Source organism: Phodopus roborovskii, unplaced genomic scaffold, assembly GCF_943737965.1.
Source record: "Phodopus roborovskii unplaced genomic scaffold, PHOROB, whole genome shotgun sequence".
Lineage (NCBI taxonomy): Eukaryota > Metazoa > Chordata > Mammalia > Rodentia > Cricetidae > Phodopus > Phodopus roborovskii.
The window spans coordinates 2,443,868-2,577,066 of NW_026125397.1; the positions used below are offsets into that span (position 1 = coordinate 2,443,868).

The 133,199-nt window shown below is 41.3% G+C and overlaps 2 protein-coding genes across 2 annotated transcripts; both read left to right on the forward strand.

Annotated features, from left to right (window-relative positions):
* The first annotated feature begins 77,576 nt into the window (after positions 1-77,576).
* Positions 77,577-105,181, forward strand: Ifngr1 (interferon gamma receptor 1). The gene is made up of 7 exons (XM_051175355.1): positions 77,577-77,726; positions 86,987-87,101; positions 89,524-89,690; positions 91,364-91,539; positions 93,966-94,152; positions 101,794-101,918; positions 104,115-105,181. Exons 1-7 carry the CDS (start codon positions 77,615-77,617, stop codon positions 104,667-104,669), a joined length of 1,437 nt encoding a protein of 478 aa, XP_051031312.1. The 5' UTR covers positions 77,577-77,614; the 3' UTR covers positions 104,670-105,181.
* A 614-nt stretch (positions 105,182-105,795) lies between these two features.
* Positions 105,796-121,142, forward strand: Il22ra2 (interleukin 22 receptor subunit alpha 2). Its single transcript, XM_051175303.1, has 6 exons — positions 105,796-105,983; positions 108,733-108,842; positions 111,084-111,219; positions 113,297-113,475; positions 118,171-118,340; positions 119,345-121,142. Exons 1-6 carry the CDS (start codon positions 105,796-105,798, stop codon positions 119,492-119,494), a joined length of 933 nt encoding a protein of 310 aa, XP_051031260.1. The 3' UTR covers positions 119,495-121,142.
* The last annotated feature ends 12,057 nt before the right edge of the window (positions 121,143-133,199 follow it).

Here is a 133,199-nt window from a genome sequence, read left to right on the forward strand (position 1 = left end):
AAATCTAATGATGGACATATTAAATGGTATTCTCAGAGTTGTATTTGTATAATGTGCATGCATGGTTATAACCATTACCAAGAGGGACTTATGTACCAGGCACCACTCACTAGCAGGTACAGACTCTTATAAAACTTTCTGTGGATATGGAATTGTTAACTTCCATGCGGTGGCAGCCAAAACATCCAAGAGACCGAATTAAAGAAGGATTGTCTTGGCTCATGGTTGCAGAGATTTCAGTCCGAGCTATGGTGAAGTGATGGCCAAGGAGCTGTTCCCCTCAGGGTGGACAGGCAGCGTAGCAGGAATGGGGCTGGGAACTGGGTGCCTCGGACTTTTTCTTTAAATGGAGGTGAATAGTTGAGTTGGAATAATTTGGGATTGGAATTTAACTAGATCTTAAGTTTATGCCTCTATGTTTTTCAACTTTCACATACTAGTGATAAAACTATAGAGCCCCTGTGGAAGTGCCCCTTCCACATCCGTTCTACATTAATGGTAGAAACCTGTCAGTCTTATTACCACTCTGTGCCACCTTATCAGTGGACACCCCCTGTGTGTCAGTCACAGCAGCCCTAATGATGAGCCTGCTGCAGCTTGCTGTGAAACCTTCCCCAGTGTCCCCCCTATCAAAAATTGTGAGAGATCTGAGGTTTCTACCCTGCACAAAAGCAAGCAATCCAATGCACCGGCTTCCTGTCTGCACACAGGCTCTGGCTGCAGACAAGACGTTTTTGTTCCCACAACAACAGACAAGTATGAGCACTCTTTGTCCAGTACACGGGAGCAATGAAGGGGAAGCCTGTGTAAATGTCACTGATAGCATAGAGAGGTGTCTTAGCCGCATTATCTGGAGATTAAGAATACAACTTGTATGTGTCTTAATGGGCTATAAGGAAATTTTCCAGCCGTTGTTTCAGACAGAGTTTATTAGACCGGGCCGTAAACAAACCAGCTTTCTGTTCTGAAGAACCATACTCTCTGGACCATTCAAGGCTACACATATTCCTGAAAAGATAGTTCAGGCCAAGAATGTGACCTATGGGCACCTGTTGCATACCCTGAAGATTCCAGGCGTGAGGGACACTTGGGAAGAAGTGACAGAACAGGAAGAACACACTCATTGTCTATCCTATTTTTAAGCTATTTTTATTAATTTATTTTTTACATTCCAATCCCAGATTCCCCCCCTCCTCTCCTCCCACTCATCCCTCCACTCCCCCTTCTCCCATCTGCTCCACAGAGAAGGCAAGGCTTCCCCTAGGAAGTCTACTAAGTCTGTCCCATCATCTCATTACGGCAGGACCAAGGCACCTCTCCACCCCCACACCCTTGTGTCTAGACTGAGCAAGCTATCTCTCCATATAGAATGGGCTCCATTGAGTCAGTTTGTACATTAGTGTTAGATCTTGGACCCACTGCCAGTGGCTTCATATATCGTCCTAGACACACCATTGTTACCTATTTTAAGGGAATCTAGCTCAGTCTTATGCAGGTTCCCCATTTGTCAGACCTGAGTCAGTGATCTCTCACTAGCTTGGGTCAGCTGATTCTGTGGGTTTCCCCATCATGGTCTTGACTCCTTTGTTCATATTATCACTCCTTCCTCACTTTGATTGTATTCCAGGAGCCTGGCCCATTGGTTACTTGTGGATTTCTGCATCTGCTTCCATCTGTTTCTGGAGGGTTCAAGCTTCTCTGGTGTTTGGGTTGTAGGCTGGGTAACGTTTGCTTTATGTCTGGTATCCACTTATGAGTGAGTACATACTACATTTGTCTTCCTGGTTTTTGTCTATCCTATTTTTATTGCTCTTCTCCATTTTTTTTTCTCAAGTCTCTAAGGAAAGTGACCAAAATAATGGTAGAGTCTGGTGCATGCTACACTCAAGTACGGCACCTTGGTGCTGCAGAAGCAACAGGAAAGCCTTTGAGAACCTCCTCCAACCCCACTAAAAACTGAGAAAAGAATGTTCTGAGATGCCTTGAGACTGTCATATGACCCTCATGGGAGAATGTGTGTTCTGCACTGAGCAATGAAGAAGTCGTCCTTGTGAGGACACAGAGACTCTCTGGACAAACAGGCCTTGCCAAACCTCCAGAATTAGCTCATACCTTCCCTGTCTCCAGTCATACTTCCGCAGACTGTCTCTTTTTCATCAAAGTCATGCATGAAAACCCAGCACTGAGAGGGGGAAGTGGACGCTGAGTTCCACCCTTAACCAAGAAGCTATCTGCAGTTGATGTGACTGCTGGCAAAGGGGAACATCAGCTTTTTCCGGTGGAATGTCACTGGGCACACTAGACACACTGGGGCAGGTTTGATGCCTGGGAGTGACTGACCAGCAGTGTTTTGTGTGTGTCAAGGGGAATTCTTTTTGTTCATTTTGACATTTTTTAATCATATTTGGGTTTCTTTTTATTTGTTTGTGTGCTTTCTTGTTTGCTTGCTTTGATGGAGAGAGAGAGAGAGAGAGAGAGAGAGAGAGAGAGAGAGAGAGAGAGAGAGAAGTTGGGTGGGTAGGGAGATGGAGAATTTGTGGGGAGAGTTGTATCCACATATCCAGCTGAGCGTGTTCATGTGGACATTACAGGACACATGCCAAGCCTGTAAACTTAGTGCTATGGGGGACAGAGACAGGATCACTAGGGCTCACTACTTGCCAACCTACATCCCAGTTCAGTAAGAGATCCTGTATTAGGAAAATAAGGTGGAAAGCAATGGAAAAGGACAGCGGACATTCTCCTTTGACCTCCACAGGTACACAGAACATTCTCATGTGCAAACATCCACAGACACACACACAGGAAGACTCCATCTTCATAAATACTTCAAGATAAAGATTCCTGTCAGCTCTCTTTCCCAGGTATAGAAAGTATGCTTAGGTTTTCCAGCAAGATAGTTCAGCAGGGAAGGGCATTTGCTGACAAGTTTGGTGATCTGAATTTGATCCCAAAGAGTAGAAGGAGAGGACAACTCCCACATGCTGTCTTCTGACAGACAGAGGGAGAGGGGGCAAGGGGACAGGCAGGCAAACAGACAGAAAACAAATGTAATTTTTAAAATGCATACACATTTAGCAACATGACGAATAACATTTCAGAGTTCAATTAACCATGAATTTGATGCTAACATGATCTTCCCGCCTCCCCACTGTCTCCTGACATCAGAGATATGTGATGCTTGGTTACTTCCAAACAAGGTGAGGTAGGCTATATCCTAACATGGCTTTCTAGACTCTTCTTTGAAAACTGACTTTGCCCAGCATTAATGGACAAAGAGAAAGAGGCATCTGACACACAAACCTGATGCCAAAGAGTTGTGCACCACATTCATGCCGAAGATCACAGGTGTGAGCAATCAGGGACACATGGCTATGCTGGGAGTCACAGTTGTACAGCTTGGCTAGTCCACACAAGCAACTGATACTTACTTATACCTCCAAGTCATGCTTGCCTGGTCATGAAACGGAAATGTCATGGAGCCCTTCCGTCAAGAGTACAGTAGTCATATGCTGCACAATAATGCTTCAGCTACTGAATAACCATACACATCACAATGTTCCCATAATGTTACAATGGAACTGAGAATTTTCCGAAATCTAGTAACATCATAAACATCACAGTGCAAGACGGTATGTCTGTGGTGTGATAACATGCTGCACTGCCAGTCATTAAAGCAAAGTATGCTCCATTCAGTTATTGTACAATGATAATGACTAACCATGAACTGACCTTTTATAATGAGTTTAGAATATTCCTTCTATTTATAAAAAGACCACTTTTGCTGTTAAATAGTATGCCATGGAAAGCTGGCAGCAACCTTGCATCTCTCTGGTTTCCGGAGAGTCTTCAATGTATCATTTTATCAATTCTTGATTTAACTTCATATTGCTTTTTTTTAACATGACCCAGGACACATACATATATATGTTTATAGATGTGTATGTATATGTATTCATACACTAAAGAGAAAAACACTAAGAATATATACATATATAATATATGTGAATATACAAATATATACATATATATATATGTATATATTTGTAGCAACTCTCCCGTTTCATTCCCTCTTTACCAAACACTGTATTGAAATCAAAACTTTTATAAAACTTTTGGTATACACAAAGCTTCCTGTGAACATAAGGAAGGAACATGTGGTTTGAAGATACAAACTAGTGTTTATCCATATTTGTCCCTTTCACTTTACAAGTGTCTCCCCACCCTCAATTGCATTTAAAATGAACCAAAGTGGTTTGTAATTACAATGACCTGAACTTGAATTTTTTTATCTTCCCAAGCCTACATAGAAAATGTTTTAGAAACATTTGGGAATATACAATGCTTCTTGGGAACCTGATGGGTACATTATGTCAACTTTAATGTGTACAATGCAATATGGCACCAGCTACAAACCCCTCTAAAGGATGCTCGCCCCTCTGCAAGATTCACCTCTAGGAATATCTATCGATAACATCTCTAACTACTCAAAGAGATACTTATGATGAGTGAATCCCCATGCTAGAAAGAGTAATGGTGAATTAGACACTCTGTGCCTATTCTGCCTTGGTGGCCTAGCCTTTTTTTTAGACCCCTTTGTCACTAAGCAAGGAAGATGGTGTCTGACACAGGGCAATAAAACATTTCCTGTCAGTGTTCTCTCCTCCCACACCAAAATGTGTACTATACACTATCTAAAATATGTACTTAATGGAAAAAAAGAGCATTTCATCTCCCAAGCCACTCTTGCAAATGGAGTGATGCTGTATGCAGTCTCAGACTGTATTAAATCCTTTTAGGCAAGCCCCACCTAGTCCTTTGTCAAAGGGCTCTAACCTATGATGGGAGGAACCCACCAGCCTCTACCCTTGTCTGGGACAAAAGCAATAGGAATATAACTAAATGGGAAGGTAAATTAACTTTGTTTATTTTCTAGGTAAAATTAATCAATTCTACCGCATTTTTATGTTGTTTGGAGTTTGGCCAATGTCAATTCCATCTGTAATACCTCCTTTCCAAGACTCAGCCAATCTGTGTGTTTTGTCTCATCTTCTCTCGGCAATCTGTGGGTTTTAATCTCTATTCAATGAGCTTCCCAGGAATCCAGGATGTGCAGAAGCTGGAACAGTTGGTGCAGTGCACCAGAGGGCAGATGAATGCAATCCACCAAAGGTAAAACAGGCTTTCCTGAATGCAAGGTGCTGTTTTAGATGTGAATGTGTAAAGCGGAGTCAGACACTAGACCCACTCTGTTCAAAATACATCCAGAGACATGGCAGAATATGCCAAGTGTCCCTGTCAACAAGAAAACAGAAAAAGAGAAGATAAATGAACATACTAACTGGAGATGTCGGGAACCTCAAAGGTAAATTACTGCTTCAGATGGAAATCTAGGCAAATGGATTTCAATGGGCAAAGAAGATGTGGTCACTACATTAAAGTCAGCAACAGGTAAATTTAGTTTCAGCTTCAGAAATTAACCTGGCTTTTCATAGTATGATGCTTCAGAAGTAATGAAATTTGAATGCAGGACTTTTGCCTCCCTACAGCGTTACCAGGCATCCTGCTATACAGACTTCCCTTGGCCTGAGATAATTCTTATGATTGGTGAGCACCAGAGACGACTTCAATTTAATCAGTGGGCAGCACAGCCAGAGACAGACGAGACCGAAAGAGATGATGTAGGCTAAATGTCTTCTCCTGTCACACATCAGTATGCTGCTGCCAACAATAGAATCTTAGATTGGAAGCAAAGTCTCACTCCCTGGAAGATATGACTAAACTCCAAAGCTGCAAAGCCTCCTGGGAGACAGAGACCATCTCCTTTCATTTTTGTTTTGTTATTTGTTGGAAATGGGAGGAGAGAGATGATGGCAGACTCATCTTGTTCTCTGGCCTCATGGGTGGTCTCCCGCTTAGCCATGAAGTCCACTCTTGAGCTGAAGGGATGGCTCAGTGTTTAAGAACGCTCGTTGCTCTTGCCGAGGACCTGGGTCCAATTCCATCCCATCACCCACATGCTGGTTCATAACCATCTGTGACATGCACAAACATGGTGCACATCCATGCATGGAGGCAAAATATCCATAGACATTGAGTAAAATAAAAAATCTGTAAATTTTTAAAATAAAATTGAACAAATCTTAAGGAAGGGAGGGGGAGAAAAAGAGAGAGAGAGAAGGAAAGAAAGGAAATGAGAGAAAGAAAGGCACACAGACAGACAGACAGAAAGACAATAAGAAAGAAAGAAACTTTTCAGTCCAAGTAGACAGTTAACTAGGCACCCCAGCTCTCCTGAGACCCTTAGCCCTGCCCCATTATTCAACAAACACTAGCTGCTCCCCTCGCCCACTCCATTCTCTCCTTCTTACTCTCTGGTAATCACTGGGTAGAAGAAAGGAAGCAGCCACCATGAAAGACATGAAAGACCCCCCCCCCAAAGACTGATGTCTTTCTCCTTCGTTCACTGCTGAGCCCTGGGAGTCTCTTGACTTTTTGTGAACAAATGTAAATATCATCTAGACATTTCCACCCATCAGTCTTTGAGAAGCTGCCTTTTTTTTTTTTTTTTTTTTTTTTTTATGTCACCTCATCCGGGTCCTGAGTAGCCAGGCTGTACTAACAAGGTCCTGACCAAACATCTGCAGAGTTCATGGGCAAGAGAAGCATCACACAGACACTTTCAGTTCCTTTCTTGGAGTTCCATTCAGAGATAAGCCCATCTCCTCCTTTATAAATACATGCAGAATATTAAAGTTCCCAGATCCTGGGGTCTCAAAGGCTGAAGAATGCAGTGACCATGGCAGGAGGGATTATTCCCTGGGGCTGTATCCTGTATCGTATCAGGAAGAACAGAATGACAGAGGACTCTAAGATAATGAGCCCACAAGGACTTCTAGGTTTACAGTAAGGATGGAGGCAAGAAGGGGGAGAGGAGCTGGCAGAGCAAAGCCTGGGTTTGGCTGTGAGGTTGATGGTTACCTCCGGTCTGGTTCTTTGATGTCCTACTAGCTCAGGGGGCTGTCATGCAGCAGAGACCGGTGTCTCCTTAGGGAGTCCTACATGCCAGGCTTTTTGTTCCCAAAAATGACTCCCAAGTCATAAGGAAAGCAGCACCTGGGAGAGTCCACACACCAAATGGAATGGGGTCAGTGTCTGGGTTTGCCTTCAAGACTGATTCTTTTTCACAGTTCTCCAGGGGAGAGAAGTAAATTTCAAAGGTGCACAGGGCTAGAAACCAGGGAGGTCACCATGGCGGAGCCAAACTGAGCCTGTTCCACCTAGTTTTCTATCCACGCAGCGTTTTTACCAAGTGTCTGCTAAATAGTTCAGGTGCAGGACTAGGGCCGACAGAGTCCATACACTCCTGACTTTGGGAACATTTTTCATCTCTCTCTCTCTCTCTCTCTCTCTCTCTCTCTCTCTCTCTCTCTCTCTCTCTCTGTGTGTGTGTGTGTGTGTGTGTGTGTGTGTGTGTGTGTGTGAGCAGAGGTTAGACCACAGTTACCAAAGGAGTTGAAGAAAGAAAAGTTTTTTTAAGACCCAAAGACCAGAAACACTTCTAACCAGAGTCCCCCATACCTCATATCTTTCAAAAAGCAGTTCTTGCCAGGCAGTGGTGGCCCACACCTGTAATCCCAGCACTCAGGATGCAGAGACAGGTGGATCTCTGTGAGTTCCAGGCCAGCCTGATTTAAGGAGTGAGTTCCAGGACAGGCCCCAAAGCCACACAGAGAAACCCTGTCTAGGGAAAAAAAAGCAGTTCTTTGGCCACTGATGGTGCTTGCCATCTCAACCCTAACCCTCCCCTCCCCTCCCCTCTCTCTTTTAAGGCATGTAATTTATTGGTTTTAGCATTGATACTGAATGATACTCCAAAATGTGTTCTGAGCTTCAAACTAAGTGATAGTGGAGCTGCAAATGCAGGCAAGGGCTTCCCCTGGAGTTCTTTTCCCCACCCAAATAGCATATCTATGAAGGAAGAAGCTGCCCTCGGACCTTTTACCGCACCTTTAATAATCAAGCAACATGTAATCTGTACCAGCTAGGAAGATAGTGAAAATCAAACAGTGAGCCCAGGGCCCTGAGAAGCCAAGTAGATTCTCCCTTTTGTAAGTTGTCTTTGGTCACAGTATTTCATCACAACAACAACAACAAAAAAAATTAACTAAGATGAATAGATCAACCAACTAATCAAAAGATAGATGATAGGAGATAGATAAATGTATTGCGGTAAATAAGGATCAGGATAAACAAATAGGCCGAATAGATGTTTATTCAGGGAGAAATAACTTACAACCTAGACAGATGAACACCAGGAAATTCAACCCGATCCTCTCCTGTCCGAGTCACGCCAGAAAGAGAGCGCCTTCCTGGCCCCCTCCGACCTCCTTCCTCAGGTCACCTCCGCCCATCGCTCCACCCCCCAATGGGCGTGGTCAATGCTACAGAAGGATTATCTCACTACATAAATGAGAGTGAGCTCTGTAGAGAGAGGCTCACAAATTTCTTACTGTCGTAATTGACAGAGAAACACTGTGGTTGGAAAACTATCTTATAATACTATGGAAACCTGTGGCACCTTGCCTCACATTGGCATTTGTGAGCACACTCAGACCCTTACGTCATTCGTAATAATCAACAGATGTCCGATGGCTTCACACTTTACTAATTCTTAGTAAAACCACTTGCAGTTGATACTGGTGTTAAAAGATGACAAGAAGTCCAAACAGAACACAAACAACCCAAATCAAGGCTGAATTGATGTGCTCTCCCTAGTTTGATGAAGAGATAATCTTTATAGACCATTCTTACTGTAGGATTTCCAAAATTCTGCTGAAAATAGTCCTGTTTTGTTCTTAGAAAAGGATAGAAGAACTCTAGACTTCTTGTGGAGTCAGGGTGCTCTGGCATCTACAAGTTCTGCTTATTTGGAGACAACAGCAATCTAAGAGTATTTTCAGCTTGGCAAAGAAGGAGGAGGAAGAGAAGGAGGAAAAGAAGGAAGAAGAAAGGGCAGAAGGAAGAGAGAGGGAAGGAGGAGGAAGGGAGGGAGGGGAGAAGAGGGAGGGAGGGGAGGGAGGAGAGAGCCAGCTCTTCAAAGCCTCAGCATCCCTTCTCCATTGTCATCCATTGCCTGAATCCCACATGAGACTTGGTTTCTGGGAAGCCCACTCTAGGCTGCCTGTGTAGCTGGGGGGTCTTATGACTGGGAAGCAAGGGGCACGTCTGGCCTTCTGCTAACTCCACAACCTGTGTATTTCCAGTCCTAGTCACCTCTCCAAGGAGGAAACTCATAGGGTTAATCCCCTCTCACTTTCCCACTCCCTCAGCTTAGCAGACCTTCTGAGAAATCTCATCCTTTCCTGGCCTCTGAGTCCCAGCTCCTGGAGAAGGCCTCCCTTTTTCCTGGCCACCTCATCCTTTCTTCATGAACATTCCTCCTCCAAACATACATCCAGTATAAGAAAGGTTGCTCCACCTGAGAATGTGGGAGTCTCTCCTAGCATGTAAAGAACACTGTTTGAGCTGTGACTGGCTCAAAGGAAACCTTAAACCTCTGGTCATGTAGTCCCTTGTCCCTGTCCCTGCCCAATACCCTCCCCCATCTCCCCAACCCCTTCACCTTCCAGATCCTGGAATTACAGGCATGCATGCTTTACCATTCCCGTTTTATACTTGGCTGAGGATCGAACCAGGTCTTTGTGGGTGCCCCATTCCCCAAACCCTCATTTTAGAAACCCTTTCTCATCACACAGTTCTGCCTCAGTGTATTGAAGACCTGTCTCCTCCTCCAAGGACAACAGATGTGTCATTTTGCTGTATTTGTTCTATGGGTCACCCTGAAGCATTTTATCCACTCTACAATGTTTCTGCTTTTCTTTGGAGAAATTCCTCAGAAAAGGAAGTCGGAGACTGACAGGTGGGATGCATCTTGGGGAGGTGGCATCTGTATGAAATCCTGAAGGGGATATGCACACCTGCCATAGGGATGTAGGAAGGAAGGAACTTCAAAGCAGAAGAGCAAGTGAAAAGGGCCTGGTGGGTTGGGATGGGAAAGGGAAGCCAACAGGACAGGCGAGCAAATGCTGAGGGCAGGAGGGATGGAGGGGGCGGGCTCTTGGGGAGCATGTTGTATAAGTCCAACTGCCACTGAGATGGCTTTGTTTTTACAGAAGCCTCTTCTAACACTATCCCTACAAAGAAGCTCTCTGTGTTGGCTGTGGACTGAGCTCTGCCCCCCACTCCCAGCTCCTAATGACAGACAGCTTTATGACAACTTGATTGAGGGAGGGTGATGAAACATAATCTAATTAACTATTGGTGTGTGTTGAGGGGAGTTGTGATGTGTGACTGTGTATGGACAGGCTCATATGCCTGTGCCCACAGAGGGAAGAGGAGGATGTGGGATGTCCTGCCCTGTCACTTTCCACCTTATTCCCTTGTAACAAGTTTCCCACTGAACCAGGACCTAAGCTGGCAGCTAGCAAGCCCTACTGATCCCAGTGTCTAACATTCACATTTCTGGGGCAATAGGCTCATAGGAATCCTAGCCCATCTTTTCAACAGTGGGCTGGGGGATTAGGGTTACTAACTTGGGTCCTTAGCCTGTGTGACAGATGCCCAGACCCAGGACAATACTCTTAAAAGGACTTAGTTATTGTGTTGTATTCAAAAGAGAATATTGGCTTTCCGGTCTTCTCCTTCCTGATCTGATCATTCATATATTGGGCTGCAGTGAAATAAAAAAATAGCAATCCTGGCATTTGGGAGGCAGAGACAGTCTTTGTGAGTTCCAACATACAACATGTATTCTACTTGTAAACATTCAGGCCAGCCCCACACTTCGGTCACCCTCCAGCCCTGACTCCAATGATTCCCATGACACACAGGACACAGGTGGATTGGGGTCTGCTGATGCTGAGAAGATGCTGATCATCTGTAAACTCAAGTCTGGGTGCATATCTGAGTGACAGATTAGGTGGAGGATTTTTCCTCCTTATAAAAGGAATTGCAACCTTTTTGTACAGTCAACTCAAGAAAACTTTTAGACCAGTGGTTCCCAACCTGTGAGTTTTGTCCCTTTAGGGGATGGAGCCTGTATTGAACGATCCTTTCACAAGGGTCACCTAGGACCATCGAAAAACACAAATATTTACATTACAATTCATAGCAGTAGCAAAGTTATAGTTATGAAGTTTTACGGAATTGTATTAAAGGGTTGCAGCATTAGGAAGGCTGAGAAGCACTATTTTACACTCTCCTCAAATTATCAGCTTTTTAGTTTCTGAATATATTTGGCTAACTGTAATTTACTACCTTAGTGATTTAAAGATCTGGGTACACATTGCTTTTCAAGGTTCGCAAAGTTGTATATGAGGTACCAGAGAGGCCCGATCCTGGTCCATACACAGTGCCTACTTGGTTTAGACAAGCCGGTGCTCTTTCCTGCATGCTCAGATTGAAGCAAACTTTCCACCGCTCCAGTGCAGGCTTCCACGATGCTGAAAATCAAAGGGCTGGAAGATGCAGAGAACAGAAGTCCAAACCCAAAGGTTGCACACTCGTGTGGGCAGGCAAGCACACAGATTTTATGAGGTAGTGTTTACCAAAAGGCAGGATTTACAGCTCTGTGCAATTTACGGCTTTTAAATGTAGTGTTATAAAGCAAATAAATTTTTCCCTTCCCAGTGCGATGAGCTCATGAATAAACGTGAAAAGGATACTAGGCTGGCGACAGAGACTGGGAGAGGAGGCAGAGAATGAATCAGCGTGCGCCTGCCTTCAGCAGACACTGTCCCCTGCCTATGGGATCGGCTCACTGCTCTGCATGAAGACTAAAACACAGTTATGTGTGACATGGCGCTGAACAATTCCCATCCGAGGCAACAGACCAGGAATGCTGCTCGGCCCACCGTGCAACAAAAACGTATGAAATCGCATTAGCAGAAAAACAAGGTTTCTGGATCTTATCACAGAAAGGCTTTCCCACCTCCTAGACGAATGTTCACCTCTAATTGAACAACTGTTCCCCTCTTTATTTCTACCTGAAAGTGCCTTTTACAAGTCATAATTAAGGGCAGGTTCTTTATAATCCCATCGTGATGGAAAGTCTTTAGCGCCTGAATGCCAGTTCATTAGCAGGATATTTAGGGCTTTTTCTTTTTTCTCCCCCCACCCCGGGCTTAATTTGACTACAATTCATTTGCATATCCTGAATATGCATTTTAGGTCTGAACAAGAACTGCATTTAGCGGCTTTCTAAAGCACGTTCTACAAGGCAGGAGTCTACAGTCCTAGCAAAACAAACACTGTGTAATACTGCATTTGTGGTTGAAAGGGAAAAATATCTCAGCAGCAGGGAAAATAAATAAAAGCACCCTATCAGGCATTCTCCAAATTAATATAAAAATGTTAAGAGAGGCACAATAAGAATGGTATTTCCCAAAACTTGATGTCTTTCCATGAGTATGCTCCTGGTAGGGAAGTTCTGCAGGACTTCAGGGGACTGATTAGTTTTCAGACGTGGAGGACAGTACCCACCACACAACAGATTTGGGGGCTGTGCACGGCTTAAAGAGGTTACTTTCCAGTACTGATTCTATGAGAAAACATGACACTTTCCACTCACTGGCTGTTAAATTTGGAAAGCTTTTAGGTAGAACAGTTAATTTAACAGACACAACAAGCTCAAACACTAAGTTGTTAAATGATGGGAAGTTATAATGGAGACGGTTCGTGAAATGGAACCAACTTCAGCGATCCATCCCCTCCTACACACACACACACACACACACACACACACACACACACACACACACACACACACACTCCAAGACTGATTCTGTAATAGATCCTTGTTCACAAAGGGCAAGAAGCACACAATGAGTTCTGAGGCTATGTTAGCACAATGCTTGTTATTTCTCTAGCTCTCCAAAGGATTCTCAGGCAACTGGATAGTTCCAGGGACAGTTCCAAAGCTCCGATGTTCCTTAGGCAAAGAGGTTGGTACGATGCCTGTGGCAGGCTTCCTTTCAACTGTAAAATCTTCAACTCTCTTCAGAAAATGAGTATGACCCTTGGGGGAAAGTCATGTTTCTAAGTTGGTGATTTATTTTTAAATCCTAAGTAACAGGATTTTGTTCCAAGAACAAAATGCACCAATAGTATGAAGTCATGAATACACGTGGACAGAGAGGCTCACACAAATCACGAGCCTGGTCCAAAGTCTCTCAGGAACTCCTTCTAAAACACTGAACTTTCTCCTGCACTGTCCTGCAGCTGATGCTGTTCTAAATTTAGTTTATTACATGCTTATATTGCTGTAAATTAGGTGGCAGGGCAGGTCGGCTGGATTTCTGACCCTTTGGAATAAGAACTAAAAACCAAGACAAATACAAATTAAACACACATGCACACGCATGCACGCATGCATGTGCACACACAAGTAAATCTGGTAAGATTCATTTAAAATGAAGTGCACAAAAATGAATTTTGCTTATTGTCACAGGCAGCTATCTTGGAATTCTTGAGCCACAGATGGGAGGAAGAAAATTTGGTTAAAACTAATCTACTTTTGTTTTTCTACTTTACAAAATGTCCCATGAGTGTAACTAGCTGTGAGTACTTTTCTTAGTCATATAAGTTTCTCGAAGATTAATCTTAAACATACATATGCACTTAAATCTTTAAGTGAAAATACTGAATCTGAACGCAATTAACATTTCATGTACAGTTTTCCCTCTTCCTAGATATGACAATTACCTCCATAATTGAACTATATCCTTGTTCTCTATATTTTATATTTTAAAGTGGATTCAACCTTCTATGTCTCACAGAATACCACTATTGGTACATATGCCATAGTATGTATAAAATAGTAAAAACAGGCTAAGTTAACTAGTGCATGCCACTAATAATTGCTACAACTACTTGGTGTGGACTACAGCGTTAACATGGCTTCGATCTATTAGATGTACAGATTTAGAAAGTGTCTCCAAGAAGAACTCTAATTAATTGGCTCAGTGTCTTCCTACACCAAAGCTCAGCGTCTGTTTTATTTAGAAGGGTTAGTGTTTGATCTTTAAATTTTTGTGAATTATCAGTGATTTTAGTAATCAGAAAATGACCAAAAGATCAAAATGTTTCTTAAGTAAGCATCCATACACTTTAGCAACACCATTTTCAAAAATACAATGCATATTAAAACATGTTTTTAGCACAAAAGCCTATGAAGAAACGAGGAAGATTAATGCCAAGCTCTTCCACATTGCTGAAGCAGAAATCTTAACTCTGAAATCACTTTGACAGGTCCAGACTTGTGGTGTGTTCTACGATAAGCAAACCAGGAACAACTTTTCTTCTTTTTTCTTTTACCCTTTGGTTACAGACAGTTTCTCACATAGTTGGTCCAGAAACGATATAAACTGACTTTGTGCACATGCTCCTTGAGATGTGTTTGTTAAGTCTCTCGAAAGCTGTGCCCAGACAGAATTTGCAAGTGCTTAGCCCATTTATTCTTCATAAACTCTAATAATCTGTCCAGAGGAAATATTAATCAAATATAGCACTTGATATTTTATCACCATTGTATAACTCTTCAAATCCTTACCAGTATAAAAATATACATATGTAAAGGAAGGGTTGAGTGCATCCAGTAAGCTATCTAAATTATTATTAAAAGTATGTTTATTATTGAGTTGACTTGAAGTGTGTTTTCTTCTGATTGTAAATATATCAGCATAGGTTTTGCTAAAACAAACACAACTGCACTGTAAGTCAGAGTGACTTGTCTTATTTTCACATAGTATTTTATTTTAGCTCAAAATGTCTACACATGAGGTGAGGTTAAGTTCACATTGACACTCTCAAAACCTTGCACCCAAGTCAAGTACACAGCGTGTGTATATATCTTTCTTCTTTCTTTCTTTTTTCCTTTCTTTCTCCCTTTCTCCCATTTTTCTCTTCCTCCTTCCCCTCCCCTTTCTTCTTCTGTTCTCTTTGTGGTTTTTGGAGTTAGGGTTTTTCTGTGTGGCTCTGACTGTCCTAGAACCAGCTCTAGAACAGTCTGACCTTGAACTCACAGAGATCCACCTGCCTCTGCTTCCCAAGTGCTGGGATTAAAAGTGTGTGCCACCATGTCTGGCTTGAAAATTTGTTTAACTTAAAAAATTACCTCTCTAACAAAGATATGATTAGCTAAAAAACAGAATTAGGTTTTATTCTGCATGGTTGTGGTTCCATATGAATGAAACATACTTTATAATTTCAATGCCATTTTGTTAAGGTGTCACATTTTGCCTATATTGATACCAAAAATATATGTAACTACATTTTACTGAAAAAGTACTGACTTCCTCTATTATTTTAATGACAATCAAATTAAAATATTTATAAAAATAATATCATCTTATTTTCTGAGATTTAACTCAAAAATATACATCCATAGGGAAAAAGGTAGATATTTTTACAAAGAAATTTAAATTATATTTTGACTGTAATATAGAAGCCTACCTTCAGTAGGCCTTAATACTCTACATGAGCAACTTTTATTAGTGTAGAATGTGATTACAGACCCACATCAAACATATTAGGTGACAAATTTTATGATTTAACAAATAAATGGATCAAAAATCTTATGTATAAATCAGGAGTTTTCAGGCTGACATACACTACCTAAAATTAACTATAAACTAAAAATGGTCTCTTCTTACAGATATCTGTACTTCTCCAGAGGAATAATAAAAAATAAGTTGAAAAATTAGAAACATTATACTCCTGGGTAGAAAAAATACAGGACTATTTATAGTCATCCTGAGTTTGCTCATATATTAATGCAAACCAAATAAATAACAGTAGTGGTGTGTTACCTGTGATGGAATGGATGAGGATGGTAGTACTTGAGCCCAAACAAAAAGGATAATAAGGATGGTATGGTTAAGAGTGTTGTAATACTCTGGTATAGTATTGATATCAGAATTGAGAGAGATTGATATAGTAAAAGAAATTGAAATACTCCTAATTTATCAAACATATTAATACATTTTAAGGCTTTAATTTATGTCATACTTGTAGACTTAAAGAATTTAATGAGCAACACTGAAATTCTAAAATAACAATTCTGTAACTGTCATGAAGGCAAGAAGGGATATTTTAGATAAAGGCAGTCAAGAGATTGCTTCTAAAGGAAAAGATAACATAAAAAATTACATTTTCTGCATGTTAGAAGGCTAAGCATGAAACTGCAAACAAGCTCACAAGGACTGATGGAAAGAATATTAGCAAGAAGCAACATTCTTTTATATGATAAACACTCAAAAAATCACATACTAATGAAGAAAGAATATGAAGAATACTTATAGGGAAATGCCACTCACAGCAAAAATCATTTTTACATTCTCACACTCAGTAGTAGATAAATTTAACAACATTACAGTATTGTGCTTTGTAACCCATACAACTGACAAAATAAATTTTCAATGTTAATGCTCAATGCTCACCAAAACAGTAATCATCTATTATTTACAAGAACATACCTTGTATTAATTTTAGGAAATTATATTGACAAATTTGAAGAACATTTCTAGTCACTAAATAATAATTCTGCTTCTAAAGGTTTTATTTTTATGTATGCGTATAAGTCTTGTGTGTGAATTTGCTCACATGACTGCAGTACCCACGGAGGCCAGAAGAGAGTGTCAGATTCTCTGGAGCTGGAGTTACAGACATTTGTACAACATGGGTGCTGGAAACTGAACCCAGGTCCTCTGCAAGAGCAGTATATTTGCTCTCTTAATGACTGAGCCATCTCTCCAGCCTCTGATTCTGCTTCTAAAAATATTATTCAATATCGGCACATGGATGCCTTTGAAAAGAGTTCATTGCACTGCCGTTAATGGTGGTAAAATGTCAGCCATAAGCAGCGTGTTCAATGGGTGGTATATAATTAACTAATTTAAAGCTTTATTCACATAATAGAATATCATAGAATCATCATCAAAATGCTTCTAAATACCTGGAGATTTGTCATGATTCAATGCTAAATGAGAATTCAGGTCTAAAGCTTATGCTTGAACCATAATTAAGATATGTAAATGAATGCACTGGTAGGCTTCACTTACGTAGTGTAATTTTCATCCTCCTATATATTTTCCAGCTATTTCACTACAAAACTGTATTCCTTCATAATTATAAAACTCCTTTAGCTTTTAAAGACGTGACAGTTTTGACCTTTTGAAGTAGGAGTGGAAGAGGCATGGCTAGTTAGGTTAGACACAGTCACAGGTATGTTACTGTTCTCTATACACACACACACATGCATTATCACACTACATAGTTATATTGACTGTGGCTTAAATAGTGTTCACCTTAATACCTTACACACGAATGATTTCCAGTCCACAGACTTCCTCTCTTCTGTTCACTTTTCATCTTGTGATAAATCAGACTGCTTGCAAAAGTAGAACGAATAGAAACTAAAGCTATCATCTCTCATAGAACTGGTACCAATGCCAGGCTTTTCTTGCAGCTCTCGTTTTGTTACCACTCAGCCCTTCAATGGGCATCTCTACCGAGTGAGTCCCAGCATCTAGTCCTTGACCACCACTCTCTCCATTTTTGCCTGGGACACCCCTTTTGTCCTGAAATATCAAAACTACTGAAAAGCCTTCTTCGTTGCAGAAGGAAACAACTCCAGCAAATGCGTCTTTTTAGTCTGTGTCGAGGCTGAAAATTGTCAGTATAACATCTTTTACCTTTCAAAGTGCACCAAAGATAAACACATAATAAAATGACATGGAGACCAAATGCAGTTAAGAAAAAGTGTAAACCTTGGCATCTTCCGATGACTTCTTAGAAACCCTATCCAAGCAAATTGCAAGAAAATGGTGCAAAATTTTCAGGAGGGTTAACAATTTCTTTCCATATCGGAAAAGATGTCTTTCCCTCACACAGTGGCTAGGTTTAAGGGGTGTATGTCTTAAAGACACAAAATCCACAGTATTCTACCACAGAACATGCCATTCAGTTAATTCAATAACTGGTTTTAATGATTTTTCAGAGAAAGGAATGTACAATTCGGTTTTAAGATTTGCTGAAGCAGATGAACACTAGCCTCGCCTTGTGTACACGCTCCTGTCCTGACCTTAACAGGAAATACATAATTTTGAATTGAAGACTTCCTTACCTGCAGTTGGCAGTTCAAATTACAGTATAAACTCAGGTAGCTCTGACAGTCAATCCAAGATCTTTGGTTTGAAATGTGATCAGCAGTTTATCGAGTTCACTTTTCACTCTGTAGGGTCATCATCACTGAGGAGTGGCTGGCATCAGTCCTCCAGTTTTCACTGCTTCTGCTTAGGAAAAGCTGCACATCTAGGGCGTCTTTTCTTGAAATTCGAACACATTAAGCATCGTGTTGCAGATGCAAACAAATGGTGAAGTTAGAAAACACAGCAGAAAGCCTTGCAACACCACATCCATTTCCCTTTAAGCAGTTGAATTTTTGATGAAAAACAACTGTGTTTACAAACATTCTGATTTAAACATACAATTTATCTTTGTTGCCACTCTCAAGGAAGAGAAATAATCTTCATTTTTACTTGTAGAATAATACTTAGCACATCATAATAGAATTTCAAAGATCTGTTTAGAAGCATCTTATTAAATTGATAGCTTGATGGTACATATTAAATATGTACTTTAATTTTAAATGTAATAGTATTTTGGCAACATCATAATCAAATAACTAATTTTGTTCATCTCTCATATATGATCGAGGCTTAAAGTGTTAGTGACCAAATGATTTATTTCCAAAAATTCTTTGTAACTATTCATTCATTTGACATAAAATTAATCTGAAATACAGATGTTGGTTTTAGAACAATTTTTAAATTTAGACAATGGTAAGATGATTTCTATACAAAATATATTCCAGTATATTTATGCTCATGATCTTCTAAATAGGACAGAGTTGTTAAACGCTTTTAAAGAGACTATTTTACATTAATGTTTAACAAAAATGATTTTTTAAAAAAATTCTGCTATTCTTTTGGTTTAAAACAGGATTTCACGTTTAAAACAGGATTTCAGAAGCTTGGAGACCCCAAAGCAGGTTGCTATGTTACATTGCCATCTTGTGGATGCCATTGGCTATTGCAAGGAAGAAGGTCTGTTCCCTACTAGAAAAGTGTCAAAGCTCAAACAGCCTGAAGATGCCTCTAAACCAAGGCAGGATTTTATTTTTTTAAATTACACGTGTTTATTTGGTGTGTGTGTGTGTGTGTGTGTGTGTGTGTGTGTGTAGGGAGGTCAGAAGGCTTAAAAATATATGAAATCGAGGTACTCTGTCATAACTCGCAGTGAACAGAAATCCAATTAAAGGGACAAAACTCATACATAAGAGTGTTACAGGACATACACTTATTGGTCACTTTGTGTTCCTCGCTTTGTTCATATAAACATTAATGTTATAGGGCTGCTGGTATGACTCAGGGGCAGAGTGCGTGCTGGGCATGCAGAAGGGTCACTGAGCATGAGAAAGTAAGTGGTAGCATTATATTATATTGTGTGTCTTATTTTTTAATCACATTTATTTATTTAGTGTGTGTGTATGTGTACACAAGTGTTTTTACATTTTACAAATGAAACTCAAAAGAAGTTAAACAAATATAATTAAAAATGATTCTTCCTTTCCTCTTCTGTGAGGGACCTTATGTGAATCTCTTAGAATCCTCCTTGTATCCTAGTTTCTCTGGTGGTGTGAATTATAGGCTGGTGATCCTTTGCTCTATGTCTAAAATCCATTTTTGAGTGAGTACATACCATGTTCCTCTTTTTGTGACTGAGTTACCTCATTCAGGATGGTTTCTTCAAGTTCCATACATTTGCCTGATAATTTCAAGATTCTATTTTTTTCCACAGAGTAGTATTCCATTGTGTAAATGTGCCACATCTTCTTTATCCATTCTTCAGTTGAGGGGCATCTAGGTTGCTTCCAGGTTCTTGCTATTACAAATAATGCTGCTATGAACATAGTTGAGCAGATGTCTTTGTTGCATGGATGTGGATCATTTGGGTATATGCCTACGAGGGGGATTGTCAGGTCCTGGGGTAGACTGAATCCCATTTTCCTGAGGAACCGCCATACTGATCTCCAAAATGGCTGTATGAGTTTGCACTCCCACCAGCAGTGGAGGAGTGTTCCCCTTTCTCCACATCCTCTCCAGCATGAGTTGTCATTAGTGTTTCTAATTTTAGCCATTCTGGAAGCAGTAAAATAGTATCTCAGAGTTGTTTTGATTTGCATTTCTGATAGTTAAGGATGTTGAGCACTTTAAGTGTCTTTCAGCCTTTTTGATTTCCTCTATTGAGAATTCTTTCTTCAGTCCTGTACCCCATTTTTAATAGGATTATTTCGTGTTTTGTTGACTAGTTTCTTGAGTTCTTTGTGTATTTTTGGAGATCAGCCCTCTGTCAAATATAGGATTGGTGAAGATCTTTCCCAGTCTATGGGCTGCCATTTGGTCTTGTCCACTGTGTCCTTTGCCTTACAGAAGCTTCTAAGTTTGAGGAGGTCCCATTTATTAATTGTCGATCTCAGTGTCTGTGCTATTGGAGTTATGTTCAGGAAGCAGTCTCCTGTACCAATTTGTTCAAGGGTACCTCTCACTTTATCTTCTAAGAGGTTCAATGTGGCTGGATTTATGTTGAGGTCTTTGATCCATTTGGACTTGAATTTTGTGCATGGCAATAGACATGGGTCTATCTGCAGTCGTCTACACACCATCATCCAGTTGTGCCAGCACCATTTGCTGAAGATGCTTTCCTCCTCCCATTGTATACTATTAGCTGCTGGTCAGGGGAGCATGGGAGGGTGGGAGAGAGGAAAAGGAGGAGGGAGGGAGAGGGAATTGGGATCAATATGTAAAATTTTTTAAAAAAAAGTACTTCTGGAAGTATCACTGTACCCAATCTCAGGCTGTACTACAAGGTATAGAAATAAAAACAGCAGAGTATTGAAATAAAAAAAAAATGATTTCCTATGGGATGTGTGAAAGACATGTAGAAAGAATAATGTTTGAAACAAGATTTCTCTGATGAGATTACTATGTAAGACTTGGAGTCAAATTTTATACATTTAAAAATGTTTAAATTCACTTAAATAATCAACTGAAATAAGCCAACCACCAAATAAGTAACATGATCATATTTGAAAAAGAAAATTATACCAGATAACTTCAAGTTATGTTTACTGTAAGTCCCTGAAGGGCATATTCTAAGGAGAAAATGGCGTACAGCCTTACCCTAACTTATGCCGCTGTCTCATGTATGAGTTTGTTTGAACCAGTTTGTGTATATAATGAGATAAAGCAAATTACATGTGATAGATACTGAAGCTTTTCAACTAAAGAGGGAACAAGAAAAATTCAGGTTAGTAAAAACCCTGTAATGTTATTTTTATTTGAAAATGTTACTATGGATGCTGGAGGGATGGCTCAGTGGCTCAGAGCCCCCAGGTTACATTCCCAGCACCCACAAGGCAGCTTGCATTGTCTATAACTACACTCCAGGGAATCCAACCTTCTTTTGATCTCTGTGATTACTACATGCATGTGATATACAGACATACATACAGGCAAAGTACCCATATATATAAATTAAAAGTAAAATAATTTAAATGTCACTATGATCTATGAAAAATACTTATATTTAAGAATATGATTTTCTTATCTTTGACAACTGTAAGATTTGAAACAGTAAGAGCCTAATAGCAGCAATGCTCATATTACCTAAAATATGTCTCTAAAAGTCTTTTTCTGGGCTGGGCAGATGGCTCAGCAGTTAAGAGCACCGGCTGCTCTTCCAAAGGTCCTGAGTTCAATTCCCAACAACCACATGGTAGCTCACAACCATCTATAATAGGATATGATGTCCTCTTCTGGACTGCTGGTGTACATGCAGAGCACTCATACATAAAATGTAAATAAATAAAAAATTTTAAAGAATCAATTCCATAATATAGAACTCAGTGTCCCTACAGAGACAGCTGATTCCAGACCAGAGGCAAACCATAAAGCTGTGGTACCCTTTGCCAGGAAGCAAGTAAAACACTAACAGAGTATAGAAACGCATGATCAAATGCTGTGCCAATGGAGTTCAGGGAAGCAACCACTACAAAAATGAAATGTACTGCCTATATAAACCCATGTGCTGGAGATGGCTCAGCAGGGAATGGCGCTTCTGCTTTCCTAGGGGACCCAAGTCCAGTTCCCAGCACCCATGTCTGGCAGCTCAGAGTCATCTGTAACCCCAGCTCCAGGAGTGGTCTGATGCTCTCTTTAGCCCTCCTTGGGCATATACATGTGGTAGATATGCCCATAAATCTACACAACGTACATAAATAAAAATACACACTAATGTCTTTAAAAGCCTTTATACCACAGATATGCCTTTTTTTTTTAAAAGAGAGGAAAATTGTTTGTATTAGTCCTCAGAGGAAGAGATAGTCACATCTCCTCATCCTGGACACTGGCAGTATAAAAATGCTCCGTTTTTAACCTGCTTTTCTGGAATGAGCATATCAATAGAATCAAGTACCCCTAATAGATAAAGGAGGGATCTTTCCATAATATTACTTACACGTTAAAACAAACTACCAAGCCTAAGGAATGATAGAACTAGAAGTTAGCCATTTTATAGAGAAGTCAGTTTTTTTTTTTTTTTGTTTTTGTTTTTTTTTTTTTTTTTTTGTTTTTTGTTTTTTTGTTTTTTTGCCTGTTAGGTAAGTAACAAGACAATCAACAAACATTAACATCATCCAGTGTGGGTGTAAGGCCGGGGATATTCCTAGGGTGTTAAAGAAAAAGTCAGCTGTGTGAATCTAAGAACTGCTGTTTTCAATGAAGGAATCAGACCCAGCCACCGATTCAAGAACCAGTAAAAATGAGACAGAAAATGCTTCCAATTTATGTGCAAGACAGAGGGAGGCTAGCCTATTAGATGATACCAACACCATGAAAAAGTATCAGACCCAGAATTTCTCTTTGATCAACTGAAAAGAAAAAGAAGTTTGCTGCTGAGAATAGATGGGGGGAAAAAAAAGCAAAAGGGCATGTGGACATGGTATAGATATCTGAGTTGAGAAAAGCCACCTTCTAAAAAGGTGTTTGCTAAACAGTCAAGAAACTTTGAATGTGAGCTAGGTACGGATGGATACTGGTGGATTATGGTTACTATTTTAGATGTGGTGATGATAAATGGTTATAATCCCTTCTCAATGGCACATTGAAACAAAAGGTGTGAAATAGCTAGCAGTGAGCCCAGAATTTGCTCTTAAATATTACAGAGAAAAAAATAGAAGGCACATGGGTGGGGAATAGGCAATGTAGAGACTAGGCAAAGTGCCAATTATTATTATTATTAACACCGCAGAGAAGGCATTTGGTGAATCTCCATCTGTGTCTGCCTAAACCCCCCCCCAAGAAAAGGCTTTTACAAGAAATATAAATTTGGTGTGAAGTTTTTTTTTTAAAAAATGACAAAATGGCAGGACAGTTGGGATGCCTCTGCAAGTAGAGGCGCTTGCTACCAAGCCTGACAACCCGAGTTCAATACCTGGAATCCATATGGCAGAAGGAAAGAATAAACTCTTGTGAATTACACAGACACACAAACACACACACACACACACACACACACACAGAGAGAGAGAGAGAGAGAGAGAGAGAGAGAGAGAGAGAGAGAGGTTAATTTAGGAGAAAAAGACCACAAAACACTGCCATAAACGTGTGTCCTTAACACTGACTTAAGAGATGAGAAAAGGCTAAGGCGAGGGCTCACTGTTTGTTCCCTGACCTTAGTGTCCTCTGAGAAAGACTTCTAAAGGAGGAAATTACACCAAGTCCAAGGCATTTCCTTCTCACAATTAGATTCTTAGCCTGGGAAATGGTTTCTTCCTCAAAGACACATAAGCACGGAGTGACAGAAAAGATTTTTGTGCATCTTTCTCTCTCGTGGTCTACCCAAGACAGCTGAACCCTGGTCCATCGCCTCTCTACTCCTTGCTTCCTTCCCAACTCTCTACACAGCATTTGATATAAATTCTTAAATGTGTCTCTGTACCCCGAGGACCTCAATTCCCAGAGGGCAGAGATTCTGCCTTTTAATATTCTTTCCACTCCCAACAACTTCTGTCAAATAGATTTGCCATTAAGACCTGACGGCCGTGGTTAATTGTCATTGTCAAGGGGACTGGGTTTGGAATCACCAGGCAACACACCTATTAACCAGGTCTGTGAGACTGTTTCTAGAATGTTCAGTGTGAAGGAGGCATGTGTAACTATGAATGACACCATCCCATAAGCTAGGATGAAAATGGAAAGAAGAAGTCAGAAGATGGCCCCAAAGTTTTTTGTCTCTGCTTGCTGACTGCAGATGAAAGTGTGACCAAGAATGGGACATTCTTGTCATTTACTTTTCATACTGATGGACTGCGTTGCTAATAATCCCTTTCTTCTCTAAGTGGCATTTGTCAGTCATTTTGTCACAACTATGAGAAGAGTAACTAGCACACTATCAAAACCACACACCTGGTAGTACTGTGATCTGCAAGTCTTGCTGATCCTCCCAAGAGGCTTCACTGTCCCAGAACCCCATCCTTGATGTCTTTACTAAGATTTGGAAGCTTTTCTGAAATGATGCATCCATTTGCTGATTTTACAGATCAAATGATATTATGGTATGGTGGTTTGATTAGGAATGACCCCCTAGGCTCATATATTTAAATGCTTGGTCTCTAGGGAGTGACACTACTAGACAAGGATTAGGAGGTGTGGCCTTGTTGGAAGAAGTCTGTCATTGGGGGTGGGCTTTGGGTTTCAGAACTTCAAGCCAGGCTCAGCGTCTCTCTCTTTCCAGCTGTCTGATGATCTGGATGTAAAACTCTCAGCTCGCCAGAACCTTGTCTGCCTGTGTGCAGCCATGCTTCCCACCATGCTGATAAAGGACCAAACCTCTGAAACTGTAAGCCAACCTCAGTTAAATGTTTTCCTTTATAAGAGTTGCCTCAGTCATGGTGTCTCTTCACAGAAATAAACCACTGGCTAAGGCATGTCGCAATCCTTTTAACAGATGTGACTTTCCATGGTTTCAACTTACCTGAAGCCAGAAAGCTATTAAACTGGAAATTTCAGAGGTAAATAATGGATGTGCTTAAAGCACGAACTGTTCGGAGTAGCAGGGATGAGGTCCCATACAATCCTGTCCACCCATTGTGCCTATGTGTGTGTGTGCATTGTGTCCATCTGTACTGTACATGTATGGGAAAGACAGAGTGGATGCAAGTTGCAGACATCCATGGCAGGTGGCATTGGGACTTACTCTTTGGGAATAAATGAGGATAACTGTACTTGTCAGTGAGTATTTTCAAGCCTCTTTGTTCATGTATAAGGGGATCTTTCACCAGAGAAGACCAATCAGCCTCAAGTGTAAGCCAATAGAAGTCATTTTCAGTCATCCAATGACTACAGTGGGTGTTTGAGATCCCAGTATAAAACTGAGCCTTTCACATAGTGAACTTTTAAGCATAAAACCATGTCCCGGGGTGACATACTTCAGTTAACAAGGACAGTTAACAAGAAGCTGAACTACAGAAATGAAAAATCAAGATTAATACATTTAGAGACTTCCCAGAACTTGGATTTTTATGAATTTAGCTCTTTGTTTTCCTTTGGGCTGGTGGCACTATCTACATGCTGAGTTTTATGACCTGATTGGTAATTCTATTATGGAGTCAGTTGTGCTAAGGTGTGAGGGCCTGTTATTCATGTAATGATCCTTGCCTGAAGCTAGTCCAGGAAATGTTCAGTAAAGAGGTTTGTCAGAATTTGAACTAGGTATCTAGAGAATCAAGAACTTCTACATACATAATTCTCTAAAGAGAAGTAATTGCATTTGTATGAATTGGATTTGTTCTTGATTTAAATGAACACGCATTGAGGCAAGCCACATTCCATAAATTAATCATTTAAATCATGCAGTCCAGTGTTTGAAAATGTAGTCACACATTTGCAGAATCAGCTCACCCTCCACTCATGGGATGAGCCTGCCTTCCCATACCCTGCTCCGAGCCTCCTGAAGACTGGAGCCTACGCATGGGGGAAGCTGTCCCTGCAGACCAACACATTCAGAGTCTGCCAGCACCCTAGTCCCACTTCCACTCATGGAAGGAGGTAATCATGGGAGTTGTTCCAGCCCGCCTTCCAGGGGAGCCTTGCTCTGAGCCTCCTGAGGCCTAGGGACTGCACATGGGGGAAGCTATCTCAGCAGACCAGCCTATCCAGAGTCTGCCAATGGCCTAGTCTTGCCTCCACCCACTAGAAGAAGAGAGCCATCAGAATATTGGACCTGCTTGAACCCATCAGAAGAGAACCTTGGTCCCATACCTAGTGAGAGAGGGAGAGACACTACCAGTACACATGGGAAGCAGGGATGGGTAGACAACAGTGTAAAAACAAGGTCAACAACAGAAAGGTAAATATGATGCTATCAGAGACTAGAAACCCCACGCCAACAAGACCTGAACATCCCAACACAAACGAAGCAGAAGAGAATGACCCTAAAAACAACTTTATGATGACAATAGAGACCCTCAAAGAGCTAATGAGAAAATCCCTTATGGAAGAAAAAAAATTAAAAATTCAAGAAATAGTGGAAAAGATAAACCAAACATTGCAAGAAACAATTCAAACAGTACAAGGCTCGAAAGCTGAAATAAAGGCAAAAAAAAAAAAAAAAAAAAAAAAAAAAAAAAAAAAGATGAATAAATAAACATGCAGTCTAAGGGAATTCTGGAAATAGAAAAGCTGGGTAAATGATCACAAACTACAGACGCAAGATAACCAACAAAATACAAGAGATGAAAGAGAGAATCTCAGGCCTTAAAGATACCTAAAAGAAATAGATTCATCGATCAAAGAAAATCTTAGCTCCAACAAATCCCTAACACAAAATATCCACGAAATATGTGACACCTTGAAAAGGCCAAACTTAAGAATAATAGGGATAAAAGAAGGCGAAGAAACCCAACTCAAAGGTACAAAAAACACATTCAACAAAATCATACAAGAAAACTTTCCCAACCTAAAGAAAGACATGCAAATGAAAGTACAAGAAGGTTACAGAACACCAAATAGAGTGAACCACAAAATAGTTCCCTCACCACAAAATAATCAAAACACCAAACATACAGAATCAAGAAAGAACATTAAGAGCAGCAAAGGAAAAAAGCCAAGTAACATATAAAGACAAACCTATCAGAATTACACTTGACCACTCCATGGAAACTCTGAAGGCCAGTAGGTCCTGGATAGATAGTCTACCAACACTAAGAGATCACAGATGCCAGCCCAGACTACTATACCCAGCAAAGCTTTCAATCACTATAGATGGAGAAACCAAGATATTCTATGACAAAACCAGATTTAAAAAATACACATTAACTAATCCAGTCCTACAGAAAGTTCTGGAAGGAAAACTCCAACCTAAGGAAGTTAACTACACCCCCCCAAAAAAATATGCAATAGATAATCCCACTTTATTAACAGCCAAAAGCAAGCAAAAAGGGGGGAAATCCACACACAATACCACCTCCACCAACAAACCCAAAACAAACAAGAATTACCAATCAACGGTCATTAATATCCCTCAATATTAATGGTCTTAACTCTCTTATAAAAAGACACAGGCTAACAGAATGGATACGAAGACAGAATCCATACTTCTGCTGCATACAAGAAACATACCTCAACCTCAAAGACAGACATTACCTCAGAGTTAAGCATTGGGAAAAGATTTTCCAATAAAATGGACAGAAGAAAAAAGTTGATGTAGCAATTCTAATTTCTAACTAATTACACTTTAAACATGTCAAAAGAAATGAAGTTGGACATTTCATATTCATCACATGAGAAATCCATCAAGATAAAGTCTCAATTCAGAGCATCTATGCCCCAAATACAAAGGCATCCATATTCATAAAAGAAATATTACTAAAATTCAAATCACACATAAAACCTCACACACTTATAGTGGGAGACTTCAACACCCCACTCTCAACACTAGACAGGACTACCAGACAGAAATTTTAAAAAGGAACTAACAGGTGTTATGACCCAGTTGGGTTTAACAGACATTTATAGAACATTCCATCTAAACACAAAAGAATATACCTTTTTCTCAGAGCCACATGAAACCCTCTCTAAAATTGACCACATTCTCGGCAATATAGAAAAGCTCAGTAGGTACAAACAATTGGAGTAACCCCCTGTATCTTATAAGACCACCATGTTTTAAAGTTAGAATTCAACAATACAAATTGCAGAAACCCTATAAATTCATGAAAACTGAACAATGTGTAATTGTCCCATCCCTGGGTCAAGGAAGAAAGAAAGAAAGAAATTAAAGACTTCTTAGAATTCAATGAGAATGAAGACACAACATACCCAAACTTATGGGACACTTTGAAAACAGTAGTAAGAGGAAAGTTCATAGCACTAAGTGCCCACATGAAGAAACTGGAGAATAGTCACACTAGAGAATTAACAACACAACAGAAAGCTCTAGAACAAAAAGAAGCAAACTCACCCCAGAGGAATAGATGCCAGGAAATAATTAAATTGAGGACTGAAATCAATAAAGTAGAAACTAGGAAAAGAATCAATGTAACAAATAATAGGTTTGTGGAGAAAATCAACAAGATAAACAAACCTTTATCAAAACTAACCAAAAGACAGAGAAAGAATATGCAAAATAACAAAATCAGAAATGAAAAGAGGGACATAACAATATACAATGAGGAAATCCAGACAATATTCAGGTCATATTTTGAAAATGTAAAGGAAATTTAAAGGAAATGGACAATATTCTGAATAAATATCACTTACTGAAATTAAATCAAGAACAGATAGGCAATTTAAATAGACCTGCAATCCCTAATGAAAAGTCATAAAAAGTCCCTAAACCAAAAAATGCCTAGGGCCAGATGGTTTCAGTGCAGAATTCTACCAGAAATTTAAAGAATAGCTAATACCAGTACTCCTCAGATTGTTCCACACAATAGAAGCAGAATATTCATTGCCAAACTCTTTTATACCAGGCTACAATTACCTTGGTACCCAAGCCACACAAAGCCACAACTAAGAAAGAACTACAGACCAATATCGCTCAGGAACACTGATGCAGAACTACTCAATAAAACACTGGCAAATTGAATCCAAGAACACATCAGAGAAGTCATCCACCATGAATAAGAAGGCTTCATCCCAGGATTGCAGGGATGGTTCAACCTAGGAAAATTCATCAATGTGATCCACCATATAAGTAAATGAAAAAGAAAACCACATGATCATCTCACTAGATTCTGAAAAAGCTTTTGACAAGATACAACATCCCTTCATGATTAAAGGTCTTGGAGAGATCAAGGATAACAGGAACATACCTAAACATAATGAAAGCAATATCTATCAAACCAACAGCCAAAAACAAACTAAATGGAGAAAAACCTCAATGTGATTCCTCTAAAATCAGGAACATGACAAGGCTTTCTACTCTCTCCATATATCTTCAATATTGTACTTGAAGTTCTAGCTAGATCAATAAGAAAATAAAAGGAGATCAAGGAGATACAAATTGGAAAGGAAGAAGTCAACCATTCACTATTTGCAGGTGATATGATAGTTTACATAAGTGACCCCAAAAACTCTACCAGGGAACTCCTACAGCTGATAAACACCTTCAGCAAACTAGCAAGATACAAGATAAACTCAACAACTCAATAGCCCTACTATATACAGACAATAAATGGGTTGAGAAAGAAATCAGAGAAACATCACCCTTTACAATAGCCACAAACAACATAAAATATCTTTGGGTAACACTAACCAAACAAGTGAAAGACCTGTATAGAAGAACTTTGAGTCTTTAAAGAAGATACAAGAAAATGGAAAGATCTCCCATGCTCTTGGATAGGTAGGATAAACATAGTAAAAATGTCAATCTTGCCAAAAGCAGTCTACAGATTCAATGCAATCCCCATCAAAATACAAAAACAATTCTTCACAGACCTTGAAAGAACAATACTCAACTTTATATAGTAAAACAAAAGACCCAGGATAGCCAAAACAACTCTGTACAATAAAGGAACTTCTGGAGGCATCACCATCCGTGACTTTAAGCTCTGTTATAGAGCTAAAGTCCTGAAAACAGCTTGGTATTAGCACAAACATAGACAGGTAGACTAATGGAATCAAATTGAAAACCCGGATATTAACCCACATACCTACAAACACATGATTGTTGACAAAACAATTATACAATTATACAATGGAAGAAAGAAAGCATCTTCAACAAGTTGTGCTGGCATAACTGGATGCTGGTGTGTAGAAGACGGCAGATAGATCCTTATCTATTGCCATGCACAAAACTTAAAGTTCAAATGGATCAAAGACCTCAACATAAACCCAGTTACACTGACCCTCTTAGAAGAGAAAGTGGGAGGTACCCTTGAATAAATTAGTACAGGAGACTGTGTCCTGAACATAACACGAGTAGCACAGACACGGAGATTGACAATTAATAAATGGGACGTTCTGAAACTTTACAGCTTCTGTAAGGCAAAGGACACAGTCAACAAGGCAAAATGGTAGCCCACATAATGAGAAAAGATCTTCACCAACCCCACATGTGACAGAGGGCTGATATCCAAAATATACAAAGAACTCAAGAAGCTAATTACCGAAACACCAAATAATCACATTAAAAAGTGGGGTGCAGAATTAAATAGAGAATTCTCAATAGAGGTACATAAAATGGCTGAAAGACATTAAGAAAGTGCTCAATATCCTTAGCCATCAGGGAAACGCAAGTCAAAACAACTCTAAGATGCCGTCTTGCTCCTGTCAGAATGGCTAAAATCAAAGTCAAAAATACCAAGGACAGTTTATGCTGCAGAGGGATGTGGAGAAAGGGGAGTATTCCTCCACTGCTGGTGGGAGTGCAAACTCAAATAGCCACTTTGGAAATCATTATGGCGGTTCCTCAGGAAATGGGAATCAATCTACCACAAGATCCAGCAATTCCTCTCTTAGGCATATACCCAAAAGATTCACATTCATACAACAAGGACATCGGTTCAACTATGTTCATAGCAGCATTATTTATAATAGTCAGACCATGGAAGCAACCTAAATGCCCCTCAAATGAAGAATGGATGGAGAAAATGTGGTTCATTTACACAATGGAGCACTACTCAGCGGAAAAAACAATGGAATCTTGAAATTCACAAGCAAATGGATGGAACTAGTAGATATCATCGTGAGTGAGGTAACCCAGTCACAAAAAGACAAAAATGGTATGTACTCACTCCTATATGGATTTTAGACATAGAGCAGAGGATTACCAGCCTACAGTCCCCACTGCCAGAGAAGCTAGGAAACAAGAACCCTAAGAGAGGCGTACATGTTTCCTACAGAAGAGGACAAGATCTCCTGAGCACATTGGGAGCATGGGGGAGGGGAGAGGGAGTTAGGGAAAAGAGAAGTGGAGAGGAGAGGAGGACATGAAGGAGCAGGAAGATTGAGTTGGGGGAAGAACAGAGGAGAGCAAGAAAAGAGATACCATAATAGAAGGAGCCATTATAGTTTTAAAGAGAAATCTGGTGCTAGGGAAATGTTCAAAGATCTACAAGGATGACCCCAACTAAGAATCTAAGCAATAGTGGAGAGGCTACCTTGAATGCCCTTCCCTGATAAAGAGATTGATGACTACCTTATACGCCATCCTAGAGCCTTCATCTAGTAGTTGATGGAAGCAGAAGCAGACACCCACAGTCAAACACTGAGCTGAACTCCTGGAATCCCAGTTGTAGAGAGGGAGGAGTGATGAGCAAAGGGGTCAAGACCACACTGGAGAAACCCACATCCATATATATTCCTGATTATAATCATCTCAGTCTGTACAATGTTACTCATATGTGTGGTCTCAAGGCTGACCATTTGGTATTGGATAACCAGTCAGTGTGCTCTTAGACTTGTTGTCCCTCAGCTCATGTTTAGGCAGCCATGTTGGTGAGTCTTTAAGGGTGTAGTTGCTGACATTGCCAGGAGACACAATCTCACATCAAACTCACTTGTCCTCTGGCCCTTGCAATCTCTCCATCCTCCTTTTGGAAATGTTCCCTGAGTCTTAGGTGTAGATGTCCTTTGTAGACTGGGCTCCCCAACTCTCTACTATGATTGGCTGTGGTTTTCTGTAAGTTACTGTTACAAGGAGGAGCTCCTTGATGAGGGCTGAGTACTACACTTACTTCCAGGAATATGGACAAATATTTGGATTGCTGTTGAAGGTTATAATGGTTTGGTCAAGCGGTGGAAGTAAGTTCTCCTCCAATATCCATGACTTCAGTAGCATTTTATAATTAATTTCTTCCTTTTATATTAGAATTACAGGTGCAGTTCAGGCAGAATGTTTACACAGTATAAACAAGAGCATGAGTTTAATAATTTTTTAAAAAAGCCTCACTAAACAATGTCCAACTACATTGTGAGAAAAATTACTCACAGGAAGTTACTTGAGCGTTAACAGTGCTTGATTCTGTATCAATGGTGAATAAGCCTGTTGCCAGCATTACTTTCAGCAATGCTAGAAAACACTCTGTCCAACACAGATGTAGACATGTCCTTACTCAGGTTACCTGGACCTTAAGGCCTCCAGATATTTATCTCCCTTATGTTCTTGAAAGCCTAAAACCACTTTGTTTTCCTATTTGCCTTCATATCACTCTTTTTTTTTTAATGCTCCTAGAAAAATTAAGGGCAATTAAATTTAACAAAGTTGATTTAGGCCAAGAAAAGGTTGTACAGTGAATATACATTGACAAATGTCTGACTTGTCCTGCTCTATTCCACCAGGTAGATAAGTTAGACCAACAGCCATAAAAAGGCAAGTGATGCACAGAAACAACCGAATTGGCTGTGGTTGGCATTTGCCTAACATAAGCATTTGTCTGGTCAGTTAGCAGTCTCTAATTGGCTGAGACATGGCCGGCATGCCCGACTGATACTTGGTTGCTTTGGCTATGAGGATGTGTTCTCGGGCTATATTACAATATGTTTTCATATCAAGGGTAAAGTTCATATGCACCAAACTTTGTACGGAACTTTATCACCCAAGTAGGCATGTATATACCAAACTCAGCATTGTTTAATAATACCATGTACACCAGCATCCTAAACCACTGCTTTGATTCACTTATTTTATTTTCCTCTTACACATGTGTTATAAAGTTCAAGGGCCCCAGGAAAAGATCACAGACTCAATTCAGATTGCAATTAACCAAATATATTATTTCTACTAACAGGACAGCTGTTTCCAAGCAAAATCAGCCCAAGCGGATGGGAGAAAGGCTTTTAAAGATGAATACCACAATTACTCCACTTCTGTGGAATTTACAACTACATGAGGAATTGCCCCACTCCCCAACCCACCGCAGAGGAACTGTCTCACTCCCCTGCTACACAAGAATCTGCCATTCCTCCTGCCAACAGCGATACCTGTGTTTACAGAAGTCAGAGCAAGTGGTTAATCATTTCACAGCAGTTACATCATTTAGGGGAGATAAATGAAAGGTTATTTTTAGAAATTTAGGTCAGAGGCCTATGACTATCAAAGTAGGCCTGGAACGAAATTAAATTTCCTTAGCCATCACAAATGTGTGTTACACACATTAATAAACCTGTTTGTTTATTCCAGGTCCATCTGTCTATTGTTACAGGGATCCATCCCAAATAAGAATTCATGGAGGCTGTAGTAAAATTACATTTTCCCCATGGCATGCCCCATGTCGCTTCTCCTCACCTTCCAGCTGCCTAGCTTGCTCAGGAGTTACTTCAGAACGGCTTCCTCTCTGGTCCCTTTCTATCCACAGTTTCCTTCAGTGAATCACTTTCTACATGGTTCTGTAACTCTATGCAAAACAGCGCATCTTGTACACTAGATTTTTACAGAGACATTTTAACTCATCATTATAGCCAGAATAACCCACAAATGCCTATTAGATTAGTGCCTTTATTGATAAAGGGTGGTGAATAATTAGACTATAAAATGCATCTGAATAAGAAAAACATGGCAGCCATCATGGCAATGACGAATGTGGTAGACAGAATAGTGCCACACATGCACACACAACACACACACACACACACACACACACACTGATGCTTAGAATCTTTTCCTCACATAACAAAAAAGACTTTTGCAGATGTTGACTTGGGGGAGGTAGAAATATTGAATGACTCCAAGACAACTGCATCTTTAATATGCAGCAAAGATGGCACATATACAAACAAACTCACAATGACAGCAACAGAATGACCTGCACCGGTTTAAACCAGACAAAATCCCAGCACTGATAGGAATGGGAAAAAAAAAAAAAAAAACCTTTTTAAAGAAAGAATGAATTAACTACGAAAATAATAGTTAAGAGAAAAGAACTTTGAGGTGGGGATAGTATTATTCATCACTCAAGTGAACCCAGCATAGCTGCAATTAGCCTTAAAAGTAAAAGAGAGACAAAAAGGGAGTCAGGGAGACACACTGTGAATAGAGTTGGATCTGGAGGTGCTGAATGTAAACATGGGAAGCTAGGCTGGACCACACAGCAGGGGAATGTGGGTAGTATCTAGGAGCTGAAGGGGGTAAGAAAGTGATTCTCTTCTGGGCTTGCCTAATCCCAGTGAGGCCCAGGTCAGACTTGCCTTTCAGAACCACCAGACTGGTATCCTTTTAAACTACCATATTTGCAGCGATTTGTTAGAGCAGCAAAAGGAAATGAATGTGGTAGTGTTTGGAAGAGGTAGAGTTAACAGGAGAAAACACGCTTGACCTGTGAGTGCTCAGATCTGAGGTTCTGGGATCCAATAGGTAAGAGGAGCGTAAGGAAGCCAGACAAGGACACCCATGCTAACTCCACGGTGAAGGGTGCAGACTGGGTTCTGGCTTTAGTTGTTTCTCATTGTATTTCTTCTCACTTGGCATGTGTTACACATCCAATTAACTTAATTGTTTTTCTCCTGTCTGTCTGAAGGCATAAGCATCCCAACAGACAGATAGGGAAAGAGGCCACAGGTAAATAAGATGGCAAACTTCTAATTTCTTCACCTGGGACAAAGAAATAGCAGGCTTCTCCCACCTGCCCTGGGATACCCAAGGCAGATCCTGGATGAATCTCAGCTTGCATGAAGCTGTTGGACATGTTGGGCTCCCTCCTCTTTGTTTAAGATGAACAATCAGATATAAAGAAGGAAAATCTACCTTACATAAATCACTTAAGAGTCCAGCCCTCCTGGGCTGAGGTGGCAGAGAACAGATAGTAGCTCCCCAATCCTCCCTGTTTTGTGGGGAGTGAGCATGTGTACTCCTTCACCTTTAGTGAAACCCTTGCCTGCTGTGAGTAAGAGACTTCCTGATCAAGAATCCTAAGGGAAAACAAGTCTATCTGTAGTAAAAGGCTCCTTCAAAAATAAGAACCAGTGGGTGTTGTGGGAAGATCCTTGACCTCCCCAGGTGTGAAAAGGCTATCTCAGACTTCCAGTGCTTGTGGTCAGGTAGAAGACAGATGGACTGAACAGGTTCCTGAGGGCAAGACTACAGTCTCTATAAAGTCAACAAGTATCTAGCCGATCACATGACTTGAACAAATATTTCCAGTGTAGCCTATCAAAGGATACTGAAACTATCAAAGAACAGCCTGACAAGCCCAGCAGAAAATTTATTTTATACAGTATAAACAACTTAAGTTGCATTATAACTATACCCATACACGCAATGGAGAACTTTCCATCCAGAGAAACTAGGTATCTACTATCTGGTTCCTATTTAGGTTTTCAATATCAATTGGTGAGTTCTCAGTGATTTGATGCCCGCCCCAAGAATTACCTACACATAGCTTTATTCCAAGAACCATTAAAGTCCCTTGGTTAGAGCAATGAGAAGAATTTTTTTTTAAAAAAAAAAATCTGTGATGACAGGGATAGACCAGAAGCCAATATAAAGTATTGGCATCTTGGTGAAGGTTCGGAGGACATGATGATTTCATAAGAGAAAGCAGTAATTAAACCATAGCTTAAAGGATAATCTTCAAGTGAAGAAGATGAGGTAACCATGTCATGGATACTGTAAAGTAAGAAGTTAGCACTGGTGGCAGATGTTTGTCCAGCTATGATGTCAGGAATGAGCTGACTCAGCCACAGATGTTTCACATTGCAGCCTCAGAGTGTAAGAGAAGGGGAAGGGTTTGGAAGACAGAAAGGACAGAGCAGCCTAGACTCATGGGGCTTCATGTGCAGGCTGCCAACAGGACCTTGAAGGCTTTAAACACAATCAGATGTGCACCTTAGACAAGGCAAGCTGACAGGAGTGTCCATCAGAAGGCTGGAGGAAGACAAGACTGTCAATGGTAGAGTCATCATGGGTGGGGAATGAAACTCATATGCTAGAGACATTAGGGAGGAGTGCCTGGAGAGGTGAATTGCTTAGAACTCGATTAGGGAAAGAATTAGGTAAAGGGGAATTTCTGCTCATTCATTGAAATTTGATCTTCAGAAAGAGCTCATTCATATACAATTAAGTCCCCACGGAGGGGATTTCATTCCAAGGACAATGACCCAGAATAGCAAAGCCAGACTGGCCTAATGCAAGTGCAAGCTTACAAGTCCACAAGAGTTTGAAAGGGCGGCTTTGAACCCTTCTTTCCACACCCAGCTCAGCAATGTTCTGTCGATTGGCCAGTTGAAAGCTGCTTCTGCCTGGAGAATAGCAAGCTCTGGGTGTGGAACCCTCAGCTCTGTTTCTCTTTGCTTCCCATCACATGGTAAATTACTTAAGACAGATGTGTATCGGGCCTTTCTTGTTGGACTTTCTTTGGACTGCCAGCCCCCAAATGATGACAAATGAGCCTTACTATTAATTATAAAAGCTTGGCCTTAGATTAGGCTTGTTTCCAACTAGCTCTTATAACTTAAATTAACTTAAATTTACCATATGATTCTTTACCTATCCTCCATTGTGTACATCCAACTTGCTCCACATCGCACTGGCAAAATCCTGCCCCTCTTCTTCCCAGAGTTCTCTCTCCCCAGAAATGCCACCTAGCCTTTCTTGCCTAACTATTGGCCATTCAGCTCTTTATTAAACCAACAGAAAGAAGGTGCCTAGACCGGCAAGGTTAGACAGTGACACATTTTCATACAGCGTGATCAAACATCCTGAAACACAGATTTCCTCTGCCCTCCTGAACTTATTGCAGCTTGCCACAATGTCTATTGACCACCACTAATAGGTGCAATAAATAGACAATAGATGATGAAACACTTTCACCATAGGGAACATGCTGAGATAAATACAACAGGGCCAGGTATGTAAGAGCCCCATCTGAATGAGTCACACCCTCAAGGATTTCCACACTGTTAGCAGCATGGGCTTTAATTAAATCACCATAAGTGTATTTGTGATTCACAATCCAAAGGTCAGGCAGTGTGTTATATCTCCCTAATAAAGCCTTTGCCCTGCTCAGGAAGGTAAGCCTGAGGAAGGGATGGTTTGAGCTGGGATCTGAAAGAAAAATGTCAGTTGAACCAGAAGACCGTGGAGAGTCATGCCGGCCAAGCAGCGCTACCGGAGGAGTAAGGACTGAGTGATTTTTCTCCCCTATAGTGCATGGGTCTTCAGGGAAGAAGGCCAAAGTGTTGATTTTCAGCCCAGCACTACGTTCCTATTCCTTTATAAACTTATTATCACTATTAGGTGGCAGACATCCCTACATTAAACCTGTGCAAAGCATGTATTCTTTTTAATTTAAAAAATTTCTACTTAAAGGTGATCGTAATGAGGTATCCTTAATAACAGGGGAGACAAAGTACCAACTAACCATCTCTTGCCACCAAATAAGGCTTCCAGTACTAGGACTGAACTGTAGTCAATTGAGTTGCTGGACAAGGGTTCCCATGGAAATCCCCAAACAGCCCAGTCTGTTGCTAAGACAAATGGGTTGCTCTCCACAAACTGACAGCAAGGCCCCGTGGCTGAGGACAACACTCACACAAATCATTAAACATGGAGAAGTTAAGCTGGTGCCCACATGGAGGCTTCACCCCTATGTTCTATCGTCTCTGCAGGTACCAAAAGAAAAACATAAACAACAACCCAGCCACAAAACCTTTGACCTATAATCTGTCTAGGGCCATGATGGCACAGAACTTGTGGTAGAAGCCAACCAATGTCTGATTTGACTTAAGGCCCACTCCATGAGATGGAAACCATGCCCAACATTACCTGGGTGATCCAGAATCAGAGACTAGAAAGCCTACAGACATAGGGCAAAACCAAACTCTACTGGTATTAAAGAAAAAAATGTATCAATAAAATGGCTATTAATGATATTCTGCTACACTCAGGAAGACAAATGCCTTCTCAGCCATCATCAGAAGAGCTTCCTCCTGCAGCAGATGGGAACAGATGCAGAGACCCACAGCCGGACATTAAGCAGAGACAGAGAGAGAGTCCTTAGAACACCAGCTGTGAATGGGATGTCTCTATCAAATCCCTCCCATCAGGGGTGGAAAGAGCCAGAGCGGATGGAGTACACCAGCAGGACAAGGCCTCTGTCTCAGCTGAGCAAGGCTCTTATGAACTCCCAGAGACTGAAGCAGCAAGCACAGGGCCTACACAGGCCTGCCCCAGGACGTCTGGGTGTAAGAACAAGTGGTCTCTGATTCTCGTGCCTTCTCTTTGGCTCCTTTCCTCCTGTGGGCTTTCCTTGTCCAGCCTTGGTGTAGTGGTTTTGTTTTTAACCTATTATATTTGATTTTGTCATGTTTGGTTGTCTATTTGAAGCCTGCCTTTCTAATGAGAGATAGAAAGGGAGTGGATCTGGAGGGGAAGAGAGGGGAGAGGGGAGAGGAGGGGAGGGGAGAGGAAGGGAGGGGAAGGGAAGGAAGGTGGAGGGGTACTTGGAGCAGTAGGGATGAGAAACTGTAATCATGATATATGAGAAAATAATCTATTTTCAATAAAAAGGAAAATAAATAATGTCTCTACTCCTAGTCCACAAAGTTTAAATTGTAGATTTACACAAAGAAACAATCAATATTTGAGGACCAAAAGAGCTACACTCTAAATGACTGTGTAGTTTTTGCTGTTTATTTAACCTTCTCTACCTCATAGTTTTTCCCTTTACAAAATTAGGTCAATCCATAGGATATCTGTGGGAGTTCACATAACACTGAAGACTTTAAAACACGTTTCCACATATTATAGCAAAGTAGAACATCATAATACAGGTAGGTCCAAGTTCTGGCACTTACTATCTTGGCCTTTACCAAGCCACTTAACTATGTGACCCACAGCAGCAATATCCACCCAGAGTTATACCCAACTCACAGAAGAAGCTATCACAGGGAAGTCCATGGCTTCACCTCTGTGTTAAGTTCTATAACTTTGCTTTTAAAGAAAACAGTCAAATAACATATAACGATTTCAAAAAACCTAAACCTTATCAGAGCCTTTCTAAGGAGAATGATAATTTGACTTTTGCCAACATGGGGCATTGTCCTTGCTTATTGTTACTATCTCAGACATAGACAGTTATATTAATGATTGACCTGAGAACGTGCAAGGTCTTTTCACACGAAACAGGGAGTAAGCATAGAGGAGAGTTACTATCCACAAGGAACTGACATCTATCATCTAATGGGTTTTGTTTGTTTTGACTTTCATTCCAAGAGTCACTGTCGCAAAGATTTAAGGAACAAAATGTAGGAAGTGAACCCACCACCGTGATGACCATTTCACTATGAATTTAGTGTGGTTTTAGAAAAACTATACCGGAAAAATAATTCTTGTATCACTTGAGACCCCACTCATAAACACAACATACATAATAATACATATAATATTAACAGTGTGCTGTGCATGTTCTTAATTGGTTGGTGAGATTAGATTTTTTTTTTGAGGTCATTTTCTTCTTTCTACTTCAAGAAATATATGGTTGAGGCTGGAGATATGGCTCAGTGGTTAAGAGCACTGACTCTTTTTCCAGGTTCAATTCCCAGAATCCAAATGGTGGCTCACAACCCCCCAGTCTAGGGTCTCCAACATTCTCTTCTGGCCTTTGATGGCTCTGTATGCATATGGTGCATGAATATATATATAAACTAAAACTAAAGATAAATGAAACAGTTATTAAAGGAAGATTAATTCAACACAGAAATGTCATACAGCAAAAATTATAAAAGATAAGTATTTCTAATTAGTTTTTCAGAACACACTAGTACAGTGGCACAGATTATTTGCTTGTTTTTTTGGTTGGTTGATTGGTTGGGCCAAGGGTCTTATGTCTGCCCAAGTATGCGATCTACCACTGAAGTCTCCAGTCACTGGGGAATTTCTTAAGAAGATAATTGGCTGGAAGACATTTGAAATTGGCAGAAGATACTGTCAGGTTCAGTGAAACCAAGGTGAGGTTGTCAGAGCCAAAGGAAATATGACGTCCCCAAATACTGGCAGGTAGACAAAATCAAGCATTCCTTGGCAATTTAGGAATCTGGTTCCCCTGCATCAAAGGAAGGGACAAAATGTTATCTGTGGTGAATATTAACACACCAAATTACATGCTGGCCTCCAGGCTCCCTCAGCATCACAAGTACCTGCTCTACATTTCAGAGGTCATGCTGACATCCTGGCTTTTCTCATCTGGCCCCTTACCCTAAACTTCCACAGCTCATGGACTTCCTGCCCCTTAGCTTCTCACTGTCCTTACCACCCTGCTGTTTTGGCTATGCTCCATTTTTGATCCTCTCTCGTGGTCCCCCCCCCTAGTCCTCTTCTCCCTCTCTCCTCTCTCTCTAGTCCTCTTCTCCCTCTCTCCTCTCTCTCTCTCTCTCTCTCCCTCTCTCTCTCTTCCCCCTCCTTTCTCTCTCCTCCCTCTCTCTCTCTCTCTCTCTCTTCCCTCTCCTCTCCTGCCTAGGCCTAATCTGTTGGCCATGTTGAGTCTACTACTTTCTCTTCCTTCTCTGGACTCTTCCAGATGCTTGTGGCTGCAATAAAAACCTGCCCCTCAACCATACCTTAGTGGGGACATGTCTTCAGTTTATACAAAGGTAAATAAAGAATTTAAGCCTATAGATATATTAAAACAAACAAAAGTATCTTGGGGAAAAAGGAATATCCAAAAGTAGCCTAACAACAACAATAAAACCCTTCCAAAGATTAACAACTTCTCTCTCTAAAACAAGAGTGGAAGCCAAAAGACTGACCTTGATTCCTGAAACTTAAAAAACAAGCATAAAATATGGGCACTGAAAGTAAAGTCAGACCCAACTAGCAACATATCTTCATTAAAACACTATCTTGAAATTTTCATCACTGCAACAAATACCTGCACGATTTCAAAGAAGGAAAGACTCTGCTTGCTCAGGCTCTGATGAGGAAGATAACATGATATCAAAGTATGTTGGAGCAGTTGCTCATCTCATTGCAGCCAGTACGCAGAATATTCTGGTAGCTGGCTCCCTCCTCTTTTTTTTTTTTTTTTTTTTTTTTTTTGTTCTATATAGATTCCAAACTTCCTGGACAGTGTTGTCCATACTCAGGGTTGGTTTTACCCTTAGTCAACCATCCTCCAAAAACACCTCAAGATGCACTCCAGAAGTGTGCTCTACTTACCTATTAGGCACATCTCGATCAAATCAAGCTAGCCAACAAGATTCACATCACAAAAATGTCTAGACATCCCAGAGGAATATCTCAAACCCCAAAAGAGGAATGGTGATCCCCCCCACCAAAAAGGCAAAAACAAAACTGCAAACACACCCTAAATCTAACATTCACTATTGACATGAAATGACAAAAGCCAATAATGCCCATTTTCTCTAAGTATAAAATAAGGCAGAACTAAAAATGTTGACTAAAAACAGCATTAAATTGAGAAAGAGGCAAAACCAGGATGAAGAATTCTAAGAGCCCACTGCTTAAAGGGAAGGTAAATACTTGATTTAAGTTGAAATATGAATGAAATATGTACATTAAATTTCTAAAATAACTGGTAAATGCAGATAAATTGAATGCATAATTTCCAAACTAGCAGTAAAGGAGAAAGGAGGAAGTGGGACCTGGAGGGAGGGATGGGAACTTTGAACTTCTTAAGTCACAGAGGACTAAAGAACATACACTTTGACATACATACAGAATCAATAACCATTTGTGGGGAGATGACTTTTTCCTGGAAAAATAAAAAGCAAAGGAATAATTAGCACAAAGTCTACAATGGCATGTACTTTGAAAGTAAATAAAGGAAGCAGACGACAGTTTCAAATTGATTTCACAATAAAAAGAAGCCGCCATGCTGTGAAGAAAGTCAACAGTGGCCAAAGGCAACAAGAAGTAGCTGGAGACAGACAGTGCCCTTGCTGTCCCAACCCCAAAGCACCAAGTGGGACCCAAAGGGAAGTGTGGGGAAAGGTGGAGGCACAGACCAGCTATGTTCTCTTGGTGTGGTGTGTGTAGTGTGTCTCTGTGTGTGGTGTGTGTGCAGTGTGTGTGTGTATGGTGTATAAGTGTATGTGGTGTGTGTGCAGCATGTCTCTCTGTGTGTATGTAGTGTGTGTAGTATGACTTTGTGTGTGTATGTGGTATGTGTGTGTGTGTATGTGTGTGTGTGGTGTGTAGTGTACCTGTGTGTGTGTGTGTGTGTGGTGTGTACTGTGTGAATGTGTGTGTGTGCAGTGTCTTTGTGTATGTAGTTTGTGTAGTGTGTCTGTGGGGGGGTTGTGTAGTGTGCCAGTGTGGTGTGTGTGTGTGTATGTGTGTGTGTGTGCAGTGTCTTTGTGTGTGTGTGTGTGTGTGTGTGTGTGATGTGTGTAGTGTGTCTTTGTATGGTATGTGGTATTAGTAGTGTGTCTCTGTGTAGTATGGTGTGTGGTGTGCCTGTGTGTGTATGTGGTGTGTGTAGTGTGTCTGTGTGTGTGTGTGCGTGTGTTTGTAGAAGTGCATATGAGTACACTGGTGTCTCCCTCTATCACATTCTATCTAACTCTGATACAGACTGTCTTGTTAACCCTGAGCTTGCTGATTTAGCTATACTGGCTCCTCAGTAACATGGGAGGTCCACCTTTCTGTGCCTCATCCTTTAACCACCTCCCCCAGCACTGAGCTTACAAACAAGCACCCCTGTACCCAAGATCTGAACTCAAGCCTTCCTCATTGTGTAATTTACCCATTGAGCAGTCTCCCCAGGCCCATCAGGTTTGCTCAGTAAAGGTCATTGCATTCTCCTTAAAATGGTAAAAGTTTGTATTTTAATAGCATAATAATAATAACAACAACAACAACAACAACAACAAACGATCTTTAAAGATCACTTTCAGAATGTTTCAAAACGAGTTTATTTTGGTTTATGATTCCAAAGGGGTAAAACGCCCATTGTGGTAGAGACTGCTGAGCATGGCATCGTTATTGAGTTCAAGCCTGCCTGGAAAGAAAAACACATACAGACTAAATTTGGATTATAATTAGTCAAATTTATTAAAACTACCAGCCAGTTATTAAAACCCTAAGTCAAATCAGAGACATGCTGCTTTGAAACAGTTGAAGAAAGGCTTTTAAAGTAAAAAAATTACAATCACTTAATTTCTGCAGAATTTACAGCCACTTGGAGGAACTAATTGCTTTACTCCCTGTTCCCACAGTGAAAAAGCCAGTTTACAGAATATGGAGCAAGCAGTTAATCGTCCCAAGGCAGCTACACCATTCTGGGGAAGGGGCGAGGAGTCAAGGCTGTCTTGCCTTTCAGGAACTTAGGCCAGAGGCAAACACTAAAATGGGTGCCTACTACAAAGTGGTGTTTCCTTAGCCATCAAAACACTGCTCATCACATCTGCCACCCACACGGTGAACAGCGATGGGGAGAAGCCACCAGCTCTCAAAGCCTGTCCCCAGTGACATGCTTCCTCTAGGAAGGCTGCACCCCCTTAATGTTTTGTAACCTCCCCAAATAGTACCCAACTGAGGACAAGTGTTCAGGTACATGTGCCTATGGGGGACATTTCTTGTTCATGCTGTTTACAGGTGGTAACACGAAGGAAATGCCACAGAACCACAGTCTCCGAAAGGTTCTGAACGCTTCTGCTCACCTTCTACAGAGTTACAGAAACCTAAATCCCACAGGAGCCTTTCCCATGTCAGCATCCAAGATTCCAATGTTAAGTTGCAGTCAGTGATGTCAATTGTAGTGTTCCAGTAATTACCACCACTTGGTTTAGTGCCCGGTGGTTTTAAGGTTAAACCCCAAAACCTTACTGCAAGTGATTAGCTAAGATTTTAACATAAAAACTCAGATACTTTAGTTAAATTTTCATACATATTTATGAGCACTGTGCTCAAAATTGAGCTTCTTTTTCTTTCTTTCTTTTTTTTTTTGTAAGTTCACAGAATACAAGCATTCCCTGTTGTTAACTGAGACTACACACACAAGTTTAAAATGCCAGATAGCCATGTAGCAAATTTTACTTATTTGCAAATTGTGAAGTAAATGTTGCTTGCCAAATTGAAAGAAATGTGTCCCATCCTTACAAGGAGGGGAAAACTGACACTTCATCCACAGGTCGTATCCTCTTTCTTCTGCCTAGAATATCAAGGGGCAATGAAATGGCTTTAAAAGGGACATTTTGCATGTATCATGTGTCAGGGGCAGTTTTTGTGGGACAGTTCATAGGACTCAGTTTTCTGCCTCTAGCATGCGAATGTTGGGGATTGAACTCAGGTCACCAGGCTAGGTAGGATGTACCATTACCCACCGGATGAGTCATCTCCCCGGCTGAGCCATGTAGACTTTTTAAAACAGGATGAGAAAGTTTTGTTACACAACCAAAACTTCTGCAATCAACTTTGAAAAACTTACCAATGGCTGGTCCAAATTAAGACAAAATATTTTTGAAATGAAAAATCTCAAGCAACAATGAAATGTATTAAAAGATTTAATCACAATTGACCTCCAGTAACCTTTTCTTCCCTTGAATAAGAACATTACCTCCATAGTATTAAGAAATAATTCTTAGGCAGCCTATCCTTCCTGGATACCCAATTTCTATGTATCTCCTGGTCATTTACTAAGTTCTTATTGTGTACTAACTATACTTAGTTATTCTAGTGTATTATGTTTTTATACTTAAATTTTACAAATATAATTGTTTATCATAATGAAACTTCATTATGAGCTTGGTAGTGAGTCAGCCCAGGTGAGTTCACAAACATTGCCTAAGCAATCACCATGTGCAGAGCATGTAAGGAGGCAGGTGGACTTCTCATCCCTGAGCCCAGAAATGGTCACAGTGAAAGAAGGGAACCAGTTGTACAAGGGTTCCTTCAGGTAACTCTTCTTGCCTCATGTGCATTGGCTGGGCCATTACCAAAGGAATGCAGAGCACGTGACAGAAGCTCTGGAACAATCCTGGGACATCCGTGGTGAAGAGGAGCAGCAGGCAACGTCTGGTGGCCTCCTAATCATTATTTCCCCAGTTCTGCCAAGGTCACCTCTTGGGTCCAGAGGATATCAGCTCAGGAGAGCAGCTTTGGTAAAGGACAGGACTACACAGATGACTGTAGAGAGCCACCGGTGCCATTCCCGAAGATGGCACCGGTTTCCTGTCCATAAGCCAGCAAGGCGCGGATGCGCGATTCACATCATGGGGTGACCGTTACAAGCGTGTCGGGCTGCACCTGTCAGTAACGGACACGACTCCTCTGAGCATATATAAGCAGAGCCCTTTTTCCTCCTTGGGGTCTTCCCTCAACTTGCTGTAATGAGCCGTGCAATAAACATAGCTGCAGAAGAATCCTGTTGTTGAGCGTCGTTCTTGCAGGCAAGGAGATAGCGCTCAACAGATGACCAGGGAAATACTCTGAGAAATAAACTGAAACCACAATAAACACAATACTCCTTCACATCAGAACTGGTTGCAATGACAAAACCAGTTCTTCCTCACTCTTTAAACACACTAGGTGTGTATGGAGGCTTTGTCCCATCTCCCAGGCCCTCACAGAGAGCTCAGGGAAACAAGTGTGCAGCCTAGACAGACAGCAAGAAGGACCCCCCCCCACTTTAAGTACTTCTGAACTCACCCATCCTTACCTTGTGTACATTACCACTGAATGGATCGATGCAGGCGTGTGTACATGCGAAAGTTAGTAACTCTCACGGGTTTATCATTGGAATGCAGGCCTATCACAAAGGATAGAGTGAGCAGAAAGTGAACAGAAATTTATTTATGCACATTTCAAATATATATGAAATATGCCCAGAAATACATCAAAGTGGCAGCTTTGAATTCCAGTTGACATAGGTCATTTGACAAAGAACAAGAAACATTTGCAGAAGTGACAGGGCAAAGGGAAAGGACTCTGGGTCTCTGTGGGGAGCACAGTGGATAAGACAAGCGATGGCATTTACAGGCTAGTTAGCAGCTTGTTGACATAGGTTCCCCTGGTACCCACAGACGACTCTGTGTCTTAGTGAATCTAGGCCTTATGTTAGGCAAACAGAGCCTTCCGCAATGCGCTGCCTCTTGCTTGCCTTCACCCCACTGTCCTTCACACAAGAGAGGCATAGTCTGGCTTCCCACATGTCCTCTAGGTCTAGTGTTCTTTTCCCACGTGTCATGAATGAACACTTGACTCCACCCTCTTTGCCCCAGTGCTGAGAATGACTTGCAAATTAAATAGAGAAAAACTAAAGACTTGTGAAGTGAGCAGAACTGGTTTCATTCGAAGTTTCTTAATCTATTTTTATTTATTTAACTTTTATTTTTATTTTACATGGTGATCCCAGTTCCCTCTCCCTCCCTCCCTCTTACCCTCTTACCCTCTCTCTCCCCTCACATGCACCCTGACCACCCTCTCTTCCCATCCCCTCACCCCAATTCCACATTTAGGGGAACGCCATCCAGGTGCGGTCATGTAATATGACAAGTCATTTGAAGTAGGGACTAGGACTTCTCTCCTGCCTCTAGGTTAAGGGAGTATCCCTCCATGGGGGATGTGTCTGCAAGGTCCTTTTGTGCACCAGGGATACATCCTGGTTCCACTGTCTGAGGTCCCTTAGACTGCCCAGGCCTTCTGGCTGAGACCCATATTCAGGGGGGCCTGAGTCAGTTCCATGCAGGATTCCCAGCTATCAGTATGGGGGCCCATTAGCTCCTCCTTGCTCAGGTCAGCTGACTCTGTGGGTTTCTGTAGCCTGGTCTTGTCCTATCTCTCTCTCTCTGCATCTGGATTCTAGTTCGACTCAGTGTTTAGTTATGGGTGTTTGCTTCTGTTTCCAACAGGTACTAATGAGGGCTCCATGATGGTGGATAAGTTAGACGTCGATCTCATTATCATAGAAAGGCATTTATGGTAGCCTTTCCATTGTTGCTCAAATTGTTAGTTGGGGTCAGTCTTGTAGGTCTCTGGAGATTTGTTTAGGTTCAGTTTTCTCTTCAAACCAATATTGGCTCCCTCTTTTATGTTCTCTCTCTCTCTTTCTCTCTCTCTCTTCTCTCTTCTACTCCTCCCCTGACTCAATCTTCCTAGTCCCCCATGCTTTCCTTTCCTTCTCTTCTCTTTCTCCTACTTCTCTCTCCATTTGCCCCCGACCTCCCCTGTGCTCTGGGGGAACTTGTCCCTTCCCCCTTTATATGAATCTCTTAGAATACACCTTATATCCTAGTTCCTCTGGCGGTGTGAATTATAGGCTGGTGATCCTTTGCTCTAGGTCTGTAATCCATATATGAGCGAGTACATACCATGTTCCTCTTTTTGTGACTGGGTTACCTCATTCAGGATGGTTTCTTCAAGTTCCATCCACTTACCTGCAAATTTCAAGATTCCAATATTTTTTTTTGAAGAGTAGTATTCCATTGTGTAAATGTGCCACATCTTTATCCATTCTTCAGTTGAGGGACATCTAGGTTGCTTCCAGGTTCTTGCTATTATAAATAATTCTGCTATGAACATAAGCACATGTATTTGTTGCATGGATGTGGATCATTTGGGTATATGCCTAAGAGGGGGATTGTCAGGTCCTGGGGTAAACTAATTCCCATTTTCCTGAGGAACCGCCATACTGATCTCCAAAATGGCTATACAAGTTTGCACTCCCACCAGCAGTGGAGGAGTGTTCCCCTTTCTCCATATCCTTTCCAGCATAAGTTGTCATTGGTGTTACTAATTTTAGCCATTCTGACAGGAGTAAGATGGTATCTCAAAGTTGTTTTGATTTGCATTTCCCTGATAGCTAAGGATATTGAACACTTTCTTAAGTGTCTTTCAGCCTTTTTGATTTCCTCTATTGAGAATTCCTTCTTCAGTCCTATACCCCATTTTTAATAGGGTTATTTGGTGTTTTGTTGACTAGTTTCTTGAGTTCTTTGTATATTTTGGAGATCAGCCCTTTGTCAGATTTAGGATTGGTGAAAATCTTTTCCCAGTCTGTGGGCTGCCGTTTGGTCTTATCCACTGTGTCCTTTGCCTTACAGAAGCTTCTAAGTTTGAGGAGGTCCCATTTATTAATTGTTGATTTCAGTGTCTGTGCTACTGGAGTTATGTTCAGGAAGCGGTCTCCTATACCAATTTGTTCAAGGGTACCTCCTACTTTCTCTTCTAAGAGGTTCAGTATGGCTGGATTTATATTGAGGCCTTTGATCCATTTGGATTTGAGTTTTGTGCATGGCAACAGACATGGGTCTATCTGCAGTCTTCTACACACCATCATCCAATTGTGCCAGCACCATTTGTTGAAGATGCTTTCCTCCCCACATTGTATACTTTTAGCTATTTTGTAAAAAAATCTGGTGTTGATAGGTATGTGGGTTAATATCAGTGTTTTTGATTCAAGTCCATTGGTCTACCTGTCTATTTTTGTGCCAATACCAGGCTGTTTTCAGGACTATCGCTATGTAGTAGAGCTTAAATCAGGGATGGCGATGCCTCCTGAAGTTCCTTTATTGTACAGGGCTGTTTTGGCTATCCTGGGTCTTTTGTTTTTCCATATAAAGTTGATTATTATCCTTTCAAGATCAGTGAAGAATTGTGGTGGGATTTTAATGGGGATTGCATTGAATCTGTAGATTGCTTTTGGCAAGATTGCCATTTTTACTATATTTATCCTACCTATCCAAGAGTATGAGAGATCTTTCCATTTTCTGGTATCTAATTTCTTTAAAGTCACAAAGTTCTTATTATATAGGTCTTTCACTTGTTTGGTAAGCGTTACCCCAAGATACTTTATGTTGTTTGTGGCTATCGTAGAAGGTGATGTTTCCCCGATTTCTTTCTCAGCTCCTTTGTCGTCTGAATAAAGTAGGGCTACTGATTTTTTGAGTTTATCTTGTATCCTGCTAGTTTGCTGAAGGTGATTATCAGCTGTAGGAGTTCCCTGGTAGAGTTTTTTGGGTCGCTTATGTAAACTACCATGTCATCTGCAAATAGAGACAGTTTGACTTCTTCCTTTCCAATTTGGATCCCCTTGAACTCCTTTTGTTGTCTTATAGCTTCAGCTAGAACTTCAAGTACAATATTGAAGAGATATGGAGAGGGCAGCCTTGTATTGTTTCTGATTTTAGAGGAATCCCTTAAGCTTCTCTCCATTCAGTTTGATGTTGGCTGTTGGTTTACTGTATATTGCTCTTATTGTGTTTAGGTATGTTCCCGTTATCCCGGATTTCTCCAAGACCTTTATCATGAAAGTGTGTTGAGTTTTGTCGAAGGCTTTTTCAGCATCTAGGGAGATGATCATATGGTTTTTCTTTTTTAGTTTGTTTTTATGGTGGATCACGTTGATAGATTTTCGTATGTTAAACCATCCCTGCCACCCAGGGATGAAGCCTACTTGGTCATGATGGATTATTTCTCTGATGTATTCTTGGATTCTGTTTGCCAGTATTTTATTGAGTATTTTGGCATCGATGTTCATCGGGGATATTGGTCTGTAGTTTTCTTTCTTAGTTGTGTCTTTGTGAGGCTTGGGTACCAAGGTGATTGTGGCCTCGTAAAAAGAGTTTTGTAATGAGCCTTCTGTTCCTATTTTTTGGAACAATTTGAGGAGTATTGGTATTAGCTCTTCCTTGAATTTCTGGTAGAAATCTGCACTGAATCCATCTGGCCCTGTGCTTTTTTTGGTTGGAAGGCTTTCAATGACTGCTTCTATTTCATTGGGGTTTATAGGTCTATTTAAGTTGTTTATCTGTTCTTGATTTAATTTTGATAAGTGATAGTTATCCAGATATTTGTTCATTTCCTTTGAATTTTCAAATTTTATGGAGTACAGGTTTTCAAAGTATGACAAAAATGTTCTTAACATTATGCTTGCAAAACTAGCAAACATAGAGTGGCACTAATTGTAATAACCAGTTTTAGAGCTCAGAACCAAAAAGAACCTCTAGGAAGCCATAATAATTCTGCATTCTGTGCCTTCAAATAGTTAACTAACATATGCTAGATGCCTAATGAATACACAGCCCCATACAGTCATTTCCATGTAAAGCTTTGTCAGTGGCCATAGTTTGTGACTCACATGTTTCTCGGCCACTTCTGACAAACCGCAGAGTCCCAAGAGGAAAGCTGGGTTAAAGAACATTCTTTCTCTTTTGAAAAAAAAAAACATGAATAGAACCCAGCATCTTAGGGATAGCATGCAAGGACATCTTTGTTGGAACATGAATAGTTGGGATAAATCAGAGTCTTAACCTTTTATCTTCTAGGATGATAAAGCTGAGGGAGTTGGAGTGGGGCTTTTGTAGACTTTTTCCGTTTATAAATATGATGTTTTACAGTAGATTCCTCCATAAATATGTCCCATACCATATAATAGAGAATAGCCATATACCTGTTTTAGACAAAGTAATGACCACTGTGTAGAATTAAAATCAAGGGAAGAAGACACTGTCTTCACTATCTGCTCCCTAGAGCCTGGACAGCTGCCAATCCAAAGTTCTTCTATTCCTTTATATACACAAAGGACATGCACACAAAGAAACGTATTGTCTCTTAATAGCCAGCAAGTCCAGTTCTTAAATGATGTTTTAGGATATTCAGAAATTTTCATGTCTTTGTTACAACAGAAATTTCTTTAGTGATCAGCATAAAACTACCACATTGTGTAACTTCCCCTGAGCCAAACCACAAGGACATAAACTTAAACAGTCACATCCTTCCAACAAGCAATTAGGGATGTATCCTAACTTGGGACTATGAATAAAGAGGACATTAAAAAAATTCCTTGTATTAAAAATATTCTTTCTCACACAATATATCCTAATTATGGTTCCCCTTTCTCTACGACTCCCAGTTCATTCCCACCTCCCATTCCCATCTAGATCCACCCCCTTTTCTGTCTCTCGTTAGAAAACAAACAGGCTTCTAAGCGAAAATAGCAAATGAAATGCAATAAGATAAAATAGAAACTAACATACCAGAATAGAATAAAACAAACAGAAGGAAAGAGCCCCAAGAGAAAGCACAAGAAACAGATACAGAGACCCACTTCAAAACCTTCAATAGAAACACTCAACTAGAAGTCATACTATATATTTTTAAAACCTGCAGGATAAATAAAGAGGAAAATACAAATAAAATAAAATGTACAATAATAACGTTGTTTTTTTTTTTAAGGACAAACCCTGACATGACACTATGAGACAAAGAACTCACAAATATGCTGTTGAGTTTGTTTCTTGTCAGCCATGGTGGCTGGGCATTCGCCTGTCCTTAACAATACTTTGTTTCCCCAGTAAGATTGCCTTGGAGGAAACTAAATTTTCATTTGCAAGTGGATATATCAGTTGGAAATAGTTTCTGGATTAGGGATGGGGACATATGTCTACTCCTCCTTTCAGTCCCAGGACCCCATCTGGTGCGAACCCTCGCAGGCCCTGAGCTTGCTGCCTCGGTGTCCGTGAGTTCGTGTGTGCGCTTCTCCTGGGTTCTCTTGCTGTCCTCCATTCCCCTGACTCTTACACTTTTTCCACCTAAGAGGGCAGGGGTTTTTGTTTTGTTTTGTTTTGTTTTTTCATGTAGCCTTTATGAGTCTTCTGATAAGGATTATCTCCCTAAGATATACAAATGCTGAACAAAATCTTGGGGATAAAGAGATGGCTCATAGTTTAAGAGCACTTGCTGCTCTTGCAGAAGACCGGGGTTTAGTTTCCAGCACCACATGATGCTTCATAACCATCGGTACCCCTGCTCCAGGGGAACCACTGCCCTCTTGCGGCCTCCTCGGATACTAGGCAACCATGTGGTACATGCGCATGCATAAAAGCAAAGCAAATACAGATAATAAAAATAAGTAAGTCTTAAAATACTAAATAACAACCATTTATAACTTACTATGTTCAATACACCCATTGCTTTACCTAGGTTATTGTATCTATTGGTCACAAAAGTCCCAGCAAGAAGTTGTTACTGTTGTTCCCACTTACAGCAGAGGCAGATTAGTCTGAGGACAGTGGTTCTCAACCTTCCTAATGCTTCAACCCTTTAATACAGTTCCTCATGCTGTGGTGAACCCCCCCCCAAACCAAAATTATTTTTGCTGCTACTTTATACTGTAATTTTGCTTCTGTTATAAGTCAAAATGTAAATGTCTGACATGCAGAATATCTGACAGTTGACCCCTGTGAAAGGATTGTCCAACCCCCAAAGGTGTCCTAACCCTCAGACTAAGAACCACTGCCACAGAGAATCAGTGGCAGAGTTAATGTGTCAGCAAAGCAAGACTCAAAAACCATATACCTTATCCAGAATCGATTGTTTCATTCATTTATTTACAAACCCTCTGTCCCCATAAACATGAGCATTCCTATGTGGCAAACCATAGGTGTGTGCTCTTTTCCTTCTCTGTTTCTTCACCTGATTTAATTATTGTGTTCCAAATCATTTCTCCAGCGAGTACACCCTATTCTTTAAGAGTTACAAACCATCGAGTTCCCATACATCGAGCTCCCCCTCCTCCTGTGCACGCCCTTATTATCTTATGGTGCTTTCTATTTTGAATGTCACATATGCAGTTCTAATCAAGAGCTGCACAAGTTTGGGGAAGAATTCAATTTCTATTATCTTAGAGATTGTGTATGTAATTACCTTTATTAGATCCCTAAAATCTAAGCTTGTTCTAAATTTGGGACTGAATCTCATTGTATTGTCCTTCCCAGTGACCGTGTGCCAGCCCATGAACTTTTGAGCACAGACCTGAAGAACTAGGTTGTGCAGATATGTAAGGAAGAGAAAGTCAAACAAAGGAAGCAAAACATGAGGTTGGAACATGCTCGGCTTATTTAAGAAACCCAAAGAAGGCCTTATTACTTAACAAAGTTAGACCGAGAAAGGGCATACGGAGAGTAGGTCCAAGCAGAGCCAGCTACACTGACACAGAGGTGTAGGGTCCCTGTGCTCAAAAGAGCCCTGCACTTTCTTTAATGCACTTTTAAATACTTAATAATTATAATGAGGAGTTTGCCTTTTTATTTTGCAGTAAGCAATGCAAATCACAGTCGTTTTCCCCCTCTTTGGCTTTGCTTTCCTCAGATTCACTTGCCCATGTCCAAACACTGCCCAAGAAGTATTAAATGGAAATTTTCAGAAAGATACAAGGTGTGCTTTCCATTATGAACCATTTAAAGAGCATGATAAAATCTCCTATGGATTCCAACTGAGATGTGAATTATGAATGGTGCAGTGTATCCCCACTTCATATGCTACCCACCCATTAGCCCCTTAACAACCAGCTCAGTTGCCTGATCAACGGTTGTATTACATGGAGCTCTTCTGCTCTAGACTCTTATTTAATTTAATAATGGTCCCCAAACATAAGGCTAGTGATGCCGGCAATGAAATGATGTGAATGGAAGAGATAAACTATCTCTGTTATGTGAAAAATCTGCAGTTGGTACACATGTATAAGGGAAATAATATTTTGGGGGTTTCAAGTACCCACTGGAGACCTTGGAAGGGGTCACTACCATATGTAACTAGTTCTGGAACAGAGCAATCTCAAGGAGTTGATTGCTGTAGACTTTCAGCCATTGGCCAATTCTAAGAACTCTAATGCTGGATGCAATGAGAAGCCACTGAGGTGTTTTTAACACTGCAGTGGCATCTTGTTTATTTCATTTGCTGTTAGATTGGATCTGAGAGGATGAGATGAAAACAACCAACAGGTGCTGAGTTGATCCATGGACAGGGAAAAAAGGGGGGGGCTACAGTCTAGGTTTTCGAAGATAAATAGGAAAACGTATGGTGGTGGGAATTGTGGCACAAACATGCCTCCACTCTCAGCACTTGGAAGCGAGAGGCAGATGGTTCTTTGTGAATTTGAGGCCAGCCTCATTTTCAAGACTGTCTCAGAAACAAATATGTGACGATGGATGGGAACTAGTATATGAGACAAAGAGAAAAGTCTAGGAAGACTTTCAGTTTGGGGCCTGAGCGCTTGCAATAGTGGAAGGCCACAGAAACGTGGGCTTGGGGTTGCAGAGACCAGGAGCCTGTTTGTGGAGCTATCAAAGTTGAGTAAGCAGATATGCAAGTCTGAGGATGGGTAACAAGGTTCGAGCTAGAGATGCAGACACTTCGAGCTGGGGAAATGCCAAGATGGAACTGGGCGAGGATCCAGAGCAGAAGGAAAATCTCAGGAAGTGATAGCCTGGGGTTGAGAAGAGAGCCATTTGTCGCAGGGGGGCATGCGTGACCAATGTCAATACTGCGGAGAAATTCCCGCAGATACATCTGGAGAATAGCCTGCCCATAGAATTAACAAGGTGAGGATTTTTAAAATGCCTTACTGCATCACTGGAGATGTTGCTCAGTGGCTAAGAGCAGTGGCTGCTCCTGCAGAAGACTAGAGTTCAAGCCACAGCACCCAGAGGGTTCCTCACAGCCATTTCTAACTCCCTTTGCAGGGGTCCAGCGCTCTCTTCTGGCCTCCATCGACACTGTATGCACACAGTGCAAGATGTACAGGACCAAATAGTCATACACATAAAATAGTAAGTAAAAATAATAAAATAAAAATATTTTATTGTGCTACTGGGATCCTTCTAATAAAATTGTGAGATTTAACTGTGTCAAGACTTTAGGAAACTTCACATAAATATTCAGATATTAACTTAAGGAATCCTTTGCCTTTTTAAATGTTTACCATCTCCAGCCTTACTAATACTACCACCCAGTTCAGGCCCCTGTTGCCCCAGGACTGGATTATTGAGTAATCCCTAAACTCCCCTTGTTTGTTCCTACCAACAACCCGTCCAGATTAGTCACGCTGGAACAAAGCTCTTCTTAGGAGGTTCCAGATTCTCTGGCTTTTCTCCCAGCATGCTAAGGATTTTCTCTCACCCATTTCCTCACTATTTTTTTTTTAAGAGAAAAGTCCCTTGCACAAGACAATGTGTTTGAACAATTGGTCTCCAGCTGGTAAAGCTGTTTGGCAAGGTTGTAGAACATTTTGGACCTAGAGTCTAGCCAGCAGACTGGGTCACAGGGCTGGGTCCCATTTAACGAGCCCCACATGGGGTTATCTTTCTGCTCCCTGACCTCAGCAGCAATGCCATCGGTGTCTTATGCTCCCACAGCTGCAGCCCTGGGCTGTTGACCCTCCCATGCGTTCCGTGTAGTTGTGTGTTCTATTTCCTGACCCACGAAGCAAAGTACATCATTCTTCCATCAAGGACTTTCTGTCAGTTATGCTATCACAGCCACAAGAAACATGTGTCCCTATAGGTTTGTCAGCATCATCTTCTTTAACTCCAGAGAGAAGAGCCTTCCAGCACCGGCACAGGTGAGAATGATCCGAGGTCTTCTCTAATCATCATAACTTGATGGCCAGTCTCTGTTAATTTAAAAGGAATAGAAGATAGCGAAGAAACAATAGCATTAACCAAGTAAAGCAAAGAACTGATGCTTTCCAAGAAAAGACAAGCTAAGTCCATTCTTAAAACTGACAAAACACCAGCAGGGTTACACAAGAACCAGGGCTCTCATTTGCTGTTGTAGGTTTGGAAAGTCATGGTGCAGTCTCTTATAAACAACTATTTCATACAGGCCCAGTGATCTCACTCTCAAGTGCTTGCTTGAAGGGAATTCAGACAGACCTCCCCACCCACCCCTATACACAAACCAGCTACAAATAAGTGTTTATTATAATAGCATTATTCAAAATCTCCAAAATTGCAGACAATCCAAATGGCCATGGAATGATGAAGCGATAACTATAATTCTCTACTAAAACAAACAAACTAACTAAACTAAGTCCAAGTCTACAGGGCAACATGCAGAAACAACATTCTAAGTGAACGCAGACAGGTCTAAGGTCGCAAACTCAGCGGCTCCCTTTGCCTAGCATTTGGGAAAGATTGACCTGTATAGACAGAACACACACAAGGGTTGGCCAGGGTCTAGTGGAGCCTGTGACTATAAAGGAAAACAAAGGAGCTCTTCAAAGTGATGGGAAACACACAGCAACAATTGACTGTCATGGTGACTCTGTGACTGAGTTGATTGTCCGAAGTCATAAACACACACTTACAAGCAGTGTGCTTTGCTGCTTATAAGTATCCTAATGAGTCTAATCTTGGAAGTAAAATTCCATGGGCACAACACTTTATTTACTGACCTATCTTTAACATCTGTAACTATAAATAAGAATTATTTTTAAAAATCGCTAATAAGGAGAAAGGGAAGAGCAGGGGGATGGAAGAAAAGCAGGAAGGAGGGGAAAGGAAAGTGAGAAAGAAAAGGAAGCAAAACAGAAATCCAACTGAGGATTCTGGTTGGATAATTCTTAAGATTCTTAAATCCATAAGTTCTGGAACTAGAATATGCTCACCCCATATACGAATTTCCAAATTTACTAATTAAATATGTGCCTTGTCTATCAACTTGTAGTTTTGGATTTGGTTTTTATACTCAAGTATGGAGTAACTACTTTACTGGAAACATAAGAGACATAGGAAAAGCAAACTTTTACATATCAACATCGAGAATCTAGAATTTCTATGCCAGCAGCTCAAACACATATTCAAGTCTCTTGATACAGAACTGTCTAAGGAACATTACTGAGTTCAAGCAGCAAGAATTTCAACATTACCAGTGGGTTTTGTGCCAAACTTCTGCTATATTGTTAAAGTGAGAACACAGGCTCTCTGCAGTCCTGGACATGAGGTATGAGGATGCTTCAGTTAACAACAAATTTAAAAAGAAAAAAGGCTGCAACCAAGAACAACTGACCTAATTTTAAAAAGAGTGGAAGTCTTTTTAAAGTCAGCAGCTCAGCACTTCACATTATCCACAAGGAAGACTATGAAAGCTCTCAAGACCAGGGAGTGTGGGTCCTTATCTAGGAAACGTTTTTTAAAGAAAATGGGAAACATCAATAAAATTCTGTGACATGCTGGGACAGTTGAAAAATCTGAATGCCTGATTCATTTAGAACCACTTATCATTACCAGCCTGTCTTTCAATGTCAGCTACAGTCTGCCATGAATAAATCAAGCCACCTCCATCCCCTGGAAGTTAGGTACTTGTGCCATAGGCCAAACTTCCCTTTCAAACTCTGGACCAAAATGCAGACTCTGAGAAGGGGCAGTAATAAATAATGCAGATGAGTACATCATGGTTGATGATCACACAATGTGACCAGGAAAATCAACTGGCCTTTACAAGAACAGAAACAGAACACAAAAGGCAAATGGGTATGAGAATATTCAGTCTCACTTGGAAATTGAGTGGTCCCCATTCAACCCCAAGCTGATATGGGAATTCCTAGTGCTGTAAAGGTACCCAGAGGCACTTGTATGTATCACTCTTGGGAGTAAAAGCCATTACAGTATTCCTAAAAACATTCTTGGAACTATTTACCTGGCTTCTCTATAATCTTTATATATTTGACAAGTCATTGTATACCCAGATTTGCACCCAGTAAATAATCCCGGGAAAGGAAAATACAAACTATCAAGAACCGCATTTTTTTGTTTGTTTGTTTGATTGGTTGGCAAAAAAATGAGAAACAGTTTAAACCCTCTGCATTAGAGCAAGAAACATGCACATGCATCACTTTAAAAAAAAATCACAATTTATAACATTTTCAAATGATATTTTCTCAAAGCCATTTATGAGAAAGAAATTGCTAAATTACAACATTAAATCCAGATTCAAAACTAAGTACTTGCCCTATCTTGGCACGGAATATTCTAAAACAGTTCACATAAATGACTGGAAGGGCCGGGAGAGTGGATCTGCAGTTAAGAGCACTAGCTGCTCCTCAGAGGACTGAGGTTTAATTTCTCAGTGGTTGCTTACAGCCTCCTCTAACCCCCTTTCCAGGGGATCTGGCCCCATCTCCTGGCTTCCACAGGCACCACACGCATACCTGATGCACAAACTTGCAGGTAAGCAAACATTCATACACATAAATATTTTTTTAAGATTGGAAAGAAATAATAAAGAATCTTAACAATAGCTCTATGTGGGCAACAAAATCATGCTTATTGGCTCCCCGTGTTTTGCTTTTCTTTACTTAATACCTCTATTTGTGACATGGGAATGCATTAAAAACCATGTCATAGACCACGATTAAAGATTACTTATTAAAAGAATGTACAACAAGAAAGAATTGCACAGCATGTACTAGGATATAGCTCCATTGCAGAGTGCAAGCCTAGAAGGCATACAGCCTTGGGCTCAATGGTCAGTATATAAAAGACAGAGGTGTACAGAAAGTGCAACACCACTTATATAAGGTGCAAAACTGAGTAAAATCCAACTCTGTTAGAAGTGAGAACAGATGCTCCCCTTGCTGTGGAGGGTAAAGAGGAGCAGAGAGTGTGAGGGAGACTGGAGGATGCTGGCTCCTTAGGATTATTCCCTTTTCAGTAGAATAATTAGCATCCACTTATCACAAAGGTGCTTAGTGAACCTAACTGTGGCCCAAAAAAACAGAACTGAGGTACAGGATTGACTCACCTAGGTGTTTCCACTGCTTGGAAAAGGGAGCAGCCGCTTCCTTCTGAGGAGGGGAGGACACCTCTTACAACTCTTTCTCGAAAATTCTTCGTGGAGAAGGGGAAACAAGAGTGAGCAAGCAGGAAAGGATGGGAGAATGAGCCTCGGGGTTAGGCTCCATGCTGGAGCCCCATGCTGGATGTCTTTGGGAGAGGATTCCCGAAAACACAGGCACTGAAGCGCAGAGACCAGCTCCATGCAGAAGCTGTCAGTGAAATTTAGCAATGAATATTTTGTATATTTGTGAGGCATGCTGTATGAGTGTGTAAAGGTCAATGTCAACTGTTTTCTCAATTGCTTCCCTGCCCACCTTGCTTTTTGATACTGGCCCTGGAGCTCATGAATTAGCTAGATTAGCTGACCAAGGAGCCCCAGAAATCTTTCTTGCAGGGCCCCAGCACAGCAGGCTTTCTACCTGGGAATCCATACTCAGGCCCTCATGCATTCACAGTCAGCACTTGGCTGCCTGAGCCACCTCCCCAGCCCCAGTGTGATGCTCAACCCGCGTGTATGTTGAGTGGCAGTCAGCTCCATCGAGGTAATCATCATACCCATCTTTAACAGGAGTTATTAAATAGAAGAAATATAAGAAATTGGAAAATATAATAGGTAGGATGATGGCGAAGGGAAACTGAGAAGCTTGAGTCTCTCTCTCTCTCCCTCACCTTGTTTTTGCAGTCATGAAACCAGCCCCTCCTGAAAGTCCCAAGATAAATATCTTTGCTTCCTCAATCTTGAAGGAGTGACTCATCTGTTCAGTACAGCTAGTCACTTTCCACAACTCATGGCACAAGTACTTGTAAAGTGGACCGGAGGATTGAAAGGACAAGCTTTGGCTCAGAAGTCTAATCCCAGGGAATTTTTACTGGGGAATATGAGCCCAGAGTGCGTGGGAGCAGGAAATGTCTGAGTCACGACTGACTTAGCCTGAACCTGCTATGACAGGACAGCTGGCTTGGGAGCGTGGGAGGGACACTGTGTCAGTTGGCCTGCCTGTCTGCAATAGCACTGAAAAGTGACAGTCCACAGTGGTGCGACCTATGGTGTGGTATTGTGGGAATCCAATTGCAAACTAACTGCTGGTAGGGGCTTCCGGGACTACTAAGCAAACTGTGATAATTAACTATTGTTACATCAGAAGGAAAGCTGCAGGGCAAAACATTTTAAGAAATGCAACCAGCTTGCCAGGAAAGATATTCTAAAGTGTGACCCTCCCTCTGCTGTTAAACTGTTTAAATAGTGTACCCCAAGAAACTAGAATGTCCCCAGGAATCTCAGGAGGAGAAAAGGGCAGTAGCCTTACGCCTGCCAGAAAAGGAACTTGTCTCCCTGTAAGAGGCCACCTTGCAGGGCAGACCAAAAAAGAAACAGTGTTGTGTCCAGAGACCACATCCTGACCAAGGCTGCTTAACTGTCTGTATCTCTTGCCATGACAAGACCAAACCTCATGGCAAGACTCTGAAGACGAACTTCGGGAGTCACTGAATCTTTTTCCTCTTCCCAGTTTGGCCACATTGACACGATCTGCTTTCTCTCCTTTTCAAATTGTTTCTTCAATGGGCCTATGTGAAGGGGTGGCTGAGCATGGCTTGTGAAGGCTGCCAGTGCCCAGGCTGCAGCTCCATCAACTTGGGGGACAGCAATATTGCACATTGATCTTGGACCAAGGCCACAAGCTGAGCAAACTCCCAGGGTTAGAAGGTGTGTCTCATGAAATGGATGCACGAATACAAATGAAAGCCATATACACACCTTTTAACTGTGTGGATGCAAACAGACATGCAATGGACTTGCTTTACTTAGTAGCCCACCGTGTGCCTCATCTCTGCTTCTTGTATATAGGCTCAGTTTGGGCACCCATGAAAGGACCCCATGTCCTTCCAACAGCCTCTGTACTCCAAACTAAATCAATCTGTAATTTCAAAGCACCAGAAACAGAAAGCCAGAGGGTTTGGATTTAATTCTCACTAAGAAGTGTCATTGCCAATGCTAAACACAGCATAGAGGCAGAAAAAGAAAATCCATCTCCAAGAATAATCTGATAAAAGATAGTGGTTGCTTTTAACATTGTATTTTACCAATAAAGACTCGGGAGCCAGATGCTGGGGTGAAAGCCTGCTGGCTCAGAGAAAGTGCCCACCTGACCTTTCTCCTCGGCCAACATCCCAGAAGCCTCCGTCCTACACCATCTCAAACAAGACTCCACCAACTCCAACTCAATGTCTTCCCTTCCACTTCCTGTGCATCTCTCTCTCTCCCTATCCTCCTGGCTCCTTCTTACTCTCTGAAGTTTTCCCTTGTTCACCTCCTGTCAACTGGCTGTTTGTTCTACCTCTTTACCTATAGTTGACTTTATTTCATCCTGTTTTCAGGAAGAAGAAAGCGCTTGAATCAAAGGTGTGTTCTAGGGCCAAACCATAACACAACTAGAAGCAGGTTTTCCCAGTACGTCAAACTAGAGGTTCCCAGTGTGATCAAACATCCTGCAACAAGATAGATTAACAGAAGTAAAGCACACACATTTATTTGCCATATATACTTGACATAGGAGCCCTCATAAGGACCTAAGGATGCCAGGTAGTTAGAACGGGTCACATCTCACACATATACTACACTGAACAAAGAAAGCTGTGAACAAAGGCTGCTCAGAGTCCTCCCTGTGATGACTTCTTGTCCTTACAGATAGGATATCCAACTTTCCAGTGTAGGGAGTATGTCTTTCACACGAGAAACTCGTTTCTGCCTTTAAGAAAAAAACATGAGCACTCTGCTGGCACTCTAGAAGCCGAGGTAGAAGAATCAGCACCAGTGTTGGAGTGAGATCCTACCAAGGTGGAGTGGGGGAGTGGGGGTGGGGCAGGAAGGAAGGAAAGAGGAAAGGGGAAAAGGGAGGGAGGAAGGAAGAAAAGGGAAGGAAGGAGGGAGGGAAAGAAGGAGGGAGGGAAGGGGAAATTAAAAAAAGGAAACACCAAAACATACCTGCTGCTTTGCATGCCTTAGCTAAGATACTGGAATACCATATTTTAACTCCTCCTTCAGCAGCCACGTGTTGCTTAAGGGAATCATTGCTGGCAAGTGTAGAGGAGGGACAGAGGTGAAAGGAAAGCCCAGGTGTGGGCTGCTTCAGGGATGAACAGGATGGCCCCCCAGGTGTGGGCTGCTTCAGGGATGAACAGGGTGGCCCCAGACCAACAAGACAGCCACAGGCGGAGAGGAGGGCACAAGGGAAGGGCATTGCTTTGCAGCCCAAATGGCTTCATTTAAGGCTTAGGTAGTGAATTTTCTTTAAAAAATTTTTATTACATATTTTATTACATATTTACCCAGTGTGTGTGTGTGTGTGTGTGTGTGTGTGTGTGTGTGTGTACTGTGCATGTACATGTGTCCCAGCCTATGTGCAGGTTAGAGGATAACTTGTGTGATTTTCTCCACTTCTACCACTTATGTCCAAGGGATCAAACTCAGATCATCAGGCTTGGCAGCAGGCACCTTTATTGACCAAACCATCTTGCCACTTTTGAGTTTTCTATTAGCCACATGAATGAAAGAGGGGGTGAAGGGAGGGAGGGAGGGGCAGGGAGGGAGGGAGGGAGGGAGGAGTGAAGCTGGTTTTGGTCACCTAGTGTATTTAAGTAAACAGAAAAAATATATAATTTTCCAATACTATGGGAAGGGTTTGCTTTCTTCCTCGGTACAAAGTGATCTAAATCTGGTTTCATCGTTCACACTCATAAAGCATGACTACTTGGCTAGCCATATTGGTCAACGGTCAGAGGTGGTGAGTGGTTACCATCTTGAATAATGAAAGTTTAGGCTATCACCTCTTCAGATATTTTTGTTTTCTTACCTACAGGCCTGATAAAATTTACTAACTTTTAAACCCAAATCATTAGCCTTTAAAAATAGACTACATGTATGTATCAGTTTCATTTTCCAGTTGCTGTGATAAAATGCCTGACAGAAGGAACGTAGGAGAGGAAGCACTTTTCTTCTTTGAGCTCCAGGCCACAGTCTGTCATAGCAAGGGAGTCACAGTGGCAAGAACTTGGAAGAGCTGACCACACTACATCCTCAGTCAAGAACAGAGAGCAAGAAATCAAGGCTTGCCTGCTTGTGCTCCGCTCACTTTCTCTATCCTTAGAAGATGGTGCCACCCACGGTGGATGAGTCTTCCCACACCAATACATCAAGATCATTCCCCTACAGAGAAGCCAACAGACAAACCTGATCTAGATTAGACTTTGCTGGGATGCCTTAAGAGGTAGGCAATTCTAGACTAGGTAAGCACACATAACTTTAATGCATAACCTCCCATCCCTTGTCTCCAAAGTCTCGTGTTTATATCATGATTTAAAACACAGGCCTACTGGAAATGCCTCTATAGTCCTCAAACTTTTCAATATTTTTTTAAATTAACTGTGAACTTCCATAAAATCAAAATCAAGTTAAATACTTTAACATGTAATGGCAAGAATATGTATACTTATCCCCATAAAGGAAGAATTGGTAACAAGAAATAGTCACAGAAAAAAAAATCCAGTTGGGAAAATGCTGCATTGTACAACTACATGTCTGTCACCTGGGGTTGGTGATGAAATTACCTGAGCTTCAAAGGGCTTAGGTAGCTTCACTCCTCCAACTCAGCCCACACAGATTCTCCATTAGCCTGTCACTTTTCTTGGGGGACATCTCAAAGTCTTGGCTTCTCTAATATTCTGGAGTCCCCATTGCAACTGGGTCATCACCTTCATGGATTCATTCACTGGCCTCTCAGGGCCTTCTCTACTGTGACTTCAACCTTGCCACACAGTGCCAAGTCTCGGCAGCTCTTCATGGCAACTTCCATTTTGCATCTCTAAAGACCCTCAAAACCAGTACCAAGTATATAACACTTTCAACATTGTCAAATTCTGCTGCCAGTTTGAGATGTACCCCCAGATCCTCATGGACCACAGCTGTGTTGGCTTCTGGGTACTGACTTTCCAGTAACCCTCACAGGACACCCCCCTGCTGTGGTACTGGTCTTCCCATCAGTTACAGCTGCTCCTTAAGCAGCAGCTTGAATACCATCATGCTCGAAATTTCATCTGCTAAATAAATCAGTCCAGTGTCCTTAACTTTAACACACAAGTTCTCAGGATATTGGAAGAATGAAGCCAGATTCTTGGCCAAACTGTCACCTGAATAGCCACTATTCTAGTTCCTGATAGAGTCCTTAATCCCCTCTGAAACCTCATGAGCTGAGCCTGTACTATATTTCTCTTAGCAGTCAGCTTCCAAATTTCTACTAGAATGGCCCATTAACCTCTACTTCCAGCATTCAACAGTTTTTCTGGCCCAAAGTTCCAATAGCTTCCACGTTCCTCCCACAAAACAGTTCAAAGGACCTAAAAGCCATACAGTCAGGTTTATTACAACAGTGGCCTCATTTCTCAACCAATTCCTGTCTTAAGTTTGTTCACTTACTGTGGTAAAAAACCACCTCAATAAAATACCAAGCTGTTCTAGAGGCAAGAGGGAGGGCCTAGACCCTACCCCAATGACTTGACAGATATTGATGATCCCTCCTGGAAGGCATCACCCTCCCTGTGGAGAGGAGGGGATGGGACTGGAGGGGGGGGTTGGGGGCCATGGGAGGGAGGGAAAGGGAACTGGGATCAATACATAAAATAAGGAAAAATTATAAATATATACATTAAAAAATACCAAGCTGTTGTAGAATGTTTGTTTACACTGTGTGAAGATGTGTCGTCGTGATTGGTTTAATAAAGAGCTGAGTGACCAACAGCTAGGCAGAAAGATGTTAGGGAGGACTTCCAGGGATAGAGAGAACTCTGGGAAGAAGAAAGGAGGAGGTGACAGCCAGACACAGAGAAAACAAGAGGTTCCAGATGGAAGAGAGGTAATGCCATGAGGCAGAAAGATTAATATAAATGGGTTAATTTAAGTTATAAGAGCTAGTGGTACCAGCCTAAGATAACCACCAAGCTTTTATAATTAACAAGTCTCTATGTCATTATTTGTGAGCTGGCAGCCAACAAAAAAGCATGTTATAAGAAACCAGTCACAAACCCTTTACCCATAATGGTGCACCAGGTACACTAACATTCAAGATATACTAAGGCAATGTTGGCACAAAACTTGTGAGCATAACCTATCAGTAATTGATTTGACAAGTTAGAAAACTATACCTAACACTGACCAAGAATCTGAGATTGGATAACCCAGGGACCTAGGGTAAAACCAAATAATACTGATCTTAAAGAAAAAAATATTTATAGCAATAAAATAACTCCAAATAATATCCTTCTATACCTATATATCATTGCTTTGTCCAGCCATCATCAGAGATGCTTCCTCCTGCAGCAGATGGGAACAAATATAGTTCATACAGAGTGAGAGTGTCTATCAAATACCTCTCCTCAGAGTTCAGGGAATGCTGCAGAAGAAGAGGCAGAAAGAGTGTAAGATCCAGAGGGAATGGAGGACACACACACACACACACACACACACACACACACACACACACACACACACACGCACGCACGTGCACACACACGCACGCACGCAAGCGCGCACACACACACGCACGCACGCACACACACACACACACACACACACACACAGGAAAAAGAAAAAAAACAGGCCTTGTAAATTAACATGAACAAAGCTCACATGAATCACAGAAACTGAAGCATTATGCACAGGGCCTACACATGTGTCCTGGCTAGTTTTGTGTGTCAACTTGACCCAACTAAAGTCTTCAGACAGGAAGAAACCTCAGTTGAGAAAATGTCTCAATGAGATCCAGCTGTAAGGTATTTTCCCAATTAGTAATCGATGCAGGAGGGCCCAGCCGGTGGTGGGTGATTGTCTTCCCTGGAAAGCAGGCTGAGAAAGCCATGGGAAGCAAGCCTGTAAGCAGCTCCCCTCCATGGCCTCTGCATCAGCCCCTACCTGCATGGTCCTGCCAGGCTTGAGTTCCTGTCCTGACTTCATTCAGTGATGAACAGCAATGCTGAAGTGTAAGCCAAAAAAAAAAACCTTTCCCCCAACTTGCTTTTTGGTCATGGTGTTTTGTCACAGCAGGAGAAACCCGAACTAAGCACGTCCTCACCAGGTCCTCTGTGGATGTTATGGCTTCCAGTTTAATGTTTTTATGGGATTCCTGAGTGTGGGAACGTGTGGGTCTCTGACTCTTGTGACTTCTCTGGGGAATGAATGAATGAATGAATGAATGAATGGAAGAAAGAAAGAAAGAAAGAAAGAAAGAAAGAAAGAAAGAAAGGAAGGAAACCTAGCCACTAGGGTAAATAGTTAAACTGACGTTTATACCTGCTGGGAGAGAGAAAATCAGTTCTCTCCCATTGAGTGACCATGGTTATATCATTCACCCCAGGGCAGGCCTCAGGAGTAGTTGACCAACATAGTGGAACCTACAGCTTTGTGTGTTGTGCTTTTATTTGGTTATAATTTGATGACTTTTTTTCCCCCTTTATGGTTGTAATTTTATTTTCTTGGTTTTGTTGTTGTATTGAGTTTTGTGGGGGTTTGTTTTGTTGTTGTTGTTTTTTGAGAAAGAACTTAAAGTTGTGGGGGGGGGGGAGACGGAAGGGGATCTGAAAGGACTTGGGGGCAGAATACAATTAAGATTATATTTAAATTTAAAAACTTGTATATACAATAAAACATTTAAAAAGTCAAGACAAAAGGGAAAATAGGTAAATATATAAATCATAATGAAACGGGGAAACGTCACCTCAATAAAAGTAACTTAATAAGAAAGGGCTTATTTTGGATCACGATTCCAGGTTATGGTACATGACAGTAGGGAAGTCACAGTAACAGGGGACAGAGCGGGTTAGCCATGTGATATCCCTGTCAAGGGTAGAGTGTAGTGAATGCTCACTCACTCTTTTCATCCTTACACTGTTCAGGGATACCTTGTAGTGCTACCATCTGTTCCACGAATCGGGCAAAGGCCTAGAGATTGAAATAAAGACAAGATAGCGGGCCATCTGTTCAGTGGCAATGTCAGAATGCCTAATGCCGACTGCCGTTTATTGAGGGGAAAGAACGGGGTTAAATACTGACTCACAGCACAGTGGAAAAATTACAGAAATTTTAGGCTTAGCTCCTCCCTACAAGGTGTGTGTTGTCACAAGGTGTGTGTTATCAAATTGGGAAGACTACCAACCATTGGGGCAATGAGTTCCCTCCAACAGCTTCAGGCTTGCTCAAGGCGCCTCAGAGTCCATGCAGGGCCCTACAATACCTGATGAGGGAATGGTGCCACCCATACTAAATGCATCTCCCCATATCAATTATTGTGATCAGTATAATTCCCAATAAAGTGTGGTAATTAAATATTATGAAAATACTTCTTTCATTCTAAAAGACTCTAACTTAAGATTTGAGACCGTGCTCCCAGTGAGACTCAACCTATATCTTTCTTTTAAGACTGTGGTTCTCAACCTGAAGGTCATGACCCTATAGGGGTTGAGTGACCCTTTCCCAAGGGTCACATATCAGATATTTATATTATGAATCATAACAGTAGCAAAATTATTGTTATGAAGTAGTAATTAAAATAATGTTAGGGTTGGGGGTCACCACAAAATGAAAAACTAACTGTATTAAAGGGTCTCAGCGGTAGAAAGGTTGAGAACCTCTGTTTTAAGAGAACAGCGAAAGCATCAACCTTACTGGCCTTGGATTTCCTGTTTAATCACATTTAGAACCTAAGCTAATGCACAACTGCACTTTTATGTACTCAGAGTTAATCACTAACTCATTTAATTCTTGCATTTATAAATACACCCACAGACAAAACTGATCTAGATAACTATTTTGAGACGTTCTTCCCAAGTAATTCTAGACTATGTCAGGCTGACAATTAAAACTGACAATCACAACATTCAATCTACTTTTTGTTCTAAAATCTTCCACTGAGATGAGCCTATTCCTGTAAACTTGATCTAAAGCAATATTTACACTGTTTGTTCCAAGAAAACCACAGTCATAGCTCACCAAGCCCTTACCGACAAATTGACGCATACATTTCAAACCACAGAGATAAAAAACAAATCTTTTTAAGCAATAAAAAGTAATGAATGAAACTTAACACCTTCTAAAAAGGAAACCCTTTGATGTTGATATTTAGACTTCTAGACTCCAATTCCAATCCTCCATAAGTTTGACAGAGGGAAAACAACCAACTCTACCATCCAAATATTATTTTCATAATTCTAGTTTTTTTCCTGAAAGAAACATAAAGTAAATCTAATATAGTCATCATCACCACACCAAGTTGTAGCAAAACTGTTAACAGGTCATTTTTTAAGGCAATGAGAAGACACGGAGGACAGACAGCGTGGTCTGCAGAGCTGGAATACATGTTTGTCCTCACAGTCCTACAAAGCAAAATCAGGACACGATGACCCTCCTTTTCTCAACTTCAGTAATTCACTACTTGCCTCTCAGACTTCCAATCTTTGTAAGGCAACATGTCTAGAACATATGTCACAACTACATGCTGCACACAGATTTTCTGCAAATTTACCCCTTTTCTGTATATTTTCACCCCCTAAAGACCATCAACACAAGTTCAGCTATGTAGGTGGTAGCTGGCATGTGCCACCAAGCCTGCTTCTGGAAACCTGGCTGTGTGCCAGCACCTAGTTCCTTCTTCAACTCACTCAGCGGTGAATCCTCCAAAACTGCCAGCACAAAGATGTAGCAGGAGGGTTCTGGAGCAGAAAGGTTTCCCACTGGAGCTGTGACCTCAGCTCAGCCATCTTTAGCCTACATCCTTTTAGTCTTGAACTAAAGCACTGTTCTTCCCCAGGTCCTTCAGACTGCTGTTAATTCCTGCAGATGTGGCCTCACCAAAGCCCACAGTCAGGTCAGCTAATTCCTTAAAGCCTCATCTCCCCTCCCCTCCCCTCCCCTCCCCTCCCCTCCCCTCCCCTCCCTTCCCTTCCCTGCCTCTTCCCTCCCTTTCTCTCTACCTTGCCCTCCCCTCCCCTCTCCCTCCTCCCCTCTCATCTTCTCTATTCTCCTCTCCCATTCCCTTCCCTTCCCCTCTCTTCACACTAACTGAGGGCGATAACGTTGAACTACACCTACACTCCTCTCTCCACATATACCCATATCCACACATGCATCCCATTGGCTCTGCTTCCCTGCAGATCCCTTATCCAATCATGCTTAATATATCACAAGTTTAGGTAGCAATTTAATGGGCTTAGCTATCATTTCTATTTCACTAAACCTCAGGAATCCCTCTTGAACAGATTGGTTAGCCTCCCTTGCTGCGTGGTCCTCATGAGGTCACAACCTTCCCACCAAGTGAAACAAAGATGATAATTCACTTTAAAGCTGCTATTTGCCCTCAGTTTCTGTCTAAAGAATCAGTGTTTGAAATTTGTGGCCAATACCCATCTTTTGATGTCAGCAGGAAGGAGTCTCGTGGCTCTTTGCTTCTGCAATCTACCCTGTGACCATGGGGAAGTCCGCCTTAAGTCTAGGAAGCACAGAAAGAATGGAAAAAGCATGTAGATATCGGAGCCAGAACATCCTTAGTCCTTGTACCAAATCCCTGGATCAAATCCTATCTAATGTCCATCAGCTCATTCCAAGGAGTGATGTCTGAACACAGACTTATTCACAGTATGAACTTTGCCTTGCATGCTGGCACTGCGTTTTATTGAGCAACAGCCTTTACAGAATTCCCTACAGCTAATGTTTCTGATTCCCCAACTTTAGTCTGTTCAAGCTTGTTTGTCTTCTCATTTCTCACCCAAACTAGGGCACTGCCCAATACAATGGTCAGTTAGCAGAGTGGTTTAAAACCCTGACCAACCCTGTCAACAGAAAAGACAACAGAATTATCATCTGCTGGACAACATGTGAGATAGACTCCTGGAATCGGAGAGACTGCTTTGCTATCGGTAATTTTCCTAGCACCTGTCAGTGTTCTTGTCTGCCTCAAAAGTCAACTTTGCAGTGCATTTCTTCTTAGCCCCACCCTTAACATTCTGACTTTTCCAGGTGAAGATCCACTACATTGTTGGTTGAACACTTTGGATGGTGAGATGCTGGGAAGGCTGGGAAGGACTAAAGCTCGGAGGATCTTAGAGAGAGGTAGCAGTAAGCTATTGAAGGAGGAAGAAAAGGATGGTGATTTCATGATCTGGATCGCCATCCTTAATCAGCAGAATGGTCTTTCTTTTTTCTTTCTTTCTTTCATTCATTCTCTCTCCCAGGCCGTGGTTTTTGGTTTGTGTTTCTTGTTTTGTTTTGTTATTTTTGTTTTTCCCATTCACCAGACTCTCGTATCTGTCTACTCTGCTAAGGCAGTGCAGCGACTGAGCACGAGGTTCACAGATTGTTACAGTGCACCAAGGCCACAGAGCTATCAAAAGGAGGGCTGCAATAGAACACAGACAATGCTTTCCGCGCTGTTAGTTAATATTAGTTAACCCTTGCATTCTGAGTCAAAGGAACTGCATGAATACCTCACTAGGAAATGGCACCCCTTATTTTGGATATTTTAGAAACATACTGGGCAAAAAAAAAAAAAAAAAAGAAAAGAAAAATCACCCCCTTTTTTTGTGTGTGTTGGATTGGTGTTGTTTTTTTTAATGCTATGATCTCATTTAAATTGTTCCTCCACTTTTTTTTTTTTTTTGGTCTGAAGTGCAAAAGCGTGTGTGTGTGTGTGTGTGTGTGTGTGTGTGTGTGTGTGTGTGTGTGTGTGTGTGTGTTTTATTTTGTTTTATTTTGAGGAGTGTTTTGTTGTCCAGGCTGAACATGAATTCCAGGACTCAAGCTTGTCACCTCAGCCTCCTGAACAAGTAGACATCACTACATCCAGCTTTGGTTGCAAAAATACATTTTTATAATCTTCTACCAAACTGTGGATGCATTTCAATCTGAAATGGATGATTGAGAAATTAGGTGGAGGGACAGTGCTTGTTTGGTGGACAATACAGGAGTTGCAAAAGACAAAAGCAGAAAGCATACCCTGCCATCACCTTGTCATCTGCAATAAACTGAAATGTTAAGTAAGGAAATGCACGATTAGAAAGACTCAGTCTTCTCTACCACTGTTTGGCAGTTGCTAGGAGCCCAAGGTGAAAGGAGAAACTGGTTTCAAGATTAAGCCCAAAGGTTCTTCTTATTACAAAGAGGCTTTCCTGGCCACTCCCAGCATGCTGGTTAGAACTGACATTTCCCTGCAGCAATCTCGCCTTCTAATGCAATTCATAAAGCTGCAGCAACAATCTTCCACTTTACAAATCTTCCCCCGCAAAAGACTGTCTTACTCTTTTTTTAAATGACAGCCACAATTGCCATGGCCATGTTAACATATTTTTCTGACGTCACGAAGACAAAACTGAGTTCAACATCATATAGACTAACAAGACCTGGCCTTCTCGTTGCCCTCTGTTTTCATGGTAAAAGTTATGTTAGAAATACGTGTTCACACAAACTCCATGAGGCAATTCTCTCTTAGAGGTCTATGTATTAATGCATACACATGCTTAGGTCCTCTAGAAACTTGGAGGTTGGTTGGTGTGGGGGTGAGGTGGGTGCCTTTCCCTGCCCACCATTGGAAGGGATAAACTATGGGTGTTCTCATGCTGCTTGGTGACGTGGGTGGTTGGAGAGAAACTGGTTTGGATAACAAGGGTGTGTTCTAACAGTAATAAACTGGGAGGGATGTAGCGATGTCTGGTTGTTCACATTCTGCTCTTTGTCTCTGTCTGTGCCTGCAGATTCAAGAAGAGTCTTATCTAAGCAGGCAGCAAAAATCTACCTCTGGAACAAGACTCTCATGGCTTCAGAAGGTCAGAGAAAATTTTCATGGTCTATGCCAACAGAGACGGACAGGAAGTCACAGGTCCTTCCTGTTTCCTGCTTCCTCTGTCCTCAAATGACAAAACACCATCTTCCGCATATCCTGAACCAAACTAGTGGCAAGTGCCTAAAATAAAAACCAAGGAAGTAACCTAAATCAATGATTCCATGGTGACAGAAATGTAGCTCATTTGCAGAATCACAGGCCACAGAGAAATATTCTTAGGTTTCTGCACAGTTAAGATTTTTGGAGAAAAGTTTACTGAGACATGGGACCTCAATTAGAAGAACAAGGTTGACATTAAGAGTGACTATTAAAGGAGAATTCTAGAGGCATTTGCCTCCTCCCCAAATGTACATGTCTTCTTTTCCTGTCAAGGATTGGGGATGGGGGTAAAGCCACAGGAACTGATAGGTATAAATATAAAGCTCATGGCTCCAGTTTTCCCTTCTTTGCAAAGAAATCTATTTAGATTCCTGACCATAAGCAGCTAGGTCTTTCTTTGTATTTCCAAGGAGTGTTTGTCTATACTAAGGAAAAAGGATTTCTCTTGGTCTCAAGGAAAGTGGGAGTCTTTTTCCTTAGGTATAAATGCCCAGGCTGACATGGAAGGGGCCCTTGCCTGCCCTAGGTACCAGTAGGTGCAGAGTGACTGCCACCTGGGGTAAGAATTTAGACAAAAGGAACCAGGTTTAGCCACACTCCTAGGCTGAGACAGGAGGATTAAAGCTTGAAGCTAAGCCAGTTTTATGGCAGACTTTGTCTCATTAACAAATAAAGGACAAATGAAAGCCTCCTATTTGCTACAAATAAAAAGTATCTCCTTTAGAAACTATTGCTGGCATTCAATACAATAGTAATAATTCAGATATTAAACACTAAGCAGGAATGTTTGCCCTATTAGTCATTGTCAAACAAATAAAACATGTCTCTTATTTGAAGCCAATCACCAAACTGCTAATGTAACTAAGAAAAGGTTCGAGCTGTCACATCATGATTTGATAGCAGTTCAAAGACTCCTTTGCTGAGGGAAAAATATATTGATTTCTGCTTTCTTTTTAAGACTCTCACCAGCCAGCACCATTTCTGAAAGTTCATTCCTCCGCTGATTAAGAACTATTTTAGTGTCAAAGTATATATTTGGAGTACTGCCCCCAAAGTTATCAAATGCTGATGTCAGTAAATGAATTTGTTTAATCATGAGGTAAGAGTGGAGAGAAACTTTAAAGCTTTGGAAACCAGAGCATCTCTAGCTAGGAGGAGGCTCCGTCTCTGCAGGCAGTGAGAGGACAGAGAACAATGTAGGGCACCAGCGAGCTGAGTTCCCTTTCTGATGTGCAGAGGGGATGGGGGGTTGGGGTTGGTATGCATTGAAACAGGAAGTAATGGGGCACTGGGGACAAACTGTGTGCTTCTTTAGGTCGCTCAGTTCTTTTTAGCAACTTTTTTTTCAGACCCATATTTTGAATGATGCTGGGAACTGGCTTCTCAAAGTGCATGGCAGCTATCCTTTTGGAAGACTGACCACACATGGCTGCAAATTATGCTCACTGGGCTCTTGTAGAGCAAAGCTCTGACATTGAAGATGACAGGGATATCATAAGGACATATGTGAAAGCAAGAAGAGAAGATTAACAGTGAATTAGTCTCAGGGAGTTCAGAGTATATGGCATTTCGGGAAGCTTTCCAGCTGGTGCAGCGGTGACAGCTTGACAAGGCCTTGTTCTTGTCCCCCATCTCCCACCCAGACAAAGGATCCTGTTTGCTTGCTAATTTCCTACTCTGTGCTTGAGAGATAGCCTCTGCTTCTGCCTTTTCCTCTTCTGCCCTGTGGGTTACACCCCAACTCTTTCTCTGAAAGAGAACTTACTTAGGATGGCCTGACACTGAATGAGAGAAAAAAAAATCAGCACAAAGGAATAGAAAATCAACTTGACAATGGTTTCAACCAAGAAACACTAATTTTTCTCTCCGTGGCAAACATGCAGAAGTGAATAGTTCTAGACATTGACTCAGTGGCCGGATGCTAACACTGATGACTCAGGTTTCCAGTGTCCACAGCCTTCCATTTTTTGTATATAGTGTGTGTATTAGAGTACATACGTGCATGCATGTAGATGCTCATTTGGGTGTGTAAGTGAGCATGCATGTGTGTTCACTGGCAAAGGAAAGCCAAAGGTACACTGTAAGTGTCTTCCTCAATCATTCTCCATTAATTACTTCCGTTTAGTTTTGTTTTTCCAGACAGGGTTTCTCCGGCTGTCCTGGAAATCACAGAGAACCACCTGCCTCTGCCTCCTAAGTTCTGCGATTAAAAGCATGTGCCTCCATTATTTTTTTTTTTTTTTTTTTTTTTTTTTTTTTTTTGAGTCAGGGTTTCGCGTTGAACCTGGAGCTGATCAGTTTGGTTAGACTGTCTAGCCAATGAACTCCAAGGATCTGCTTGTCTCCTTCCCCAACCACATCCGCACCACTGGTGTTACAGACTTTTTGCCTGCTGCAAAATGTGGGCGCTGCATATCTGAATCAGGCCCTCATGCTTGCACTTTACCAATTAAGCCATCTCCCCAACTGAATTTCCATTTTCAGTTGTGGATTTGTTTCCTCCTAAGACTTAGTGCATCAAGATTGCCAATTGCCACTGCCCGGAAGACATCACTGTGTGTACAGCCAAAGCAGGGAATTAGAGACGGCTGGGGCTAATGTGTTCTCTTGTTGTACCTGTTCTTATAAAGCTCTCCAGTCATGCACGACTGATGGGGGCTCCAAGTGCTTGATATCATGCTGCTACTAAGAAAAGCAGTTTTTGTGTTTGTTCTCCATACCTCTCTCATCTGTTATGCTATTAACTGATCAGAGTCATGCCTCAAAGTCAGTTATTTGCAGGACAGGAAAGCCACCCACTGGATGAAAACGAGGACATGCCCGCTTCAAGCAATGGTTGAGAAGTGTGCTATTGTAGATATGAGGGAGACCACAGCCAACCATAAATTAAAACATGTGCTTTCACCCTGTATCTTTTTATAAGCTTGTTTTCTCCCTTCTTTTGTTTATTTGATAAAGATTAATGGGCTGTGAGCTACTTGTCCAGGGGTAGAAGTGGCAGTGAGGGAAACAAGGAGTTAATCTTTTCAGTAAAATTTCTGGTAACTTTCAAGAAAAAGTTTATTTTTGTAGTAAAAAGAGACAAGTAAAAGAAATGCGCACGTGTGTGTGTGTGTGTTACACATTTACCCACATATGAATTTCTTAAATCTCACATTAAATCCCTTTTTGTGCTCCTATAACCCTGCTGCATTCTTTGGTAATTATAAACGTGATTTCAATAACTTTGTGGAGATTGTGTCACCTATGTTTATACATTTTGTAAAAAACAAACAAACAAAAAACCATAGTGCATACACAACACATGTGCTTTGAAGGTATAGAATTTACAGCGAGCTCTCCAGATGGTGATAAACACTACACCAAATAGAAAGCTAGATAGAGAGTAGTGTAGAGACAGAGAAGGGCATTGGCTATAACTTATAGAGTGGTGAAGAGAATGTAAACCTCTGTACTCTAGCTGCAGACCCTCAGGCTCTCTGCTTTAAAGGGAAGCAGGCAAATATTCCTGCCCTGATAAAGGGGAAGGAAATGCCAGTGCTTGGGCACAGTGTGTGTTACTTCTTGTTGGCTCTGGATCATGCTTTATGTCTAAGCTTTCAGTTTATTTTACTTGGGAAGGTTTAGTCCCACCCCTTCCCTGCCACCAGGAGCACTGCTGGTAGTCAGTCTCAGCTGCCAGCCTTCTTTGGGGATATGCTTCAGCTAAAGTCACAGGAGCCCCGTTCTAGCTCCTATTCAGGGCTGGTAAGGCATTGCTTCACTTCTTACACCCATCTAGGACACCCTACAAGCAGCTTGTGAAGTTAGGATGTCCTCACACATCAGTTCCTGCTCTGCTTCCTCTCACCTCCCTTTTACAGGGGTTTATCCCTGCAGCAGTCCCTAAGAAATGGTTTTGCTTCTTACTTTCCAATGGCTATGTCCACTACAACAAAGCCTGTAAATAACATTCTTAAACAGCAAAGTGCGGTAATTTATTCTCGTACCCATACAATGACTAGAGATGTCTTTCATGGGGTGTGTATCGAAAGCACACCAAGGAAATAGTCCTGCAGACAGGGTAAAGCCTTCCTATTCCTGGCACCAAAGGTGATGGTATTTGCTGTATACCTTTTCCAGAAAGCAGAAGTTTAATCTGGGTCATAGCTACTGACAACCTGCACAAGATCACCAAGGTCTGAGAAATCCTGGGCTATGAGATTAATATAAATAGCCAGCTTTAGCTGGTAATTCCTAGTCTGCACAATGTCTTCATAATAGTTTGTTTAGAGATAGGACTTTTTCATTTAGCAAAGACTGATCGAATGTCATGCTGAGATTTCAGCCATATAGAGCTTGTATTCTAAGAAGCAGAGAAAAATCAATCAATGTGCATATCTATAGTGTGTGTGGTGGGGGTGGGAAGGTGTCATTAAAAATAGAGTGGAAGAAAGAGAATGGGAGATCTAAAATTTTTGCAAAGATGGTGATAAGCCGAGAACTGAAATGGGTAAGCCCGTTTGTTTGAGGATAAGTCTTGAATTTTGTCAATATTAAGAGCAAAGACATTAAGATTGCAAGGGTTTGAGAGCGATGCCAACCTAATGGGAGTGGTTACAGAGGAAAAGGGGCTGATCTCTTGCTGAGACTATGTAATAATTTGTCATTTAACAGTTCATTATTAAAATGGACATGAACTTTTTTGTAGTAGTCTTTTCTTTCTTTTTCTAAGAACAAAGGACTTACCCAAACACATTGGGTTTGTGTTGTAGGTGTCTGCACAAACAAAAGCAGAGAATTCAAGTTCCGAAGATAAAACTGGCAAAAATTGGAGGAGGCTCCTTTGAACTCTTTTAAAACCTCAGGATCCAAGATACCTAGATGGTAGATGGATGAGACAAGCGTGGTGTCTGGGTTGTATTCCAAAGCAAAAATCTGCAACCCCAGGTCACTACAAAAACAGAAAGAGGAATAGGTAGAAGGTGGTGTCACGTTGAAAGAAGGTAATCTTTGGATCCGAATTCTTCTCGTAACCCAGAGGCCAGATCCTGAGAGGCACACGAAGGTTCAAGCCTTAGGCTAGTCCACCTCTCCCTCAATTTAGTCAGGTATTTCCGCCCACGCCCGGCTGGGATTTCCAGACCTTGCCTAGCCAGACCTCGCCCATTCCCGGAGTCCCAGTCCAGGATCCTCCTCCTCGTGTAGACCCCGCCTCAAAGTCCCATCCCCGTCCCCGATCTCCAGTCAACGCTTACAAATCGCGTATTCTCCCCGCCTCTTGGCTTAGACCCCGCCCTGACCCCGCCCCTAACAGTCCGCCTCTGCCTCTACCTCCACTCTTCGTCCAGTCGGGGGTCCGTGTCTCTCTAAAGCCACGCCTCTCAGAGGCTGTGGACTTCTACTTTGGCCCCGCCCATCCCTCCGGCCCCGCCCCCTGCGGGCTTAAGCGCCGCGGCGGACGTGACGCCAGTCCCGGCCACAGGCCGCACGGGTACCCTGTCAGTCCGGTCGGTGTCTTGCCCCGGGATGGAGCCGCAGGCCGCAGCTAGCAGCCTGATTCTGCTGGTGGTCCTGATGCTGTCTGCGGAGGCCGGGAGCGGAGCCGTGCCTAGCATGGAGGATCCAGAGCCGCTCTCGGGTAATGACTCCGAGCCGCTGCGCGCAGGGTTGGGGCAGGAGGCTGGGCGGGAGTGGGAGGCGCCCGCCCGGGAAGTCCCTCCTAGTCGCGCTGCACCACTCGGGACAAGGCATTCCCGGGTCCGGGGACGGCGGGGGCGCTGGGCTCACCGCGGTTTACAGGCCACTTTCGCCTCTTCTGTAGTGTCTAAAGTTTGGTCTGTTATCGTTAGTTTCCAGGGCAGCGTTCGGCATTGTGGTACAATTACTGTTTAGACTTTATTTTCCGAGTGCTGTCCATATCCTTTGTGTAGGAGAGAAAAAAGGTGTGCCAGCTGATATTAAGTGATTCCGGTTTGTTAGTCAGGCTTTTAAGTATGAAAAGTGTTGCGATGCAAGTGTTCTTCTCATAGAGTATCTCCTCTGAGCATTTGATTTCTTCTGCTAATTCACATTATCCAGGGAATACTTGCTGGGGATAGTTTTCCGTGATAGAGCTCTATCTAGAGAGAGCAATACAACTTTTAATCTGCTCCCTTTCAGTCCTGAGTCTTAAGTCTGAGATGTTTCCAGGTGACAGCTGCAGGAAAGGCATGGGGATAACCCAGCCTCTTTCACTTAGGTGTGCAACGTTACCATTCAGCCCTGTCTTGACTTGAGCCTCAAAGATCAAGCAAAACTATCCACAATAGATGGGAAATAGCCACCTAGATGTCAGTCGACAAAAGAACAGAGAAAGAAAATAGGGCGCATATACAAAATGAAATTCCATTTAGGTATAAAGAAAAATGAAATTGTAATTGCAGAAAAATGGGATCGTAGTGTTAGTTGTAAGAGCCAGATTCAGAAAAAAAATTCTATATTTTCTTACCATATATACCTAGATTTAAGTGTGTGTAAGAGTGTGTGTGTGTGTGTGTGTGTGTGTGTGTGTAGGAGATCATGAGAGGGTAGGAACAGATCTTGAGGGAGGAGAAAATAAAAGCAGGGTACTAAACTATATGGGACATGAATACAGAAGGGAGGGTTCTTGGGGGAGGTAGGTCCCCAGAAACAAAGAGACAGGAACAACTAGGGGACAAATTGGAAAGTATGATGACAGGTGTGTAGTCTGTATGAAAATGCTAAGTGAAAAACATCTATGACTTTGGTAATTTAACATTTGTTAATTAAATAGAGGATGTACTCATTTTAAAAAAAATTGTCAAGCAAACAAATCCTTAGTCATCACTTAGGATAGACAAGGTGCCAAAGGCTAGGACTCACAGTATGGCTAGGACTTACTGAGTGCTGGGCACTGTCTTAACAGAGGGCATAACAGGTCTACTTTCACAGCCACATCTAATGTAGTATTGTTAGTAACTGCATCTATGATGAGTCACACAGGGCTGCCCAAGTGGTAGAGGTCACTTACTAGGTGATAGAGTCCACGCTCTTAACCGCCCTGCCAACTGCCATTACCCAGGTCAAGTTGGCTGTCATTGTGGGCAAATGTAGTACACTGTGATAAGAACTTGAACTTACTTACTGTCTGCCGGAAACCAAAGCAGATGTCCCAGATCCTGTCTAGGGGACACTGGGGAGATTTCACAGAGAAAGTTAACCCAGGCTCAGAACCAGAGGTCTAGAGAGAATAGTGTTTGCAGGGATGTGAAGTGACATGCTAAGCTAGCAGGGTAGTTAAGTGTCTTATTTTAAGACTATGTCAGGGGAGCGGGGGGGGGGGGGGGGGAAGCAATTCAGAGCCATGTTGGGTGTAACAGCAAGGGATGGATACACGGCTTTAGCTGACTTAACCTGAAAGAGAAGTGTATTGGTTCAGAGAACCCAAGTCTGAGTTAGGCAGACAATGAGAGGTATTAGCTTGGCTTCAGGAACACAAGAAGGCTACAACTTATCATTTCTTATTTCTAGTGGCCTGGCTATGCACAGATTGCCTGCTTAGCAGGAGTCATGGCTTTGACAGTTTTGCAACTTCTACCCGAACAAAATCCCAGAGGAAGACTCTGATTTCCCTGTCTTGATTGGGTGCCAACTGGTGCAGGAAGGACATTGTTGAAAGGTGTGGTGGACTTTTCAAAAGTAGTAGCACCATGTTCCTGACAGAAGTGAAGGGCTCAAGGCAAGGAAGTAACGTGCCCCTATTCCTGGTGTGGATGGGTGACCTTGTGCAGGTTTAGATAATGCTGTGTAGAAAGGCCAGGCGTCATATAAAGTAGTTTGAAGAAGAAAGCCCATTAGGAGGCTGGAACTTAAGTGTCAGGAGGAGCCCATGAGAAATGGCTGTATAATGGAGAGAGGAGACCTTTTGAAGGACTTTTGAGAAGGCTAAGTCGGTTGGACTCTGGATGTGGGTGGAGAAAATATCACAGCTGCGCTTCAGTGGAGTGCCAGATACTTCCTTCTATTGAGGTTCCTCCTCTGTGGCTTCAAAGTCTTCAGAGCCTGCCCTCTATGGTAAGATCTGCACCCTTCTGAACTGCACCCTAGCATTTTATAATACAGGGTGGGTCAGCCCTCCCATCTTTTTATTTCTACTCATTGTATAACCCAAGCTAGTCTCCCGCTGAACTCCCTGGCTCAGCCTTCTGCATGTTGGGATTTTAGCCTCGGACCATTGCGCCCGTTCCTTTTGCTTACAGTTAAGATTACTTTCAAGTGTCCACTTCTGATTCACAATCCCTACAGATTTTGGAAGATGGCATTTTGATTCTAAAACAAGCCCTAAGAGATGGGAAACAAATACTAGCTTTTAAAAGCTAACATACAAAGTTTAGCAACCCACAGCAATAGTGTAGATGGTTTTGTTTCCGTTGTTCAGGTAGGTACTCAGAACAAGATTTTGATCAGTATGGAGTGACTTCTTGAGAGAAAGGAGTTGGTTCATATATAATTTTCTTATTAAAGAGGCTCTTTAGTTTAGCTGTCCCAGGGATTCATAATCAAAATACACCATTTAGTCCTGTCTGAGTTATGGAAGTGACTTGCTGTTATTCAGCTTTTATGGTGGCTTTACACAGTTGTGACCAATCCAAAAAACAGTACCATTGCATGAAGTAGACTGTTGTGAAAGAATCAGAAAACTGTTATCCACTCCCCCTTTATAAGTGGAGGTTATAGCCCTTATTTTTCTAAACAATCACAAGGATTTAGTGAAAATGAACAAAGCATTACCTTTCCTACCTTCCCTGAAGCTTTGTTTTCTCTTTGATAAAGTACACCATAATCCTATGTCATTCATAGGGTGGCTGTGGGACTACCTGAGATGTGCCCTGTAGAGTTTGAAATACTTGAATAACTATTGTCACTTAATGTGTATATTGTTACTTTAATTGATAATGTTAAATGTTAATTATTTTAGTTATATATAAAGGTGTGTATTGGCCTTAAAAAAATCTAGATCAGTATAAGAAATTTAAAATTTGCTCAGGAGAAAACGCTCATTTTTCTAGCATTTACTTGTTTTTTGTTTTGTTTTTAGTGGAAAAGGCTAGTTTTATTTTCAGTTCCCGAACTATTTTTCAACTTTAAGATAAATTAGTCCAGGGGCTTTGGCTATAGTTCAGTGATAGAACACATATCTGGCATCCATAAGGCCCTGGGGGTCAGTCACTGCCAAGCAAAGGAATTGGTAAGGAAGTCTCAAATTACCCCTGTTCAGCTTAAACCCAAGGCATGCTGCTGCCTTCCAAATTAGAAGCTGAAATGCTGAAGAAAAACACCTCTTCCCTCAGATTGTAAATGACCAGAGGGAGAAGGTAGCCATAAATTTATTTTGATAAAAACAACAAAACCTTGGTATCTTTTATATATATATGAATTCTTATACCATTTATCAGTTTACAATACAAAATCACCTTTGTGTTCCTGTACAGATCTCCCTATCTGCAAGCCAGTAGATCTTTGCTCCAAAAGTCAGTCATTTGGAAAAGGGACAGATGCTTCCTTTCATTATGACCCTTCAGCTACAACCTTTGGTTGAAAGAGTCTGGGAATGAGATCGTCAAATAATTCTGAGCCCTTCTTTGAAAACAGCAAGTTACAGAAAACTCTGTTTTCAGGAGACCACAAAATCTGTAAGATAGTTTTAGTCCATGAAACCATTCTAGCTGTATCTTAAACTCCATAGATAATAATGCCTCTTTGCTTTCTCTACATGTCTTTTTATTTATACAGTGTAAATATATCCTGAATAGAGATTTGCTGTGGGTCTTAATTATTTTAAGTACTCTATACTGTAATTTAAGGGTCAGGTGATAAAATCTGAAACTTAGTGAAAAATGTGACAGTTGTGTAAGTTTGGCAAAGACAAAAGTGGTACCTAATAACCTAACCACATGTTTTTTCTTCTGGTTCTATTAAACCATAGGTGATGTCTTTTGGTATAAACCAAAAGTTTCTCTTTAGTAGTAATTCATGCTATAATTCATTGAAACTCCTTCCTACTATCCATTTGTTTGATGTGGACTATAGAGTGATTTGAAGGTCAGCCTGGGCTACTGTCTCAAGCAAGAAGGTAGATGTGTGTAGTTGTAAGTTATATTTTATTATGATGAGGGTCATCACACAAGATTCATACTCTAAGTTCCTAACTACAGTCCTAAGCCTATCTCCCCAAGGCTGCTCACCTCCACAGACATCAGGCCCTCCCAGTATGCACTCACGGGCATAAAAATAAACATTAAAAAGCCTGAAAGATTTTAAAGGAAGTAAAGAGCTTGTTGTTAAAAGTTGGAGGAAGGGGGTCTTTTTGCTATGGAGGTGGGAGGCTTAGGGGCTACTGCCTTTAATGATGTGTGAGCAGATGTGCTTCAGGAGCTATGTGGTTCAGCCAAGGAGGGTCCAGGCTAAGTGTTGCAGGCACCACCTGGTATTTGCTCATTTCTTATCAAAATGTAAATGCTGACAAATAACTATGGAAAAGACTGACTGTTTAAAAGAAACGCAGTAGCAGCCAGGTCTTTTGTTGAGGTTCCTGATCCCTTTGCAGTTTTGTACAAGGCGAGAGATGAGGGTCTAGCATCATTCTTCTGCATGCAGCTGTCTGACTTGTCCAGCACCATTTGTTGAAAGTGCTGTCTTTTCCTCAGTGTGTTTTTGGCCTCTTAGTCAAAATTCAGGTGACCATAGAAGCACGGGCTTACATTTGGATTGTCAGTGCTATCCAGTTGATTAATGTCTCTGTTTTTATTTAGGTACTGTGCTATTTTATTTCGATAGTTTTGGAGTATAGGCAGAAATCAGAGAATGTGATACCTCTAGCAGTGTTTTTATTGCTCAGGATTGTTTTGGCTATCCTGGGTCTTTTGTGCTTCCATATGAATTTTAAAATCATCGGAATTTTGATGGGGATTGCATTGAAACTGTTTATTGCTTTTGGTAAGATAGCTATTTTCAGAAATATTAATCCTACAAATTCCATATGCATGGAAGGTCTTTCATCATCTGGTGTCTAATTTCTGTCTTCATTGTTTTAAAGTTTCCATTGTACACATCTTTTACTTCCTTGGTTAGGTTTATTCCAAGATAAATTTGTTTTGTTTGTTTTTTAGGATAAAGGTCAAGCCATTCAAAATCCCAGCCTGGATGGGAGAAGGGCTCATGAATGCCACTCCTCACCCACCTTACTGAGAACTATTGGCAATTGATGGCTACTAGGGGAAAGAGAGTGTCAGTTATATCCAGGGATAACCCCCAATGTCAGGCTGCACATGCTCCCAGGAGATGGCTTCCATGTCCACACAATCAGCTCCTGAAATTGGGAGTGTTAGGTGATGAGGGACATGGATGGGGGGAGTGGGGATAAATTTGGTCAGAACATCATGTGCATGCATGAAATTCCCACAGAAAAAGAGTCAGGAGGAGAGTGAGGGGGAGGAACTGATGATTTGATATTTTTAGGCTCTGCAGAGGCAGCTGCTGCTGCAATTGAGAAATGGCTTCTGAAAGTAATTAAGATTCGGCATGAACCCTGACCTGACCTGGGTTTTTAGGCTCCACTTACATGCTGGCATTACAAGTGTGCTTCTCTACACCCAGTTCTGTTAGTGTGTTAGTTTGGTTTGAGATTTGTATGGCGTGGTATGTGTGTATGGGGGGGGGCGGGGAGCAAGCTGATTTATTTAGATATGCTATAGTCATTGTGTGCTGGTTATTTGATATTAATCTTGAATTGTTCTTGAGGGAGAGAGTAGAAGCTTTTATTTTTTCTTAAACCATGGATTATTAATTGGAACAAGGCTGAAGTACAGATGTACCCCATAAAAGAGCACCTTCCTAAGGGATCCCCAGGTTTCCCTGCTGTGAATGATCATGGGCAGTTGTCCAAAAAGCAGGAGAGGAAGGAGCCAAGCAAGACCAGTATTTTTAGTCTTGCACTCAAGGAAGTTGCTTAGAAAACCAAAGCGGATAGGTGCTGATGTCCCAGAAAGCATCTGCAATGTTGCTGGAAGCGTAGCAGAAACTTTTAAGTTGTCTGGCTAATGATCAAAAGATTGGAAAGTGCTGCTGAGTCTGGCACTGGGGACAGCCACCCCACCATCCGTCTTCATAAGCTCAGTATTTGCCAAAAGCTTTACCCTACATGGATACATTATATAGAAGCTAGATATTTTGACAAAACAAATCTACCGGAGAGAATGAAGTACAGTAATCATAAAGCATTTTAAAATGAAAGCATTTTCTCCTCCCAAAGAGTAAAGAGCAACTTGGAATTATAAGCATGCAAAGCAGTGTTCCTCAATGCTATGCTCTTGACCTTTGGGGCTGGGTTTGTTGTGGTGGGGCTGTCCTCTCCTGTGCATTGTTGGATATTCAGCAGCCTTTCTGACCTTTATTCTCCAGAAGCCTGTGTTGTATTCCTTCCCAACTTGGAGTCCAAGTTATCAGGACCAACAATGTCTGCAGACATTGCATAATGTCCCCTGGGGAACCAAAATCATGTCCTGTTGTAAGTCATAACTTAAGGAAGAAGTTCTTGGGGGGGGGGAATGACAGTAGAATGTGTGTCCTTTGATTATGTGGCATGGGGTGGGGGTGTTGGAATATCAACCTACAGCCTCCCTCATACTAAACAACCACACTGTCACTGACCTACAGCCCCCTAGATGAAAAGATAATATATATGTTAAATAATTATAAGTTAAAACTGCAGACCAGTCTGGTCTTAAATATTAAAAACATTTCTTTTAGAAGAAAAAAAAAATCTGGTCGGTGTTCCCAAGCAGACATCTTGCATATGTAAATTAATCAGTGTCCTAGTTTCATTTCTGTTGCTGTGATAAAAAATACTCTGACAAACGCAACTGAAAGGAAGAGGGTTTATTTATTTAAGCTCACAATTCTAGATTTCTGTGTGTTGTTGTGGAGAAGTCCAGGCTAAGGGAACTTGAAGCAGCTGGCCAGGTCATATCTACTCTCAAAGCAGAGAGAAGTGAATTAATATATATATATATGCTAATTGCTCACTTTCCAAATTCAGGAATTGTACCATCCTCTTTTAGGTTCCTTTAAACATCAGTGAACATAACCAAAACAAACCCTCACAAGCCATGTCCACACAACAACCTGATCTGTACAATCCTGTACTCAGATTCTCTTCCTAGATAATGTCTAGGAATGTCAAGTTAGAAAATTAAAACTCACTCTCACGATGTGCCACTCAATAGATGATAAAGTCCAAAATAGCCATTTAACAGATAACCAGGAAAAGGACTTGGGTTTCTTAATGATTTGGCCTGGGGTATAATTATTAATTAGAGCAATGTAAGTAAGCACCATTAGTATCAGTATATTGAAAAGCTACATACATGGGCGTGGGTGTTGAGAGTACTCACAGCAGATGGCAAGGTGTGGGTAGAGCAGCTGTACCTGCTCACGTTGCCACCCATTGATGGGTTTTAACTTTTTAAGTCAATCATGCTTAATGTCCAAAGAAGAGGGACCCACCTTAAATTCAGGGTCACTACATCATCTTTACATTTACCTTCATCCACCTGTTCTATCATGTGGCTCTCCTGAGTCCTCCCCACACATCATTCAGGTGTGTCTAAAGGAGAAAAAGGCACATCCCAGGGAGCAGAGTTGATGAAACTGAGGTGACCACTGGGTGCTTCCCTTGTAGCCAGACAGATTTGCATGTGCTGTGTGGAAAAGGACAGCAAATGTGTACTCCCCTGGGAGGCAGTGTGAGAGCCCATGGTTCCAAGGGTGAGAGAGGGGATCCCTGGTGTGGCCAGTTCTTCTATAGACATTGAGACATTGAGAGCAGTCAGTGTGGCACTTAGGAAAACTGCTAACCACAGTGAAGGGAGTAAACAGTGGTTCTTATGGTAGGCGGTGTGTTTATTTATCAGAACCACCAAAACATTGTGGGAATTGATTGTCATATGCTGTGTTTGTGTTTCCCGTATATATTAGTTCATTTTCCCGTTGCTGCTTCAAAATACCCAATAGAAGCAACTTAAGGAAGGAAGACCTTGTTTTGACTTACAGTCTGAGGATTATATAGTTTGCAGCAGTTGAGGAGGAATGGTAGCTGAGGGTAGGAGTAGCTCAGTCACATTGACCCCAGTCAGGAAGAAGGAGATGATGAAGATCCTCACTTCTCCCTCCACCCGTTTCCTGTTCATTCAGTCTGGGACCACTTAGAACAGCGGCTCTCAACTTTCCTGATGCTGCGACCCTTTATCAGTCTGGGACCACTTAGAACAGCGGCTCTCAACTTTCCTGATGCTGCGACCCTTTAATTCAGTTCCTCATGTTGCAGTGACCCCCAACTATACAACTATTTTAATTGCTACTTCATAACTTTTAATTTTGCTAAACTTATGAATCATGATGTAAATGTTTTTGTTTGGAGATAGAAGGTTGCCAGAGGGGACTCGACCCACAGGTTGAGACCCACTGCCTTAGAATGATGCCTCCTATGTTCAGGGTGGGTCTTCCCTCTTCAACTGAACATCTCTGGAAACCACCTTCACAGACACATGCAGAGGTTCCTCTACTGAGAGACTAAACATGTTCAAGAGCACCCTGAGGGTTAACCACTACAGCTTATGTCATGAAGTGTTGACAGCTTAAAGCAAATCGGACCTCTTTGTGCATTTCCAATAGAACACGTCCTGTGAGTTTGCTCTGATTGAAATGGCTTCAGAATCTTCGGTACTGACTTCCAATTCCATGTGCACTGTGCACATTTCTCTAACTTGTCATCGCATAAGGTTTTCTGTTGCTAGTGTTAGTGTCTTACTGTGACCCATTTTGTTTTTGAATCTCTTACAGTGCCTGTGCCAACTAATGTTCTAATTAAGTCTTATAATTTGAACCCTGTCCTGTGCTGGGAATACCAGGACATGCCACAGACCCCCACTTTTACTGCACAGGTAAAGAACTATGGGTGAGTATTGCTCATTTAATATTTCTATCTGTGTTAATCTGGATCCTTGCATATTTCATAACTCTGTTTTCCTCCATCATCCCTCCTTCCAACTCACTAAACTTTTATCAGCTGTCTGCATATGTTGCAAAATGCTAAGAATGCAGATTGGTTCTTGTCAGTAGTGAAGTAGGGAAGTATTACAAATGTGCAAGATTTCCTTCTAGTCTCCAAGTAAACTAAAAAACATATTCTGTTTGAAAACTGTGGGAGACAGAAACCCTCATACATATTAATGTGAATGCAAATAGATCTGGCCCTGGGGGAAGAATGTTTATCTGATAAAACTTAATATGCATACCTTGGCATGTTTTCTTTTCTTGTGGTGCTGGAGATCACACCCAAGGCTTTGCACATGCTAGGTAAGCTGTCTTCCATTGTGCTACACTGCCAGCTCCCATGTTGCATTTGTGTTTGTTGTATGTGTGAGTGCATGTTCCTGTGTGTGTGTATGTGTGTGTGTGTGCGTGCGTGCGTGCGTGCGTGCATGCGTGCCTGCGTGCGTGTGTGTGTGTGTGTGTGTGTGTGTGTGTGCGCGCGCGTGTGTGTGTGTGTGGTGCATATGCAGGAATGTGTGCATGTATATACACATACTTGTAGAGGGTGGGAACAATCTCAAATACCATTCCTGTTTTGTTTTAACATGGGTTCTGGGGATTGAACTCAGGCCCTCTTGCTTTTGCATAGCAAACACTTGATTGACTGAGCTATCTCTCCAGTCAGTGTCTGCTTTTAGATCTGTTGATTCCACATTAGGAACTTACCTGTAAGATACACTGTCATAAAAATACAACTTGAGATTGAATGGGAGATTGAACACATGACTGCTACAAAATGGATTTCTGTATTAGCTTTATAAAAGATGAAGGTAATTTCATATTTTATGGATCTGAACGTAGTGATTTCCAGACTATACTGTTCAATGAAAATAAAAATTAAGTTCTGTAGGACATATGCACTGTGCTCCATTGGGGAAGGTGAATGAGAGGAACTGATTGCATGGGAGCTGTCTCACTTCAGGAAAAGCTCAGGGAATGAAAACCCTGAAGCCAGAGAGATTGGCTTCCTGCAGGAATGGGTAACAATGTTGTGGAAACCAATAGTTAGAGCCTCATGTTTTCCTTAGCGAAATGCTGATTCCAGGGTTAAGCCATGAAACAAAGTGAAGATTTTTATAGGTATTTGATGAAGGTTAACTTGTTTGATTGGTTTAGTGGATTTTTGTTTGTCTTTGTGAGGCTGAGGTCCAACTTGTTCATATAAATGAGCACTGTACCTCCAAGCAACAACCCCAGCCTGGGAAGACAGAAGGGAATTAGAAAGTATCCCTTGTGGCATAAACAACTGATGGGGAAATGTCAAAAGGCTCCAATAGGCATCTTGGAGTAGGCTCTTACTGGCCAAAGGATGGCACAGCTTAAGCAGCAAAATCAGCAAGAATAGTAAAGTAACCCTATATCTTTATTGTCATTAAATAATAGTGAAGTGTGGAGAATGAAAAGCTCTTGTGTGGACAAGGAACTTCTAAAATGTTTAGATTTGGCAAGTGAAGCTGCTACCTTAGGTTGATGTCTTCCTGTAATACCTGTAAATTTTATTGGAGAGATAAATTTAAAAATAAAACAAACAAAAAAGCCTGACCACAATGAAGAGTGGTTGGTAATGTGTCTGATTTTGTAATTGACTCACATCTGTGTGAGTCATAAGGGTTTAAAAGTGGAGTTTAAATATGAAATGTGTTATATGATCTCTTATGCAGGAATCTACAGGGTTAAATATGCCTTATCTCAAATGCTTGGTACCCGAAGTATTTCATATTCTGACTTTTTTCAGATCTTGAAAGGTTTATTGATACCTAAGTAGATATCGTAAGTCTGGGCCTAAGTCTAAAAATGAGACGTAGGTCATATTTACTTTATCTACATATAACCTAAAAGTAGCTGTTGTAATTTTTTTTTTTTTGGTGTTTTATCCATTCTTTTAAATATAATTTTTGTAATGATGAGGCCTCAGGCTTTCCACATGCCCCACATGCTTTCTGTTACTAAGCTACTCCCCTAGTTTATATTATATTTGAGTAACAAATTTTATGCAGGAAACAAACAACTTTGCATGGTGTAGCATCTTTTGCCTGTGACATCAGATGAGTGCTCAAAAGGCTTAGATTTTAGAGCCATTGAATTACTGGCTTTTTGGATTAAGGATGCTGGTTTTGTACCTCCAATTCAATAATAAGGATTTCTTCTTTCATCTGGCTTCTCTGTCTTGTTTTATTTCAGCTCTTCCAAACAGCTGGCTGGATGCAATGCAAAATACAAGCTGGATGGCTGAAGTTTGTGTGGTAATGAGATTTACCATGTGTCTCTCTTCCTTTTCATTTTAGGGAGGATGGATGGATTGACTCCTGCACCAACATTTCTAATCATTGTTGTAATATCTATGAACAAATTAAATATCCCGGCGTATCTGTCTGGGCCAGAGTTAAAGCTAATTTTAGACAGAAAGAATCTGCCTATGCAGTGTCAAGAGAGTTTATTATGTGCCGACAGGGTAAGTAGAGTCTATATGTGGGTAACTTGTTAAAATTTTTATTTGTGTATGTACTTTTGTACAAGCTTTTCCTGCTTGTCTGTGCACTGGGACTGCCATTACAAGTATTTGGTAACTACCATGTAGGTACTGGGAACTGTCCTCTGGAAGAACAAACAGCCAGTGCTCTTAACTACCGAGCTATCTCTCTAGTCCCTACATGGATACGTTTTAATTTTGAAGCTCTCACACTTCTGTCTATGTTTGCTTTTATTGATAGTTGCTACAAGTGTCTAGCAAATATATGGCAGAATTTAAGGAGCCATTGTCTTTTCCTTCCAGGCCCACAAAACAACACTAAACTGGCCTATACTTTGCCACTTTAAAACCATTTCGCATCTAGTTCATTCACATCCTGAACATTGCTGTTCAGCTTGGCTAGACATCGGCCTTTCCCTCCCTGTATAATGTGGAAGTCATTTCAAAGTTAGATCACACAGAATTTGGCCACAGAGCTCATTCCTCTTACCTCCCATAAGTCCTTGAAGAACTTGGAAGCATAAATACTAACATAATAATACATAAATACATTAAAGTTTCCAGCAAGCTCTGCCGACCCCTATCTTAGATAGGGGCCTCAAGCAGAAAGATCAAGGGTTAGTAAAGAATTTGAAGCCAGCCCATCCCAAAGAAACAGAAGTTTAGAGTTCTTTCATGTCTCTGAGTCCAAGGTTTTAAGCTTCATCCTCCCAGAATCCTACCCTATATATAGTTTACTGGTCTCAGCTCTCACTCCAACTCCAGAACATTCAGTTCTAATCTCGGTGGGGCATTCCACCTTAGCCTGTGCTCTAGTCTGCTAGCCCCAATGACATCCCTTGCAATTTCCCTTCCTTCCCAGCTCATCCTCTGTGCCTGGTTGTATCCACACTGCCATGCCTGTGGTGTCCCCTTGCCTTGATCCTGCCCCAGCTTTTTGGGTGTACCCAAGGCTTTCCCTTTGCTTACTTTATTTTTATTCTCTGGGTTCATATGGTACATGCCATCTTTATGTCAGATTTGTCTGCCACAAGTTTATCAAGGACCTGTTGTGTCCTAGAATGTGTGCCTGAGAGTCAATGCCACCCACATCTGGGTGGAGGACTGTGTGTGTGTGTGGTACATATGAGAAGCATACACAGATGTTCACCATACAGGCCCCATTCACCAGGCACAGAGGCTGTGTATAGACTGCTACAGTGAAAACTGAAACATTAGCAAACTTCTTAGAACCATCCTGCCAGACACCCATCAGTGGGGAAGATAACTAACCAACTCTCCAGGAGCTGGCCACATGGTTCTGTGGTTAAGAACACTGACTATTTTTCCAGGGGACCTGGTTCAAATTCCAGCACCTACATGGCAGCTGACAGCTGTCTGGAACTTAGCTCCAGGGAACTCTTCTGACCTCCACAGGCACCAGGCATGTGCATGATATGCAGATGCAAACACAGACAAAATACTCACACATGTACTAAATGCATAAACAAACAAATAAATAAGGGCATTTTCAGAAAGAACTTCTTGTCCAGGATTTATTAAATGCTATTCTTAGAATGCCTTCTAGATTTTGCAGAGTTGTTGAAATGTGTCCATTGATTTGAGTAGATGTAGTAGCTGTGCTGGGAGGAATTATACTTTCCCTTTCTCCCCAGGAAAAGTTGGACCACCGAAACTGGACATCAGAGGGAAGGGAGACCAGCTCACTGTCAATGTCTTTCACCCTGAGGTTATTATAAATGGAGAAAGGCATGGGGTCATGTTTGAGGACGAAAGCACCTGTCACACATTCTTCTACACCATATATGTGCAAAGCAATAGAAGTGGGGAGGTGTGTGTTTTCTCTTTATCTTTTTTAAATATAGCAATCATTCTGTTGCTTGTGCAGGTTGTTGTCATAAACTGTAATGAAGGTAGCCTACTCATGCATATGCAATAAGATTCATGGGTCATAGATTTCTGCTACGATAAAACAAAACTACTTAAATACTATTGAAGGGACCCAGAATGGAGTTAATTGCCAACACTGGCTAGATGCTGCACTTAAGTTTTCTCTTTGGTTAATCACAGGGCCCTTTCTAGAATGTCACCTGTTTTATATGCCTGTTTCTCTACTGGTAATATGGAAATCATCTTAGGATTATTTTCTCTTTCCTTACTGATAATATGTAGCTTATAAAATAATATACATCTATGATTTATTTCTGAAAGTACAACTACAATGATATAATTACTCTGGTAATGGTATGGAGTCCCTATTTTGATTCAAACTATGCTCCCTCCATTCTGCACAATGTCTCCATTTACTAATTGGTTTGTTTAATATTTATCAAGACCCTTCCGTGTGCCCTCTAAGTACACAGAGTTACGGAAATGACCAGTACAGACAAACCCCGGGCTAATCGCAGTGCAGCAGAGAAGGGTGTAAATAGTTTGCAGGGATGGAATAGTGAGTTGCAGGGCAGGGCAGGAGTCAGAGAACCCTGGCAGGACAGGTGACAGCCAGAGTCAACACTGGAGTTAGAAGCTGGTCCCTGCAGCTGTGCGTGGGGACATCATTTGAAGCATAGGACCTAGGAAAGGCAGGGATCTCAGCAGAGGCACAGTTGGCATGTGGGGACAGCATCAGGGGCCAATGATCTTGGGAGGAGGGGACAGGGGACAGGGGACAAAGCAGCCATTGGAGGGGCTGAGTTTTGTTCTTTCCTCTTGAGTGAGATGCTGCTCCCCAGGGCTCATTGGAAGTTCCATGTACTTTCCCAGAATGCCCTTCACCATTTCCCTCTAGCACATTCCTGCTTAGTCTGGGTTCAGGGGCTGTCCTCTCCTCTTTATATTCTTGCCATACTCAGCAGGTGGCTCAGCTTTTTTTTTTTTTTTTTTTGTTTTGTTTTGTTTTGTTTTTTTCTTGTTCCTTACAAGATTGGTCTTACAGTGGTCCTGCCTTTCTGTCACATGTCTTACCTCTTATCTGCACCACATAGTTAGCATATTAAACAGGCACTGCAATACACATGCATGAGTGACCTGAACAAACACCGGTCACTTTCAGAGACACAAAGGGTGACGTTTATATGCACTCAGCTCTGGTGAGGGTGGATGGGGCACGTGACAGCGGTGCATGTGCACATGATGAAAGGAGATCTCCCTCTCTCCTCGTGCTGGCATCCAAACCCATGACCTCACACACACAAGGCATGCGCCACGCTATCCACTACTATCACAAGAGATTTCCTCTCAAACCAGAGCAGAAGCGAGGGAGGCAGTGGCGAGGAATGGGGGTCGGGGATCTCAGTACGTTTCAGGGGCATGCCCTGTGACCTAAGGATGTCTATATTCATTGCTTTCTCATCACCACAACCACACAGCTAACAGAAACAGCCGAAAGAAGGAAGAGTTTGTTTTGGCTCCCAGTTTCTGAGGGTTCAGTTCATGGTCACCTGGCTTCATGTCAGGAGTGGCCAGGGCAAGGCATCCTCAAGGGCTAAACCCCAAATGACCTATTTATTCCCGTTATACTCTACTTCTAAAACTTTCCAGAACCTCCCATAATATCACTACCTACTGAAGACCTAGGCCTTACTACATAAGCCTGGAGGGACATTTTATACTCAAAGTTTAACTATTTCTCATGAGACCTGTTTACGATATTGTTTAAGACTTGAAGAGTATAAGTGTCCCGGGCGGTGGAACTAGCCAATACTTGCTTATCCAGTTCTTAGAGTACTGGAACCCGCTGGGGAGAGAGGAAAGCATTTCACAGGAGGCATAAGGAAGCAGCTACTTGAGGCTGCAGTTTCCCTGCACAGTAAATACATTAAAATGCCCGGAGGGACCCCTTGTACCCTCACACTTCATTCCTTCTACAAACTATACCACATGATCACCCGAGTTAGGAGCTGGACACACAAAGGCAGAGTTGTTAGCTTGCTCAGGTACCCAGCGTGGACTGTCTCTGAGGTGGCAATATCAGTGTGCCTCACTGAGATCTTGGGCCCTGTTTCCCATTGAGCCCTTGAACACTTACACTCTTCAAGTCTTAAACAATACCTGTTCCAATTGAAAACATTTTAAAAGATGTTCCTCCTCATGCTGTGTTAAGCCACAGATCAACTTATTACTTGATATCAAAGCTGATTTTAATTTCCTATTCATTCTGTCCATGTTTTCCTTTGTGCTTAACTAGGATAATGCAATGATCTTTTTCCCTCAGATTAAAGAAGCCATACACTTTCATATTATTGTTTTTCCATGTAGATCCTATATACAAAGCATGAAATCAATATGGAAGGTTGCAATGAAACCCTGTGCCAGTTCAACATCTCAGTGTCCACACTGGATTCCAGATACTGTGTCTCAGTAAATGGATTGTCAGAATACTGGGAAATTACAACAGAAAAATCAAAAGAAACATGTGTTTCTCCTGCCCATAACAACAGAAAAGGTAAGCCTGTGCCTTCCTCCAGCTGAAGACAGAGGAAATGCGAATTGAAGTAGGGCAACATGAAAAGGAATGGGTTGATTTATAACTTAAGCACCTGTCTTTTCTTTTAAAAATATCCAATAGTCCCTTTCCCCAGAGAAGCTCATAACTAAAAGCAAGACAGTTTCTCTGGCACTGAAATATACTAAAGCAATGAAATTGGAACACCACCAGATGACTGACCCAGGAAAGAAAAGATACATAACAAATACATAAAGTCATGTACACAAATAACTGTATTTTGAATGGTAATATGAAAATGTGTCAACTTGAGAAAAGCCTGAAGCGGACCATGAAGCTGCCCCAGTGGGAAAAGGCACCTGCCTCCAAGACTGATGGCCTCAGTTGGGTCCCAGATACACATCCTAGAAGACAACCAACTCCCTCAATTGTCCACTAATCTCCACTCGTGTGGGTTGGCATGTGCGTGCAGGTGTCCACATACAAGTAAATTAAAATGTAGCTTGTTTTTAAAGTTAGAAGAAACGATTACCTGGAGTCCTATCCTTAGTCATAGTTTTTGGGGTGTTTTCTTTGCATCCTGGTTTTATCTTGGGTTTCTCCATATATCTGTGATGATACTGTGTAGTGTATACAATTTTGTGTACTATGTGCCTATGCGCTTCAAATTTCAAAGGGTAACTCTTCCATAGAGAACATTTTAACAGATGCACTTCACAATTGACTTACTTGCTATCAAAGCTGATTTTACTTGCATATTCATTCTAGACAGGCTTTCCTTCAACTACAATAAATGCAATAATTTCCCCTCCCCACAAAATAAAGAAGCCATGAACTTTTTTTTTTTTTTTCAATTTAAATTTGGAACAATCTTGTTTTACATGTCAATCCCAGTTCCCACTCTTCCCTCCTCCCTTGTCCCTCCCCCCCACCCCCATCCCATCCACTTTCTGCTCCCCAGGAAGGGTGAGGCCTTTCATGGGGGAAATCTTCAAAGTCTGTCATATCATTTGGGTCAGGGCATAGACCCTCCCTCATGTATCTAGGCTGAGGAAGTATCCCTCTATGTGGGATGGGCTCCCAAAGTCCATTCGTATACTAGGGATAAATACTGATCCACTACCAGAACTCCCAAAGACTGGCCAGTTCTCCTAACTGACACCCATGTTTAGGGGGTCTGGGTCAGTCCTATGCTGGTTTCCCAGCTATAAGACTTGGGTCCATGAGCTCCTCCTTGTTCATTCAGGTCAGCTGTTTCTGTGGGTTTCTCCAGCCTGGTCTTGACCACTTTGAGAAGCCATGCACTTTATTGCACTTTTTAAATATAAGAATATTTTAAGAAGAGGCAGAGGCAGGTGGGTCTCTGTGAGTTCCAGCCAACATGGTCTACAAAGCAAGAAACCTTGTCTCAAAAAACAAAAAATTTAAGGATTTATTAATATCCTATCATTTCCTTTTATATACTCTGTAGGATATTTCATTTTATAATTATATTCTTGTTTATTTTCCTGTTTTCAAGTTTTTTTTTAAGAATATCTTTTCAATGCTAAAAAACGGTACTAGTTTTTTATTTATTTATTTACTTAATTCAAATGACTGTCTCCAGGGGAACAGTGAATGGAATTGAAAAGGAAGTTGAAAAGAAAACCAACCAGTACTCCTACCCAACTATGACATTTATAAAACACAACAATGATCAGCATGGCAAGATATCCCCAAACTGTGGGATTGATGTCTTGGGCATAACCAACAGCCAATGAATTGGAACTTAAGACATGCTAAATAGAAGGGAATTCATGCCTAGCACTGTAAATTTAGCCAACTGCCCATGACTAGTGAGGTGTGGAACCTAGAACCTACTACTGTCATTTTCCCAAACCAGTATAATTCCTAACTGTATTCTAAATACCCGTGCTTGTGTAGCCACGGAAAAGTGTGGCTCTCACCCCTTATCAAACAAGCTTCATTTTTCAGCAGAGGCCGTTAGGAAATGAAACACCACAACTGGTCATAATGCAGAGAATGACCGACTATGGAGTGTCAAGTTACCATTGATATAACTACAACCCCTACACCTAAGGCTCAAGGAATATTGCAGAAGAGGAGATGGAACAATTTTAAGAGTTAGAATACAAAGCTGTCTCCTTTTATATGTCAAGGAAGCTGTACCCAAGAAATCGCACCTCTGTGGCTGCCTAAGTAAGACCCAAACAATGGAAGCCCCACTTGACATGCCAAAATGGATGGGTAGAATCTTAGAAGTCCCCACGCCTGAATGAAGAACTACAGGCAATGAATGACTGCTGGGGGGAAGGGGGGCACTCGGTCTCCTTAGGCATGAGCTCCCAATTGTGGTCTGCAACTCTACACAGATGTAGCAGGTTGCATGTATGTATTTGTATGTATGTATAAAATGTATATGTGTGACCATAATAAAAGAAAACAATAGAGATATTTGAGAAAGTCAAAGGAGAGCTTGTAGGTAGGGAAAGGAGAACAGGCATGCCGGCCCTGGAGGGAGGAATAGAGTATGCTTGTTGGGAACTGGAGATGATCAAAACACGTGCATAGATATAACATGAGTTTTCTGGCCTAGCTAGGTCCCATTGCCCTTCTCAGCCCCAATGAAGCACATGAACGCTCTATTAATTATGAAACTGTTGGCCAGTGACTAGCATTTATTATTGGCTAGCTCTGTCTTAAAATATTAACTCATTTCTATCAATCTAAGTATTTCCTTATGGTCTTCTCTGACTGAAGAAAGGTCTTGGGACCTGTTAATTCTCTGGCATCCAACATGGTGACTGACTCAGCATGTCCTCAGAGAAGAGAAGAAAGCGATTTCGTGTTTGTCCCTGCTTATATTCTGATTTTCCCAGCCATGTCACTCCCTGCCTGTCTGTGCAGACTTTCAGACCTCTGTGGTTAGCTAGTGGCAGTTTCTGCCCAGTTATGTCACTTCCTGGGATCTCATGACAACTTCTCTCTGCCTTCATTTCCCAGAATCCTCCTCATAACCTAGTCCCACCTATCATTGTGCCTCATTGGCCACAGTGCTTTATTCATCAACCAATAAAAGAAACATACACAGGACATTCCCCATCACATATATGCAATGTCATAATGAAATCCATTATCTCACACAATTAATAAGTGATGATCTGAATGAAAACTCCTGGAAAGAAGCTATGTCTGCAGAGACTGATGGGAATCTCAGTACTGTGGAGAGACTGGAATTCTGTAGGCTCAGAGGCTAACTACTTTATCTTGGGCTAGTTTTAGCTTTCTGGAACAGCCATCCCTTGCCCTACTCTGCATCTGAACTAATGTCTTGTGATAATAAGTAAAAACCTCCCAGAAGCTATTAACATAGAACACAAGCTTCCACCAATCCAAGAGCTGGGACTGTCATCAGCATCATGGGCCTTTCCACATCTCAATGTACTTGCCTCTCTGGTGCACGCACCAGTTTATTCTTGATTTATGACTTTCTTTGCTCTGCAAAACTATAGAACCCTCTGAAACTGCATCACATTGGAACATGAATTTGAGGCAAAGTACATCTATGTTTCTGGTCTGTGGTCGCTCATGATAGCTCTAGAACAAACTATTTCTTGTTCTCTTGAAGGTGAGAGCTCTGATTTTTATGTTGACAATAGTAAAAAAAAATGGAAAAAATACTACATATAGTAAGTACTTTGCAATATTATTGTTAAGTATTTCTGAGTGCAGATGAGGTACTCTTCTGAGTGTTGGTTTTCCTGTGACTGCACACTAAAATGTTGGCTGGAGGCTTAGTTGTTAGGGTTTCTATTGCTATGGTAAAACACCATGACAAAAGCACCTTGAGGAGCAAAAGCAAAAGGAAATGGCTGTTTCGCTTACATTTCCATATCACTGTCCTTCATCAAAGGCAATCATGGCAGGAACCTGGAGCAGGAGCCGATTCAGAGCCCATGGAGGGATGTTGCTTTCTGGCTTGCTTGTCATGGTTTGCTCCTCGTGGCTTGCTCAGCCTGCTTTCTTACACAATCCAGGACATACCAGTTTGTCAATAATACATTAACGGGGGGTGGGGGGGGGGAGAAACCCACTCATTAAAACTCAAACAAAGCTCTTCACAGTCTACTAGAATACCAACGAGAAATGTAAACTGAACATATCTGAACACTGACCATTTATCATAGCTCTATACAACTATACCTAGCTTTGCTAACTAAGTATTTTACAAAATTTAACCCTTCTACTGAGATTATGTCAGTGATTTCATATGTAAAACATTGCCAGTATGCATGCCATTTACATGCTAGTCATCACAAAACAGTAGATAGATACATTGATAAAGGTAAGAATGTTCCCATGTTCACATAGCTCCTTATGCTCATTTTAGTTTGGGACCATTAAATAATGGGAGCATAATTACCTTATTAATAAAATTTAGCAGCTGATAGGTATCATAAACTGACTTTCTGGCAACATAGGAAGCATTGAACTGAATAACCCTTGTCTACAGAGAACCCTTGTTGTTATCATGCCTTAGTGTGTATATCAGTGGCTCAGTGTGATATTTCTGCATATGCATATTGTAGCACTGATCAAACTCCCCTTATTCTCCCTCCCTTCTTCCACGCCTTTTCTAATTCCCATTTATCACTACTCTACATTTAGTTTGACTTTGGCCTTTTGAGATAAAGCCTCTGTATAGTCCAGCTGGCCTGAGCTTTCTTTGTAAACAGGCTGGCCTTGAATTTCTGACAGTTTTAGGATTATAGCAAGCAATACCATACCCTATGCAGGCTGACTTTTTCAAGCTTCAATATGAGGAGATGCTATGCTTGCCTGGCCAACTTTGCTTAACATGTTATCTTACAGCTTCATCCATTTTCCTATAAATGACAGGATTTTAAATCATGTATGGCTATATACTATTGATATGTGTTTACATATGTTTATGTAAATGTGTGTGGGTATGTATATGTGTGTGTTATACGTTAGAGGATATGTTCTTCACTCATTGCCCTCTTGGGTATTTTGAGTAGTTCTTCAATATTCATGCAATGATCTCTTTGCTATTCATCTTCATTTTCTCTCAGTACATACCCAGGAGTGAGATTGCTGGATCACATGGCAGATATCTTAGGTTTTTTTTCCTGGCCTCTGTACTGTTCTTTATGATGTCTGTACTAATTTACATCCCTGCCCATGGCCTCCATGATTTCCTTTTCTTCTACATGCTCACTTGCATTTCTGTCGTAGTTTTGCTAAGGGCACTTTTAAGTAGAGAGATGATTTGCTATTATAGTTTTGATTTGCATTTTCCTGAAGGCTAAGGACATTTAATATTTTTCCACGTTTCTGTTGGCTGTTTTTCTTCTTTCAGGAATGTCTATTCATTTGCCCATTCTTTAACTGGGTTACTTGTTTTGTTAAGTTTTTAAACTAGTTATATTAACTTTCTATCAAATGAGTGGATGGCAGTGGTTTTCTCCCATTCTCTTCACTTTGTGATTGTTTCCTTTGTTGTGCTTGATTTTATGTAATTCATTTGCATGTTTTCGTGTTGGTTCCCTGTCCAGAGCATCCCTATACCTTTGTCTTCAAGTATTACTCCTGTTTTCTAGTCCTCGATCCATTTTGAGTTGATTTTTATGGGAAACATGGCAAAGGTTGTCCTCTGCATGCTGCTGATGGATTTCCCAGCATCTTTACTGAAAAGGCTCTCCTCTTCAGTGGTCTGTAGCTAGTGGGTTCCTTTCTAGGATCTCCCCTCTGCTGCACTGGCCTGTGTGCCTGCCTGTCTGCTCCTAGCATGCTGTGGCTTGGTTACTGTCACTTTAGTTTGAAGTCAGGCATTTTGATGATTCCTCAGCTATTTTTGGGTTTTTGTGATGAATTTCATATGAATTTTAGGATTGTTTCTTTTAGTTCTGGGGTGAATATAATTAATGTTTTGAGGGAGATTGTATTCAAGCTGTAGACTTCAGTGCTAGTACAGATATTTGCATCTGTAATCACTCTAATCCATGAATCTGGGCAGCCTTTCCATATTTTGTTCTTTCTATCTGTTTTGCCAGTATTTTGTTTTTTGGTTTTTTATTTTATTTGGCAGGGTCTTGTACTTCCTTGGTACATTTATCCCTAGTTTTCCTTTAAGCTGTTGTGAAGGGGCTTGTTTCCATAATTTCTTTTCACAAAATTTAATACTGATCCTGTTGTTTTTATATTTTGATTTTGTAGCCTGAACTTTCACTATTTTCATTTATCATTTTTAAGTTTTATTTTGTGTCTATGGGGGTTTTGTCTTTATAGTTGTCTTATGGGCCACATGTATGCAGTTCCTGAGAAGGTCAGAAGACGGCATCAGATCCCCTAGGACTTTAGTCACATATGATGACGCTTGGGTGCTGGGAATTTAACCCCCAGGTCCTCTAGAAGGATAGCCAGTGCTCTTAACCACTGAGCTATTCCTCAGCCCAACATATGTCTTTTTGAATAATGAAAATCTAGGCTGAAATGTTAGAGCAGATATGTAAAATTTAATATTATTAACTTCCAGGCCATTCTATGAAAGCTTCAAATATGACTTAAAACAACGTAGTGCATTTTGTGCTGATTTACATTAAGCTATTTGGAAAACAAAAATCCTTCTTTATATGCAAAATTGATCACTTATCCCAGACCCAACTATGTAAAAAGCCTAAATAAAACAAGGGGGGGGGCTGATTTGATGGTCACATGGTGGCAGCACCTCAGCTAGTATTTTGTCCCCCTTGTCACATGAATAGGTCTTGTATGCTGTTTTCTCAGCCCAGTCGGATTTCAATAGAACTTCTAATACAACAGTGATATTCACTATTTTGTTTCATTTATTGATTGATTTCTATTGTGATAATTTAATTTGTTTAATCACAGCCCATATAGGGCATATCATTCATTAAGCAGTAACATGTAGTTACTAATTCCAGAGAGGTAGCTTTAGAGCAGCAATTAGAGTTATAAAATGCTGTTTCGGAGACACATGCTGTCACAACATGTAGACTACTGTTTGTTTTTAGAAGAGTGGACTCAGAAACGCTGATGATGACACTTTGCAAATAAGAGAGCAGAGTAAGGACAAAATGCATAATGAGCTTTATCGCTGTCCGATGCTCCTCTGTGGGCCTGGGCATGTGTGTGCAGGGGCTCCTGTGTGCACTTACAGGCACCTGAGTCTTCAGATGGGAATGTGGTAAGGAAGGGGCAGAGCTGAATTGTCTTAAGAGTTATCAGCGATGTTGCTGGAATTTATTTCTTCTAAGGAAAGACATTTTAAAAATGCCTTTTTAACTGAGGGGAAAGTGTCTTTTGGTAGCACCCTGCTGTGAGGCTGTGGCGATGTTTATGAAGCTATTTCAGCTACCTTGGGTCATGGCTGTGTAGTCCCAGGATGCTTCAGACAGAAGCCCTGGGAAGAGCCTGACTTCTAGGGTGTGTGCTGAGTTTCCAGTGACATTGCTAACTTCTACTTCAGTGTTCTTTCAAGTATGGATGATAATAACACGCACATCTCCTGAAGAATGGTGCTGCGACTTTTGATGTATAATAGAAGTATTCTCGTCTTATTTGTGACTGTTCCTTTTTTTTTTTTTCTTTCTCTTTTAGATTCGATTTGGATTCTGATTGTTGTTCCTTTTATCCTCTTTCTAATGATTATCCTGGTATTTGCATATTGGCATATCAAGAAGAATCCATTTAAGAGAAAAAGCATAACGCTACCTAAGTCTTTGGTAATATATTTCATTATTCATGCTAGCATTAGTTTGAATCTTCTTTGACTGTCCCTTCAATGCTAAAGATCATTCAGGAAAGTGATGGGCTCCAATGAATAGCATTCTATTTAATCTTATTATAATACTTTTCATTAAAAACTGATCTTTCAATCTGCCATGCACCCAAAGTCACTTATATTTTGCTATGCACCAGGTACCTTTTTTATAATTTTCAGGATGAACACAAACAAGTTTGGTAAGGAGCTAAAGGACCAGAAGGAACAATACACTGTGGTACAATCAGTTAAGTGTACAGCGCAATAGAGATTTCTGCATGAGCCAGCGAAGACCCTGCTCCACTGTGGTGGATGCGGGTTAGTTATGACTCTCTAAGAGGCAATGAGGAGTTAGCCCTCAGAGGCAGCATATGGGAGAGCCTGTTGCTAGATTTGCTTGTCCCGCCAGGTCCTGCTGCCCTTCTCAGCCCCAAATATAACAAAATATAACAAAGACTTATATCAATTATACACTGTTGGCCGATAGTAAGGACTTCTTATTGACTAGCTCTGTCTTATTATTAACCACTTTCTATACATATATGTATTTTCACATGGTCTTGGCTTACTGGAGAATGCTGGCACCTGTATCTCCTCTGGTGGCTACATGTCATCCATCCTTCTGGCAGGTTCCCCTTCCTACCTTTCCCAGAGAATTCTCTTCGTCTCCTAGTCTCCCCTGTCTTCCTGCCTCTATTGGCCACAGTGTTTTATTCATCAGCCAATAAGAGAAACATACATACAGAAGGACATCCTCCATCAAGAACCAGCCTATAGCTCCCAAACTTGGCTTCTGAAGAGTTGCAAACATGCAAATATTTTATCATAGTTAGCATTTAGAAGGAAAGATCACCCAAAATAAAACTGTCACATTTGACATTTAAGTGTAGTCACATTCTTGTCTCTTGAAATGGTTTAAACAGTGCTTAAAGGTAATGAAATGCTGACACATTGACTCAGCCATGACAGGAATACTATATATGATGCTCAAAGGGTGCAGTGCAATGTGCTGTAGTAGACAGTCTCTAAGGAAGCCATAAACTATCAGCAGTAAGTAGACAGAACATGTATGTTCTATACATCCTCCTCATTAGTAAGTAAGCAGGACACCACCTGTATTAAGCCATAATTAGAGCAGGAAAATTACCCCGACTCAGCAGTGGCAGTAAAGATGTAACTATATGCCCCTTGCCAGGAAGCTGCTGGCACAGCAGCCTTTGGTATAACCCTTCCAATCATTTATCCTAAAGAAATAATTTCATAAATAAGAATGTGTGAAAGACTGAATATGTTCTGTGTCTATTAAAGAAACATCACTCTAAAGAGATGCTGAGTCACATGAAATTTACATTAGTAAAACATTTGCTATAGCTCTTCCACAGACAAATAGAAGATGTTGTGAAAAATGCAACATACATTTACGAGGTATTTAATGACTTCATCTTTTTAGTATTAAATTCTATTAAAAAGGCAAGGGCTGGAGAGATGGCTCAGCAATTAAGAGCATTGGCAGCTCTTTCAGAGGCCCTGAATTCAATTGCCAACACCCACATGGTGGCTCACCATGATACCCTCTTCTGGCATGCAGGTGTACATGGAGATAGAGTACCATATAAACAAAATAAATACATCTTTAAAAATTATTTTAAAATAAAGAAAAGAGAAAATAGACTGGGTGTTGTGGCTCACATTTAATCCCAGCACTTAGAAAACAGAGGTAGGTAGATCTCTGTGAGTCTGAGGCCAGCCTGAGTTCCAAGCCAACAAGAGCTACATAGTAACACCCTGCCTTTAAATAAATAAATATGTGATGGGTGGGTGGGTGGGTAGGTAGGTAGGTAGGTAGGTAGGTAGACAGACAGACAGATAGTTCAAGCCACATGGTATCACATATTTTATGTCCTAGCACTTGGGATGTGGAAGCAGGAGTGTCACAAAGGCGATCAGGGCCATCCTCTGCTACACACTAACTTTAAGCCAGCCTAGGCTATATGAGGCTCTGTCTCAAACAAACAAAAAGATCAAGAAAAAAAAAAATGCAGTGACCTTATCTGAATTATGTTTTCTGAAATATGTTATTTGCATTTATGCCTTTTCTTTTTTAACAGGCGTTTAAGCTCAATAATTTCCTATCTTTACTTGCTTTCTTTCAACTTAGCTCTCTGTGGTAAAAAATGCCACTTCAGAGACAAAACCTGAATCCAAGTATGCATCACTTGCCACATCAGGCCAGCCAGCTGTTCTAGAGAATGAGAAGGTGATCTGTGAAGATCAGCTGTCCACGGTGACACTTCCAGACAACCCAGGAGCAACAGAACATGGGGAACTTTTAAGTGGAACTGAGACTGTGATCCCTGAAGGAAGTACTTCCACTGTGGCCCCCGACAACCCTCCAACCCCAAGACAGAGAGGCAGTTCTTCCCTTTTAAGTAGCAACCAGTCAGAGCCCTGTAGCATCACCACCTATCACTCCAGAAATGGCTCCGACAGCGGCCTCGTGGGATCAGGCAGCTCCATAGCTGACTCGGAATTCCTCCCACATAGTGACCCGGAAACAAAGACCACAGAGCATGAGCCCACCCCGGTGAGGAAGGCCCCCACCTCCTTTGGTTATGATAAACCACACGTGTTGGTGGATGTACTGGTGGATGACGGCGGTGGGAAGGAGTCCTTGATTGGGTATAGACTCACAACAGATGCCAGAGACACCTGAGACCACCTGAGTTCTGCCGAAGGCGAAGGATCTGCTTTCCCGAGGTGTTTTTTCTGCTTTGATTTTATGAGAAGAAATTGTACCTTTGCTGTTGTTAATCACGTGGAATGTCTTAATTTAGATCCATGTGTGAGGAAACTGGGCACTGCAAGCTCCAAGACTTTTCAAAGGAACATTTGTTGCTTATGAGCTCCTTCCTGGGTCCCTGGGTGTGGTAGCAGCGGTGAATTTCCCTCTATTAACCTTGCTTCCAGCAGCTGTTGCTGCTCCGACCTTATATCACCTTAAGGGACATGTTGGACAATTTTTGTTTTCATATGTCTTCATAATTGTAAATTCCTGTATATAGTATGTTTACAAGTTTCACTTTGAAAGAAAAGCTGAAAGCTACTCAGAGTTGGGTGTAAAGTTTAAGCTGATAAGATTTGATAGACCTTATCAGTGGAAGTTTGTACATTTTTTTTTATGGAGCATTACTTGTTATTTTTAAGTAAAATGTTTTGAAACAAAAACTTACATGTGTATTCATTTATTGAAGCACTTGGGCAATCTTTCATAGTTATTTGACATATTTTATATATTACTTGCATGAATGTTATAGAATTATTTTCTATAGAATTCTAAAGTAATTCTAAAAATAATCCCTGCTTTTAAAGTGGGTCAGAGGGTGGAAGGGTGCTCAGTGGTTGAGAGAGCTTGCTGATCTTGTTACAGAGGACCAGGATTCAATTCTCAAACATCCACAATTCCAGTTCCAGGGAATCCAGCACCTGCTTCTGACCCCCATTGGCACCAGACACAGACATGGTATACAGACAGACAGACACACGTACAGGCAAAACATTCATACATGTAAAATCTAAAAGCCATTATAGAATGGGGCATGTGTGTAGTAAGTAGCACGAGTAAAAGCCTGTTCCAGTAGTTCAGAAAGAAAAGCAGGTCTCACTAGACCATGGCGGGTCAAGGCAACTTTCCCTGTGCAAGGAGGGAGGGAGGGAGCCTTGAGAAGTGTTGTACAGAAAGAGAATGCTTGAAAAGTGGGTGCCCACAGTTTCTGTTTTACAGGAATTACTGAAATCACTAAGATGGTAGAGATGCAACTCCTGGCTAGAAAGATTGCTGCATGGGTGTGGTGCAGGACATGGGTGACTCCCTGCGTTCAGATCCTCAACACCCATATAAAAAGCTAGGCATGACTGCACGTGCCTGCAACCCCAAAGTAGGAGGCACGAGGGTTCCTAGCTCTCACCAAGCAGCCAGCCTAGCTGAAAACAGTGAGCACCAGGTCCGGGAAAGGCTGCTTCTGAAAAGGTAAGCTGCAGAAGAGGAAGATAACCACAAGTCCAGTCCTGAATTCTGCCAGTGTCCTTAGCACTCTTACTACCAACTTCCTGTATTAGTTACTTTTTGTGTTTGTGTGACCAAATACCTGACAAGAAGCAATATAGGGAGAAATTGTTCTGGCTTACAGATTGAGGGGCTACATCCCATGGAAAGCTCAGTGGGAAGAAGAGAAAACCACTAGTCATAGCAGTTGGGAAGCAGAGTTAGGAGAAGTAGAGGGGGCAATTTAAAAACCTCAAGGTCCACCTCCCGGAACCTCCCACCTCCTAAGATCATACAACCTCCCCCTTCCAAAAAAAAAAAAAGGTGACACCAGCTGAGAACTATATAAACTGAAGACATGACACTCCAAGATACAGTTAAAGAGAAGGTTTTATTGTGCATATGTCTGGAAGAGTCCAGGTGAAGAGAGGACCAAGAAGGGGCCAAGAGAAACCTGGGAGAGCATAGCCCAAGACAGCAGGGTTAGAAGAAAGACACAGCTGTGGGGAGGGAAGGTCCCGAGCTGGGGACGCTTATGGAAGGAGGGAAGGTCCCGAGCTGGGGACGCTTATGGAAGGAGGGAAGGTCCCGAGCTGGGGACGCTTATGGAAGGAGGGAAGGTCCCCAGCTGGGGACGCTTATGGAAGGAGGGTAGGCTGAGCTGGGGAAGCTTAAGGAAGGAGGGTAGGCAGAAGGTAGCATGGACTCTGCAACAAATACTGTGACACTGCAGGGACTGGAGGCCAGCATGTGCCTTGGTATGCTAATAGTGACCACAGTGACCACAGGGAACTGGTTCTTTTGCTGAAGGGAAACCAGCTTTCCAAGTTCCTAAGGAATGCTTGCTTTTGTCTAACCACCAGAATGGGGGACTGAAATTCCCTTTGGGCTTGACAGGCACCAAGTGTTCAAACTCATGATCTGATAAGGAATAACGTAGTTGGAATAACGTAAAGCTTACCCTGGGCAATGATGGTAAGCAAAGTGGATAATGAGGACAGCTAGCTGAGAGGGAGAAGGGCTGCTATTTGGGGCGAGCAGATGGGAAGCCACTGTTGAGGCAATACTTAAGCAGGCACAAATTTTCAGGAATTCATTCAAGAATACATTCATGTTAAATGTCAAAAAGGCTGTGAAGTCTGGAGAGCTATAGGTAAAGTGGAGAATGTGCAGGAGATGAATTTAGAGGTAAGAGTCAACTCAGTGAGTGTAAGATTTTTGATTTTTATTCTGATTGAGATGGGACTGTTGGCATCTTCTGAGGGAACTGTTCTAATCTCATGTTTAAAAGGATCACTCCCCTTGGTGCACAGGACAGCAGTGAAGCAGCCTGCTCTTTCCAGTCTTGGCCAACATTCTGGCTTTCCTCTCCCACCCTGCTTCAAAACTAAAGTCCCAATGTCAACAGGAGATACTCATAAAGAAGATTGCATCGCCCTTTTTTTACTCATTATCAACAAAAGCCTAGGTTAGGTTTCAAACCCAGGACAAATGGCTGGCATGCCTATTTAACATATCAAAGTGGATCTGCCTGCCAGGTTCTCCCTGTAGGCCTCCAGGTCTTACCTGTTCCAGGGCCTTCCTGGCTGGCATACCCTGGCCCCTCCCCTGAACTCTCCATCCCAGAGGCTTGGGCTGTCCTTCCCTACATAATCCAACCATTTTGTTACCCACTCTCTAGGCCACTTTGGGCCTGCTGGCTGCTGCACCCGGTTCCCTACTGTCCCCTCTTCTTTTCCTCGCCCCTCTCCCCCCATGGCTCAGGATCGTGTCCACTTTGGACTCTTCCAGAAGTCCCTGCCTCTGGTTATGCTCTCTCATGTATCTGTAATAAACCTCCTCTATCATACCTAGCAGCAGTCATATCCTTTCTTCTTGTTTCTCTTTTTTCCATTCATATACAATGAAAAAGAAGTCAGGGCATTTCCTCTTTTCCCCTCAAGTCTCTTCGAAGTAGAAATAAATAAACAAATAAATAAATAAATAAAACTATGACTTTGTTGTGCTTATATGCATAATTTTTAATGCCTTTAAAAACATGGGAAATGTTTTGGTAGAGCAATATAAGGAAGCTTTGACAATGAGCAGATGAGCTGGCTTGATCTGGTTTCACAGGAACTACAAAGCAGATTTGATACAGCTCATACTGGTGGTCTTCCATGGTCACTGTCTTCAGGCATCATTTGGTTTGACTTTGATGATCGTCCTTGAGACTAATTGCTGGAAACTGTGGGGATGGAAATGGGAAAGGAGAGACATTCATTGAAAGGGACTCAAGGCCACCTTGGAGAAGAAAAAGCTAACAGTATATATAGCTTGGGGCTGTGTGGGGAGTCAGCGTCAAGCGGCCTGGGGCATAAATAACAGGGAGCCGAACTGAGAAGCTATCCAAAAAAAATTGCCTACAACTCTTTGAACAGCTGCCAGGGGCTGGGGCAGATACAACTGCCAAGCAAATTACTCTGACATCCTCCTGATCCCCAGAAACCATCCTGACTCCTAGAGCCAAATCCCCTCAAGATTCATTCAACTCACCTTGCATAATTCCTGTCCCACCCTGCTATCAAACTGGTGTGTGTGTGTGTGTGTGTGTGTGTGTGTGTGTGTGTGTGTGTTTATAAGAGATTTCTAATCTTTAGTGGTAAAATAATGTAACAACCTAAATTTCTTTTAAGGAAACATTTGCCATTGGTTGAGCCCACGGAAGTGACGGTCCATGTGTGGATTTTTACAGTTCCCTCTTCTTAGCAAGCTCCACACTGAAAGGAACATTGGTTGCAACCATGATGCCGAAATATTACTTTCTAGGCTTCCTCATCATGTCCTTCCTGATCAGTGCAACAGGTAAGTGCTTTATTACTTCTTTTTAATTGGCCAGCTGTGAGTCTGATCAAGACAAGATTAGGAATGGCTTGAATGATTTTCTGGACTCTGTAAGGTCACCAAATGGTCCCAGCAGACATGGGGGATAGTTGCTCTCTGCATCCTGACTGAGTAGCGCCACAGGTACCTGAGTTCAGGACAGAGAAGCCCCTTCATGGTAGAAAGCAGTTTCATAGTTTCAACCTCTCCCTCTCTATTCTTCTCTCTCTCTCTCTCTCTCTCTCTCTCTCTCTCTCTCTCTCATTAAGTTATTATGAGCACAAGACAGAATACCCTAAGCCACATAGTCAGAATCAAGATTTCACCTGCCATTTGTTACCTAAAGAAACAGGCATTTTACCTAATATCCAATACAAGACTTTTCTCATCTGTGGAATGAAGATTGGGGGTTGCTGTGGAGACTTAGAGTTAGTGTACAAGCTGAGTGCTTAGAGATGCCTCCCCCACTGAACAGAGACCAGAAGCAAATGGTGTTTGCAGAGGATTCTTCAAGAGCAGTTTATCAAGGCAAATTGCTCAGAAAGGCCCCTGGAGTCCCAAAGCCACAACAGATGGGGACTCTCACTTAAGTGGCTTAAGTAAGTGCCCACAACTTTGTAGTTGTTCTGTGAGTACATTAAAGGGAGCCCAGCCCCTATTTGACAGAAATATGGGAACCAGAGTAAGCTATTCCTCTTGTCCTTGATGGCAAGGACTCATTTGGCCAGAATTCAAGGGCTAGCAAAATGACCTTGCTTCCCTACTTTAGCACACATGTAACCTTGGGCATGATGTGTAACTTTGTTGTGCCTGTATCCATACATGCAAATGCTGTAATAATAGTTTCTTTCTTACATAGTTGTCTTGGGATAACTTGAAAAGAATGAGCATAGCTTCTTATTAATATTTCTATCTGTCCACTAATAAGAGTCAAGAAGGAAGAAATTGAAGGAGGCAAAGGCTTATTATTATTATTGTATCATTCTGCCTCCACCATCAGCTCCACTCACTCAGGGCTTTGCTTTTAGTTTTCAGTAGTAAGAAGCAGGCTGTTGAGTCAGCCTGGGAACAAAATGAGCTTTAACACCTGCTCCTGGGCAGATTCCTTCACTTCTACAAGGCTCTAGACCATAAGAGGAAGACTTCAGTGGTGTCTTTAGCATGGAGGATCTGGGCATGCTTAATGAGCAGATGACAGGAAGAGCCCCCCCCAGTGCTTTTTGCACTGTGAGTTGTTACTGAGGAGGAGGGGTGACAGTCAAGCTGTTAGAAAAATCCAAAACAAGTCCAAAGACAAAAGAGATAGGGGGCAAGGAGCCAACCATCTTCAGGTTAGCAAGCCAAGTCTGGGTGGGTCTTTAAGAAACTGTGCCTGCCATATCCTGATAATTTTTATGTGCTAAATAGGATTAAGCAGGTAGTGATTTGGGTGCACAAAATAAACTACAAGAATGAACCTTTTCCAAGTCCATGCACGGCAGGAGGCCTTCAGAGCATATACAAAAACAAAACAAACAAACAAAAAACACAAAACAATGTCAGGAGTAGCCAGTGGGTAAGAAAAAATACCCAAGGAAACCATCCTTTTCTCCTTTGCCAGAAACTTTGGGCCCTGAAGTAAATCTTGTTTTAGCTCTCTTGCCTCTGCAAGATTAAATGAAGGTAAATGTAGGTCATCCTTGTCATGTGATTTGAAGAAGAAACACAAATAATCCTGCCATGCAAAGTCTTGCCCTCTTCTGCCTGTGACTTTACACCCTCGCCAAAGCCCACAACAGGTCTTGGGTAATTCCCCCCACTAGTGTGGGTCAGTGAATCTGAACAACTCTACTTGAGTATTTGCAGCAAGTAGACAGGCAATGGGTCTTTTATCACAGTCATTACATCCCATCACTATTTGGGAATAAACTAGAGACTACATTCTTCCCATGAGTTTTAGTTCCTTTACCCACTGGGGAGTGCTGGGGGAGGGATGGATCATTACCTTTTATTTTCTAGTATAAAACACATCCTTTTGCAATTTTACCTTAGACTCAGGGTGTAGTTCAGTGTCAGAGAACTTAATCATCACACTGAAGAATCAAAAATGTTGATTTGTAACTCTGTCACCACTTCCTCAGAGTGACTCCCCAGGGGCTCCTGATGCAGAGAATATGAAAACATTCTGCTGCTCACAACAGTAGAGATCACAGTAATATCATGCTGTCCTTCTTGCCCCTTTAGAAACTCAGCCAGCCCATGGATCTCTGAAGCCTCAGAAGGTCCAGTTTCAATCCAGAAACTTCCACAACATTTTGCGCTGGCAGCCAGGAAGTTCCCTCACTGGCAACGACAGTGTCTACTTCGTGCAGTACAAAAAGTAAGTATATTCAGTTGGCAGAGAAGAATATAGAAATACATTCTGGAATGCAACAGAGTGTGAGGAGCTGAAGACCTTTGGGTTTTGCTGTTTTTGATTTTTTGAGGAGTTCTAGGAAGGTTGAGAAGAAGCAGGAGTGAGGATAGGTTGTCTGGTGACTCAAAGGTAAAATAATGTGTGCAGTCTTTCAAACAGATGCTTCAGCTCTAGGGAGTCCTTCAGCTTCACACATTCCCAGCAATGTGTCAATGAGTGTTGGCAGCCACTTGCTCAGCCCAGCGCAAACACTCAATTAAGACAAAGCTGCTGGTGGTTGAACTTGAGGCAAACATGGAAGTATAAGTCTGTGTGGGGGTAGATTTACTCCCTAGCAAATTCTTTGTAAGTATTAATGACGTCTGTGATCATGTACACACTAGGACATGCAGCAGCATGCTCTTCTCATCAGATATTCATGCTTGTTTTGCGGGATCAATGCCAAAACTCGGATGTAATCAACTCTGTTCCTTTGTCAACGCAGAGGGATAGTCCTGATTGGAGCGTGGCCGGTATCCAACTTATACATTCCATAGGGATTTTGAGACTCTCTTTCTCCTAGTTAGGGAACTTGGCTAAGAAAAAGGCAAGAGCAACTGTAGCTTAGCTGTCATGGGTCTAGAGTAGAAATTCAGGGAAACAGGTGAGATATGAGCCAGAATGACACCTCTTTTAATGTATTTGTTTATTAGAATAATGCCTCTTGACCCATAAATCCATCTGTGTCCCTTCAGTTGGAGGGGTTCCTTGCTCAGATTTTCCTATGAATTAGTTTCTAAAGAGAATATCCCAGAGGTTTTTCTTTAATTTCCCTCTATAAAATGTATTATCTTTTCAGTAAAAGTTTCTCAGTTTGGACCCAGCTGGAGAAGCTTGTGGTACGTAGGAAATAAGGACCTCACAGATAATATAAATGGCTCCAAGATGAGCCTGTCTATGGCCAAAGCAATAAGAGAATTTGAAACTGTCCTACCATGAAGTGAAGATTCAACTTGAGGCTCCACAGAACTTTAATCCCTAATTCTTTAAGTTTACATGAAATTCAGATCTCAGAGTATTTGGGACAATTCCCCTCCCTGTAGTAATTTCAACAGCACAAGGCATGTGTATAATTTTGAGAACTATTATTTGTTTGTGTGGTTCATAATTAATGACATCTCCACTTGTTTGAACAGAACAAACACAAAATCTTATAGCAAAGGAAATAGGCAAACTCAATCACAAATGTATTTTCCAACAAAGACAATGTGTCATCGATAAATGATGGTCCAAACTCATCAAATTGTGCTGCTTTGTGTTGTGGCTTCTGTTTTAATCCTGACACCGTGAAGACTATGTAGACTATGGAGTGTAGGGACCAGCAACATTGCTCATTATATGGATACAAAGTAAGTCCTTCAACCAGGGACCTTCCTTTCTCCTCCTTCACCTCCTGCTTGCCACATTCTATGGTCTGATTTGTGAGTGATAGAAAAGGAAGATGTTAGTCTTCCCTTTGGTTGTCACACTGCCCCATGGGCTCAGGTTTTTGTTTTGCTTCACCCCATTTCTGCCAGTCTTAAGTACCAGAGCTCCCTAAGGAACCCTCAGTGCAACTTCCACTCAATTGTCAATAAAGAGCAGAGCCATGTGTGTTCATTCAGTAAGCATCATTTAACAGGGCGTGTAGTAGCAACTTCTCAGAATCGGCCTTATAACCCAACAGCAAGCTGATGAGAAGCGGAAGGGGGAAGAATCATAAAGCTGAGGCCTCAGGAGATGTAAGGACATGGATGGAATACTTAAAATGGAAGCTGGTCCACACAACAGAAGAAGACACAGTGATACATAGAAAATGAAATAAACCCTTATGTTAGCGAGACAGAGGCTTCAAAGTTCAATTTATCGTTCAGCAAGCTGACGCCTTGGTTAACATGAAAGAACTTCTATACATTCTTGATAGCATAAGGTATCAACCTGTAGAAAGATGAATACACTGGGAAAACTGGAGTCCTCAGAAGGGAGAGAAGAAACTCCCATGTTTGTGTTTTCCTTTCTTTAGGTATGGACAGAGAGAATGGAAAAATAAGACGGACTGCTGGGGGACCACAGCGCTCTTTTGTGACCTGACCAATGAAACCTTAGACCTGTACGAGCCATACTATGGGAGGGTGATGACCGCCTGGGCCGGGAGCTACTCTGCCTGGAGCATGACACCCCGCTTCACCCCGTGGTGGGAAAGTGAGTTTAAGCCAGTCACTTACCTTTCCTTTTCTGCCTCTGAACAGCTTCTGGGTGCTTGGCCAGATCCTGTGCTGTGCTGAGTCCCACACTGTCATCTTGATGGAATCCTCAGAACTACACAGGCCACTCGCTTTCAGTCTGCTCTTTTGATAGCCCTGGAAATCTGGGGCACATGTTAGCCAAAGCTCTAGTACCCTGCTTATGCAGAAACCTTTCATCTATTAACCCCAACACACTCAGAAACAACAATTATTTCTCTCTTTATCCCAAAGCTTTGTCACTTCACATACCCTGTCCTTCTTATTTACAGTCTATGTAAACACTGATTGCCTTCACCAACATTTGTAATTTTTAAAAAATTTATTTATTTATTTTATGTATGAGTGATTTAGCTGCATGTAAAACTTTTTATGCCAGAAGAGAGTGTCTGATCCTACTACAGATGGTTGTGAGCCACCGTGTGATTGGTGGGAATAGAACTCAGGACCTCTAGAAGAGAAGTCAGTGCTCTTGACTATTGAACTTTCTCTCTAGCCCCATAAAAAGATTCTTAGTTCTAAGTACTAATACTGTAAGTCCAGCAGACTGATAGCTAACCTTGCTACCAGTATTTGTGAGATCATGTCTCAAGACATGAACTTTCTTCTGACTAACATCTGTCTGATGTTTCCTGGTCTGAGGAGTTTAGGGGCTCATTTGTCTACTTCTTCTAAGTGATGCAATGTCCAGTTAGATTTAAATTTAGTGACTTGGGTTCAAAAGGCTAGATACAATAGAATTCAGGAGAAAGGCTATTTATTATCTCGAGTTTTTTTATTTAGGAGATGAGCAGAAGAAATTAACAAACCAACTTTCCCCCCAACATCTTTTCTGGGCATAACTTGAAACTCGAGAACAAGACACTCCATAGACAGTTCACTAACTGAGGTAAAGGAGGAGTCTGAATGACTGAGCTGGTTTGTAACATTGGGTCATTTATTATATTTAAGCCTAGAAATGGGATCAAGTTCAAATATTTATCAAAGACTGACCCATCAGATAAGAACAGCCAAAGATACTGGGTCAGAACAGTAGAGGCTTTGGCTGTCCTACTTATGTAAGGATGGCATCAAGTTAACAAGGCTTAGGTTTTCTCTATAGGACCCCTTCTCACAAAAGAAAAGCCTTGAGAGGCCTGTTCAAAGCTCTCCAGGCAGAAGAGAAACCCAGTATCTAAAAGAGTTAAGATGGACCACCTGGAGCCCTTGGGAGAAGTCCCACCCCCTCCTCTGCCTGATTGCTTCCATCTTGGCCCTCTTCTCCCCCAACTTCAGAGGGTGTGCAAACATCCTGTTTTGAAAAACAGGTTTCTAGGATCTGAGGACAGTATGTTCCTAGAGCCTGTTGTGCCAGCTAATGAGCCACCTGTATGCATTGGCACTCCCAAGACCAGCTCTGAGAAGCATCTCGTCACAGTTCACTGAGACCTATCTAGAAACAAAGTACTTAATAAGGAAGATGGTTATGTTAACATTGTCATCCAGTGCTTGGTAAGACCTCAGCTATGCGATACTAGGATCATGTGGACTTTGGAAATGGCTTACAGCCGGATGAAGGAGGACAAGAACATCCCAGGCCAAGGGAAAGGCAATTGCAAAGGCCCTCGTCCAAGAGGAAGCAGAACATCTGTTAGGGACTGAAAAGCAGCTGGCACAGTGTACCCAGACATGCAGTGGCACAGACTGGAAAGGGAGCTAGTTGTGAGAATTTTCTCCTAAGGCATTATGACTTCATCCAGAAAAAGAAATGTATTTTAAAACTTGTGTTTTGTGACACTGGGAATTAAACCCAATATAGTGTATAGCATGATACGCACTAGAGCACCAAGCAGTACCCAAGCCTCACAAGATGTAATTTTGATTGGATCATTAGATTTCCCAGGAGACTGCATTATCAGGCTTGTGTTTGTAAAGATCAGTTGGGCTATGTTGGTGGAAACAGATTATGAAGAGTACATACAACATGCAGCAGGAAGAGGAAGTGATAGGCTACAGGATATGAACTGTGGCTTGAATAAGGATCATGCAAAGGACTATAGAAAATATAACACTGGATGGACATGGTGATAGATTGGATATACTGAGAGGGAAGAACATGTCTATCTCTGGTACAGCTACTTAGCTGGACCAGAGATTATTTTTTTGATATAATTTCATGGGAAAGGAGCAGTTTTGTGGCAAGCTGGGTAATTAAGAATGTGAGTTCAATTTTAATTATGTTGAATTGAAGATGCATCACCCACATGAAATAGCTGTACAGATCCAGTACTCAAAGCTCAGGACAACTTCTGTTAAAGACAAAAATCTGTGAGTCATTTGCAAATACTAAAATGAACATTGATAAATTTAAATAGGAAAAGTGTACTAAGTGACAGGTACTGTTTTGTGAGACTAGGCATTAAGGGTGTTTCACCAAAAGATAACCCAGCAGGAAGAACTTCAGACTTGTATCAAATAGCCAAAGAGACAGGAAGAGAGAGATTGACAATCTGGTGTGTTCACAAACACCACAGGGAGACAATATTTCCAGGCCAGGAGTGTCAGGGCTGGGGATCTAGCTCAAGTAGACCATGGAATCCTTGCTTTCAATTCCTGCACAGTAAATGCGAGAAGAAAAGAGAGTTGTAGAGAGTCTTAGTAATGTCAACAGGTGTTTCTAAGTCTGTGCACACTCCCACAGAAGGTTAAGAACACTGGTGTTTAAAATTAGCAATAGTGGTAAACAATAAGAATCCAAGATGATGAATTAAGACATTCAAAAAACAGGCCCTGGACGCTCACAATCGTGAGGCTATTTCTGTAATCATTGCTTGGGCCACAAGAGACAAACACTGTATAAATATTCTAGTGTGGAAAAAATACACAATAGTATTTTATAAGCACAGTGTCACACTAAAGAAAGGGTATTTGGAGATGCCAAAGGTGATAATAATGTTAATTTTTTGTCTAGGAAAAATTAAACATATATTATATGATAATGTTCCACAAAACTAAACAGGACTTTTCTCCACATATACACAAAATGGCAAGGGGTCTCTCTGTTAAGGTTAAAACCCTTTTTATTTTAGTCAGAAAAGAGGAGATGATGGGAGATGCCATTCTGTAAATATGTTTCTTGTATCGGTTAATGAATAAAGCACTGTTGGCCAATAGGAAGGTAAGAGAGGCAGGACTAGGAGACAGGGAGGAGAGAGGAGGAAGTAGGGTGGAGTTTTCAAGATGTAGGACTAACAGGGTAAAACTCTAGGCCCTCTCTTCAGTAAGATTAGACCATGTAAATATACTTATATTGGTAAAAATGGGTTAACATTTAAAACAGACCTAGTCAATTAAAAAACGCTAGTAAACGGTCAACAGCTTTATATCTAATACAGCATCTCTGTGTGTTATTTGGGGCTGGCATGGTTCTGGAACCAGGCTGGCAGGAAAACCTACTCATAACACTCTAGTCAGGAGAATTTGGAGCATGAAATATACAAGCAAGATTAAATTCCTAATCTCTTAAAGCCTAAACCCAGGGAAAAGCCTTCCTCTGCAAATAATCAGATAAAAATTCAAGATGTTTGAAAGTGGTCACAAAATATGCAGCCAGAGTGGAGGGGGCATGTATTAAAAACTTAGCTCTTGCCAGGTGGTAATGGCCCACACCTTTAGTCCCAGCATTCGGGAGGCAAAGCAGGCAGATCTCAGTGAGTTCAAGACCAGCCTAGTCTACAAGAGCTAGTTCCAGGACAGCCTCCAAAGCCACAGAGAAACCCTGTCTTGGAAAAAAAAAAAATCAAACAAAGCAAAATCTTAGCTCTACCAAACACTTAGAAGTTTAAATAGAGCTTACAAAATATAAGAATCTCTGAAACAAAAATTGTGTATACAATTTCCAGTCACTTACAATAGAAGAATAAACTCACAGACTGGAAACAGGTCTGAAAAAAAAAATCCAATATGTCATCCTGAAGAAAAATTTAAAAATAAGAGAAGCTAATATATATGGCAATAAGAATAAGGAAATTTAGCAGGTACTGAATCAAAATTACTGAACAAAAATTACATACAGAGCTCTATATCTATGTGGGTAGGGCATGTGTCTATCTATCTGTCTATCTATGATAACTTTCAAGAATTATAAAAGATGTGAGTCTACAAAGTAGAAATTACAAAGAATTCCAAGCAAGAAAGTCCCCACTTCAAAAATTTAGTGAATCTAAATCAGTTAAAATAACAATGTTATCCTCTTTCTTTATTAATAATAACCTATGTATTAGCAACAAAATGCATGAACCAAAAATTTTCTTCTTACCTAGCCATTCCCATAATATACAACATAATCCTATTGAGTTAATTTATTAGATTCAAGTCTTCAAATGGTTTTAAAGCTTCTTTGAAATTGGATAATAGCTTTCTTGTTCCAAGATCTTACTCTATGAAATGTTTATACTTAATTTTCTAATGAAATCATAATGTAAGCAAAATGATTGGCAGATGTTCTCTCAATATTGAAACAGAATTTTACCAGTCTTTTGCAAATAGAAGGAAAACTATCTTCGTAATGACTTTTGACAATTTCTGAACACATGATTTTTCATGATGCACAGTGTCAATTTATAACATTTAACTGTTTTGAATGCCTTATCAAAATTGCTTATTCCTTCTCCAGCCAAGCTAGACCCTCCAGTTGTGACTACAATCCAAGTTAATGCATCATTGCTGGTGCTTCTCCGTGCCCCAGAACTGCCATATAGAAACCAAAATGGAAAAAACACATCTATGGAAAATTACTATGACTTAGTATACCGAGTTTTCTTAATTGATGATTCACTAGAAAAGGTGAGTTCAGATGAATAGATGTCTGTGTCTTTTGTTTCCTTAACTAACATTTTGATCATATCCCATGACCTGTCTCTTTGATGTATGTCTCCAGATATTTCCCTGTCTTTTTATTCTTTCATCTTCGCTGAGAAGCAATCAGTGCCTGTATCAGCATCAGGATTCATGTGTGCTTGCATTCCTGTGTGTGGTGTGTATGTAGTATACGTGTAACCTTTCAGATACTCAGCTAGCTTCCTTAGATGCTCTCACATATCTGAAAGTTAACATTTCATTTCATTTGTCTGTTATTGTTTATCTCTGTTAGTTTTACCCTCCCTATTTATTTCAGGAGCTTTTGAACCACGGTCTTCTGGGGTTTGTTTGTTTGTTTGTTGTTTGTTTGTTTGTGTTGTTTGACATCCCTGTTAACAGTCCCCCCCCCCCCGCCAGTCCTTGCTCCTGTCCCCACTCCCTCTCTTGCAGTGGTAGTTTATATTAGAAAGTCCATTACCAGTACCTTTATTTAGGTTCTATGGTGAACAGAATATCCCTTTTCTGTATCCATCTAACTCAGGGCTCATTTAGTTGGAAGGAAGAAAAACAATACTCAAACTGGTTCAAATACAAAAGTGGGTTAGCTCAGCAGGAGACAAGAAGCCATCCATGACAGGCAGAAACAGGAAAAAGAAGTGAGGTCTGCCCTCTTCTTCTCTGTCTTGACTCTCTTTCCTCATCCCCCCCCCTTCCCTCCCTCCCTTGGGCCAGCTTTACCTCCTTCATCACCCCTGCGAGTCCATGCCATTTCCTCACTCAGAGCCCACATGCTTGGAAATGAGGGAGCCATGACTCCCTCCATCCTTAGCCTTGAGTATCTTTACCTGGTTATGGCCCAGAGCTTTGGGGAAGAAGGCTTTATGTGAAGATCTACAGTAATCACATGCAACTCACTGATTTTAACAAAGAAAAAGCAAATCAATGACTCACTAGAAACCATTTATCATGTGATTTCTCCCCTTGTGTAGGAGCAAAAGGCCTATGAAGGGACTCAGAGAACTGTTCAAATAAAAAGTCTGACACCTCGTTCTGGTTACTGCCTAGTGGCTGAAATATATCAGCCCATGTTAGGCAGAAAAAGCCCGAGAAGTGAGCAGAGATGTGTTCAGATTCCATGAGCTGGTCTGAGGCACCCTGCAGTGTGGAAACCAAAGGCGCACTGAGGATGGGATTGCTTCTGCCTGCAACAGCTTGCTGACCTTCTGTTTCTGTTTTCTTAGAGCAATGTCTACCAACACCTTCCAAGGGTTTCTTGTCAATACTTCCTTTTCTGTTTCAGTTATAAAGTAAATTTTAACAGATTCAAAATTAGAATTTAAAGAAGATATAAACAATAAAGAGAGTGTGATGGCACCTGTCTTTAATCCCAGCTTGGAGAGGCAGAGGCAGGCAGACCCCGGCTTTGAGACCAGCCTGGTCTACACAGAGACTTCCAGTCTAACCAGGGCTACATAAGGAGACCCTGCCTCAATAAAATAAGATGTTAAGATAAATATCTTCTATAAAACAGAGAAGCTTGTTTCTGAATATAACAACCTAACAATAATCTTTTTTTCTGTTAAAATTGCAAAATAAAAATCAAGGAATAACAGGCATTTAATAAAACGTTACAATAATTTTAAAGCATTGTAAACAATCCTGCATCAATATTTTTTGCTTTTGCCACAGATACACTGATTTAATATTTTATGTGAATGAATATATTTCTGTACATTTCTATTTTTATTTCTTACAAGATATTTCTACATAGCGAACCAACATTTTATAAATAATCTTTCATGGCTCCGAATTAATCTCCAATTAAGATTTTCAACAATAACATTAGATATTGACAGAAATCTCCACAATACAATTTCCCCTCACACATAATCTTAGTAAGATTATGCTTTCTGGTTTTGTTTTTAATATTGCCTTAGAATATACCTGCATTGTCAAAATGAAGCATATATTTATCAGCATCAAGGACAGGAGAAACATAGAGACCACACTGATAACTCAGCCATTCAAGCAAAGGGGTCCCTTTCTGTTAGAATGACCGTTTGGTCGAGGACAGTTGGAGTCCACATAGGAAACTTGGCTTGAAGCTAAAGGCACATGGTGGATGCTTAAGTTGTGTCTGAGATTATAAAAAAAAGCCAAAACCCCTGCGAACTCTAGTGCCTCTCCTGAGCAAAGATCAGGTGGCCCAGGCCTCGGAAAGTGACCAACCAGCTTTGCCTGGGTTAAATCTTTCTGTAGCTCACTGAACTTATCTGCTAGCAAAAAGACATGTATGAGAGAACATTTGCAATCATCATGAAAGATGCTCCGAAATATAACATCCAAAAATCCAATCAATATCTGAAGTGTTGGCCCTACTGCCCTGTATGCTCAGAAAACATTGATTTTTTTTTACTCCTATTTTTCAATTATTCAATTTTTATTTCTTTTTGTGGTTTAGTAGCTTTTTTTTTTTTTATGCTCTTGTACTTTGGGAGGGTGACGAGAAGGATGAGCCCATGATTGTGGCCAGGAGCATGTACATGGTGGCATAATTTAGGTTGTGAACTCAGTCATCTAAAGCCTCATGTCACAAAAAGTAATTGTTGGCACATGAATGCTGCCAGATAACGTAGTGTTTTTCTTTGCTTTTGTTTTGCTTTGAGTTTGCCTTCATACCTGAGCACAGCTATGTTTACATGAGTATGAAATGCTTTGAGAATCATTACAATTTCCACATTCTTGATTATGTTAAGAACAAATTGTCACATTAATTCAATAAATATTACTTTGCACATTGAAGTACTTGTTATTTGCTGTGTGTCTGTCTGATGAAATCCTCCTTGGTTATCTTGGGTTTACAGAAATTACAGCTAGAAAGGAGCTCTATGAGCAAGCCTCCAGGCACTCACAGGGCATGTTCTGCCATCATTGTATTGTTCAACTGACAATATGAAAATATGTATTTGTAGCAGCATATCTTCCATCCTGCATCTGAAACCTTCTCTATGTAATTGGTTTAGACATTTGTCCTCTTTTCATGCCCACATCACATCTTAGCAAGAAGCTCAGGATCCTGGATGGCATCCCCAGAGTCTAGCTCACCTGCTATCTCCTTTCCCTATACCTGTTTGTTATCTTCTTAGAGGGACCATCCCACCTCCATCCCTGACATACACTTGGATAGGACAGTCAGGGTTTTTTGAAAACATTTAATACTGGGAGTCAGGGAGAGAGTACATTGTCACTGCAGGAATTGTGTGTTGTTGGGATCAGATGAGCCCGAAACTGCCAAGGGCAATTGTTCCAGAAGGTGGAGAAAGTCTGAAAGAGAATGCAGTCCCCAAAGACATCAGAGCAGACAGGGGAGAGGGGATCTCTGATAATATATATATAATCCAGCTGAGATGCGGGCCCTTTGGGCTCTAAGTGAACAAATAAAACCCTTTCCCCCTACTTTAACTGCACTTGAATTTCTGTCATTTTCAACCAGAAGATCCGTGAATGAGAGAACAACACAAATGTGTGTGCTATCGATCATGTTCTAGGTTTACCAAAGTAACCTTTGTCCATTGTTCTTTGTACTTCACATTGTCAGAAGACCATGCTGGCAGGCTTTCTTTCTGTAGCTGGTACATTGGAAAGCCCCACAGGAGTTTGTGTTTATTCTGGTCGGGGCTCCAACCAAGGCTTGTGTTTTCAGGAAGATCTCCTTTGGTTATATCACTTGGTCCAAATTTCAGTTTACTTGGCTCTAAGTACAAGCAAGACTTTGTTTCTACTCATGAGAACAAAAAGTCAAGGGCCTGTGTGACAGTCTCCAGAAGTCACAAGGCTATGTAAATACTATCTAAAGACCAAAAGCTCTCCTTTGCTCTGTGACTATAATATACTTCGGGAGCAAAATGTCTTTTACTTTTAAATTAAGAAAGTCTTTCTCTATAAAAGCCCAGGTTTAGCTTCAAATTTATGATCTTCTTTCCTCGGCCTTCCTTGGACTAATATTGCAGGCATAAGCAAACATGCCTGACTCAAAGCCCTTTTTCTCAATATTCGAAATTTAGACAAGAAATTATTTTTTGACATTATAATACATGGCCAGGGCAGGTTAGCAAAGAAACTTTTGTGGATTTCATCTATAATGTCCTCAGGGTTTGGTCAAATACATACGTTGCATGTTGTCTCTCTATGTTGTGTCTGTCTGTCTGTCTCTGTCTGCCTGTCTGTATGTCTCTCTATGGCTTTCTCTCTATCTCTCTCAGCAGTCTCGTCTGATGCTGTCATCTCTACCGTTTTAAGAAGCAGCTGTCAGACCCCATCAGATAAATCTCTTTGTGCAACTGATGGTGGTTATTGCAGACACAATTCATCAAAGTGCAGATACCAAATGGCTGTGGGGTGCTCAGCCACAAGTGGCACAACTATATCACACCTCCTCCCCAAGGTTCAGTGACTGTCTAGGAAGAAAGGGTAGAGAGTTTGTAGGAGTCAGAGGTCAAGGAGGACCAGGTTAAAACAGTGTCTTCTGGATAGGACAGGCCCACTGTGCTCATGAACGCACAACAACTGTGGTAGTCTGTACACGATGAGTACAAGATCAAGCCAGCCAACAGTCCAGCATGGAGCACAAAGCTGTTCCTGAGCCCCAACACCTGTGGGGTATAGAGGGATGATGGCTTCTGAGGGAGAGGGAGCCAATTTTCTTTAAAGATTTAACTCTTAGTAAATTGACCATGCTTCCATGGATAGCATAAAAAACCAGAATTGATGTTATTAAAATTATTACAAAGAGGAATCAAGGTTGAGGGGTAGATCTGTGAGGAGTTAGAGGAGTTGGGAGGGAATATAGTGAAAATACATTGTACGGAATTCTCAGAGAATTAACAAAACATTTACTGTATTTTATTTTATTTTTGGTTTTTCAAGATAGTATTTCTCTGTGCAACAACCATAGCTGTCCTGAAACCCACTTTGTAAACCAGGCCGGCCTTGAACTCACAGAGATCCTCCTGCCTCTGCCTCCCCAATACTGGGATTAAAGGCTCATGCCACCTTACCTGTCTCAAAACATTTTTTTAAGAAATAAAATGACAATTACATTTTCTTTATTCCTTTTTTTCTGTTGGGGGACGTCTAGGATGGTTCCAATTTTTGGCTCTTATGAGTAGAGCAGCAATGATTTTGGTTGAGCAAGTGTCTCTGTGGTAGGATGAAACATCCTTTGGGTACATGGCCAAGGGTGGTATAGCTGGATCTTGAGGTAGATCAATTCCCATGTTCCCAAGGAATTACGCTTTGATTTCCACAGTTGAGTTTTCATACCCAACAGCAATGGATGAGTATCCCCCTTATCCACATCATTTGTTTCATTATCTTGGGCATTCTGACTGGTGAAGTTTAACTCTTAAAGAAGTCTTGATTTCCACTTCCCTGATGATGAAGAATTTTGAATATTTAAGTTTCTCAGTCATTTGAGTTTCATCTTTGGAGGATTCTCTATTTAGATCTGTACCCTACTTTACCTTGGGTTATTTGTTTTCTTGACATATAGGGTTTTTTTTTTTAAAGTTCCTTACATATTTTGGATATTAACCTCTACCAGATGTGTATTTAGTAAAAGCCTTTTCCCATTCTGTAGGCTGACACTTTGTCTGAAGGACAGTATCCTTGCTATATAGAAACTTTAAGTTTCATGAGGTCACATTCTTTATTGTTGATCTTAGTGCCTGTGCTAATGGTGTCTATTCAGAAGAAATCTTTTCCTGTGTCAATGAATTCAAGTCTGTTCCCTGCTTTTTCTCTTATCCGGTTTAGTATATCTGGTTTTATGTTGAGGTTTTTGATCTAGGTTTAGTATATCTTGTTTTATGTTGTGATGTCTTTGATCTAGGCTATCATCTGTGGTCTCTTAGAGTCTATAGAACATCTGTCCCGGTCCTTCTAGCTTTTGTAGCCTCCATAAGAAGTCAGGTGTCATTCTAATATGTTTGTCTTTAAATATTACTTGGTCTTTTCCCTTGCAGTTCTTAACATTCTTTGTTCTGTACATGTACTGTTTTGAGTATTATGTGCCAAAGGGAATTTCTTCTCTGGTCTAGTCTATAGCTTTGTGTGTTCCTTTTGCCTTGATAGACATCTCCTTCTTTAAGTCAGGAAATTTTCTTCTGTGATTTTGTTGCAAATATTTTCTATGCCTTTGACCCAGGTTTCTTCTTCCCCTATTCCTGTTGTTGTTAGATTTGGTCTTGTCACAGTATCCCAGATTTTGTGTATGCTTTGTGCCAAGATTTCTTTAGATTTAACATCTTTGACTGAGATATCCATTTCTTTCTATTGTTGTCTTCAGGGCCTAAGATTCTCTCTTCCATATCTTGTATCCTGTTGGTGAGGCTTGCCTCTGAGGTTTTTCATTTCAAGTTAGGGATTTTCTTTATTGGTTCTATTTTCACTTTCAAGTCTTCAATTGTTTTATTCATTTCCTTCCACGATTTCTTTGCATTTTCATAGATTTCTTTCAGGGATTCGTTCATTTCCTCTTTAAGGACTTCTATAGTATTCGTAAGGTCTATTTTAAGGTCTTTTTCTTGTGCTTCAGCTATCTTGTGATTCTCAGGGCCCACTGTGCAGTGGTTGCTGGGCTGTAGTGGAGTCTGGCTGTCGTTGATTTTGTTTTTATTTTGGTATCTAGGCATCTGGGTTTTTGAGGATTGTAATTCTAGGTGCTGATATCTGGTCTTGTCTTTGTTGGGTGGATGTTTTTTTTTTTTTTTCTGTTTGCCCTCTCTGGTTCTTAGGAGAGTGTACCCTGGTAGAGAAATTTCTTCTTGGATCCTGACAGTTGTGGCCACTGAGAGTCCCAGGTAAAAATGTGTTTCTAGGTGTAGGGTGTTGACACTTAGGAATAGCGATGTGAGGAGGTAGGGGTGTTGAGTAAGGTCCACAGGAGGGAGGAAAGCAGGCTGCTTCTCCAGCATCTGCTTAGTCCCTGGGTATTGGAGCAGTGGGTAAGGAGAGGCCAGGCAGGAGGTCTACTACAGAGCTGAGGATGAGACTTGGGGATTGAACTTGGAATGGATAGAGAAGATCTGCATTGGGCCTATCTGCAGGAGTAGCACGTAGATTCGCAGAGATTGCCTGGGGGACTGGAATTGAGCAAGGAGCTGGGGAGGGAGGTTAGGAGCAAGAATATCTGTGTCATCTCTGAAGATGGAGACAGGAGGTGAAGGGAGACTGCAGCAGGCTCTCTAGTGCAGAAATAGAGATGAGACTGGGGTTGGATTTGGAGAACAGGAGCAATATGTAAAGATCTGCAGTTAGTCTACCTGCTTCTCTACCAATGATATTCTGCAGACTTTCAAGTCACACAAAAAGAATGATATATATTGGGGTTTTGTTGTTGCTTTGTTTTGTTGTTTTTTGAGACAGGGTTACTTTAGAAGCTGTCCTTGAACCAGGCTTGTTTTGAACTCACAGAGATCTGCCTGCTTCTGCCTCCCAAGCCCTGAGATTAAAAGTGTGTGTCACCACTGCCTGGCCTGATGTATATTTTTTTTAAAATTTTAAAATTTGAGAGTGCATTTGCTGAGGTTGCAGAGTAAGACATTTGGTTCAATGACTTGTCTTGTTTTTAGCATCCAAGTATATGAAGCATGGGCATTATTAGCTTGTTCGCTTGTATCACTTCTTATGAATGTTGACAAGTGTGCTGTCATGCTCCATGATGGCACTGATTCCCCTCTACAACACATATCTGAGAGGAAATGGAATGAGATTTCTTTCATTCTCTTGCATTGCTCAAGTAGCTCTACAGTGTAAGGAATGCAGCCTAGTTCTGCCAGGCATCTCTCTCCAAGTGGAGGGCCAAAAAGGCCTTTGACCCTAACACTACTTAGTCTGTCTGTGTCTACAAAGGGAAAAAACCTTGAAAGAATTCACAGACATTGTGCTTCTCCTTCCACCAAGCTATCTGAGGGGAATTCCAAGAGAAAGCATGTAGCATGGCAGAACGCAGGTGTCCCACTTCCTCATGGGGACTCCACTGCTAGAAGTCATCAGCTTGTCAAACCACTATAGAGAAGCATCTGGTGAGAGCTCTTGGGAGAGTCTAGAATTCGGGATTCATGGGAGAAATTGGTGCTGTCTCTGGATTTGTGAATGTGTGACTTACACATGCAGATGACAAGCTTTTGGAAAACTATGAACTCTGAAACCAGCCCAGATGACTCAAGATGGAAGCAGGAAGGAATAACGGTGTTCTCATGAGACCATGGGACCTGGGTTCCAGCTGTCTTGAAGGAAACCTAGCACTGGGGCTGATGAAACCAGAGAAATGCAGTCATCTTCTAAGGGCTGGTACTTGCAGTGTGATTCTAAGAAGGCTGACTCTTCAAGTCCTTGCTCCTAGGTCTTCACACTCCCACAGTACCCTTCCTTATTAAACAAAATCTATTCACTTAGCAGGGAGTATGCCACATAGAGATTGGGTCATAACAAGATAGTATGTATATTTATCCTGTATTTGTCGACATTATGTATTGATCTCTGAGATCTCTGAGGTCAGCACACACTTCTTGCAGCACACACTTCCACCAAGCTATCTGAGGGAACCAGGGAATGAATCTAGCACAATTGGGAGACCATCACGCCAGCCTTTACTTCTTCACATACGCTGAACATGCCCTAGGTGTACCGCATCATGAACAAAGGTATGCTGAACGCCACGAGCTAATAAACTGAGCCCCACCCCTCAATAACTCCTTGAACAACCCCGTGCTTCTAGTTAAATCCTCTAGCCTCTATTAATACCTAAGATAACTGTATCCTAATCTAACAGCTGGCCTCTAACATCATGAGAGACTGTGGTCCCAAACCCCCCCCAGCTAATTGATCCAAATGTTTCATTCCTGGCAACACAAGGAAATGAATGCTTATTGTCTTCAGTGGCTAAATGTTGAGGTCATTTGCTGTGTAGCAGTAGAAATACAATCAGCTGTGTGGGGTGGATAACCTCTGAAGATGAAGAAGAAATCACCCAACTGTGCCTTACAAATGGCTTTGGATGCCTGCCAGAAGGCCATACATTACAGTTAACAAGAGGATAAACAGCACCAACTCAGCTAAAAGAAGCTTTGGTTTTTCAGTAAACGTGGTCCAAGACTTAATCTGGAGAAGCCTAGAAGGACATAAGAAAATCTAGGAGGTAAGAGGAAAGACAAAGGAAAAGAAAATTATTCCAGCACTTTTTCTTTTTTCTTTCTCTCTTTCTTTGTTTTTTTTTTTTGTTTGTTTGTTTGTTTTGTTTTTGTTTTGTTTTGAGGCATTGTCTCATGTTTTCCAGGCTGGCCTTCAATTCCCTAGAATGGCCTTGAATTTCTGACTCTCTAGCCACAACCTCCTGAGTGCTGGGATTATAGGTAGATACCACCAAGCCCTGAGTTTTGCAATGTTTAGGGTGGAACCTAAGGTTTCAAACACTCTATCAACTGAACTACATTCCCAGCCCAGAAACTAAGGCCTCTTTACTGCTGTAGGTACTTATACCACTGTTCAGTCCAGAGTCGGGAAGGAAATAAGGTAAACAGAAGAAAATTTTATTCCAATGGTGTTGTGGTTGTCATTTAGATTTATCTGGAGGATTTTGTTATTGATATATATATATACATATATATATGTGTGTGTGTGTGTGTGTATGTATGTATGTATATGTATGTATATATATGTATATATATGTATATATACATATATATAAATCCTCCACAAAACTTGTCATCATAACCATTTTAGGTACAATGTACATACACACTGCTATGCCACTATTGCCTCCTCCCGTTTCTCAATCTTTCTCACATACTCTGAAATTCTAGCCCTACAGGACAGAAACATCACTTCCACTAAGCTTCTTTGGCCACCATTACTGGGATTTCTGAGGTTAGCTACCTCAGATCCTTTACCGTAGCAGATTTGCTCAATACGTGTGTGTCCTTCTTTAGCTGCCCCCCCTTTTTTTTCTAGCTTAGTGTAATGTGTTCTCATTGCTCATCTCCATTTTAAAAGCATATGGACTTTTTAAGAGTGGAAAATTATCTATTGTATAGTCATGCTAGCCCCCAAATAATTAGCTCTTCTCATGAGCCAAAGGTCCTTTAGAAATGAACTGAGTCTGTGGTTCCCTTGATATTCAGACAGGGCCATGGCCAGGGTATCACCTTCTGTGGTCTCTGTATTCAGAGCACAGAAATCTTAAAGAGCGTGTCTTCCTTTTCTGAATAATAATGATAACATTTCTAGAAAAAAAGATGTCAGTTTCATAATGCAAAGTGCATACACACCTGCTTAATAAAACTTAGTTCCTTAAAACCATTGACATTAAAAGTGCCATTAAAGGAAAATACCAGTTTCACTCTTTCACCATGCTAAGCATAGAAAACTGTTCCATACATTTTGTTGTTGTTGTTTGTTTTTATATAATTCAATTCTTTTTTTACACTTCATAGAGGGATTTTACATTCTAATCCAAGCATAAGAAGGTTCTAGCCTGGTAATGTAACATAAAGAGATTTTCCTTTACAGTTAGAAAACTAAATCATATAAACAGGGAGGGAGACTTTCACTTATTATAGTATTTGCTAAAATTTAGAGAGGTAATCAAACATATCTCCTGAAAAGCAAAGAGAGAAAACAATGTAGAAAACGAACCGAACCCTGGCTCCAATGGCTTGTGTAGTGTGTGTATGGCATCAACTACAGGCCTTGTTTCCTCTCAGTGAGCTGGAGAAAAGGTGGGGGGGGGGAGACACAAACAAAGGAAGCCTTTGAGGAGGATCCAACAAAGTCAAGTAACACCAAAGCAGAGGAGGGTAATTAGTTCATTCTTCAACTTTGAGAACAATGCCAAAATAAAACCTTTAGGGCCATAACTTTTTACTCTCGGTTCCCGAGAAGTTTTGACATAGCTTTGTTCTTAGGGACATTCTATCAGAAATAGGGACCAGACTGTCTGAAAAGTGTAATGCTTCTAAAATGGTGCTTCTAACGTTTGTCTATATTCACAAAGCTTTGCAGGTGTCAGTTGTTTTTTGAAGAGAATTCTTTTATTTTTGACATGCAAGAAATTCTAGTTTCTTGCCTTGACCTAAAATTTTTATTGTTTACAGCTAGGTGTGAGGAGGCACATCAACCCAATACTTTCTCAGAGGCCTCAATAAAAGGACAAAGGGAGCTTTAGTTCTGTGTCCTTGTCCAGGTGTGGACTTGGCAAGGCTGGTTACGGGTGGAGCCAGTCAAAGTTGCAATTTCTAGGAATCCAACCTTCTTCCCGAGTGTGGTTATCAATCCTTAGGCAGCTGTGTCTAAGGTATCCAATGTTTTCTTTGCCAACGTTGTCTGACTTAGCTCTCTGCTGACCTTTGCCATTCCCATTCCACTTCAAATAGTATGACGCTGTACTTCTTACTAAACTAACTTGGCATAAATCACCAGGTTGTACAACACTGTCCCAGCAGTCACTTATATCTTCCTTATTTCTCATCCCTGGTCCTTCTACTTGACACCTTACTGTCTGGGGCCTGTATTTCTACAAGCTTGGTCCAGCTGAGGATGTAACTCAGTGAGTAGAATGCTTACCCAGCACACAAGAATATTACCTGGAGTCAGTTCCTAGAATCACATGAGTCTGGCTGTGTTTATAATCTCGGAGCTTAGGAAGTAGAAACAGGAAGATCATGAGTTCAAACTCATCCTTGGCCACAGTTCAAAGGCAACTTGGGCTACATGAGACCTATCCCAAAAAAATGTTATCCATAATACAGTTTTATTAATACCTAAGGGATTTCTCAGAGCCTGCATAACCAGGCACATTTTCTTGGAAAGCTCCTGAGTGTTTCTCCCAAAGCTTTAGTTTTTGTGTGTCTGGATGTGGATAGGAAGGGGAGAGAAATGCAGAAGGGGTGAATAGAAGTCTCATGAGAAATGACACCATTTTATACTGTGCTACTAACAATGTTACGTTTCTCAGCATTTAATAAACTTGATAAACCCAAGACACTTTCTCAAGGCAGTGTTAAAAGAAGAATTAAAAATATTATAAGGAAAGGTGAAATTTTTGAACATAATTTTAAACTAAAGTGAGTTAGTATGTTATACTTAATACCTTGGCAAAACCAAAAGGTTTGATGTGCTTCTGTGTGTGACACTGTAGGGAAGGAGGCACACATAACATCCCAAGTAGAATGATGAATTAGATTGAAGGATATCCTCAAAAGTCAAGTTAGATGCAGTTACTAAAATGATAGGTTATGGGGAAGGACTGGAGAGATGACTCAGTGATTACAGGTGTGTACTGCTCTTGTACAGGACCTGAGTTTAGTTCCCGGCATCCATGTCGGGTGACTCACAACTAGATGACTCACATACATATTCATTATAAATAAAATGAATTACAGGGACAAATGTTTGTTTTACTATGTGTAAGATACATAGTGTATAATAATATACTAAGAGACCTAAAAACAGGAACAAATTGGAAGCTACCTAAAATGTGAAAATAAAAGAACTTGAAAAATTATAGCATATTTATTGTCACATACTGCAGTTATTAAAGAACAGGATATAGTGACGTGAGACATTATTGATTATACACCCCCAAAATCACACTCATCATTTTCAGGCCTGCCTGAGGTATTTTTTAGCCTTCCTTCTTTGAAGCTAGGCAAACTTACATGTTTAGCTCTTAGCAAACAACAGTGAATGGAATTCACATAAATACCTGCCAGTTCATCCTCTGAAGAACAGTTACATTCCTGATTTTTCTGTTTCTAAAGCCTGGTCACAATGTCTTCACTCATATGGGCCCTGGATGATTTCATGGAACAGAACCTGCAGACCAGTTCTGTGCTGACAAGAAATAAATATCCCAGATTTAAGCCAGAGATCTTGTATTGTCTTGACAGCTCAGTACTTGCCTTATGTAATACAGAAAGGAAGGAAGTGTGGTACCACCATAACCAAACATTAGTGCAGTAGTTCTCAACCTTCCTAACACTGCAATCCTTTAATACAGTTCCTCATGTTGTGGTGGCCCCCAACCATAAAATTATTTTCATTTCTACTTCACAACTGTAGTTTTGCTATTGCTATGAATCATAATATAAATATATGTGTTTTCTGATGGTTTTAGGTGACCCCTGTGAAAGAAGTTGTTCAACCCCTCAACCCCTGGAGGGGTCACAACCCACAGGTTGAGAACCTCTGCTTTAGTGATACAATGAGTATGTTGGGAAATAAAATCCCAATGAAGGATTGTCTAGACTAGGTTGTCTTGTGAACAGTTGGAAAGAGGGGGTTATCTTGACTATGTTCATTGATGTGGAAAGACCCCAGCCTAGAAGGGTGACACCCTGTTTAGGTCCTGGGAGGACAAAAAAAAAAAAAAAAAAAAAAAAAAAAGGAAGAAAGAAAGAAAGAGGACAAAGTGAGTTGAGTGTATGCATATATGCATACAAATGTTTGTTCTCTCTCTCTCTCTCTCTCTCTCTCTCTCTCTCTCTCTCTTTAACTGTGTGTAATATGTAATAGCTGCTTCAAGTTCCTGCCATCTCCTCGCAGTTGTTGGACAGTACCCTGGACTTGTGATTGAAATAAACACCTTTCCCTTAAGAGTGTTAGGTATTTATCACAGCACTGGGAAACGGTAGTAGGACGATGGGAGATTGATGATGATGGAAACTAAAAGATTTCACACTAAATGTTCAATGCCCCTGTTGTTGCATTTGGTAAAAGTGTCACCTGCAATAATTGAAAATGTAGGCCCTTTCTGCTACTTCAGTGGAAGCCATCAGAAGTCATGAGAATATTGAGATGCAGTAGCTGTCTTGCTATTTGTACAAATTTCCCCTTTAAAGCAAAGAATGAAGACAAGACGAGGCAAGCTTGCCAGCAGGGATGAGCAAAAATAGAAAGCCAGAGACATGAAAGATTTGATAGGACAACTGATAGCACGTCCCAAGCTCAGAAAGAGAAAACTGTTGCACACAGGCTTTCTCCAGGGCCTGTCAATACTCCTCAGTCAAATTAAGGAGCCCTTGGGCAAGATCTGTCTTTCTACACAGCCTCATTTTTTTTTCAGTGAACTCAAGGTACTTGCCTTTCAAAGAAGAAAAGAAATCTGTCAAAAGAAAAATATAAAAGTAAGGAGACATGTCCTACCAAAGAGCTGGGTACAAATCCCTGAGTCCTCATTGGCTCAGATAGCTGACAGGAATCATAGCCACACGGACAGGATAGGGGATGCTACAAAATGCCTCATCTGCCTAACACTATTGCTTTCACAAGATGTAAGTAAAATTGTTTGCATTTAACAAAATCTTAGGACAGCACATAAAATTCCCTGGGTGGGGGAGGGAGGGGAAGGGAGGCAGAGGGGGGATCTTTTCCTACTCTGAGAGCCTCCGATTCTGTCTCCATAGAACTGCTTGCTGTTGCACGTAGACTGCTCCTACATGCAGAAGTGTCCCAGTAAGATGCTGCGCTAACAGTAGACTAGACACAAGGCTGCTGCCTTTCACATACACTATTACACGGTGGACTTGGGAATGTGCAAACCCAGCTGCACAGAGAAAAATGGCAATGAAGGGAGGTGCAGGAGATTAGGGGGACAGGGGCGCCGGTGCCATGACTCTCGGAGACAAGGCTGGCCGCCTGACCAGAGGAGTATAATTAAGCCTTGTAATGATTAGCACCCATTTTATTTTGTTTCCTTCACTATAAAGTCTGGTACTTAGAGATGGGTATAGAACAGATCTGTAGGATGTCATTCTGCTGCCTTCTCAGTGGTTCTGAATTAGGCAC

What these genes read in the sequence shown, in the direction of transcription:
- Ifngr1 (XM_051175355.1), top strand. Translation starts at nt 77,615, where the DNA reads ATGGAGCCGCAGGCCGCAGCTAGCAGCCTGATTCTGCTGGTGGTCCTG. An exon ending in TGCCCATAACAACAGAAAAG is followed by an intron (nt 94,153 to 101,793) that starts GTAAGCCTGTGC and finishes TTTCTCTTTTAG; the next exon opens with ATTCGATTTGGATTCTGATT. An exon ending in TAACGCTACCTAAGTCTTTG is followed by an intron (nt 101,919 to 104,114) that starts GTAATATATTTC and finishes CTTTCAACTTAG; the next exon opens with CTCTCTGTGGTAAAAAATGC.
- Il22ra2 (XM_051175303.1), top strand. Translation starts at nt 105,796, where the DNA reads ATGGGTGTGGTGCAGGACATGGGTGACTCCCTGCGTTCAGATCCTCAA. An exon ending in TACTTCGTGCAGTACAAAAA is followed by an intron (nt 111,220 to 113,296) that starts GTAAGTATATTC and finishes TCCTTTCTTTAG; the next exon opens with GTATGGACAGAGAGAATGGA. An exon ending in TTGATGATTCACTAGAAAAG is followed by an intron (nt 118,341 to 119,344) that starts GTGAGTTCAGAT and finishes CCCCTTGTGTAG; the next exon opens with GAGCAAAAGGCCTATGAAGG.